The following is a 144,179-nucleotide window of genomic DNA, read 5'->3' on the forward strand; positions in this document are numbered from 1 at the left end:
CATAGAAGATTGCATCTTCTTGTTTTGGTTTATCCTCGTTTTCTGAGATACTCGATAGCTCATCCTCAACATCATTCTCTTGCTTGGAGCTCCTCATTGTCATTGTCGCTAATGTCTTGAATGGAAACTTCATCAACTATTCATTCACAATCGACTGTTTCATGAGTTTTTGTTTTTGAAATTTTCACTTTTGGTTCCAAGAAAGCATTCACCATCTAGAAGAAAATTATGTCAAAATTGTCTTCATCGCAAACTTTTGTGACTCGTTCACATATATATCTAGAGTTTCCAATATTTAATCCCACCCAAAGGATTCAAAAGCTCCTCTAGAAATGGTCTTGTATGTAGCTTTTTTCCTCTACCAATCGCTCTAGGATACAATCATCCATTTTCAAGCTTCCACACTCAAGTGCTCTGCACATCCAGATATGTGTTTGTTTTGTCTATTAGGTAGGTAGTTGTTGATTGGATTCCATAGCTACCAAAGAAGTCTTTCACTGGAGCTCAATTAACATCTTTGTAACTATGTTCCTTTGTGTTGACCCTCGTGTTATGGCTTTATGACTAAAGTAGAGGTGGTCATAGCCCCAATTTTGAACCATTTTGAGTTGACCATGAATGGTTGTCCCAAAATAACCTCAAAGTTGTTTCTTTTTTCAAAGTCTACTATGGCAAAAGTATGCTCATACTCAATTACAAAAGAGGATACAATTATCTATTCAAGCATACCCTAAGGTCTCTCTACAAACCCGTCTGCTAATTGAAATTTCATATGCATCTTCATGAGAGCTGGTCTTTCCCATTGCTCCTAGATTTTTTCGTAGCAATGGCTACACCCGCCCCACTGTCAAGTATGACTATCATCTTCACTCCTTTGTACTCTAGTGGTAAGGTGGTGTTTCCTTCGTCCCCTTAATAATAATCACCCACCTTGTTCACTGGCACAAGTTTTGCTTTTGATTTCTCACGTTAAGTTTTATCCTCGTTTTCACTTACAAGAACGTCCTATGGAGGGATTTTCTGCCCTATTTTTTTAGGTTCTTACGCATTTGGCTCCATAAAGTGGTTTAAGCTTAAAAAGTTCTACAAGAGTTATGGTGCATCTTATAGGAGATGACATCAATTTGTGGCAGCTTTTTGTGTCCATCATCTGTGGAACTGGACTCCATTGAGATGTCACAACCCTCATCTCTAACTTTGTCTCGTACTCTCCTACATAAAACGATAAAGTCCTTAACATCCCAGCTTTAGTCTCAGTAGATACTTTAGTCCATGTATCCCCTTTTACTGATTGTATATTCCCAAGATAAATCTCATGGTCCATGTTTATTTTTGGGATTGATGATGACTGGCAAAGTGGCACTTCAGTCTTTTTGGTTTCCCACAAGGGTTATGTCCATGGCTCGATGGCCATGGCTCGTCCACTTCAGGAATTGGCTGCATCTTTTGAGACTTGGCCTCATCCATTGTGTTTTCCATTACCCTTGTATTCAATGGTGTTTCGTTTCCTAGTTTAGTTTGTTTGCCCTTTTTGTTTCCATTGTACGTGCTTTCATCCTGCTTTTCGGGTATAGACACTGCTTTTTTTGGAATATTCTATATTTTTGGCTGCATTAGAGCTTGGGCTGCCTCTATAAGACGTCTATTTAGTTTCAGCTTCTAGATGTAGATACTTCAACCATTTAACAGTTTTGTTTCAACTTCTAGATGCAGATACGTTGATGAAGGAAATTTGGAATGGCGGCCTCTACACCAAAACAAACTCCATTGCGCCACAAGGGAAATGAGATGAGGGCACCACCTAGTCTTGGAAGCGTGGACTAGGACCGCTACAGAGAGAGAGAGAGAGAGAGAGAGAGAGAGAGAGAGAGAGAGAGAGAGAGAGAGAGAGCTATCACTATGAATGAAGCATTAACCTTAGTGTGTGTACAAGGAATGGATAACTTCAAGCACTCCCAACACAAATAGCATGTAGATTACTAAATAACAACTCAAGAATTAGCCAAAATCACATCAAGCACTCTCACATACACATAAAAGATTTCTCTTAATTAACATAAGTAAGAGGAGGGGAGGTTACTAGCATAAACCAATTTGCACTCTAGAATGTGCAAGAATAGAGTGAATGAATGAGCTTTATGGGCTCATGGTGAGTGATACAAAGACTCAATGGGGCTGAGGGAGACTTGAAATTACAAAGGGGGGGGGCTCTTTATATAGGAAAGAGAGTGATTAGGAGTGACGTTAAGATCCAAGTACAATTTGTCCAAATGAAGCTTGATTAGGGACATTCAACCAATGAAGAAGCTCCTTCCAAGTGATTTGTTGACCAATTTGCAACTAATTGGCTCCATCATCACTTGTGTTGTCTTCACTCCTTCCTCCATAGCTTGAGTCCAAGAGCTCCCTTATTTAAAAATGTAAAGAATCTACATAAAATCAATACATATCTAGTAATAATAGAAAGGGGTTGGATGAGAACTTATGAATTACAACAAGATTAAGCATGATTTGAGAGGTGATTAGAAGAGGAATTTGTGATGGATTTTTGAGCTTGAGAGAGAGAGGAAGGAGGGGAGGGTGAGAAGACTAATGGCTTATTTTTAGAGAAGGACTCAATGTGGAAAAGGAAGGGTGTGTGTGTAAAGGTAGAGGGGGTGGTCTCCACCACAGTTGAAAAAATTGGCGTCCGCCATTTTGGCCATATCTCCTAGACCGTAGATGCAAAAATTATAAAAAAAAATATGGTCAGAATTTCCAGCTCATCGGCTACAACTTTGATGAAGACAACTTTTCTTGGATCGGAGTGAAAGTATTTTTTAAAAAATCAGCAAAATCATGTGTCTGTTTCCTTCCTTTACCAAGTCTTCCACCTGGGTCCCATCTGTTTGAATCATCATATGGCTCCAAAGCCATGATGATATGAGCCACTCATGACCCTTGAATCATGGGTGCATGGCCCCACAAACACATCATATCTTTTCTTTTCACATTTACATATTTCCCCTTCCCTTTACCACTAGGTTCTCCCTTTCACCTCCGGTGAACTAGTCAAGTAAAAATTCCCATCAAATCATTTTTTGAATTTTTCCAAGAGGTTGTTCTCACTCTTTCTTTTATTGTAAACCTCTAGAAGCAAGGAAAACCAACAAAATATAGTAAACAAAAATTTGTGATAGGCTCGGATCATAGCCCCCCCAAACCAGGCTAGGGGTATTTATGCCTCTAGCCTACTTTCTTTGATCTTGGGCTGACCTTATCCTGATGTGATAAGGCTTTAGACGCCATCCATTTGTCTTGGTCTTGTGCACTTTACCATCAATGTCTTGAAGTCTGTAAGAGCCATTTTTGAACTTTTTGGTGACCAAGAACGGGCCTTCCCATCGAAAAAGAAACTTTCCATCCTTACGAGTGTCGAAGCGATTGTCATATCAAAGCACCAGAGATCCCTTTTTGATGTCTTTGGATGCTAGCTTTTTGTTGAACTTTTCTCTGCGCTTCTCTGCTTCTTGAGAATAGTGGTTGATGGCTTCTTCACGATCCAATTGCAGCCTCTCTAGATCCATGATCCTTTGATGTACTTTCTCCTTTTGAGAGCTACCTGGCTACCCAATATTCGAAGACTTGTTAACTTCACTTCAATGGGCAAAAGTGCCTCCTTTCCATAAACCAAATGAAAGGGTGTGTACCCTAATGTAGTTTTGAAGGAGGTTCTATAGGCCCATAGAGCTCCATTCAGGTGTTTGTCCCAATCTTGGCGCCTGGCATGTACCTGTTTGGTGAGAATTTTGCAAATGATTCCATTTACCTTTTCCACCAAGCCATTGCACTGAGGGTAGTAAGGAGTAGAGTGTTGATGCTGAATATTTAGCTTCTGCATGAGTTCTCCTACCAAGTCTGCTCTAAACCCTGGTCCTCTATCAGATAGTATTTCAAGAGGAGTGCCAAACCGGCAACAGATGTGGTCAAAGATGAACTGACTCACATCCTTAGCAGTAATTCTATTGGTCGGCATAGTCTCAGCCCATCTAGTCATGTAGTCTACTCCCATGATGATGTACTCTTTACCTGACTGAGTGCGTGGTAGAGGCCCTATGGCATCAATTCCCCACTTCTCAAAGGGCCCATATACCTTTATTGGGTTCTGAGGTTTAGCTATGAGCCGTCGTGGTCCTGCTTTCTGACATTCATCACATGTTTGACACCAGTATTTGACATCACGATGAAGATTTGGCCAAGTAAACCCAGCTTGTAGAACCTTTCTACTAGTGATGTCGTGTGCAAAGTGTCCTCCGCACATATCATCGTGACAAGCTTTTAAAATCTCTTCAATTTCACTCTTCAAAGGCACTCTCCTAAGCACACCATCCTTACCAAGACAATACAAGTTATCATTTACTATGCGATACCTGGTAGCCTTCCTAGCTAACCATCGCCTTTCCCCTGCATTCAAGTGTTTAGGAGCCTCTCCTTGCTCCAGAATGTGCATAATATCTTCTAAGTCCTCCTTGCCTTGCTGAAGTGGAAGTTTGATGGCCACTGCTCCCACTATTGACTCATTTAACTTCGATGATGCTAGGTGGTCTGCATCCTTGTTCTGGTCTCTTGGCACATGATGTACTTGTGCCTCCCTAAATCTCCTCATAAGAGCTTTGGCTTCTCTCATTTTAGTAGAGAGACTGGCATTTTTGCAAGCCCATGTACCTTGCATTTGCCTTACCAAAAGCATGGAGTCACCAAAAGCATGGAGTCACCAAAAGCATTTAATCTCTTAATTGAATTATCCAGGCACCAACAAAGGCCATGAATTAGAGCTTGATATTCTGCTTCATTGTTGGAGTGGACATCTTCTAGAGTGATCCCTTCACCATGGATCCTCTCTCCCAATGGAGATAAGACCATGATGCCTGCAGCTGCCTTATCCTTGGTTCTCTTGTATGCTCCATTAAAGTAGAGGCTATAAGCATTGACCAGAGCCTCTAAAGCTGGAGGTGGTGGAAGTTCCTTTCTCTTCAAATGGAAAACTTTTTCATAGCACTTGTTTGTTAAAATGTCGGCTAAGCATGCTCGAGTTGTTCTTTCAACCTGTATTGTATAATCAAACTCTTGAAGTCGCACCACCCACTTTGCTATTTTGTCAGAGATTTCCATATGTTGTAGTGCATAGGGAAACATATCCTCCACAGTGATAATTACAAAACTCTTCGGTAGCAAGTATGGCCGAAATTTGGTTACCGCAAACATGAGAGCTAACACTAGCCGTTCCATCAGCGTGTAGGCCTTCTCTGTGTTTTCCATGAGGCGGCTAGCAAAATACACAGGCCTCATAAAGGATGTTTTTGGTTCTTTTTGTAGGAGGGCAGCACCAATGGCCTCTTCTCCCACACTAGGGTTTACAAAGAATGCTTCTTCCCAACAAGGTTGGAGGATTACAGGGAGTGACCCTAACATTTTTTTTATCTCTCTAAAATGCCCATCACTTTCTTCACTCCAAACAAGCGTCCCTTGACGAGTCAGCTGTTGTAGAGGAAATATCACTTGGGAGAGTAAGTGTATGAATCTACTCAAATATCTTAGCTTTTGCAAGAATCGATTAATTGTTTGATGGAAGTTGGGGAAGGTAGATTTAGCAATGTTTCTATCTTTTCAGGATCTACCTCGATTCCATCAATGGACACTACATGCCCCAATAGTGTAACCTTGCTTTCCCCAATGTGACATTTGTCCTTGTTTAGTTGTCCACCCAGCTTAGCTAAACGAGTAAATCCTTCATCAATCTTGCCGAGATGCATACTTTTGGAGCTGTAAATACAAAAGTCATCTATGAAAACCCTTATGGACTTACCAAAGTAAGGTTGGAAGACCATGTTCATGAATCGTTGAAAGGTGGTTGGAGCGTTGGTGAGACCAAAAGGCATGACTCGAAATGCAAAACAGCCCCATGGTGTGATGAAAGTAGTCTTTTTCTGGTCCTCCTCTGCAATGCGTATTTGAAAGTAGCCGGAGTATCCATCACACACTGTGTATCTCTCATGGCCTGCTACTTCATTTAGAATCTCATCCTGAAATGGGAGAGGGAAGTGGTCCCTCTTTGTTGCATCATTTAGTGGCTTGTAATCCACACACACTCGCCATTTACCATTCTTCTTTGGCCTCACCACTACTGGGGAGACCCATTCTGAATCTTCTACTGGGTATATGAATCCTGCTTCTAAGAGTCTCTTCACCTCAGATAACAGTGCATTTTGTTGCACAATTCCTAATCTTCTTAGTTTTTGTACTACTGGCTTGCTCCCTTCTTTTAGATGGATATGATGCTTCACTACAGTTAGACCTGTAATGTGAGTGTAATCAGAAATAAACAATGATGCATGCTTCTTGAGAACATTTACATAACCCTCCTTTTCTTCTTCCTTTATATCCTTGGATAACATCTTCTCTAGGCTGGCATCCCACACATTCTCCATTTGGATCCTTGGGTTGTCTTCTGATGAGGTAGTTTCCTTTGGGTGACGCCCATGACTTCGAGAGTGCTATCACTCTCTTCACTTGAACTCTCTTCCTCGTCCATGGATGAGGAGCATCCACTTGAGCTCCACTCATCAGCTGACGTCTCTAGTTCAAGGTTCTCTTGTCGCCCATTCTTCAAGTTATAAACCACCTTCCGACTATGGCCACCCACGCGAGGCCTCAACTCCAAGTCTCCTGTTGCCCAATCTTGCCTAGCTCCTATACCCATGAGCCAAGGTCGTCCTAAAATGAGGGGGTATCCTTGTCCCTTTACTGGCATCACATAAGCATCAACCTCTGTAGTGATTCCAAAAACAGAAACTCTCAAAGATTTCACTACACCCACACAAGTGACAGAGACATTATTGGCCATTTTTGCCCTAAAGTTTGATGATTCCATTACCTCTAAACCCAATTGATGCATTAGCTTTTCTGTCATGACACAAACCTCTGCTCCACTGTCAATGTAAGTTTTTGGAATCCATTGTCCCTTGATTTGAGCCTCCACCAAAGGCACTATATCCTTGAGACCATATGCTTTGATTACACTTACTAGCTTACTTCGCTTTGCCCTCGTGCTCACCATTTTTGACCATTGTCGTCGCAGCTTTGGGGAGATATGAAGTAGTTGTGGCCAAGTAATCTTTGGTCCTTGAGAACTCACATCAGCTGTCAAGTCATAAGGTTGTGTCCGAGATCCCATAGGGAAATCAGAGATGTCAATTTGAGACCTAGTACGGGTCTTTCTCTTCTTGGCTTCATCTTTAGTTGCCCGAGATGTACTTGATTCATTGCTTGCATCCTTGCTTGTTTCTTTAATTACTTCATCTTGGACACGCACACGCTTGATAGGCATTGTAGCCACTTCATCTATCTTCATCTTCCCTTTAGCTATTTCTTCCTGGTTGCTTCTGCCCTTGACGACCTCCTTCATCCTTATGATGCTCACATTTGGTTGAGTAGCAGGGGCTTGAGCTTGAGCACGAGGTGGCTGCAAAATTTGAGGTTGCGGTTGCTCTTGTGCTTGAGCTCTAGCACGGGGAGGACTCACTTGTTGTCGAGGACCTCTGACAGGGTAGTCATATCTTCTAGGATGAGGGAAATTATACATGCCGTGGCCATTTTCCCCACAATTGTAACACAAAATTTCCCTTGCTTGACGTCACATTGGTGGCCGATTCCCACCATTCCCCTCAATAGGCCTTCTTGCACCCTGTACAAGATTTACTCTCAAACCCTCTAGCTGGTTTGTGAGATTGTTTATTTGTTGGAGCATATCTTCTTGTTGACCTCTATTGAGGTCTGGTGCATTAGGCACATTTGGAGGTACGTGAGAAGCTTCCATAGTTGTGATATTGCCTCCCAAAGCTAGCTGGCCAGCTTGGGCTTGATAGAGAATCTTTCTATCCTTTTCCCTAGCAATTCTTAAGGCATCTTCAAAAGTATTTGGAAATTTTCTCTTTACCTTCTCCCTTAGCAAGGGGTACAAACCTGAGATAAATCGATCCTTTTGGAGGCAATTGGGAGCTCGCTCACCAGGGTTTAGTGAGTCTGACCATTTCCCCCAAAGTTTCAGAAAACCTTCCTCATAGGTTGCATAACCATTAGGGTCAACTTGATGAAGGGCCAGAAGCCGTTGCCATAGTTCTTCTGCCGAATTGGCTCGTTGAAATCTTCGTAGGAAAGCCGCCTGCAATCCCTCCCAATCAGCTCTTTGGGTGGGATCTAGAGCCTGGAACCATACCCTAGCTTCTTCTTTGAGCACCAAAGGAAAAGCTCTCAATTTCAATGCTTCGTCATCCCTCCCAGAGACAAGGAAAGACATCTCCAAGTTATCCAAAAAATCCCCAGCATTTTCCCCACTACGCCCAAAAAAATTAGGGAAAGCCATCATAAAATGGGTTGCCTTCCTCTCAATACAGCACAATGATGAAAACGTCTAGGCCCAAATCGTATCTTATTAAGGGTAGAATAAATGGATTGATAGATGATTTAATCTCAGCTAGACGATGAGGGCCTAGTAAGTTCCTTATGATGTTTTGGAACCTAAGCTTTGTGCTAGCTATTATATGCACAGTTTGTCTAGCAAGAGGTTGGAAAGGTCCATATAAATCCCTATGATTCATGGAGTATGCTTAAAGCAAGATGAAGATGTGAACGTCAAAAGATACATTATACTCCAAAATAGGAAATATTATAGGGTCAGGGGACAACAATATCTCTCTCAACCTCTCAGCTCCAAAATAGAAGACCAATCTTTGTTGGAAAAAAATCTTTCTATCAATGCGCACATTCACCCTAATATTCTGAACTGATTTAAAGTTGTAGAAAATGGGATTATTCATTGGTGCATTAAATACAAACTTCCATGAAGCACTTCATTGAAGTTGAGCTCTCTTGGATCCCACCATTTGAGAGATGCGAAGAATTTGCTCACCAGTGATTAGCCTAGCTTTGGTGTGATCATCTTCAGCTTTGTAGAGTTCATAGGGTTCAATGGCTACCCTCTCAACCACCTTGAGCCTTCTTGCTAGTAGTAGTTGGAGTGCATCACCATATGTAGCCTCTTGCCAATACCGCACCCCATTGATGTGTAGCTCCCCCTCCAAAAACTTGTTAATGCCCGAGTTTGAGAGTGCTTTCACCACCTGAAGTCGAGGCTTCAAAGAAAGTGTCTTCACACTAGCCACAAAGCACTCAACACAATGCTTTGACCTAGGGACTTGATGACTGCAAGATTTTCCTTGAAGCAAAGAAGGGTGTATGTAGTTAACTCTCTTTACCCGCATACGTGCCGTTTGCAGATAAAGACGCTTCTTTTCTCGAGCTTCTTGGGGAGACCATAGTGTAAGTCTCAGAGAATTTGATGGATCTTCCTTCATAGGATTGACAGAGCGCTGCTTGAGAACTCCTCAGTGGGGGCACCAATTTATGACGAAGGAAATTTGGAATGGCGGCCTCTACACCAAAACAAACTCCATTGCGCCACAAGGGAAATGAGATGAGGGCACCACCTAGTCTAGGAAGCGTGGACTAGGACCGCTACACAAAGAGAGAGAGAGAGAGAGAGAGAGAGAGAGAGAGAGAGAGCTATCACTATGAATGAAGCATTAACCTTAGTGTGTGTACAAGGAATGGATAACTTCAAGCACTCCCAACACAAATAGCATGTAGATTACTAAACAACAACTCAAGAATTAGCCAAAATCACATCAAGCACTCTCTCACACACATAAAAGATTTCTCTTAATTAACATAAGTAAGAGGAGGGGAGGTTACTAGCATAAAACAATTTGCACTTTAGAATGTCCAAGAATAGAGTGAATGAATGAGCTTTATGGGCTCATGGTGAGTGATACAAAGACTCAATGGGGCTGAGGGAGACTTGAAATTACAAAGGGGGGGCCTCTTTATATAGGGAAGAGAGTGATGAGGAGTGACGTTAAGATCCAAGTGCAATTTGTCCAAATGAATCTTGATTAGGGACATTCAACCAATGAAGAAGCTCCTTCCAAGTGATTTGTTGACCAATTTGCAACTAATTGGCTCCATCATCACTTGTGTTGTCTTCACTCCTTCCTCCATAGCTTGAGTCCAAGAGCTTCCTTATTTTAAAATGTAAAGAATCTACATAAAATCAATACATATCTAGTAATAATAGAAAGGGGTTGGATGAGAACTTATGAATTACAACAAGATTAAGCATGATTTGAGAGGTGATCATTAGGAGAAATATGAACCTTGCATGGGCCTTGTAAGGAATCCTAATTTTTAGGGATTAAGGCTAATGTTGTGTGGGGTTTAGGGGGCAAGGGCATTGAAGAAGGTAGTTTTCAGTAGGCTTTTCTAGCCTTTTTTTTAGACAAATGTAGGATGTGGACCTAAAAGGTTGCTTTCTCTCTCTAGCCTTTTTTAAAGTGAAGGAAGCATAGGGGTGTGTCCACATCAGCAATTCCGTGGGTCAAAAAGAGTCAAAATTTGACTTTTGAAAAAAAAAATCATTTTTATTTGTTTTTTACTTCAAACTCCCTCCCAACATATATACATATCCAAAAATCATTTTTTGACCCATTTTTTAACCCACAAGCTTAGAAAGTCCATTTTTTCAAAAATCTTTTCCTCCAAAAAGTAATAAACATTTTGTTCTCTCATCCTCCTCCCTCCTCTCTCCCTCTCCCTCTCCCTCTCCTCTCCCTCTCTGCCCCTACCTTCCTCCTCCTCCCCAATCTCTCCCTCCCCTCCCTCCCTCCTTCTCTCTTCCCATCCTGCTCGGCCTCTCTACCCTTCCCCCTCTATCTTTTCATCATTTGCTTCCTCACGCAACAGCTTCCATGGTGCTCACGGACATCACAAATGTTTTGCTTCCACCACCACGTACTCCGCACACCAAAAGCATACATATTCGCTTACCCACGGCATTTGCACCGAAGACCACTAGTGAAGGTGACCAAAGGTCATCACAGGAACGTCGCACCGCTTGTGAGACCAATGTTGACATTTGGGTGGATGGCCATTTGTACCCTTACGATCCTATAAGCCGCTTCCATCCACCGTTTAATAGCCTTTCCACATTTCTTCAATTTCTTAGGAGGGGAGAAGCAGGCTTGTTAGGCTATTGCAAGCGGCTGTGTATGGGTGCAGGTGCTTCTTTGCATATGTGGATGCACGAATGTCAAGCTCTTCACCTCAAGACGACGGCATTACAAGAGAGTGTTGCCTCTTCGGAGAGGGTAGTTAAAAGTCTTGAACAACAAATGCAAGAAAAGGAGTCCCACATCCAGAAGCTTACCAACACCATCACATACTTGAAAGAAACACCCCTTGGTGCAAGGGAACGCAAACGCCCGTATTCATCCATTGAAACTCTTGCACATTCTGGAGGAGCACGCAAACGACGAGTTACAGCCACAAGGTGATTTGGTCTTTACTTGCATGCTGCATTCTTACTTCACACTATTTTCTAACATTTATGTTTATTTGTTGCTAGAAACTTCATCCAGGAGGCATGCGGTGGAACAAGCCAAGATAATCAAGTCAACCTTCTCACTAGTTGTCTCAATATCGAGGACGTTATTTCTATCTTACAATCACCTGGAGGTAAGCACATTAAGGATGCAGTCACCAAGGACCTTATGCGTAAATTAAAAAATGTGGTTAATGATGATGACGTTCAACAAGCTTGTGATGAGGCTGGAATTAGCACCAAAGCCTATCAGGCTATTTTTCAACTCCTAAAGGATGCACTCAAAGAACATGGCATTGTGGAAAACCTATTTCCCGTTCCTCACAAGGTCAAGCTCGCAAAGAAGACCACAAACGAAGATGTGTTCTCCCGCATTGGGACATACCTACACATTGAGGACACAATGCCAACTTCCCTTTATGCTTCGTGCGCAACAAAGACAAGGGGAAAAGGTAAGAAACAATCCATAAGACCTTCGAATAAGGGCTTTCCTTACACAATGTGGAACAATATTTTCGTGGATCTTAGAAGGCTTCAAGAAGCCATGCTTAGATTTTACGAGTTACCTGAAGAAGGTGACACACTTTACTTTTTTCTTTGGTATTATTCTTTTCATAGAAGCTGAAGTTTAAGGTCTTAGCACTATTTATTTTGTAATGCTTGGCACAAAAGTCGCTTTTGTGCTGAAACTCGATGAGTGTCAAATAGTGAAAGGCCGAAGGTTAGAGAGGCTAAGTGTCACTCTAATGAACGAGGCCCTTCTGCAAACCAAGTGAAGGGATTCAGTCGAGCCATATCCCACCCTATCTTTTAGCGTGCAATCAGAGAAAGACATTTGGTGGTTGGGTGCTATTGAGGTGCCCAAAGAGACCAATGGAGTACTTTCGTGGATTTTTGAGAGAACTCCATGGATCACAGAAGTAATACACTCCCAAATTGCAGGTCAGAAGTTGGAGATTGAGGGCTTTGGTAGTTATGATGTGGAGTGGCACTTAGGTGGGGATTTGAAGACCATAAAGTGTTTGCTTGGCTGCAAACAAGGGGCTTCTTCTCTCATGGCTTGTCCATTTTGCACTCGAGGGTACAAACCTAATGGACAAAAATCACATACGAGCACTGCAAAGGCCAATTACATGCTTCCATGGCAAGGGCATGGAGAACAAGGGTTAGATTGTCATGATGTCGGAGATGAAGGTAGAGAATGGGAAGCGTCTATTCTGAGATGTCCCATGCTCAATGCCCCAGACCGTGATCAAAAGGACCACACTTGGAATCCAATCTTTCGATTTCCTCTATCGAATGTACATTTTTGTACATTACACGCATTTATGCGTATTTTTGATAGGCTATTGAAGCTCCACATTGACTATGCTTTCACAATGAAACCGTTGGAAAAGTCCCAGGAAGCGATCGAAAGAGTGGAGGTACTCTTGAATTCCATTGGCTGTCATGGTGGAAATGTGTCTATAGTTGCTGCAAAGAACAAAGGGGAGGCCCATGAAATTGCTCAACAAGTGTCAATGAGTGGACAAAAAGCTAGACACTTTTTGAAGAAAGTTTCCCAAGGAAAGCCAAGTCGATATGATGCTCAAAGCAGCTCCAACCAGCAGGCAGGTAACCTTTGGGAGCTTTGGAAGGAGTTATGCAAAGCTACTACTGACAATGATTCAAATGGCGAGCTTGCAAACAAGCGCAAGCAAGTTTGGGCCCATTTTGATAAAATGGTCAAGCTTATGAGCCTTAACAGCACAACAGAAGAACAACGGCAATCATTTCAAGAAGCTTTGGCGGATTTTACCAAGGTCTTCACCCTTTCTTGGAGTGAAAATAACATCACACATTACATGGTAAGTCATTCATGGTGTATTCATTACAAGGGACTGTTTTTATTTACTAATGTGGATCGTTTGCTCATGTGAACAGCATATCTTGTTTGCGCATGGTGCATTTTTTATGCACAAGTATGGATCGCTTGAAATTTTTAGCCCTCAAGGCATGGAGAAGTCCCATTATCGAGCAAGGGGAGTGTACTTCAAAAATACTCGACATGGTGGTGGAATGTGTTGGAATTAGGGTTGCAGAGAAACACACACAGCTTGGAGAAGACGAAGGAAGCTCAAGGCACACAATAGAGAGTGTGTTACTTAGTGTGCAATGGAAAGATTGATAGCCCTAGAGTGATAGGCGTATATACAATGCACGGGGGAAAAAACCTCCTAAAGAGGGAAAAAATGCCCCGGCGGTCCTAGTGTGTTCACACACATCACTACCACACGTATATGGTAGCAAATCCCCCCTAGAGTGATGCGGTGAACGAGAGCTGGCACATGAGTAAAGGGAAGTGCCATGCCCTGAGGACAGGATCAGTCCACAAAGGGGAGTAAGCCCAAAGCTTTGCGGAAAGCTTCAAGCTTCTCACGAGACAATGCCTTTGTGAAAAGATCTGCAAGGTTGTCCTGTGTTGGCACATAAGCCAAGCTAATCTCTCCTGCTGAGAGCCTCTCCCTGACATAGTGGTAATGCACCTCAATGTGCTTTGTGCGAGCATGAAAAACTGGGTTCCTCGCAACTGCCAATGAGCTCTGACTGTCAGTGTAGATAGTGTTGGCAGTGTCCTGTCCAACACCCAAGTCAGCCATAAGGCGTCTGAGCCATACACACTCAACCGTAGCTGTGAAGACTGCCCTGTACTCAGCCTCACAACTCGAAGTGGCCACAGTAGGTTGCTTCTTGCTCAACCATGATATACATGAACTGCCAAGCATGAAACAAAAACCACTTGTGGACACTCACGTGTCAAAACAACCAGCTCAATCTGAGTCCGAAAAAGCATGTAAGTCTGGTGGCAATGATCCCCCCTTGGGATAAAACAAGCCAAGATGTAAAGTGCCACTAAGGTAGCAGAAAATCCTCTTGATAGCCTGCCAATGCTTAGACCCTGGGCTATGCATAAACCTGCTGACCTGCGAGACTGCAAACTGAATATCTGGCCTGGTGTTGCATACATAAATGAGGCAGCCAACGGCAGTTTGGTAAAGAGTGACATCAGCAGAATCACCAGCATCATGTAGACTCAACTTCAAACCTGTTTCCATGGGAGTGGCAATAGGTTTGCAATCCTCAAGTCCAAACTTACATAGCAATGTCTCTATGTAACTTTTCTGACACAAGGCAATACCACCATCACACTGCTTAAACTGTATACCCAAGTAATGATGCAACAACCCCAAATCTTTCATCTTGAAAGTAGCATTCAAATCAGCCTTAAATTCAGCAATATGTCTCTCATTTGGTCCAGTGATCAGCAAATCATCAACATAAAGAACCACAATGAGAAATACATCATCCTCACGCTTTACATACAATGTGCTTTATGTTGGACTGTTACGAAAGCCTCGTTTAACCAAATGAGTGTCAGCTTTCTCATACCAAGCACGAGGAGATTGCTTCAACCCATACAAAGCCTTCTTACATTTGCACACTTTGTCCTCTTGTCCTTTTATGACAAAACCGCGAGGCTGCGTTACATAAACTTCCTCAAATATGTCACCATTCAAGAAAGCAGTAACAATGTCTGATTGATGTACATCCCAACCAAAATGAGCTGCCAATGCACATAGAAAACGCACAGTAGTCATACGACAAGTGGGAGCAAAAGTCTCTTCATAATCTATGCCTTTTTGTTGTGCATAACCCTTTGCAACAAGTCGAGCCTTATGGCGATCGATCTCACCATCCGGCTTGCGTTTCAACTTGTAAACCCACTTCGTACCAATGGCCTTTTTGCCAGGAGGCAAATCACATAAAGTCCATGTGTCATTCTCTATAAGTGCATCATATTCTGATTTCATGGCAGCAATCCAATTTTCTGAATTCTGTGCTTCATCAAAAGACAGAGGCTCCTCAACATCATGTAAACTAGACACAGCCAAAGCATAACAATCTGATGCATAAGATGCATGGCGAGAGCCTGAACGAGTACGACTAGATAAAGGTGCATCCAATTTACTGTCACGCAAAGTGTGCACCAGCCATTTTGGCATACCTCTAGCCTGCTCATTTTCAGCCCTTTCCTCATCAAGTACATCATGTACATCTGCATGAGTAATAGGCTGTTCTAAAACATTTTTAGAAACCCCCATAGGCTGTACATTTGCCTCATTGGAACTTACATTCGTATTTCCACCACTGAAAAGAGGCAACAAAGTATCATAAATGTCCTGTGAGCTTACATTACTGTCTCTAGTACATGACAGCAAGGGCTGAACAGAGTCTTCCACAAACACTACATCCCGTGAAACCAGAATACGTTTTGTTTGCGGATGATACAACCTGTAACCTTTGCTTTCAGCACTATAACCAACAAAAATACATTTGACAGCCTTATCATCCAATTTTCTGCGCTGCACTTGTGGCACCAAAGCATATGCCAAACAACCAAAAACACGCATGTGCTCAATAGAAGGCTTTCTATCATGCCATGCTTCATATATAGTAATAGACTGCAAAGCTTTCGTAGGACACCTGTTAAGTACATAAGTGGCACACATGATGGCCTCAAGCCAAAAAGAATGCGGCAAAGCTTGACTTTTGACCATACATCGTGCCATTTCCATTAGTGACCTGTTTTTCCTCTCAGCAACACCATTTTGCTGAGGTGTATAAGGCACTGTACATTGGTGTTTTATCCCACGACTAGCCAGAAATGCATTAAATTCATGAGACATATACTCCCCCCCTCGATCGGAATGGAGGGTGCCCATAGTACATTTTGAGACATTTTTAGCCATAGCCAAAAATTGTTTGAAGCACATAAAAACTTCGGACTTCGCTTTAAGCGGAAATACCCATGCATGCCTGGAGTAATCATCAATGAAAGTCACGAAGTACAGGTAATTGCCCAAGGATGGAGTTTTCATGGGTCCACAAACATCACTATGCACAAGCTGCAACCTGCATGTGGCCCTAACTGAACCATCCTTTGGAAACTTAGAACGCTGCATTTTACCCAGAATACAGCCTTCACAAACATGTTTGACAGGTGCTTCAAGAGGCGGCAAAGAAGCAACCATATCAGATTTCTGTAAACGCAGCAAACTGGCAAAATTCAGATGACCAAAACGTGCATGCCAAAGTTTTGCATCTGAAATAGCCCTTGAATCTGCAACAGCATTTGCAAAATTTTGTCCACACTTGTCATACAAAGTGAGCTTATACAGCCCACCGCACAAAAGCCCAGATGCAACAATTTCATCACCAAAACTGATATCATGAACTGTACATCTGTCATCCACAAATTTGACTACAAGTCCAAGTCTAGCAAGTGCGGATACAGACAAGAGATTCTTCTTGATCCCAGGTACATAAACTGCATCAACAAGTGTGAAGGAACTGCCATTAGCAGCAGTGAGCACAAACTTTCCAACTCCCTGAACTGGATAGGACGTGTTGTTGGCACAAGCGACTGAATTCCCATGAGGGACAGACTCGAGAGAGGTAAACAATTCACGATGTGAGGTAATCTGCTTTGTAGCACCACTGTCAAAATACCACACATGTGAATCTACAGCAACTGACAAGCATGCATCATGGACAGCAGGATTGTAAGTGCACTCTGCGCTAAAAGCCCATTCTGCATCAACATCAGCATCACAATCTCCTTTCACAGAAGACTCAACAATGGCTGCATTTGTAGTGGAACCAGCATTTGCAGTGGAACCACCCTCTTTCTTCTTAGCCTCTTTGGCCTTCAACTTAGGACACGACTTGATCAAGTGATCATTGGCTTTACAATAATGGCAACGCATCTTCTTTTTGCCCTTATCACCAGAATTGCCAGACGAAGTGCTGCCAGCAGAAGCATTAGGAACAGAATTTTTGCCACTCGCAGCAGAACCATAAGAAGTGGCTGCATTACTGCTACCACCCTTTCTTTGAGAAGCAATAAAAGCCTGTTCAACTGCACGCTGCCTAGTCCTGTTTTTTCTAGAAAGTGACTCTTGCAACAGCAATGTGCATAATGCATCAAACTTGACAACTTCAGGATTTCCTTCGGTCATGAGTCTCCAAGTACTAGCAAAAGTCTGGTAGGAATCTGGTAAGGCATCAAGAACAGTCTGCACAAGGGAACTGTCCGAAATGACTTCACCTGCAGAAATGAGTTGCTCATTGATATCCTTGACACTAGCAAGGAAAGTGTCCATATCATCTTCCTCATGCATAATCTTCGACTCTAGCTCTTTACGCAGCAAAGCAATTTTAGCCTCATTGCGGCTTGCATAAAGACTTGCTAGAATATCCCAAGCCTGTTTTGCAGATTTTGCTGAACGGATGTGAGGAATAATGGTGCGCTTCACAGACAACGCAATCAATGCATGAGCCTGTGCATCCTTAACATCCCAACGAGCTTGTTCTGCTGTAGGCAAAACAACTCTAACAGCTGCAATCCTTGCAGCAAGACCTGCAACATCCTCAACATCGCCTACATCCTCAAAACTAGGACGTACATCAATGCCCTGCACAATGTTCCAGACACCCTTTGACACAAGAACATGTTGCATCATATAAGCCCACATAGGGTAGTTGTCCCCATCCAACCTATCCTCAGCAGCAAACATCTTGAACACATCTGTGTTGTTGTTGTCAGCCATGGTAAATGATGCACCTGATGTGAAAACTGCCCGAAAATAGGAGAAACGGAGCGGGAACAACCTGTGCTATATAGCACAAACCGTAGAAGACTATAAGGCACCTGTTATGCAGAAAACGGCACTAACAGAAAATCTGCACAAAATGACAAAATAGCTTGTGCAGTACTGCCCGTAGTGGAAACGGAGGCCGAAATGAGCCCAAATCAAAATTCTGAGCATACCGAGCTCTTTGAGCTTGCCCAAAATATTTGTCGACCTGCGAACGCTCGCCAAAGCTCACTGAAATCGGAGAAAGTGAGCAGGCGTGTGCTGGAGCAGCTGGCGACTAAGCCCGGGAGGACGTGAGCTGCTCTGATACCAATTGTTGGAATTAGGGTTGCAGAGAAACACACACAGCTTGGAGAAGACGAAGGAAGCTCAAGGCACACAATAGAGAGTGTGTTACATAGTGTGCAATGGAAAGATTGATAGCCCTAGAGTTATGGGCGTATATACAATGCACGGGGGAAAAAACCTCCTAAAGAGGGAAAAAATGCCCCGGCGGTCCTAGTGTGTTCACACACATCACTACCACACGTATATGGTAACAGAATGGTGCAATCCAATTATTTGGAGGAGATGTTCAACTGGTTTTTTCGCACAACATTTGCTCGTAAGCTCACAATGGAGCGTGCGCGACAATCCAAGATTGCTATTGAAGTGCGCAAATGGAGTCGTCAAGAGCATAGCAACAAGTGGCAAATGTCGCAAGGTCCCACCAAGCATGCTGCATGGCGGCGATGCAGAGTGCGACAAGGATCAAAGTGGATACTGCGCGAGTCACTAAACGTGAACGCAGGGTCCAACTCTTAGCGACATGTTTATTTAAAAAATAATAATTCTTTTAAAAAAATTAGTGTGAACAGGGCCCTTTTTAAATGGGCCCTTATAAATATTGCATGCTCTCATAAATCACTCATTTCTTAAGAACAGGTGAGCTCTTACCAACGAAATGGCGCACACCAAACAAACCGCGAAAGAGCATCCGCCTGCCAACAAAAACACCCTCCAAGGATGTGAGAAGCCGTCATGGCTTAAAGGCACAAGAAAACGGCCACGAACACCTGGCCGTTCCAGGAACTCTTCTGGTAGTGGGCATGGTGGTAGGGCACGAGAGTCATCAAGGACTGTTGAATCTCCACCTCCTCAAGATATAACACCTAGAAAGAGAATGAAGCAACGTGCCCAGCGCTAGAGAGAAGCAGAGGGCCAGCAAACATCAGAGTCCGATAGGGAGCAGCCGTCGCGCCCCCAATCACAAGCAGGACCATCCAGGACTCGGGTGGTCAATACAGACACCGAATCAGAGAGTGAGCCACCATGGTTGCGAGAAAACATACCGCGCACACACCGGGTGGCCGTTGGGGGGAAGACATTGCCTCAAGGCAAGGGAGCTCTCCCCACACGACAAGATCGGCAACCAAGGGAAGAGGAAGAATCAGAACAGGCTGCAGAACCAGCCCCTAAGCATGTAAACAGACGCAAGTCTAAGTTTTTCAAGAAGCCTTCACGCCGCCCGCCAGCAAATGTGCAAGTGCCCCCAAGACAACCGCAGTGGCGCCGAAAAATAGCAAGGGCATTTGCAGAAATCCGCCACTACCAGAAGACGACGGAGCTCTTGATTCGACGCGCCCCCTTTGCTCGCACTGTGAAGGAAGTGCTTCAAAGCTATGGAAATCAGTATAGAATGCAAGCAATAGCGCTAGAGGCTATTCAAGAAGCTGCAGAGGCCCACATCATTTCAGTGTTGGAAGATACCAACCTATGTGCCATTCATGCAAAGCGAGTGACAATACAGCCAAAAGATATGCAGCTTGCACGACGATTGCGACGAGACTTCGAGTATTAGCCGAAGTTACCCCTCTTTTTGTATTGCACACCCTTATCTTTGTAATGATTTGACTTTCCAATGACAATATGATCAACAGTTGTGTCTACTCTGTCTATTATCTTTGTAATTTCAAGTTATGTATGTAATTGTAGTCAATTTCAGTAAATTTGTGCATTTTAAGTAACCTTAGGGGTAAATAAGCCTACAAGGGGCAGAAAAAGGCCTGGCCACAAGGGCGTGCAAATGGCCCATCCAAAACTGATGGATGGGCCATTTGCGCGCCCTTGTGGCCAGGCCTTTTTTTGCCCCTTGTAGCCTTATCTACCCCCAAGGGTACTTAAAATAACCAAATTTACTAAAACCTATTGGTTTTGCATCAATATTTTATATGGATCCTTATGGACACCTTTTTTTGGTCATTTCAAGCTTTGAATTCCTTATAGGATATCAAAACTAATAACATATTGTGAAACCAAGTGTCCAATGTAATTTGACTTTTTGGTGCAAGGGTGTAGTAGGTAGAGCAAGTGATAGTTTGCTGGAAACTTCATTTTATAATTGATTTGAGCTTTTCAAGTGTCCTTGAGTGTGAACATATACTGGAATTGCCATAAAAAGGATCCATATAAAATATTGATGCAAAACCAATCCACTGCAATAAATTTGTGCTTTTTAAGTACCCTAGGGGGTAGATTGGCCTATAAGGGGCAAAAAAAGGCCTGGCCACAAGGGCGCGCAAATGGCCCATCCAAAACTGATGGATGGGCCATTTGCGCGCCCTTGTGGCCAGGCCTTTTTTTGCCCCTTATAGGCCAATCTACCCCCTAGGGTACTTAAAAAGCACAAATTTATTGCAATGGATTGGTTTTGCATCAATATTTTATATGGATCCTTATGGACACCTTTTTTTTGGTCATTTCAAGCTTTGAATTCCTTATAGGATATCAAAACAAATAACATATTGGGAAACCAAGTGTCCAATGTAATTTGACTTTTTGGTGCAAGGGTGTAGTAGGTAGAACTAAAGCAAGTGATAGTTTGCTGGAAACTTCATTTCATAATTGATTTGAGCTTTTCTAGTGTCCTTGAGTGTGAACATATACTGGAATTGCCATAAAAAGGTTGCATTTAAATGAATGCTGCAAAACCAATCCATTGCAATAAATTTGTGCTTTTTAAGTACCCTAGGGGGTAGATTGGCCTATAAGGGGCAAAAAAATGTCTGGCCACAAGGGCGCGCAAATGGCCCATCCAAAACTGATGGATGGGCCATTTGCGCGCCCTTGTGGCCAGGCATTTTTTGCAGCTTATAGGCTAATCTAACCCCTTAGGGTACTTAAAAATCACAATTATACTCAATTTGACTGCAATTACATACCTTGAAATAACAAAGTCAAAAAACAATTCATATCACCAATTGAAACAATTTTCAAGATTGACAAATCAGATTGAAAATAATTTGCAATATAGAGAGACAATTTCAAATATTTTTTATTCCTTCTAGCACGGTGATTTTACATCATGTATCTGAGGAGTTCAGAATTTTTTTGACCATTTCCTGGCGCCTATTTTGCATGTAAGGCAACTCCCCAGTCAAGAGGGACTGCGCTATGGCATTTGGGTCAGTTGAGCCAATGGAAGCATGTATCCCTATCTGGGCAAGCACTTTACCACGAAAGCCAGTGCCAAACGCTGTGCATACAAGGGATCTACGCACTAGGAACCCTTGATGCGCAGTTTGAGCAATGGTACTCAAACACAAAAACTTGCTCAAAGCTTTTAACGACCAAGTCATAAAATGGGCTTGGGGAGTAAATTCATTATGGATAATGGCCACATCTCCAGGGGGGAGTTTTCCGAGGTAATGCGCAAGGGAAGCTTGAGGTCCAAAGCCCGTCCGCTTGCCACCCGTCCTTGCAGCAAAATCATCAACCTCCACAACATCCTGTCATAAACCGATGAAGGTTGAGAAAAAAGACAACGAAAGATAAAATAGTAACATGAAAATTAGGTACAGTTTACCTCCTGCTCCTTGTCATCCTCCTCCCTGTTGCCCTTTGCATCCAAGTCAATGGTCCCATGCACCACAGATACAAGCTTTGGATCATCAGATGGGAGGTTGCATAATGGCATAGGCATCCTAGCAGCCTCAACCTTGGCTTGCGTGGCTTGGAAATCTTCATCAGCCACGTGCAACTGCTCTGCTGCCAGGACCTCCGCACATACAACTGTAATAGTGTCAGCAACAGAGTCCCCATCTGGCAAGAGCTTGCTTTCTAGGGCATCTGGCGTATTGTCTAAGGGACATTTGTTGTTGTTGCATAGCACGCTCAAGCATTCATCCATGCGCAGGCCAAATGCTTTTTCCAAATCATGCAGGAACACAAACTCCTCCCTATCCACTAACACTGAGGAGAAGCGGCTAATTTCTACCTCTGGGATAGCCACATCCGTCAGTGGTAGTGGCACTGGAGTGTCACTAGGGCCAGCCGCAACTATGGATTTCTCAACCACTTCCTCAAGACCCCTAGGGTACTCCAGCTGGTGTGCTTTTCCTTCCGCTGCAGGGTTCATGGGGATAACCTGCTGCTCCTTGGTGTCCTTGATAAAGGACCCAACTTGAAGGTGTGGTAAGCGGAGCTCCTCCAAATTAGGTTCCTCGCTCACCAAGAAGATAAATGTTGCGAGCCGAGAAAGGTACTCCACCCCCAACTTGCGCTTCTTGAGCACTGACACCCCAGGGGCTTGCTCGTCCAAGTAATGGCCTGAATTGGTTGCAATTTCTTGGAATCGTTGCAACCGCTTGGCGAATGGACGATCACCTTTGTGTATATAGCGCAAAAGATCGCAAGGCACCCAGATCCCTGCATGTGGGGGGATAGATACAGAATATTTTATGATGTGCTCCTCCATGAACGCAGAAATCTCCTCAAATGCATCCATGTGAAGGGCAACTGTGGCGTCAAGGTCAGGGAGACGAGTAAAAAAGGTGTGGAGGTCCAACTTCCCTTTGTATTTGGTGTCCTCGAGGAAGAGGATGAAGCGTGACAAAGGGGTGGATGTGGGTACAGATGCAGAGGCTGTGGCAGCATCCATGTTTAGCCTGGGGTGTGGATAGAGAGTGGAGGAGCTCAGGAGTTGCAAAAGTGAAAATAGTGAATGAGTTAGATGGCCCCCCTTTTATAATGTACCCTTTTTTTAAGACATTAAAAAAAAAAGGCACTTTCACCAAAAAATGATTTCTCATCCCAATGCAAAAAATTATATTCAAAGGCATGATTTGCCGAAGCAAATCATGTTGATTACAGCGGGGATCAATATGAAAATTGCAAGAGTTACAAAGTTATAAGATCGATAGCAGAGTTCCATCTATCCCCCAGTCCTCCTCGACCTTCAATTTGTCTTCCATTCTCTTTCCAATCTGCGGACATTCATAACAATAAGCATCTAATGATCGACAAACCATGATGTATTGAAAATGTGGTGGAAGGATTCTCACCTTGTGACCTTGTAAACGAAATTGTGCTTGTTGAAGGGCCTCAAAACCCATAATAACCAAATGTTCTCGAACATTACTGAGAGTCCAATGCTTGTTCACTTGGACTGCCTCCAAAGCATCGTTGGGCATCTTCACTGCAATGTCAAAGCTTGCAATAGCGCCGTCTACACTCTGTAAGGGAGTCCACACTCCAAGCTTGCACATCCAACGATCATAGTGAAATCGTATGTACAAGGAGGTGCGGGATTTCAAATAGCGCATTCCAATACCTGAAGCTCCAACCTTACAACGGTACCGGTCCCCGTTGTGCATGCCCTCCACAAAACCCCAGTCCTCTTCTAAAAGCCTTCCTAATTCCTCGTAATGCGCATCTTTACATACAAGCATTGTGGTAGTCTCCACAAATCCAAACTCTTTAAAAATGTGCACAAAACAATGAATAGGCAAACACCAGCTCAAGCCCACAGACCTAGAAGCTTTAGAGTATTTCAAAGAGTTTTGGACATCCATTATCATCTTTTACTTGAAAGATGCTACCGACCACAAATCTGGGACCGGCCACTCCATACTTAATAAGGAAGTTACTTTGATGGGTTCAAGCGTTCCAAATGCTTGTGTAGAAGTAGGGACAATATAGGAGTGAGAATAGAAGAAAATCCTTCTTTGAACCAGTTTGGTTGGGCAAAGATGCGGGAACATTATTGCTCCAATATCCGCATGTATAGCATTGAATGTGTCGGAGAGACTATGTAGTGGCTGCTCCTCCACCAACGTGGATGGAAATATGACTATAAATGCATGACAAATGTTAAGTATGAATCCATAATAACATTACACTGTGATTTCACACTTAGCTTTGTATTCTCAAAACATGTACTTACAATGTGTTGGAAATCGAGGTGGTTGTTGCAAGTGCATGGTTGACATTGAGAAAACATGTTGCACAATGGCTATGGTCCCCTTGTCTTTGCGGTTCTTGAAGCCAAGGAGCTTTCCTTTCCAATGAAGATCCAAGTTTGCACGATTCCACACACGATGAGGGCCAACAGCAGATGGTTGCATGTATACCCAAGCACCTTTGGTGAACTCTTGTGGCACCCACTCATCATCTACACCTCTAGTGTTATGGCATGCAAGTGCTGTGACCTCATCCTTTGGTCGCCTTTGCGAAGTAGAGTTGGCCATGGTTGAGCAAAGCAAACTAAGAGGAGGAGAAGAACCTTGCTTGTTGCTACAATGTAGGTGTGATAAAGTGATATGAGAAAATGGTCAACCCTTGTGGCAATGGGAGGAGAAGGTGGACAACCCTTGCTTGGTGTGGCACTGGGAGGAGAAGGTGGATAATCCTTGCTTGGTGTGGCAATGGAAGGTGGTAGGGGAGGAGAGAGGAGCTTCCTTGCTGCAGCAATGGAGATGGTGTAAAGAGAGAGAGTGTTGGAGTAGAGGATGAGTGTGATGGTTGCAACCAAGGAGGGGTTGGAAAAGGGGTTGTAGAGAGAGAAAATCCCTTTTTGCCTAATAACTAATTTTGGGGGAGCTCTGGATAGCAAAAAAAGATTTTTTAAAAGTTTTTTAAAAATTTTGTATTTTAGGGTTTTTGGATGCACGTTTTGACTTTTTGAGATCAAAAAATGCTTTTTTGACCATAAAATAGTTTTAGGGGGGTTTTCAGAAGATGAAATTTGAGATTTGAAATTTTTGAAAAATTTTAAATTTTTGGGATTTTTTCATAACCGGATCAAAAAGGAGGGAAGTTGGAGGTTCCATATGGCCCACCCCCCCCCCCCCCCCCCCCCCCCCCCCCCACCCCACCTTCTCACTAGGTAAGAGCCCATTTAAAAAGTGTAAGACTACTTTGTCCCCCTACATTTTTGAGGGCATAGAGTGTGTCCACCACCCTCTTCTCATTGGCTGGCCTCTAATTAACCTTAATCCCAAAGGGCCCCTAGAGGGTTCATATTTTTCCTAATGTTAGAAGAGGAATTTGTGATGGTTTTTTGAGCTTGAGCGAGAGGAGCAAGGAGGGGAGGGTGAGAAAACTAATGGCTTATTTTTAGAGAAGGACTCAATGTGGAAAAGGAAGGGTGTGTGTGTAAAGGTAGAGGGGGTGGTCTCCACCACAGTTGAAAAAACTGGCGTCCGCCATTTTGGCCATATCTCCTAGACCGTAGATGCAAAAATTATAAAAAAAATATGGTCAGAATTTCCAGCTCATCGGCTACAACTTTGATGAAGACAACTTTTCTTGGATCGGAGTGGAAGTATTTTTTTTAAAATCAGAAAAATCATGTGTCTGTTTCCTTCCTTTACCAAGTCTTCCACCTGGGTCCCATGTGTTTAAATCATTATATGGCTCCAAAGCCATGATGATATGAGCCACTCATGACCCTTGAATCATGGGTGCATGGCCCCACAAACACATCATATCTTTTCTTTTCACATTTACATATTTCCCCTTCCCTTTACCACTAGGTTCTCCCTTTCACCTCCGGTGAACTAGTCAAGGAAAAATTCCCATCAAATCATTTTTTGAATTTTTGCAAGAGGTTGTTCTCACTCTTTCTTTTATTGTAAACCTTTAGAAGCAAGGAAAACCAACAAAATATAGTAAACAAAAATTTGTGATAGGCTCGGATCAACGTCAACCATCTTAGTTCTAATGTTTGGTTACTTTTTAGTCTCACCTCGTAGGCTTGCATCATCATGTCCAAATGCTCATTCACTTTTTCTACCAAGACTAAACCACCAGATAAAGTTTTTGACAAGTCCACTCCCTCGACTTTTCCTTTGTTATCATGCACACGCTTGAGCTGTTCCCTTGTCTTTTGTAGTTATGTCTCTAAGGCCATCTTTTTTTTTTCATTTTGACTCTTTTTGCTTTCCAGGGTGCATAAATTTTGAGTTGAAGAAGCAATTTGATCTTGTGCAGACCTTGTGGTTTGAGGGTTTTTGGTAGATTTGGGCAACGAAACATGGAGGCGTTTACACATCATCGAAACGGTCTCTTGAGAGAGGAGGTTTCGTGGGCTACACACTTTCTCAGAGGTAGAGTCTTCTGCATCAACAACACGGGTGGAGAGCGTTGAAATTCCAACCAAGGATTACTTTCAATCGAGGTTTTCTATTCACATCTGCACTTTTAGAGTGTGGATTATGTGACACATGTGTTGTGTTCATGTATGACTGTGTGGGTCACCTTAGAGAGGTTTTCACATGATTTTGTGCAGTTTTGCTATGTATGCATATGCGGATATAGCTCAAGCTAGATATAGCCCACAAGTAGCAGGTTCATAGGTTTATAGGGTTTTTTGGACACGTGCAATCGTACATAGAGCCACTCGTTCAGGAGTGAGCCAATTTGTTACGCTTTTGGCAATGCATGTATACCATTCTTGGATATATTTATGAGACATTTAGTGTCTCTTTTCATGTGGATTTGGTGATATTTTTTGAGTTTTAACTTAATTTTCATGGAAAAATCTGTCGAATTTTTTCCGGATTCTCACCATGTTTCATGTGTATCTGCAATTTTACTCTCTGATGGTTTAGTGGTCAAGTTTGACTCCCACTTTTGATAGGTTTTGTCAGCTTGGACACAATTTAGTATTCTTGTTCCCACTCTTGCAGGAGTGAGAGTGTTACATACGCTCATGTGGCTACAATATAGGCGGTCACATGCTTTACAAGTTTTTGCAAATTCTAGTAGGTAATTTTCTTGTGGGATGTGTGTTGAGCTTGTTTGCTCACTACTTGCATATATGGTTATGTGCTTTAAACTCGATTGAGCTATTTGTCCCAAATTATTGTATGCTTGCAGATAGCAAATTATGGAGTTGGTTTTATGCATATGTTAGCATCGATTTTGATGCGATTAATCATGGGTTTCATGATTGTGTAGTGGTCGAGCGATCTCCCGCTTTGGTGCCATTTTGGAAAAGTTTATGGTTGCGATTTTTGCTTGAGGTTTTGCTCAGGTTACAAGGGACACTCTGTATATTTTCTCCCATGCTATTTTGCCATACTTTGGTTTCTTGACGTCTATATGGAAGATATGTGTGACAATTTAGAGTCTACAATGATGACTTGTGAGGGACAACGGTCTTGTAGTTGCCGATATATGCAATGTTGGCATTGTGATCACACAAGGCCACTATTTTAGACGTATGAGGTAGCAGTGGAGATGTGTGTGTGATGCAGATGACGTTTTGACACATGCTAGAGTAGTGGCTTCATATGCCAGTGATGGTGATGTCACGTTTGCCTTTAGAGTTCCTCTTGCTTACATGTCTTTGAGAGGTGATAATTCTCCATGTTGGTTGCTAGATGAGGATTTAGTTTTTCATGTCACACCACATCATGAGTGCTTCAACACATTCTCTAGTGAAAGATTTGATTTTCTACACTTGACCGATGGTACATCGTGTGAGATTTCACGTGCAAGAGATGTTTGCTTGTCATTTCCCAATGGTGCATCCAATACGCTACGACATGTGCACTATGTTCCTTAGTTGAGACAGAGCTTGATCTCAAAGAGATGCTTAGCAGATTTTGGGTGGCACACTACTTAGAGAGCAGTCTTTCCAAATGCATTACGAATCATTAGTAATTTCCAGGGGAGCCCGCAGTGGCTTGGTATATCTATGCATATATATGAGGTACGAGACGGCATGGTCTTCGTTTTGTTGCTGGCATGCGATGAGCGAGAGATGAGATGTGTCTCTTTTGCTAGTGAGTTTCAGCATGCTCAAGAGACAGAGCATTTCATTGTGCACCACATGCGAGTAAACTCTATAGAGACAGAGGTAGAGCAATAGTGCTCTAGAGCAAAAGACACAACAGTTGTCATTGGAGTCTATGTAGGGAGAGGTAGAGTGGGTTTGCTTTTGAGAGACACATGCAGAGATAACAAACATAAATTTCTTTGACATGCTCATGCTATAGGCTGATGAGTTGATGCCAGGATGCATAGTTCCGTCAATCGGTGAGAGGGACGTAGCCATCCTAGTTTCGGTGATAACACATCCATATGTGATGGATAGTCTTGATGATGTAGTGCATATAGATAGTGCACGGAAGGATAGTACAATGGGGTTTGTGCAGATTTTGTCAGCATTTGGGTGTTTCATGTACGACCTACTAGTATCAAGGCCTGACTTAGCAACTGTAGTGGGAGTATTCTTAGCAGGGATTGTTAAGCGTATGGTTACTGACACTAGCATGAGGCATTGTGCAACTATGTAGAACATATTGTTAGCATATGAACCGAACGTGCACCCTACTAGTCGATCACATCACCACTGGCCATTATTGTTTGTAATCATATTATTTTTTCGAGAAAGCCTTGTAAAAAATAGTAGCTATGATTATTGAGCCAGATGATTACGGGGCCACATCATTGTAAAATGTGAGTTGTAGTCTTTTTGTCTTGAGCTTTTCGCCTTGTAAGACGGCCACTAGCCAAATGAGCCCTAGGTATAAAGTTCAAATTTTCAAGTTTGAACACACAGTTTTTGTGTTTTATGTGTTGGAATTGGGGTTGCAGAGAAACACACACCGCTTGGAGAAGACGAAGGAAGCTCAAGGCACACAATAGAGAGTGTGTTACTTAGTGTGCAATGGAAAGATAGATAGCCCTAGAGTGATGGGCGTATATAATATGCACGGGGAAGAAAACCTCCTAAAGAGGGAAAAAATGCCCCGGCGGTCCTAGTGTCTTCACACACATCACTACCACATGTATATGGTAACAAATCCCCCCTAGAGTGATGCGGTGAACGAGAGCTGGCACATGAGTAAAGGAAGTGCCATGCCCTGAGGACAGGATCAGTCCACAAAGGGGAGTAAGCCCAAAGCTTTGCGGAAAGCTTCAAGCTTCTCACGAGACAATGCCTTTGTGAAAAGATCTGCAAGGTTGTCCTGTGTTGGCACATAAGCCAAGTTGATCTCTCCTGCTGAGAGCCTCTCCCTGACATAGTGGTAATGCACCTCAATGTGCTTTGTGCGAGCATGAAAAACTGGGTTCCTCGCAACTACCAATGCGCTCTGACTGTCAGTGTAGATAGTGTTGGCATTGTCCTGTCCAACACCCAAATCATCCATAAGGCGTCTGAGCCATACACACTCAACCGTAGCTGTGAAGACTGCCCTGTACTCAGCCTCACAACTCGAAGTGGCCACAGTAGGTTGCTTCTTGCTCAACCATGATATGTATGAACTGCCAAGCATGAAACAAAAACCACTTGTGGACACTCGCGTGTCAAAACAACCAGCCCAATCTGAGTCCGAAAAAGCATGTAAGTCTGGCGGCAATGATCCCCCCTTGGGATAAAACAAGCCAAGATGTAAAGTGCCACTAAGGTAGCAGAAAATCCTCTTGATAGCCTACCAATGCTTAGACCCTGGGCTATGCATAAACCTGCTGACCTGCGAGACTGCAAACTGAATATCTGGCCTGGTGTTGCATACATAAATGAGGCAGCCAACAGCAGTTTGATAAAGAGTGACATCAGCAGAATCACCAGCATCATGTAGACTCAACTTCCAACCTGTTTCCATGGGAGTGGCAATAGGTTTGCAATCCTCAAGTCCAAACTTACATAGCAATGTCTCTATGTAACTTTTTTGACACAAGGCAATACCACCATCACACTGTTTAAACTGTATACCCAAATAATGATGCAACAGCCCCAAATCTTTCATCTTGAAAGTAGCATTCAAATCAGCCTTAAATTCAGCAATATATCTCTCATTTGGTCCAATGATCAACAAATCATCAACATAAAGAACCACAATGAGAAGTACATCACCCTCACGCTTTACATACAATGTGCTTTCTGTTGGACTGTTACGAAAGCCTTGTTTGACCAAATGAGTGTCAGCTTTCTCATACCAAGCACGAGGAGATTGCTTCAACCCATACAAAGCCTTCTTACATTTGCACACTTTGTCCTCTTGTCCTTTTATGACAAAACCGCGAGGCTGCGTTACATAAACTTCCTCAAATATGTCACCATTCAAGAAAGGAGTAACAATGTCTGATTGATGTACATCCCAACCAAAATGAACTGCCAATGCACATAGAAAACGCACAGTAGTCATACGACAAGTGGGAGCAAAAGTCTCTTCATAATCTATGCCTTTTTGTTGTGCATAACCCTTTGCAACAAGTCGAGCCTTATGGCGATCGATCTCACCATCCGACTTGCGTTTCAACTTGTAAACCCACTTCGTACCAATGGCCTTTTTGCCAGGAGGCAAATCACATAAAGTCCATGTGTCATTCTCTATAAGTGCATCATATTCTGATTTCATGGCAGCAATCCAATTTTCTGAATTCTGTGCTTCATCAAAAGACAGAGGCTCCTCAACATCATGTAAACTAGACACAGCCAAAGCATAACAATCTGATGCATAAGATGCATGGCGAGAGCCTGAACGAGTACGACTAGATAAAGGTGCATCCAATTTACTGTCACGCAAAGTGTGCACCAGCCATTTTGGCATACCTCTAGCCTGCTCATTTTCAGCCCTTTCCTCATCAAGTACATCATGTACATCTGCATCAGTAATAGGCTGTTCTAAAACATTTTCAGAAACCCCCATAGGCTGTACATTTGCCTCATTGGAACTTACATTCGTATTTCCACCACTAAAAAGAGGCAACAAAGTGTCATAAATGTCCTGTGAGCTTACATTACTATCTCTAGTACATGACAGCAAGGGCTGAACAGAGTCTTCCACAAACACTACATCCCGTGAAACCAGAATACGTTTTGTTTGCGGATGATACAACCTGTAACCTTTGCTTTCAGCACTATAACCAACAAAAATACATTTGACAGCCTTATCATCCAATTTTCTACGCTGCACTTGTGGCACCAAAGCATATGCCAAACAGCCAAAAACACGCATGTGCTCAATAGAAGGCTTTCTATCATGCCATGCTTCATATGGAGTAATAGACTGCAAAGCTTTCGTAGGACACTTGTTCAGTACATAAGTGGCACACATGATGGCCTCAAGCCAAAAAGAATGCGGTAAAGCTTGACTTTTGACCATACATCATGCCATTTCCGTTAGTGACCTGTTTTTCCTCTCAGCAACACCATTTTGCTGAGGTGTATAAGGCACTCTACATTGGTGTTTTATCCCACCAGTAGCCAGAAATGCATTAAATTCATGAAACATATACTCCCCCCCTCGATCGGAACGGAGGGTGCCCATAGTACATTTCGAGACATTTTCAGCCATAGCCAGAAATTGTTTGAAGCACATAAAAACTTCGGACTTCGCTTTAAGCAGAAATACCCATGCATGCCTGGAGTAATCATCAATGAAAGTCATGAAGTACAGGTAATTGCCCAAGGACGGAGTTTGCATGGGCCCACAAACATCACTATGCACAAGCTGCAACCTGCATGTGGCCCGAACTGAACCATCCTTTGGAAATTTAGAACGCTGCATCTTACCCAAAATACAGCCTTCACAAACATGTTTGATAGGTGCTTCAAGAGGTGGCAAAGAAGCAACCATATCAAATTTCTGCAAACGCAGCAAACTGGCAAAATTCAGATGACCAAAACGTGCACGCCAAAGTTTTGCATCTGAAATAGCCCTTGAATCTGCAACAGCATTTGCAAAATTTTGTCCACACTTGTCATACAAAGTGAGCTTATACAGCCCAGGGCACAAAAGCCCAGATGCAACAATTTCATCACCAAAACTGATATCATGAACTGTACATCTGTCATCCACAAATTTGACTACAAGTCCAAGTCTAGCAAGTGCGGATACAGACAATAGATTCTTCTTGATCCCAGGTACATAAACTGCATCAACAAGTGTGAAGGAACTGCCATAAGAAACAGTGAGCACAATCTTTCCAACTCTATGAACTGGATAAGAGGCGCTGTTGGCACAAGTGACAGAATTCCCATGAGGGACATACTTGAGAGAGGTAAACAATTCACGATGTGAGGTAATGTGCTTTGTAGCACCACTGTCAAAATACCACACATGTGAATCTGCAGCAACTGACAAGCATGCATCATGGACAGCAGGATTGTAAGTGCACTCTGCGCTAAAAGCCCATTCTACATGAACATCAGCATTACAGTCTCCTTTCACAGAAGACTCAACAATGGCTGCATTTGTAGTGGAACCAGCATTTGCAGTGGAACCACCCTCTTTATTCTTAGCCTCTTTGGCCTTCAACTTAGGACATGACTTGATCAAGTGATCATTGGCTTTACAATAATGGCAATGCATCTTCTTTTTTCCCTTATCACCAGAATTGCCAGACGAAGTGCTGCCAGCAGAAGCATTATGAACAGAATTTTTGCTACTCACAGCAGAACCATAAGAAGTGGCTGCATTACTGTTACCACCCTTTCTTTGAGAAGCAATAAAATCCTGTTCAACTGCACGCTGCCTAGTCCTGTTTTTTCTGGAAAGTGACTCTTGCAACAGCAATGTGCATAATGCATCAAACTTGACAACTTCAGGATTTCCTTGGGTCATAAGTCTCCAAGTACTAGCAAAAGTCTGGTAGGAATCTGGTAAGGCATCAAGAACAGTCTGCACAAGGGAACTATCTGAAATGACTTCACCTGCAGAAATAAGCTGCTCATTGATATCCTTGACACTAGCAAGGAAAGTGTCCATATCATCTTCCTCATGCATAATCTTCGACTCCAGCTCTTTACACAGCAAAGCAATTTTAGCCTCATTGCGGCTTGCATAAAGACCTGCTAGAATATCCCAAGCCTGTTTTGCAGATTTTGCTGAACGGATGTGAGGAACAATGGTGCGCTTCACAGACAACGCAACCAATGCATGAGCCTGCGCATCCTTAACATCCCAATGAGCTTGTTCTGTCGTAGGCAAAACAACTCTAACAGCTGCAATCCTTGCAGCAAGACCTGCAACATCCTCAACATCGCCTACATCCTCAAAACTAGGACGTACATCAATGCCCTGCACAATGTTCCAGACACCCTTTGACACAAGAACATGTTGCATCATATAAGCCCACATAGGGTAGTTGTCCCCATCCAACCTATCCTCAGCAGCAAACATCTTGAACACATCTGTGTTGTTGTTGTCAGCCATGGTAAATGATGCACCTGATGTGAAAACTGCCCGAAAATAGGAGAAACGGAGCGGGAACAACCTGTGCTATATAGCACAAACCGTAGAAGACTATAAGGCACCTGTTATGCAGAAAACGGCACTGACAGAAATTCTGCACAAAATGACGAAATAGCGTGTGCAGTACTGCCTGTAGTGGAAACGGAGGCCGAAATGAGCCCAAATCAAAATTCTAAGCAGACCGAGCTCTTCGAGTCTTCCCAAAACTTTTGTCGACTTGCGAACGCTCGCCAAAGCTCACTAAAATCGGAGAAAGTGAGGAGGCGTGTGCTGGAGCAGCTGGCGACTAAGCCCGGGAGGACGTGACCTGCTCTGATACCAATTGTTGGAATTAGGGTTGCAAAGAAACACACAAAGCTTGGAGAAGACGAAGGAAGCTCAAGGCACACAATAGAGAGTGTGTTACATAGTGTGCAATGGAAAGATAGATAGCCCTAGAGTGATGGGCGTATATAATATGCACGGGGGAAAAAACCTCCTAAAGAGGGAAAAAATGCCCCGGCGGTCCTAGTGTGTTCACACACATCACTACCACATGTATATGGTAACATTATGGACATACCTAATGTGAATCTTAGGCAAGTGAATATGGAAACTCGAGTCAATACAAACAATACACATGTGGTTTGTACAAATATGACAATGGAGAGCAAACTCTTTACTATAAGTGTGACGAGCCCAACAGTGGAGAAGTATTGGAGCATAAATGCTTATATGCCTTTACATATGAAGAAGGCAGAGATACCCAAGTGATAATTCTTGATAAGTATGGATGGTGGTACTCTGTCATAGACTGCAAGGAGCTAAAGAGATATATGTACTTTGGAGGACCCCTTCACCACCAATACTATGTCACTCCTAACACTTATAGACTAGTTGTCTCTGAGAGACGAGAGCAGAAACCTCAAGAGCGAGTCCTATGAGAACTAGAGTGGACGATTCGTTTAGTCGACCACATTTTAACATACCTAGACCGATGGGATCTTGAAGTTCTAGGGTTTGAATGGACACACATCAAGGCATTGATGCTCAAGAGTTCCAAACACCTAGGCTGAAGCTATAGACGTATAACTTGATTAGAGAGCAAGAAAAAGAACTCCCACCAAATTACCTAATGATGGATATGAAGCAAGGGATGTTGTAGGAGAGCCTAGAGTTATGAGAATGGTAACTGAAACACAAAGAATGCGACCATCTCAAGTGGCAAAATGTGTTTCCAAGAAGTACAATGGGTTGAGAGATCCTTACACACTTGTTTCACTTTTCAAGCAAGTCTTAAGAGCAAAACAAGTTACAAATTTCCACACTCAGTACGAGGGATTTGTATTGACCTTGGAAGGAACAACATTGACTTGGCTCCAATCATTGAATAGTAGAGACCTCCCAAACATCAAGCAGCTCCTACAAGAGTTGTCCAAGGAATTCTCCAAACAAGGGATCAAGCATAATACGGTTTCCCAAATCTACTTAAGTTCCATGCTATTTACAAAAAAAAATGATCAAATCTGCAATTTGTCACTTCTAGCCTTTGAATTTATATTGAGAGTAGTAGATGACACACTTTTATGGTCCCCAAATTCAATTTTGAAAACTCCAATGGACTCCTTATGGCTAGGCCTACATCTCAAGGGATCAACCATGAGAAACTTACCATGCCACGTAAGTGCAAAATTGTTGTATTTCATATAAATGGTTACCCAAGGGACCAACATCCCTATCCTCCAAGTTGGGAGACAATAGTTATGTAAATACAAACACCTCTTTGTATTGGGTTTGTCTAGTTTCTTCTAAAGGAAATCTTGTCTAGTGCATGATTTTCAAATAATTATCTTGTTTCTTATCGGATACCATGCCATTGTGAGAAAAATTGTTAGAAATTTGATTTGTGTTTTCTTGGAAGGCTAGTTGAGTCTAAATCTTATGAAATAGTTAAGGGATATAATATATTTTTTTTAATTGAAAATCATATAACCGTAAAAAGGGGGGTCATATTTATCTTATATAAGTCATAAACGATTTTCCCGAAATTGGTTGCTCATAGGTGGCATTCCCTTTTTTATATAGAGTGAATCCCTTGGGGCCTTGTGGTATCAACCCTATCCCTATCTAACAAAATTAATGAATTGCAATCCAAATTTTGCAAGATTTTGGGTTGAGATTTTACCGAGTGACTGCACATTGTGTATAGACACTAATGCAGTGATTTCTGCGTCAAGTCCTTTTGTTTGCGAAGGTACATGAATCATGATCCATGTTCCTCCTCGACAGAGCCTGAGACTTGGTCAATTGCTTACTCCTTCTATGTTTAGATGATTTCCACAATTATTTTTCAATTTGGCTCTCTACTTGTGGATCAATACCAATGATATGGGTCTGTAAAGGGATTTTTACATTTTGGCTAGATTTTGGCTCTTTACTCTGATTTTTTGGGTTTCTTGATTACCAATCCCTCTAGTTTTTCTTGCTTATGCTAGCAATGTACAATGGATAAATTTCTTGTTCAATATCTCAAAAAGGGATATGAATCGTGATTGAACCTTTGCAAGACATGGATACCAAATTTTAGCATCAACTAGACGAGGCTATTTGTGGGCTATTCCCTTATTTTGTATTTAGTTTGGATCCCAAAGTCTAGTTTCCCCTTGTATTTTTCAATTTCCAAGCTATTTTTTTCCAAATTCCTTGATTTGATGGAAATTTCACAAGTTTTTGAACTCAAAAGGTTGATTCTGATGTTAGAGGACACTTGTGATTCAACATGCGTTCATGTTTTCCACTTTCTAATATGGAGTACATGAATTACGATTCATGTACCTTTGCACTTTTTATTGAGGATTTTGGGTGAAACCTTTGAAATTTGGTCATTGTTTGCCATGTTTGCCAACACTTCATTGGATTTCAAAGAGTTATGTTCTTTTTGGTCCAAATATGGTTTCTTGATAGTTTTTCTCTGACTTATACAACCCAAAGTGATGGTTTTTTAACTACTTAACCTACTCCTATGAATCAAAAATAAAAATATGCGACAATATGAACCAAATGTGGAAATACAAGTAATAAGGGTGAGATGTACAACACTCTAAAGAAACAAGAAAATTGGAGAGTTGAATACTTTAAATTCACTCAATCACAACACCCTTTGCTACCAAATGGTAATTCTAAACAATCCTCAACCTCTAGAACCTACCAAGTGACAAAACCTCGTTTTGGCACTATGTTGCTAGGTTAAAATGGGGTGGTTTTAAGGTGTCTCTTTTGGAAAAATAAAATATAATCACAAGGTCATTTGACCATTGTAGGATCGAACGGTGCCAATGTTAGTGGACCGCCACGATAGATGTCTATAGAATAGCTATCCGAAACTAACATACTCTATGTCAATACTCAGGGTAGCGACTGGGATAGGGTACAAAGACGCATTGAATTTGTCAAAGAGATGTACTATCAAGAATTCACCATATCATCTCAAATATTCTACAACTAATGCACACTCAATCCTTGATCCTACTAGCTAATTGATAATTTTCTTAGCTAAATGAGTTTGGAACGCTACAAAACTCTAAGAAACTACAGATAAGTACCAATAGAACCTATTTGGACTATGTAATCCCATTTCTAAGAGGTACATAAATCATAATTCATGACTTTCAAGTTAGCAAAACATGAACAAGAGTGGTCTAATAGCATCACTTTTGGTTTCAGACTGGTCTCCTATCAAAAAAGCAAGCACTTACACTTGATTAAAAAACCAAAACAACAAGTTTTTGATGTAAACCAAATTGACAATAAGTATACTCAAATGAAAGAACAAGAGGAGAGAAACACGATGCAATAGTTGAAACTTAATTATGATTACCAGAGAAAGAGTTATGTTGATTAAGTTTGCACAGAGTACACAGCTTACTCATACAATGTTATCTTCCCAAAAATATCTCTACTTCACTTTTACATTTTGTCATTTGTGCTTAGGGTTACTCAAAAATGGCTTTAGATCTTGTTCCCATGGTCTACAAATTTACAATGAAAAATGAATTTACAGATTATAAATCAAAAGTTGGGCTTTGGCTATTTGATATTACAATCATGTCTTATACATGGGAATCTTAATTAGAAGGGGTATCCATGGTAGTTTCATTTAAGGCTCGTGTTTCCTTTTCTTCTCCTATGTGTTGGAGAAAATACCTCTATTTATTATAATAGAGAAGCATCATTGAAGCTACATTGAAAAGAGAGTTGCACTTTTTATTTTAATAGATTCTTTGAAATTTCTTTAGAATAGATTGTATTTTTATTCACTTATTTTTGGTAGAAAAATTAAGAGCCTACTCTTATTGAACCCCAAAGTGTGTTGATGAGTACACAATGCAAAAGGGATGCAAGGGTAGAGAGAGAGAGAGAGAGAGAGAGAGAGAGAGAGAGGTTTTGGTGGAGCTACTTCTCACACTATGTGTGTGCTCCATATTGTTATATATTATCAATAACAAAGAATAAGACTAGGGTTAGTGAGCGGTTAGTCTGTGATAGTATTGGCTGAATGGCCTTTATCACCAACAACCTCCAACTTAAAGGCCAATGTGCCAATAAGTGGAGAAAATTAAGTAGAGTATGATGGCTCTACCCAATGCCCATCAATTCATAACAGTATGCAAAACGCTCAAGAGGTAAACCCTTCGTGAAAAGTTCGGTAGGGTTGTTATTTGTGTGCACCTTTACAAGCTAGATGCACTTGTCCTCATGCATCTCTCGAATGGTAATGATACTTGATCTCAATAATGAAGGGTGACGCACACGATTCCCCCCGAGTCATAATTGTTACATTGGCATTGTAGAAAAGCTTCATTCATTGGGGAGTCTATTGAGGCATCATGTAGCAAGTGTATTGCATCCCATATCTTAAATAACTCCTTTATATCTTGCATCCATCCCATGCTCAAGATCTTGCTTTTAAGCATCTTTTGAACTTTTGAGCTTGCTTCCCATGCAATTGTAGAGAGTCAATGTAAGGGGTTCTGAGCATCTTTATGATGTACTTCACAACACTTCCCATGCCCATAACCTCAATCGGAAGAGACCTCGACTCAAGAAGTAGGAGCATAATGAACATTCTCAAAATCTTTCCAAGTAGATTTTGAGGTACTCCCACCCCACATTTCAACTCCATAAAGAAGAACCAGTGTCATCAGTGTGCCAAAAAGGTACTTCTGAGAACCCAACATTTGACATCCTTCACATCACACATGTTCTCAAATGCATAGTACACTCTCTTTGTAGCTTCCAAGTGACACATAGCACATTCATACCACTTGATTGGCAGGAACCTCAAGGCCAAGGTACTTTTAGCTCTCAACAACTTCAAGTGTCTCTATTGTTGTACACAATGCATGGCTTCTCCTTAGGGTTGGTATTCACAAGCATAACCTTTGTTTTGGATTCAATCACAATCAGCCCACTATGCAAGAAAAAGTTCTTAAGGACACATAATCATCCTTTAAAGTGTGTGATAGAAGCACTACATCATCCGCATACAACAAAGTAATGATTCCCACATTTCAAATTGTAACCTCTTCAATGCCTTCTTGTTGCATTACGTCAAATACTATTTGGTCAAGCTATTTGATGCATAGACCAAAGAGAGTTGGTGTGACAATGGACATCCTTGTTCAACCCCAACAGTGCTTGCAAATTGTTTTGAAATTCCTCTTTCAATGCGCAATTGACACGTCACCTTCTCATAGATTTGAGAAACTACAAGCATAAACTCACTTGGCACGTGAAGTTCTTCCATCCTTCTCCACAAATTTCTATGTAGAATCATATCAAAGGATTTTTTGAATTCCACAAAGAAATAATACAATTGCTTGACTTTCAATCGATTTTCCTTCATGAGAACATGAAAAGTGACAAGATGTTCAATGGTGTTGTGAAGTCAACGTCATCCTTTTGCATGCTTACCATTCTTTTCAGCCCTAATCACTCGATTTTATCTCCATTATGCACCCAAACAAAATTTTCATAAGAGACCCAATGATTATAGTTCAGTAGTACATCCCCTCCTTTATGCAAAGGATTGACCCAGTCAGTACTCCAATCACAAGGCATACAATGTTCAAATGTAAAGTTGAACATATCACACATGCAATCATGTGTAAAATCCATTTAATCATTTTTGGATTGATACCTTCAAGATCTCCCATTTTTCAAGTGGTCAACTTTTCAAGCCTGTCGCATACATCCTCAATAGTAAAAAAAAGAGGGCATACATGGGAGTGAACTATAGAATGGCATCTTTTCAGCATTTAGTTGCTCATAAAGTTGCATACAGGCATGTACATATCCATAAGACTCAAGTTACCAAAACTCTCAACGTGCTTGCCTTTCAAGTTTCTCCAAAATTTTCCACATGCACGTGCCTTTTCTTGGATTAAAAAAATTGACGCTTGACTCCCCATGTTTTCCTCTTTTTTTTTGAATCGAGGCCTTGTACATATGCAAATGACTTTGAAATTTAAATTTGTTCATAGTTTCATTTAGCTTTATCAAAGACTTTTGAACATCTTGACACAGTGAACTTCCTTCGACTTCTTTGAAATGTATGGCATATCAAATTGTTGTGTATCATATTGTAATGTTTTTGCGGGTGTTCATATATCCAAAGACAATAGCATCACCTTTGCTATTAAAATAAGCAATGTTCTCCTCTAAATCACAAAATGGTTGATCTCTATCTTTGCAAGCATAAAAGGGGGAATCATAATGAGAAATGTAGCAATCAGTTACAAAAACGTGTGCTCTTTTTGGTGTCATAATTTTCAACCATACATAACATTTGTGCTTGTCATCTTTGACAATTGATACAAGACCTTCCAATCCTTTTTCATCATACATTGTACCCCTCCTTGCTCTCTATGTTGCTTCAAATTCTTTGACCACATCAATGAATGTACATTGTAATAATCCAACTTCTTAATCATTTATGTGTCATGCCCAGCTTTCAAGTGTCAACAATAAGTACATTATCAGCTTTCCTAGTTAGTTCATTTATGCCAACCCCACATTCCATGGGTATCTGTTGCAATTTCAAAAGCATACTTACAAATGTAATCGACCTCATAGGTCATGTGTTCCTATTTGCTCAAGGGAATTGCCTCCTCCTTGGGCATGTTTTTCTCATGAGACATGTACTTGTTTTCCTTATTCCTATCCTCATATGCGTTGAGACACACATTTGTTGGATACTAGTGCATTCTTCACATCCAAAACATTTTGTATCTCTTGAATAAATCCAACCCTTATCAAGCATAATCTTTCGTTTAGTTTCATCTGGCTTGGTGCATACAATTGACCGTTCTCCCGTGTGAGGGGCTCCTTGCTTACTACTCTATATGATCTATAAACCTTAACTCCTGACATGCCAAACTGGGTTTTGAAGAAATCTTCAATAAAAATGTCAAGAGGATGTGTCTCTAACTTCCATTTGGATATTTCATGAATAATAATATTTTTTGAACGTCGCTCTCATTCCTTTAACTCCTCTATATCTACATTTTCAACATTCTTTGTTTGGTCCATAACTTGCATGAGAGAGGAATTAGGAACCGCATTGCTACTATTAGCTCAAGACTTGTTTGTGCATACATTTTTCATGTTGCATACATAACGACTCATGGTGTCAAATTTCTCCTCTTTCAACACATGGTCATACTCCACTTTGCTCATGCACTACATTCAAATCCACAATAGAGCGTTTACATTCTTTGACTTCGTCCTCAAGCTGCATCAAATGTGTTGATTGCACCTCAAGTGTCGTCTTGAGATGCTCATTCTCAACAACAAGAACCCTTAATGTGCCCTTCTCTATTGCAAGTGTCAGAAAATTGTCCTATACCTTTCTCAAAGTATTTTCCATCTTAGATTGGCCATTTAAGTCTCAAAAAAATAAAAGAGAACAAGCAAAGTTAATTAAAGTGCTTATAGACTAGCTTTGCAATAGTCGGGAGCGTAGAGGGCCTACAAAATACACAAATAGCATGCTACAGACAATAAAATCAATCGATATGCATACTTGGTGAATTGATAAGCACATAATTGAAGCTATACACGATTTGAGAGAGACAGAGAGCGAGAGAAAGTAGGACGTACAAGTGCACCACTCCTAGAGTGGAGTGCTACAAAAGCATGGTGAGAGAGGAGGGGTGAGAAAAGAGAAGATGAACACAAAAGCCGGGTGCAATCTCCCCCCACACAAGAGTGAGCATTTTCCTCTTGCACGTATTTATTTATAGAACTCTTGAATGCTTAAAATGAATGCAGAGTGTTCGTCCGGAATAATAATGACCATAACTCATAAAGAGCACTTAAAGAATGAAATGTCCATAAACATGTTATCCTTTTGCATAGTCTATAGTTCACATATGCTTTTGCCACCTATTAGCTACATTAAATAACTATTTATTAAATTTCATTGCCTACCTCTCCGTTAGGAATCAATTATCCTTAGTTGCTAAGTTAAGCATCTGAAAATCATACTTGTAAAAAACAATGGGGTTAAAATTATATGTTTGAAATATCATGGATTAAAGTAAAAACTTGTAATTAAATAAGAAAAAATTTAATATGCTTTTTCCCATCCACATACAACATATTCTAGTATCCCATACCACGAGAATAAGCAGCATATGTCATATCCTGATGTATCAGGATATCATTGGTCACTTTCATCCTTCAATAATCAATTCTCATAAATTTCAAGTCCAATTTTACAAACACTATCGATAGGAAATCATCATAGACCAAACCCAATCACAATCTAAATCCAAGTCTCTTTCATTATATACTCGAGTAACAAAATCATACTAGGGAAAGTGGTCGCCAGCCACTGCAGTATGATTTTATGGTCTGTGTTGCCGCGAATTGAAACCAATGGGATGTGTTGCCTAAATGGGTGAATCTGCACTTGTGCTGCGTAAATCAACGAATTAAACTAGTGAATCTTTCGTTTATTGGTGTGTTGCCTAAATTGACAAATCTGCACTCGTGCCACCTAAATCGATGGATCTTCACAATTATTTGGTGTTGCCTAAATCGGAAAATCTACGCAAGATGAGCATATGGACATTGCTTAAATTGGTGAATTTGTGTGCATGTGAGCAATGGACTAGTCAAGGCATAAAAAATGAAACATTTACTATTGGTTTGACACCAAATTGGTGTAGGTTAGAATAGTGAAATACATACAAAGTGTTGTTGATCATCCCAAATCACCTGAGCTCATCTAAATAGCTTTAAAGCTTAATGATTAATCATCTCAATAGTAATTCCAATCAATATAAATACAAGTCACAATGTTAAAGATGACTAATTTTGGGTCTGACAATATAATGGAGTCAAGTAAAAGAGCTCTTCTCTTTAAAAATGTCTAATGGAGTTCTTCCTTGTCACAAATGGCATGAGCTTGTCCTTGTAATTGTTTGTGCTTGTTCTTGCATGCATTGAGCTCAGAAAGCTAAGCATGCCACATTATGTTCCACATAGCTCTTGTGACTCATCATTAGCAAAATCATCATTTGGTTAATCTCAATTGGATTATCTTTAACGTTTTTATAAACTTAACACAATACGAATGTTAAACCACTTTAATTGTAATCAACACTAGAAAAATATAAGAATGAGTCATTTAAATTTGATAAAATGAAGAAAAGTGGCAAAAATTTGTAACCTACATAAAATTTAATCCCTGCATATGTGTTTCATAACATTTTATAACATCGAATTATAAAGGAGTCATGGAAAAACCGTGTGGTGTAGGTCAACATCAATTTGGAACTACAGGAAAATGTCACAAAATCAAGCTTATAGTGAGAGTATGATCAATTATTAGTCTCTACTTGTCCAAGTTAGGCATTAATCAGCTATAAATATAATACTGACAAGGTTTCCATGATAAATAAAAGATTTTCAAATGTCGTGCCACTTACTGCCTGAATTGCTACATAAGCTATTTGAAGTAGTTGTAAAATAATTCTTCTTACTATGTAGCCACTAGTACATCTTAATTTTAAAGTTTCTCTTGAAGGTTTTTATGCCTATAGTTGATTGTGAAAATTATGGTAGATTTTTTGGCTTAAATGATAACACCATGGTCCCTCTTATCACCTATTGTGGATAGCAACCCTTATACACTTTGTAGGAAAACACACACACACACAGAGATAACTATGAACTATGCGAAAGGATAGCAAGTTATGAATATTTCATTTTTAAAGTGCTCTTTATGAGCTATGGCCACTTTATGTCCATGCAAACACTTTGTATCCATTTTGAACATTTAAGAAATCTAGAAATGAAAACGTGCAAGAAATGCTCACTCTTGCATAGGGGGAGATTGCATCCAGTGTTTGTGTCTTTCCTTACATAAGTGGACTATGCGAAAGAATAGCACATTTATGACATTTCATTATTTAAGTGCTCTTTACGAGCTATGGTCATTATCATGTCCAAGCGGATAGTTTGTATTTATTTTAAGCATTCAAGAACTATATAAATATATACGTGCAAGAGGAAAAGGATCACTCTTGCACGGGGAGATTGCACCTAGTGTCTGTGTTCATCTTCTCTTTCTCACCCCTCTTGTCTCACCATGCCTGTGTAGCACTCCACTCTAGGAGGTGCACTTGCATGTGCTCTCCTTGTCATAATAATCAATATCTAATTCTCCTAAATGATTTTCTCATGTTAAACTGATCATTTAATATGGGGAAGTGCCAGGGAAGAAAAAGCTAGAATATTGATTAAGCTAGCAGACCGGCCACAATAGGGATCCAAAGGAGGGAAAATAGGGATCCAAAGGGGGGGCCATCTGCAAAAGAGCCATGTGCAACAATGGGCTAAAAAGACCCTAAGGTTCAGCCCATTAAAACTTCCAAAATGCTAAGGTTCCAAAATTCAAAGGTTGTGTCCAAAGGTCAACCCTAGGGGAAATTGGATGCTTTGTGTGTGACCAAAAAGTCTTTTCAAATCCCTACATAGGAGGGGGCGAGCCTTGGGAGTAGGGGATGAGAGAGAAAGTCACACACACACACACACACACACAGGCTCCCTTTACACAAAGGGAATGAGGGACACATGTTAGCTCCCTAGGCCAGATGCCCACAAGGTGTACCCAATTCCTATTGGATGGCCTTGGAGGTGGACCAATGAGAATTAGGCTAGAGTAAATCTAGTTTAATTAATTTAAAAACACTTAATAAAAGAACCAATGAGAATTAAGTCTCCTGGAAGACTATTGGACAGTCTCCCAAGGGGTCCAATGAGCATTCAGCAGCCCAATGGCTTGCCTGATTCCTATTGGCCAGGAGGCAAAGGGGTCCAATGAGAGTTTAGTTTAATTATTAAATTACCTAAAGCTCTCACAAAAGGGGAAAGGGTGACACATGTCAGAAGGCTATCACTTATGCTGCTTAATTGTGATAGGCTAGCCCTGGGGAGGTCCAATGGGGAGCCTGCAAGAGCAAATAGCAAGAGGGCTCGCCCAAGAGAGAGAGGGGGCTGATTTTTGCAAGGCATTATCACACACACACTCACACACAGTCTACGTGTGAAGAAAAGAAGACTATCTCTTCGCAAGCTTTAATGGAGAGCTCATCACCTACTCCAAGCTTGTGAGATAGAAGCCTACATCGACACACTCTTGGCATGTGGATGCAAATCCAACCAAGATCCTAGCTTCAATGCATGCTCATCTCCTCTACCAAGCTAATTACTAAGCTAAGCTATGCTAATATGAGTGATTATGCGAGGAGATGTACATCTTTCTCGTAAGATACTCCTTCTTCCTCTCAATCTACTCTCATACCCTGCTAGCTCTCACCATCTTCGAAGGTGTGTGAGGTCTTGGGTCTGAGAACGGGGATAATTGATGTTGTGTTTGCTAAGTGTTTTGCTTAGTGCATGAAGCTTTCATCTTCATTGCACTAGCTAGTCTTGAAGGAACACAAAGAATTGTATTGTACAATGTCTCTCTTGATGGGAGAAACCATAATACAAAGCCTTTTGGAGGGGGGACCGGCTCCATGCAAATCCGGTCCTCAACGGTTGTCAATAGCTTTTTTTTTTCCGAGAAAAAGATCCTTCTATTAGTTAATGAAAGCTGCCCATAGGGCTACATCCACCTCTGCAGGAGAGGGCTACAACAAACATGATGGGGAGACTCTCCCAATGAAAAAACAGCATATATACAATAGGGCTAAATCAAGAGATGGGAGGAGGGAAAAGCCACACAGGTGGACAGTAGTGCCATCTGAGCACCCCCTGGACCATGGAGTAAAACGGCCCAGGGCGCCAGAGACGAAGGAAAGCCTCGCGGCCCTCCCGCATGCGATCGGAGCAGCCATGTAGTCCCTCAAGCTGTCCTCTCAGAGTATGGATCAGCTCTAGCCAAAAGTCACGAACAGTCTCTGGTGGTGGTACAAGGCGAGCCTCAAAGATGCGGAAACAACGGGCCCGCCAGATGAACCAGAGAGCTAGGCCGCTGATGAGCTCCCAACACTCCGCTCTCTCACTGCTCCACTCCTGTGGAGTACGGTTGTCAATAGCTTAATTTCTCTCTCTTTTGAAAGTATTGTTGATGCTATCTAACTAGGTGTTATGCTTTTTGTTGCTCTCTCTCCACCCAAGCACTCTTGTAATTCTCATTAGGAATCTATTCTAATGAAATTCCCACTATGTTCATGCTAATTTCCGCTACACACAAGTTTTTAGGCCATTAAATATTACATTGGTATCAGAGCACAAGGTTTCTCTTTTCTTGCTCAAGAAGGGGGGTCCTCAAGCTAGCTATAAATGGTTGGTATTATTAATTGCCTGTGAGTGAGTAGAATAGGGATTTTTCAGTCTTGCAGTGTGCCTGCCTTCGTGCAGTTAACGAGGCATCACCGTCGAGAGCTATGGTCTTAATAGTGGAGTCCTACGGGGCTTGCCTACGGCTTAACCACTATTGAGCTATTAGAAGCTTGACAGGAGCCGGTGCTGTTTTGGTGTTGAAAGACCCTCTCTTCTATTCCTTGCAATTAATGGCATTCGAGCCACGGGTACAGTAGCTTGAGTGCTTTTTCTAAAAGGGTAAAGAGGAGTAGCAACTAGGGCTTGAAGTGCCAAAGTACACCTAAAAAGTTTATACCTAAAAGTTGTTAGAATGGCTGACAATAGTAAAGAGAGTGAAATTAATGTTGATAACTTTGATTTTGCTAATGAGCAAGCTACTAATGATGCTTCGATGCTTGTTAACTATCTTGTTTCTAGGCTTCAACAAGCCATGGGCAATCCATCTCTCCAAAGTGAAGTGCAACAGCAGCTCCGTGCTCACGGGATTCTCCAAGCTCATCACCATGACGAGAGAACACCTAGGAAGCCTCCTTGTGAGACTCCCAAAAGAGGTCTCTCTCCGATTCGGGAAGAAGAAGAGAATCCATACGAAGGGCTCAAGAATTTACTTCTTGATGATGCATCTCCTTCCCAAAGGAGAACTCAAGAGCCTCCACCAAAGGAACGAGAAAGAAGCGAGTCTCCCGCCACCTCGATGGAGATGGCTCCACGAAGACGGCGGGCTAAACACTCTCCATCACCACCAAAGTGGAGAAAACCATCACACTCTTCTCCACGCCATAATTCAAAGAGGGATGATAAAAAGCAAGAGACAAAAAAGGCGAGAAAGAGGACACCCTCTTCTCCATCTTCTTCATCCTCTTCCTCTTATGAAAGTGATGGTGAAGACAACAAAGATCAAGACAAGAAAAAGGCGAGAAAGAGGTCACCCTCTTCTCCACCTTCTTCAAATTCTTCACCTTCTGAAGAAAGTGATGGTGCAACCTTTGAACCATCAAAAAGAAGAGGCCATAGGAAATCCTATGCCGCATGGAAGAGGTCATCCAAGCTCAAGAAGTTCAAAGAGGGAGGGAAGAGCATCTCTTTCCTTACCTATGATGGCACCTTTGGTGCTACGGACAAAGTCTTGGCCTTTATCCAACAGTTCGATGCGGCGTTTGGAGATGAGGGCTTCACGGAGTCCTCTAAGCTACGCCATGTAGCTATGCACTTTCAAAAGTCCGCCAGGCAATGGTGGTCTAGCCTACGGGCCAACGGTGAAGCTCCACGAACATGGAAAGCTTTAAGAGCTTCCATTATGAAGCAGTTTTTGGCCACCGATGCCAAAGACAAAGTACTCACCGAATGGCGAAGCTTAAAGCTCTGTCCCTATGAATCCATCCACAAATATGTAGACACGTTTTGGGACTTACAACTCAAAGCCACTGTCTTCAAAAAGTTGGATTTTGGAGAGCAAAAGCAACAATTTTGTGCGGGCTTAACCGAAGAAATGGCGGAGTATGTCAACTCCCAAAGGCCACGTACCATATCGGCGGTAATACACCATACTATGGTGGCCTCTCGAATCAATTTCCAAACGGGGGCTAAAAGAAATAATAAGCCCACGGAAAACAAGGGTTCCAACGAGCCTAAGGGGAAGGACAATGTCCAAAAGTCTCCTAAGGGCAACTCCAACAAAGCTAAAAACAAACTTTCTCCTGAAGAGCTTGAGCGTTATCGCAAGGATAACCGGTGTTTCAAGTGCGGCGAACAAGGGCATGCGTATCGCGCTTGTCCCCAAAAGAACAACCGCCAAGATCCTCCTAGACCTACCTTGGTTGAAATCCAAGAGGAGACTCACCAAACTCACCACAAAGGATCTCCTCTATGCCATGCTTGGGGAAAGGTAAGAGAGCATGATGCTTTTATTCTCTTTGACCCTGGTTCTACTCACAATTTTATATCTATAGAGTTGGCCACCAAGCTAGGCATACAAGCTTACGAGATGGGAGATGTCCTACCTGCAGATAGTGCCTTCAAGGGGCAAGAAGCTTCAGTCACTCCCTTAATTGGGAAATTGAGGCTTCATGTCCAAGGCTATGTGGACAAAGAGGACTTCTTTATCTCTCCTCTCAAGCATGAGGATGTAATCCTAGGGGCACCATGGTTTGACCGCCTGGCTGCCAATGTTAAATTTCCTGAAAGGAGAATCTCCTTTAAGTTCAGGGAAAAAGACATGTATATAGATGCTAAGGAAATGGGTAACACTATCCCCATTGTACATACACCGGCTTTCAACAAGTCAATAAAGAGCTCTATTTCCGTGTACATGATTTTTGTTAAAGATTCTCAAAATGAACCTAATGCTTTAGCAAAAGAAAATAAAAGCAACCAAAAGGAATTAGAGTTATCCAATTTTCTCAAGGGGTTTCAAGATGTTTTAATTGACGACATCCCTTGTGAGCTACCTCCTAAACGAGGTAATGATGACCATGCAATTGAACTTCTTCCAGGAAGTACACCGCCTAACAGACCTCCTTATAGAGTTTCTCAAGCTCAACTAAGAGGAGATTATGCGGCAAGTGCATGAGTTAGTTGAGAAGGGCATGGTTAGGCCTAGCTCATCTCCATTTTGCTCACCTGTGCTATTAGTGCAAAAGAAAGACGGAACATATCGAATGTGTGTCGACTATAGAGCACTAAACAGGATCACTATCAAGAATAGGTTTCCCATTCCACGGGTAGAAGACCTATTTGATAAGCTACAAGGATCAACCTACTTCAGTAGGATTGACCTAAAAAGTGGCTATTATCAAATAAGGATAGTTGATCAAGACATTGTAAAGACCGCATTTCGCACCACATTTGGTCTTTACGAATACATTGTCATGCCTTTTGGCTTGACCAATGCACCAGCCACATTCAACCGCTTGATGGAGAAGTGTTCAGGCCTCATCGAACCTTCACTGGAGTGTTCTTTGATGATATTATCATCTACTCTAATTCATTAGATGAACACAAGCAACATCTCCAGGTAATATTTCAAGTTTTGAGAGAGAATAAACTTTATGTTAATCGAAAGAAAAGTGAATTTTTCTTGCAAGAGATTCAGTATTTAGGTCACATTATCTCTCAAGATGGCATCCAAATGGATCCATCAAAGTTAGAGGTAATAAAAGGATGGCCTAAACCAAGGAATCTTCATGAACTAAGAAGCTTTATAGGTATGTGTGCATACTATAGGTGCTTCATAGAAAAGTTCTCACAGATTGCGGGACCATTACATGACCTAACAAAGAAAAGCGTTAGGTATACATGGTATGCTAAGGAGAACAATGCTTTTGAAAAGCTTATCTCTCAACCTGTGCTTACACTACCGGACCTCTCAAAACCATTTGAGGTCCAATGTGATGCTTGTGGTGATTTCCTTGGAGCTGTTTTGCTTCAAGAAGGGCATGCCATAGGCTATGAGAGTCGAAGGCTCGACCTTGTTGAGCAAGCTCTAGGCATATATGAAAAGGAACTCCTTGCAGTTCAACATGCCTTAGACTCATGGAAGCACTATTTATTGGGGACTCCTTTCATTCTGCGACGAACGGATCACCAAAGTCTTAAGTACTTCATGACGCAGACCAAGCTCTTCGACAAACAAATGAGGTGGGCAAATTTACTTTCGCAATTTCATTTTCATATTGCTCACATTGCTGGCAAGCATAATCAAGTAGTTGATGCACTCTCAAGACGGCCGAGAGTGAATGCGGTTTCCATAGCAACTCACAATGATCTATCTTCAATGATAGATGAGTATGCTATTGATCCCGATTTTAGAGATGTGATTTCAGCCCTTGCATTAGGGAAGAAAGAAGAACCATTTACTTTACAAGATGGTTATCTTCTCTATGGCAATAGACTATGTGTTACTAACTCACTACGTGAGAAATTAATGTATGAATCTCATGCTCCACCTTATGCGAGGCATAGAGGGATTCAGTCTACCTTAAAGGGAATTGAAACATATTTCTATTGGCCTACCATGAAAGTGAACATACAAGAGTATGTTTCTAAATGTGTGGTATGCCAAAAGACAACATTTGATAGAGGGAAGCAACTTGGATTGCTTCAACCCTTGCCAATCCCTAATTCACCATGGGAGAGCATATCCATGGATTTTATCTTTGGATTGCCTAAGTCTATCCATGGTAATACGGGAATATGGACGATAGTAGACAGGTTCAGTAAACAAGCTCATTTTATACCTGTCAAAAAGACTATCAAAGCCCATCAAATGGCAACCCTCTTCATTTCACAAATTTTCAAGTACCATGGCTTGCCAATGTCTATAGTGTCAGATAAAGATCCTAGAATGACCAGTAATTTCTGGAAGGGTCTCTTTGAGAATTTAGGGACAAGGCTAAACTTCTCTTCGGCCTATCATCCACAAATGGATGGCCAAAGTGAAATAGCTAACCTAACCATTCTCGATCTACTAAAAGCCTATGTAACGGAAGTAGATCAAAGATCCCAATGGGAGAAGTACTTACCCTTAGTGGAGTATGCTTACAATAACACTGTACATACTTCCAAGGGAAAAGCACCTTTCGAGGTAATTGAGGGAAGATCAAAAAGTCCCTTGCTACTTAAGGTACATGGGAAGATTTCGCTGCAGATGAGTATAGCTGAGACCTACAAGAATCTTTTCAAAAGATTAAGGATGCTATCTCTATCTCACAGCAAAGGCAAAAGGCTGCTACTGACAAGCACAGAAGAGCCCAAGCCTTTAAAGAAAATGATTGGGTTTTATTAAAGTTTCCCAAGGCTCGATTAAGGCACACGACGGGCAAGAATCCTACGGGACACCAAAAGTACTATGCTAAACTAGCAAAAAGGTACTATGGTCCCTTCTAGATTCTTAGGCCAATCAATGAGATGGCCTATCAACTCAAGTTTCCCAATCATTGGCTCATACACAATGCTTTCCATGTGAGCCTATTAAAGCCTTACAAAGGAGAGCCACCTCAAGAACCAACTATTGAAGACCCACCGGAGATCGAGGACCAAGAGGAGGTGCTGCAGCCCGAGTCCATTCTCCGACATGAAGACAAGGTATTAAGAGGCGGTAAGACTATCAGACGATATCTTATTAAGTTTAAGAATTATCCTTTTGAAGATGCTAGATGGATGCAAGGCATACAATTAAAGGATAACCTAAACCTTGTCAATGCTTACAATGCTTCCCAAGAGTAAGCAAATGTACAAAATGTTAAAAATGAACAAAGTTTTTGTCTTATAAGACTCTCTTTTCTTTATTGTGCACAAAAATGAAGTAGTATGCATGCTTAGATCAAGTTTGCGGAGACGACGTCTCCCAAACACCAAGTAGAGCTTGTCACTCTACTATGGAAGACTGATAGGACTAATGTGCAGACATGCTTGCGGCAGCCTCAGGCTCTCAAGCACCAAATGGACTAGTCATCCATTGTGGAATGATGTCGTTGGGTAACATAGGGATCCTCTACCCACTAAGAAAAGGACTCATGAATATGCTTTATCTTCTCTACACCATAGTCGAGGACGACTATGATTTCAAGAGAGAGGTAATGTCATAATAATCAATATCTAATTCTCCTAAATGATTTTCTCATGTTAAACTGATCATTTAATATGGGGAAGTGCCAGGGGAGAAAAAGCTAGAATATTGGTTAAGCTAGCAGACCGGCCACAGTAGAGATCCAACGGAGGGAAAATAGGGATCCAAAGGGGGGGCCATCTGCAAAAGAGCCATGTGCAACAATGGGCTAAAAAGACCCTAAGGTTCAGCCCATTAAGACTTCCAAAATTCAAAGGTTGTGTCCAAAGGTCAACCCTAGGGGAAATTGGATGCTTTGTGTGTGACCAGAAAGTCTTTTCAAATCCCTACATAGGAGGGGGCGAGCCTTGGGAGTAGGGGATGAGAGAGAAAGTCACACACACACACACACACACACACACACACACACACACACACAGGCTCCCTTTACACAAAGGGAATGAGGGACACATGTTAGCTCCCTAGGCCAGATGCCCACAAGGTATACCCAATTCCTATTGGATGGCCTTGGAGGTGGACCAATGAGAATTAGGCTAGAGTAAATCTAGTTTAATTAATTTAAAAACACTTAATAAAAGAACCAATGAGAATTAAGTCTCCTGGAAGACTATTGGACAGTCTCCCAAGGGGTCCAATGAGCATTCAGCAGCCCAATGGCTTGCCTGATTCCTATTGGCTAGGAGGCAAAGGGGTCCAATGAGAGTTTAGTTTAATTATTAAATTACCTAAAGCTCTCACAAAAGGGCAAAGGGTGACACATGTCAGAAGGCTATCACTTATGCTGCTTAATTGTGATAGGCTAGCCCTGGGGAGGTCCAATGGGGAGCCTGCAAGAGCAAATAGCAAGAGGGCTCGCCCAAGAGAGAGAGGGGGCTGATTTTTGCAAGGCATTATCACACACACACTCACACACAGTCTACGTGTGAAGAAAAGAAGACTATCTCTTCGCAAGCTTTAATGGAGAGCTCATCACCTACTCCAAGCTTGTGAGATAGAAGCCTACATCGACACACTCTTGGCATGTGGATGCAAATCCAACCAAGAGCCAAGCTTCAATGCATGCTCATCTCCTCTACCAAGCTAATTACTAAGCTAAGCTATGCTAATATGAGTGATTATGCGAGGAGATGTACATCTTTCTCGTAAGATACTCCTTCTTCCTCTCAATCTACTCTCATACCGTGCTAGCTCTCACCATCTTCGAAGGTGTGTGAGGTCTTGGGTCTGAGAACGGGGATAATTGATGTTGTGTTTGCTAAGTGTTTTGCTTAGTGCATGAAGCTTTCATCTTCATTGCACTAGCTAGTCTTGAAGGAACACAAAGAATTGTATTGTACAATGTCTCTCTTGATGGGAGAAACCATAATACAAAGCCTTTTGGAGGGGGGACCGGCTCCATGCAAATCCGGTCCTCAACGGTTGTCAATAGCTTTTTGTTTTTCGAGAAAAAGATCCTTCTATTAGTTAATGAAAGCTGCCCATAGGGCTACATCCACCTCTGCAAGAGAGGGCTACAACAAACATGATGGGGAGACTCTCCCAATGAAAAAACAGCATATATACAATAGGGCTAAATCAAGAGATGGGAGGAGGGAAAAGCCACACAGGTGGACAGTAGTGCCATCTGAGCACCCCCTGGACCATGGAGTAAAACGGCCCAGGGCGCCAGAGACGAAGGAAAGCCTCGCGGCGCTCCCGCATGCGGTCGGAGCAGCCATGTAGTCCCTCAAGCTGTCCTCTCAGAGTATGGATCAGCTCTAGCCAAAAGTCACGAACAGTCTCTGCTGGTGGTACAAGGCGAGCCTCAAAGATGCGGAAACAACGGGCCCGCCAGATGAACCAGAGAGCTAGGCCGCTGATAAGCTCCCAACACTCCGCTCTCTCACTGCTCCACTCCTGTGGAGTACGGTTGTCAATAGCTTAATTTCTCTCTCTTTTGAAAGTATTGTTGATGCTATCTAACTAGGTGTTATGCTTTTTGTTGCTCTCTCTCCACCCAAGCACTCTTGTAATTCTCATTAGGAATCTATTCTAATGAAATGCCCACTTTGTTCATGCTAATTTCCGCTACACACAAGTTTTTAGGCCATTAAATGTTACACTTCTACTGCTCTATGTCTCTCTCAAATCGTGTATAGCTTCGATTATGTGCTCATCGATTCTCCAGGTATGTAGACAGGTTTAATTTATTGTCTGTAGCATGCACTTTTTGTATTTTACAAGACCTCTACGGTCTTGGCTGCTGCAAGCTTCGTGAAAGGCTTGGGATCAAAGGGAAAAATTCTATAAAAGAGCAAGGATAATTGTTGTTTAGTTATCTCGGCCAAATAATAAGTGTTGTTTAGTTATCTTGGCCAAAGGTGTTGGGAGCGAAAGCGCACATAGACAGGGCTAGAAGCCCACACATTCACGCACAGACATTGAGTAAGGGGAGAGTGAGCGGATGAGAGAGAAGAAGGAGAAGACACACAAACTATACAAATGATAAGAGAGTTTGCATTAGGTATTAAGAGACCTTATATATAGGCCTACACAATGTTCACACTTACAACGCCCAAGTTGGGTTGACCTCAACAATCGCCCCCTTCAGCCAAACTTGGCATAGTCTTTATCATAACGCCCCCTAGAAGTAGACTCACTCTCATGACACAAAAAGTTTTAGGTTTACTCTCAACCACGAGTTTTTGGTATACTCTAAACAGTGAGTTTTATGTTTTTTCCACAACCTGGTGCTACTTTCGAGCTACCATCATGCGAGGATTTTGGTTTACGCCCAAACCATAGTTTTTTTGGTATACTCTAGCTAACCTCGGGTTTAGGTTTATCCGTTAACGTCATGAATAGTGATGTACAAGGAATGGGGCTTTGCATAATGTGTGAGGGAAGGTCTTACCGCCGGTGTCATTGTATTCACCGAGGCAGTGTCTACTCCCTTACATATCTTGGATAAAAAGATAAACATGGGGATGAAAATTGTGGGAGTTTTGTGCAATCATCAATAAAAAAGGTTGTCATAGACTCAATTCTACATCATGTAGGATGTCATGAAGGCAAGATGAAAGTCTTGACTCTTGTGTCCAATTGATTTTACACTAGTTGCTTGCCAATCAATCAAAAACTTGTGTGAACATGCTTTTAATTACACTAAATGCCAAAATGATAAAAAGAATTTGCTAGATAATAATATCACCATAATGGAACGTCAGGACTGACGCTCGTTGGGAGGGAAAAAGGCGTCAACCTTCTCTGGTCTCTGTCTGCTGCACATCTTTCTAGCCATGGCATTGCTCCGGCTCCACCTTGGATATGCTCGATTGCAAATTTCTCATGGGCTGGTTAATTCGCCCTCTCATCCTTCACACCTTGTCCTCTCTACTCGGTGCTCCTCGGCCACCTTCTGTCCAGGAACATGTTGCCTTGGTCTAGCCATCGAGTGCACTCCTCTATAGCCTCGAGTGCTATTACATTCCAAGCTCTCCTCCCCTCATTTTCCATAGGCACGACCACAATTCCTCTAGCCTCATAACTTCTCCAACTTTTGATTTTTCTCTATTGTGCTTGCCGCCTATGAGCCCCACTTGTGAGTTGCCAAATCTGTTGTTGCAGACTACCACCACCACCCCTTTGATGGGCGACGGTGCTTTGTGAAGTTGGGCTGGCGAGCTGGACTCTCAGTACACAGAGAATCGATCTTCGATAAAACAATGCACAAATTGTTAGAGCTCTCATTCATGCGGAGCTCACATGAACCACATACTGTACCACAAAACTCGAAGAAACTTGAAGCACATGTTGTTGAGTAACCTTAATCTCCAACCTTATCCAAAAAAAATTTGAGATATTTGCACACACCTAGAACCAAGAAGGAAAATTTGGACCTCTGATACCACTTGTTGGGAGTGGAAGTGCACATAGCTAGAAGCCCACACACTCACGCACAGACATTGAGCGAGGGGAGAGTGAGCGAACAAGAGAGAAGAAGGAAAAGACACACAAACTGTACAAATGATAAGGTATTAAGAGACCTTATATATAGGCCTACACAATGTTCACACTTAGAGCACCCAAGTTGGGCTGACCTCAACAAAAGGCACAGGTCGTGTAGCCTTGATCAAAGTACATGACAAAAGAGATTATCTAGAGAAATTATAGGAGTTTAAACTACCTGTGTTAATTTCAAGCTATTGAAATTACTCATCAGACTCTAAGTATGAAGTTTGGAAAGCCTTGGGATAAAGTTAAAATTCACAAGAGTTAGTGTAATTTAGCAGGTCTAAAGTTAGCAAGTTTTGGGACCAGCTTCGTGGTACCTCCAAAGCACCGTGCTAAGGGTTTACACATGAAGTGAAGTTTTAAAAGACCAAGGGTGAGTTTAACTTTGACCAAAGTCCGTTAGGATTTAGCAAGTAGGCTCTAGCCTGGGTCAGCTTCATAAATCCTCCAAAGGATAGTGCAAGCTTGGGAGAGTACATGTGTTAACTTATGCATCAACTTGCCTTTTAAAGTGTTAACTTTTCATTGATCCATGTAATAGTTTAAGGATTTTGGCAAGTATGGAAGAAGACAAAGAGGCGGACTTGTGGAGATTTTGAAAAGGCTCTCTCTTTCCTTTTTACAACTCTCTCTCTCTCTCTCTCTCTCTCTCTCTCTCTCTCTCTCTCTCTCATGGGAGCTCAAGAGTTAGTTCCTATGCTCAAGCACTTGGTTATGTATGCAAATCCAAGCAAGTAAATGCATGAAAGATCTTGTTGTTGTTGTTGTTGTTGTTCATCATATTCTTATCCTTCTCTATTATTCTAGCTATGCTTAAAGCTTTCTCATGGAGTAAGCATACTAGAAACATTTGCTTTTTTGCTTAAGAAGTACTTCTCGTCACCCTCATCTACCTCTTTCCCTGTAGTTCTTTCTCCTTGTTGGAGTGTTTAGGGCTAGGGAAGGAGGATTACACAGTAGAATCATGAAGTGCATTATCTTCTTGGTTTGAGAAAAGCTCTGCAAGAGCACAATCTTGTGTTATAATCAAAGCTCTCTTTGAGAGAATTATAATACAAAGTCCTTTTGGAGGGGGGACCAGCTCCAAGAAAATCCGGTTCTCATTACGTTGTCAATCTTAATCGTGTAATCCTCTTCAAGCTATGTGCATGATTTAATGTTCTAATACTCTAATGTATGTAATTGGTGCAATGAAATGGGGACGGGTATGGAGAGAGCTTTTGAAGGAAGGTTTTGAGGGAGCTTTTTCCTGTTCCTTTACTTGGGTAATTTTTTCTAGCAAAAAGTTCTCTACTCTGTCGCTAGAAGAGCTTTTTGGAGGGAGCTTTCTTTGTTACCAATCCCTTAGAATTTTCAAACTATGGTTGTGTTTGATAAAACTTATCCTAGAAACATATTCGAAGGACAATAAGGTACAATCCACACTTTTAGGATACGTGAATCCCGACACAAATCAAAATTTTAGTTTAGTACACATCATCTATTAGCAAAGAAATGTATGTTATGCACGAAGCAGACAAACTGCAAAATGGACTTCAACCCGGCACATAGCATATACAAACAAAGTAATATGGTAAGCTTCAAGTAGACAAATTGCAAAACAATTAGCGCCAACTAACAAAGAAACATGTTATGCACAAAGTCAACGATTTTCCAAAAAATTGAGATGACATCATCTCGAAGATGGAATTCTAATCAAAAGAGTTTCAATACAAAATCACCCAGCAATTACATACAAAGTCGCAAGCGCTCAATGGCAAATATATTGCATTTCTACAATTGAGCACACATAGTAGATCTTCATTTGTAAGCTTGCTCTTATGGACGACCATATTGTGGTTCAAATCCAAGCCAAAATAGCGTACGAAAATGTAGTATATATGCTTACATGTTATATATGGTTTACTTTGCGCCACTCGTTCTGCAAAGTCTCCACATTTACACATCGGACTATTGGCAACATGCACTTCATACCTCTCTCCTCGAACTTGAGAAGAAGATGTCTCCACCATGAATTTTTCATGCATGCCTGCAATGTGTTGAATAACATGTGCCTCCATGGTTAGGGCTGATTTCAATTCTCTTAGAGGCCTGAATTGATACTCTTGGCCGATAGCTCTCATTGCTGGTTTTCCTTGCTGCCATCTTATTTACTGTGAATTCCCTTGTCTCCAAATCCAACAGCTCCAAGGCATTTATGTTTGTTCCCTTCTCCACAGGCCAAGTTCTAGGTACTCTTGCAGGGTAATGAGTGATTGTGTTGCAGATTTTCCACGTGTGATCTACACTATCATTGCAGAACCACATGAATTGTGCCGCTTCCCTGACCAGTGGAATCCTTTCTTTCCCATGTACAAATCCCCCAAAAGGATGGTGCAACCGCACATGCACCTGTGCTCTTTATGTTTTTCTTGCATTTATCAAATCTGAACCTAACCACCCTTGACATTGAACCCTACTACCCTTTTGGTATACGACGTAGTGCCCACATCGTCTTATGAATACTGTCTCTTCTACTATCAGACCACTCTCGTTATCTTTGACCTCCTGAGATGCCATTGTAAATGTTGTTTGTGTTCCTTGACAATTACAGGGAACGTTTTGTGTAATATATTCAAGTCGATGCGACACGTTCTCCTCCTCACAATGTACTGTACCAGCATTTTTGTGCCTTCTGGCTACTGTAATATTATCTCCCTCCATTGCTCGTCTTTGATATAGGGGTGTACCTCCCAGCCCATCTTCAATCTCTTTAGCAATGGCTGTTGCACCTGGTGCTTTTCCTTGTTGTGTGCGTCGACCAAGTTTTTTTGTTGAAGGACCTTTTCCATGATAGCTACCCTCGACAAAAGCAAGCATCTTCACACTTTGCAACAATGAGTTTGATAGATCGAAAACACATGCATCGTACAAGCTCAACAATTCTTTGTTTCCCTCGCAGGCAAGCCAGCTTGCATGCTTTGTTTCCGCAAGGTTTGTAGTCCAGCACAAATTGAAATTGTTGATCTACTTGCACACGATCTGCCACCTCCGTTTGAATGTCACCATCCGGAGTTAAAATGATGGCAACATCTTACTGTCACCACAACCTCCATAGTCCTCAGGATTCACCACCCTCGAAATATCTTGATGGGCAATCAAGCAACAAGGGGACATTGCCAACATTATTTAAAAATAAAATCACCTTGCTCAATGAGAATGAAGCCATTGCCCAACAAATCAAGTAGAAGCAATTGCATATACGTGAATTTCCAAGCTAACCCCTTATCATATATTTTTAGGCATCCGGGACACTCTATATATCTATCTCCCTCACTATGTCTATCATTTTTCTTCTACCTCTCACTCTATATAACTAACACTCCTACTTGTCGAACCCAGTCTATTTCTCTTCAAAATATACTATGTAATTTGGCCATATCATTAAATTTTGCTAAGCACTACTCTAGAGATATTGGTAGTCCTATAACTAACTAAAATGCCCCTTGAATTCTCCACAAATCCCAAAATACCCCTGGTCGTGAAATCAAATATTCATATATAAAAAATAGTTGTAGCTTTCCACAAGAAGCTTGAGTGCTTTGTTTCTTCTTGGCAATAGTGCCTTTGTAACTCAGAAATAGGGAACAAATGACGTGCTAAGCACTCACAATAGGTTATCAATTTTTAAATCAGAAAAAAGAATAGATACCCTTGAACATCTTAAAAAAAATAGATACAACGGTAGATAAAATTTCTTCTTGGCAATAGTGCCTTTGTAACTCAGAAATTAGGGACAAATTACGTGCTAAGTACTCACAATAGGTTATCAATTTTTAAATAGTAAAAAAGAATAGATACCCTTGAGAACTCTAACAAAAATAGATACAACGCTAGATAAAAATTTCTTAAACTATCGCCACTATTTTGTCATAAATTCCCAAAATGCCATTCCAATTTTCCATAACTCCCAAAATAACAATGGACTGGAGATTATATATTTTAAAAAATACAAAAAGTTGTATCTTTTGATAAGAAGACTATTTGTCTATCATGCGAAATCGATTTCTCACCACAATATACTATGTCATCTTCTCCTATCTTTAAATTTTGCTATATCTCTCCACAATGCACTTGATTCATCTGAGGTAATAATCGACTTGTTTGTTAGTACATGTGTTTATATTCAAAGTCTCTCTACATCTCTCTATCAGACTCTTGTATAGATGTCCTTATGTGTCTCTCTTTATCCATTTCTTGCTATCCCACTCTCTTCCTTCCTTAAGCTCTACATTAACGCTGCAATAGCTTAAAGAAGGAAGAGAGTGGTAGAGCGATAGATAGAGAGAGATATAATTATAGTTTTTTGTTTTGGTTTATTCTGCAAAGTTTTTTGTCTTTGCATTAACATCTAAGGTGGAACATGGCCAAGAAAAGTGATGATGGTGCATACATCGAATTTATTTACAATGGAGAAGCTATTGGCGTTGAAAGAGCTCTATCGATGCACCTGGCTATCCTAGCGTCGATGTTGACGACGCTATCTTGCAAGCATGGGATCCATTGTGGCAAATGGTGAATGAGGATTTTGAGGCCAAATTCAGAGATACATGTTGGGGTGACCTTTGTGGAAAAATGTTATATACGTGGGATGGGAACCATCGGTTGGCCGCTTGAATGCTTCCTTTGGAGTTTCAAAGCAATTATAAAAAGGCTTTCTTTGAAACAGATACACAGTCCAAAAAAATTACAAAACATGCCTTGGCCATTGTTGATCTAGCTTTAGGAGATGAATCATGGATGTATATTGTTTTACCCTATCATGTGCTGATAGGTATGGAATTGATCCTTGTTACCTTCTATGCAGGACATTGTGTACAATTGAGTGGACCACCCGACCAAAGTGGCTACCAGAGGAAATAATGTACGGGTTGGAATGTGCAGATCTTCTTCCTGTGAAGAAAACATTCATTCTTCATGCAATGGCTTCTAATGACCATGCAGACGTTAAGAGTTTGGACATCCCACAGACAGGTGAGCACATTTGGACGTTGCCTTGACAATCAACCTCTCTAACTTGGCATGGGATCCAATTGTTGTGACAGATGCTTTGACAAACTAGGAGAGTTAGCTGTATTTAGAGAGCGGCTAAGGGTTGAGGTTTTTTGGGCGTCGATAGCAAGAGAAGCAGGGAACGTACACAACAGCATTCGTAGTATACATTTAACATCCATGCCTAGTTTCGACCTTGATTCATTCATCGATGATGTCAAGCTTTCTCATAGAGGAAAGAGCTTCACTTATGAATTGGCTATAATGAAAAAGGGGACTTAGTCAGAGGTGGCAAAAGCATTGGCGGAAGTAGAAAAAAGATGCCTTTGCAGGTTAGATTGCTACATATTGTTGCTTGATATAAATAAAATGTATTTTTGATAGCATGTGGTTCTGTAACTGTATTAGATGGTTGCAAAAACGTAAGTTCAACATCAGAGGTGTTGCGAGCTTGCAAAAAATGCTTGAGATCAGTAAACCAGAGCAAGTGTTCAACCCTTTGCAACTGGCTGGCAACTTCAAGGGAAGAGTTTACCAGGACCTACCTTGGTTCATAGAATATGATGAAGGATGTTTCCCTGTAAGCGAGGAAAAGGCACACAATGATGCAGTGAGAGAAAGAGAAGAAAGAGCACGTGCAGGTACACAAATGTCCATAGCAGCAGAGTCTAGTGTGCAATTGCCAGGTGGAGAGGGATTTGATACGACTTACATGTACAATCATTTCATTTTTTGAAGTTCTTCACTTATCAACACTGTCAAAGTGGTTGCATTTCAATTTCACTAATCAATTTAGCTTTGTTATGCAGATCGAACAATCCGTTCGCTCTTTGGGTTCACAAAACGAGAGGCTAGAGTGAAAGAGAAACGTGTGTTCTATTGATTTATGTAACAATTATAATCTTCATTGTTTGGCTTGTTAATATGGCATTGTTGTTCAGGTAAAAGAAGTGAGATGTCTGTAGAGGAGGTGGTGGACTTTGCCACGAGTCTAGAAACATAAATATTGCATGTCTCTGACTTGCCACTAGTTACAATACCATCTATTGGTATTTTCTAATTTTCTGCAGATGGCGGTGGCGGGCAGTGTCCAAACTCTGCATCTAGGCTTGGACAAAATAGAGGAAGACTTGAAAAATGCATTGTTGAGCAATGTCAGGCCTCACGTGGTGGACAAGTGTCTGATGCCGATGTGAGATGGGTCGGCCTCTGATTCATGTGTGAACGCATCTATTCTTTTCTTGCCATCAAACGTGCCTGTGTATGGGCTGTCTGAAATAGAGGTCCTTGATTGGAACAAGATGGAAGCATGCCTTCTTGGAAAAACTCGCACAACTTGCATTGGAAACTGCCAATGACAGAGGTGTGTTCGTGGTTGTTTGTCCGTCAGATAGTTATGGTATGGTGCATGATTCAACATCTGCTGTTGGTTGGCAAGAAGACCACTTGAATGTGGTTGTGTGTAAGACAAAGAGTAGAACCATGCGCACGTTGTTGGTGTCAGCTATGAGAAAAGAGCAAACTTGGACTTCAGAGGCCATTGACATTCCATCAGATGATGCTTGGTACGATTTGCTGCAAGAGGATGATTGGACACAAGCAAAGGATGGGACACCAATGTGAGGTATGGTCCATCTATCATTGGCTTCAAGTGTAGTTTTCCTTTGTCATGTTAGTAAATCCTATTACAAATATTTGTTCTATAAGGGGCATGGAACGTGGACATTGGTTCCTTTGGCAATTGCTTGCACAATACACTAATGAAAATAACGTTGTTGTTCAATACGGGGGTGATTGCGGTGCATTGGCCTTAATGGGTAGCCAGATGGGACGTATGATGACAGTATTTGAGAGGAATGAGGATGTCTCCAACAAACTAAACAATGTTTTAGAGATGCAAGCCCATCGACAGCGAGAGATTCAAGAGCGAGACAAGAGACTGACATATGAAGTTGAGCATTCCCTAAAGGCAGCATCTCTTGTGGAGCCGCATACAGACATTGTGAAACTGGATCCACCGGCCCATCCCATATAGTAGATTTGTGACAAGATACCTCAAATTATGTAGAAGATGCTATTTGTGGTCTTCCACTGTATGCACATTCTATGAATAAATAGATGTGTTCCATTCGCTCACAAATACTTGTAAAGATGACTTTTGTTAGTTGTCATAAACCAGGTCGTTTACTTTTTGTACTCACTTGTCTGTTTTTTGTTTTTAGAGAGCTACATGTATTTTTGGCTACTGTGTAAGCTCAATTAAGCACTATGGTTGTCCTGAGTAGGTGTTGTGTAGAGTAGAAAGAGAGCTTTTTCGTCTATTTGACTTAATCCATTGAAACGGGCATAGAGAAAGCTTTTTCGAAGAAATGATCAATTGTTCTTTTTTTAAAGAAAAGCTTCCTCAAAAGCTCCCTCCTCATAAAGCTTCCTCCAATCCCCTACTCCAATGAAATCAGCCTGGCATAATCTAAAGTTCTCCCTTAAAGAACCCTCTTAAAATGCTCGTAAGGCTTCACCTTTCTTGTTTACAGTTTCTTGTAACGATACCAATTATGCCATAATCATGGTTTTCAATGTTATTGAAGTGGTCATGCTGCTATCTCCATTCTTTGGAGATTTTAAATCATTTGTTACAATGGTGTTGAAGAAGAAAAACCCTTGAGAGTGCAGACATTGTATGCAAAAGAAAAGCTGAGAGTCAACTTCCTTGAACATGTTCACTTCGAAAATGCTGTTGCAATAAAACCTTCCATTGCTCAATTTCTTTTTGTTTTTACATCAATGCGTAGAAACCATTGTACTCTTTGATTGAAGCTATAGATCACTCAAATTAGAATTTAAATGAAAAAGGTATGTACTCAATAAAATACAACTGCACTATAAATATACATACATATACATAAATATACAGAGAGAGAGAGAGAGAGAGAGAGAGAGAGAGAGAGAGAGAAGTTTTGAAGCGGGTCTGCTTCAAAGGAGCATCCTAAAGATTCCTTTTAAATTCTAAATTTTTACGATTCTCAGATAGGAATACTAGATTGACGTCATGTTATTACATCAAATCTTCCCGGATTTGATTCATTAGCAAAAGTCCCACATATACAAAGGAGGGAGATTCGAGTTTGCCACACAGGATACACACAGTTAGTCAACTTACCTAGACCTTTTTGCCAGCCAAATTTGTGTGATCCGATCACGACCCCCCAAGCTCAAAAAATGAATGAATGTGTCCTTCGCCCCCTCCATTCGCTGTGGGCTTTCCAGGCACTCCACTCTCTTCGCCCTTGGTCTATCACCTACATCACTACCCTTGCATCATCTTGGCCTTTTGCTCACAACAAGCCCCATCTCCATCGAAATTCTCTCTCCCCCTCCTTCATTCTCTCTACGACACCTTCGTTCAACGACCCTCGAAACAATCGCTCCTTGCAAAGGCTGCTTGGGGAGAGATAGAGTGGCCACATGACACATTTCCTGTGAAGCCTTGAAGGCGTCACAAGAGAGCGAGAGAGAGGTGGATTGCCATTAATACGAGGGAATAGTATGATGTGTGTGCGTGTGTGTGTGTGTGTGTGTGTGTGAGAGAGAGAGAGAGAGAGAGAGAGAGAGAGAGAGAGAGAGAGAGAGAGAGAGAGAGAGTCCCCGACTCTGAAGCTCATATGTGGTTGCGACATGCATGAACTATTAGTTCTCTCTTTAATAAAACAAGGTCGTCTAAAGTAGACGAGGGCACTGCTCATAGTGGCACAATAAAAAATAAAATCCTGCGCAAGACTGAGGAGCTTGGTGACAAGACGGTCTGACGGAGGAGAAGAGCTGTAGAACGCGAGAAGTCACCGTTGCTGGTCGATTATACTTTACACACCCAAATTCTACCACGTTGATCCTAGAATTAGTTAGTTCCTTGCATGCAAGCCACACACCCTCACACGCCAATTTTTCATTGGCCAAAGCCCATGCCTTAACGGCAGTGCCAAAAATATAAACAAAACATTTCCGTTGGACAGAACCTTGGCACTCAAAAAACCAATTTTTACGACAGCAAATTAGCAATCGATTCGAGACTTTTCGAGTGCATTTTCCCATGTTGCTGGCGATATTCTGCGTAGGCGTGTTGTTGGCACTGGCGTCGCGCTTTCTCCGGAGAAGAATTCGGTACGCATGTGCGCCTATCGCCCTCAACAACATGCTCAAAGGCCCTTCAAGCAGAGCTCGAGCATCACCTATAGGCAGGTCCAGCACCAGCGCGTCCTTCGACGCTCTCGATGGTTGGAGGACTCTTGAGCTGTGGAAGCGTGCAGAGCAGAGTCGCCCTTTCTGTAGCAACTCATCGAACTCAGATGATGGGTCAGTTGATTCGGCATCGAACATCGGCTTGCCTCAGTCTGTTGCAGTCTCCAAGAGCAATTTCCGACTCGCGTTTGCCAGAGGTTATGCTGCCGTCCTTGTTGGCCTTTTCCAGAGTGACGATGGAGAAATACGAGTCATTCTTACCAAACGAGCCCAAGCTCTTTCTTCACATTCTGGTACATTTTCTGCTTGAGAGCACATAGTGTAAGTTAATGCACATTGAATCCAAAGATTCCAAGATAAAGTTGTACCCGCACATACTTCATCAATGCAAAGATACCCACATCCATCTGTATGTAGGTACAAAATCTTGGATGTAAGTGCGCTTGCACATGCATGGGTGAAGTTTAAACCAAGCATTTAACTTAGATATTTCTCTGGTGTTTTGGTTGTTGCCACCAACACTATGTCTCGCTTTTTGAATGCTTCTTGAGGTGGCATGTTCTCTCAAATAGCTCAAAGGTGTGTTCAGCCCTCAAAATTATTTCCAGCTTATGTACAAAGGTCCATCTGATTGTGACAACTTGCATCTTCACACTTATCGACCGTGGGCATCAGCCCTCAGATTATTTCCAGCTAATGTACGAAGGTTGGTCTGATTGTGACAGCTTTGATGATAATGACGGTGTTGCAAATGATTATGTTAGCTCTTTTACTCATGCCGTAGGCATTTAAATGGGAGGAGATAGTTCGAGTTGGTTATATTCTATGACATTCTTGTCAGGATTGCAAGCATTAGACCCACCATGATCCAATCGCCATCAATCTTGTGCTAACTTTCCTCAAGTAGAAATTGGAGATCATTGAGGAGAACATGTTTGCTTATAATGAGTCCTTATTTAGGAATAAGGCTCCAAAATTTGAGCTGTAGGGCATGCAATACAAGTGAGGCTAGATGTGTCAGAGTGGATTTCACTTAGTTGATGGTTTGCAGGCCTAAGAAGTCGAAGGTGATTGGTGTCTGATGGATCCATAAGAATAAATACAAGGGAGGCAATAAAATGGAGAAGTACAAGGCTAGGCGTGTTGCCAAGGGCTATGTATAGAATCCTTGTGCGACTTCCATGCGACCTTTGTTACCCTTTGCTTAAGTCTTTGATGATTTCTTTTTTAGGATTGCATCAATAACTTATTACCCTTATGGATCATGATCCATTGAGCACACACCAATTCAAAAGTTATTACACCAACTTCTTTCCATATATATATAACGCGCATACTCAAAGGTCTAATGGATTCGAAAGTGATTTTTTCTTTCAAAACCAAGTTTCCAAGTCTGACTAGTCACTTTGCATTTTTTGCGGAGCTATTTTGGAAGAATTGTGTAGTCAAAGTTGTTAAAATTCAATATGAGTGTAGGTGTACGCTCTATAAGTTGTGCTCATGGATGTGGATCATGATCCATGTCCAGGCTCAGAATGGGATGACACTTCACATCCATTTTTAATTTTTAAGATCAGGGTTTTATTTTTGGTCGTGGTATTTGACAAAGATATTTGTCCGACCTTACCTTGGCTCATGTCAAAGTTGACAATGCAGAAGTGTAGAGCATAGTCAGACAAAATGGCATTTCGGGGGGGGGGGAGGGAAGGGGGGGACGGAAACGAAGTTTCTCTCCCGTTTCGGACCGGCCATTGCAACTTTTTTTAAAGGTTCAATTTGTAAGGATTAAACACATGCCTTCACTCCATCTCTTAGCCATGTGGGAACTAGCCCTAGAACACTCTAGAACATCTCATGAGAGCCTACATAAGAAGGCACCCTCCACAAGCTCTAAACATCACTTGTAGTTTACAAGCTTTGCTTATGCACTAGTTATTTTGTTCATTTCAATGATGTAAGTTCTCCTCTTGCATAGGCATTTTATTTCTCTCTCATCTCTCCTCATTTTGTGTCTACAACATGAATGCTACATGTGTGTATCCAAAAACCCAACAACTGGTATCAGAGCATTAAAGACCCCCATGGGCTCACTAGCTTACACTAGCATTCACTTTTAGGTGGTCTTCTTACACTCTCTCTAAAACGTTTTTGGAAGAGCTAAAAGAGGAGAAAGTCAAGCCTCACAAGTGGGCATGCAAGTAAACAAGTGGCCTTGAAATGTGGAAAGTGCTCTTCACTTGATTCTTGCTCATTCAACCACCTACTTTCTCTCTCCTCTAGGAATCTCCTTCTTCCCATCAAGCTTTTATGGAAAGCTTCAACTCTCCATCAATCCCAATCTTGATCTCAATGCTCCTTACTCTCACTTGCTTCATTCTTGCAAGACTAGGCTTCTACTAGCTCCTATCTTCGTCTATCTTATTCTCTACTTCACAAATAAGCTCTTGAAGTTTCCATGGCTATGCTTTCTTCAAAAACAGTCCATTTACTTACTCTAATCAGCCCCATTTCATGCTCCTTTGATGCCTAAAGCTCCGTACATTATAGTACAAGACTAGCTAACTAGTCACTAGCTACTAGTCACATTTTCATGAGTTTTAAGCTTCATTAATTCTCTGTTTTCATATCAGAGAATTAAAAGTGGAAAACAGGCCCTTAAATCTAATTTTTATGCTCTATTAAGCACTCTTAAGGCTTGGGCAACACTCTACGACACTTGCCAACAAAGACTACATCAATCGGGAGCATCTACATCACTAGTTCGAGGCCGATTCTACTTCAACAAAGGGGGACATTTGAAATCAGCAAAAACAGCAAGCAATAGGCTGATTTCTCATCATTCCACACTCTTCAACAAAGGCGGAAAAGGACGCTTCAACTCTACTTTGAAGTGGCAATACATTGCCGCACTTGGTAACCCAAAAACAAGCATTTTGTAACTCTATATGCTACATTTTACCTGCTTCATTTGTATGCTATTGTAACGGGCCAAGACACCATCAAGAGAGTCTCTTGATAGGACCGCTCTTGCCATTGCATATTCACCTACCATCATACACTATGGGTAATGATAATCTATCTATCTTTAATGGGGTAGGATTCCACACTTGGCAAGTTAAGGTAAAGGGATATCTAATGAAGAAAGGGTTATGGAGCATAATCACATCTAATATTGATGAAGAGAACCCACCTTCACGTGCACAATAAAGTGAATTTCAAATTAAGGATGAAAAAGCATTGGGCATTCTTCTCACAAGTGTAGCGGATGAGATAGTTCACTATTTAGACCAATCCACTACCGCTAAGCATGCATGGGAGATACTTGAGAGGAATTTTGGGGCAAAATCAAAACACTCTTAAGATTTCTCTTAAAATGCAACTCTATAGCTTAGTTATGCAAGAGGGTGAAAGCTTATCTAGCTTAGTTAATAGACTAAAAAGCATTTGCACGCAACTAAGTTACATAGAATGCAACATAAAACAAAATTGCTGTATTACTTAAGTCTCTTCCATTGCAATATAATAATATCGTGACGGTCTTAAAAGAGAAGGAACCAATTCCTTCACTTGAGAGCATTGTCAACTCTTTACAAGAACAAGAGAAGAAACACACACATAAAGAAGAGAACACCTCACAAGCTTTGTATGTTTCATCTTCTTCTAAAAAGAACTTCAAAGCATGTAAGCATTGTGGAAAGACAAATCATATGTATTTCAATTGCTACAAAATCAAGAAGTGTGGTAAAGTGGGGCATGCACCTCAATTTTGTAACCACAATGGGCTCAACACCGACACTACCTCCGACATTCAACGAGGTAAAAGGTCTTCCAACAAGGTTCACTATATGCATAGTGATGATGATGACGACAACGAGGATGCTGAGAGCATCAACTTCATCCATTCAACCATCTCTTCTCCTTCCTCTAGTTTTTAAAAGGCATGTGGAGGGTAACGCCAAATATGGCTCAAAATCCAAATCCAATTATGAGTATGATGATATTTACTAAATGTTCATTTTCAGCCCATTATGTTTAGTTACCCACTCCTTAAGTTGTATCCTAAGGGTGATGATGCTTTGTATCTCTTTGAGCCATAGTTACCGGGGAACGCCCCGTTCCGGCGTTACGGGGGGCAGTTCCCTTCCCGAACGTTCCAGAACGTCCCGAAATGTCTGACGTTCCGGGTGGCCAATGCAAACCGGAACGACCGTTCCGGAACGTTCCGAAACGCCCCCGGACCGTTCCGGAATGCCCCTGGAACGGCCAACGGCTACAAACAAATTTGGCAAAAATTGAAAAAATTGAAGTAAATGTTTGGGCTTCTTTTGAAAGTGTGCAAGGCCTCAAGGACTCATAAAATGCACCCCCCTCCCCCTTTCTCTTCACAAGCTAATCCTCAAGGCTCAAGCTCTCTCCCTCTCACTCTCAAGATCTCTCCCTCTCAAGACTCACTCTCTCAAGGCTCAAGGCTTCAAGCCTTCAAGCTCTCTTCCTCTCCCTCCCACTCTCTCAAATCTCTCCCTCTCCATCTCTCTCTCTCTCTCTCTCTCTCTCTCTCTCTCTTTCTCTCTCTCTCATCATCTAGTCATAGCAAGGTTGAATGGTCTTCAAAACGAGTTTTTTGTGAGTATTAGAGTCAAAGCACTCTAATACTCCTTGTATTTAAACACAAGGAGCTAAAAATTGCACTATTTGGGTGTTTTTTATACCTCCCGTTCCGCGACGTTCCCGTTCCGGATCCCTAGCTGTCCCCCCGTTCCGCGTTCCGGGTAACTATGCTTTGAGCACCGTTTTATGTTGTATCAATGTAGGGCATAATGTTGTATCCATATGAGAACCATTATGTACCACATTAGACCCAAAAATGATGTATCCAAAATGTATGAACCTTCTACATACCTTTGTGCAACCTTAGGAGTTCCAAGCATGAGTTTAAGGGGGAGTTTGTAAGGATTAAACACATGCCTTCATTCCATCTCTTAGCCATGTGGGAACTAGCCCTAGAACACTCTAGAACATCTCTGAGAGCCTACATAAGAAGGCACCCTCCACAAGCTCTAGACATCACTTGTAGTTTACAAGCTTTGCTTATGCACTAGTTATTTTGTTCATTTCAATGGTGTAAGTTCTCCTCTTACATAGGCATTTTATTTCTCTCTCATCTCTCCTCATTTTGTGTCCACAACATGAATGCTACATGTATGTATCCACCCTAAATTTGAAGTTCACGTTGTTGTGCACGTGAAGGTGGGTTCTCTTCATCAATATTAGATGTGATTATGCTCCATAACCCTTTCTTCATTAGATATCCCTTTACCTTAACTTGCCAAGTGTGGAATCCTACCCCATTAAAGATAGATAGATTATCATTACCATAGTGTATGATGGTAGGTGAATATGCAATGGCAAGAGCGGTCCTATCAAGAGATTCTCTTGATGGTGTCTTGGCCCGTTACAATAGCATACAAATGAAGCAAGTAAAATGTAGCATATAGAGTTACAAAATGCTTGTTTTTTGGTTACCAAGTGTGGCAATGTATTGCCACTTCAAAGTAGAGTTGAAGCGTCCTTTTCCCCCTTTGTTGAAGAGCATTGAATGATGAGAAATCAGCCTATTGCTTGCTGTTTTTACTGATTTGAAATGTCTCCCTTTGTTGAAGTAGAATCGGCCTCGAACTAGTGATGTAGATGCTCCCGATTGATGTAGTCTTTGTCGGCAAGTGTCGTAGAGTGTTTCCCAAGCCTTAAGAGTGCTTAATAGAGCATAAAAATTAGATTTAAGGGTCTGTTTTCCACTTTTAATTCTCTGATATGAAAACAGAGAATTAATGAAGCTTAAAATGTGACTAGTAGCTAGTGACTAGTGAGCTAGTCTTGTACTATTAATGTAAGGAGCTTTAGGCATCAAAGGAGCATGAAATGGGGCTAATTAGAGCAAGTAAATGAAGAAAACATAGCCATGGAAACTTCGAGAGCTTATTTGTGAAGTAGAGAATAAGATAGACGAAGATAGGAGCTAGTAGAAGCCTAGTCTTGCAAGAATTAAAAACCCAACACAATTTGGGGCAAAATCGTAAGGGCTGCTTTTTGCGAATAGAAATGCGTGGGCGAATTTGGGAGCGAACCTGTGTGCATGCAAGGTTTTTGTATAAGTTGTAAACTTGTAACTTATAGGTTTACCATTTATGAAGGTATATTACCATTTATGAGTTTGAGCATTAAGTTTGAAACTTTTGGATATAACTTTTTATTTTTCAATTCTGAATACATCTATGGCCCCTACTAAGCTACTTGTTTTATGAAATACATTGTTTACAAATTGAAAAAAAAAAGCAAGGTGAAAAGGTACGTAAGGTACGGTACGTATTTGGTCCGTCGTGTACGTAGTACCCAATGGATTGAGTTGTTAGGTACGTAAAGTTTGTATGTTTTTTTTTTCTCAAGCCAAAAACATACAATACGGTCCATACTCTCCTTATGCAAGGCTCTGCAGGTGACTTCTTATATCTGTTGCAAAGAAAGATCTCTATAATAAGGCGCCCAAATAGCCTAGAGTAAGGGGAAAAACGAGCATTGGATAAGCTTGTGCTGTTTTTTTGATATATGTTTAAAAAAAACGTATAGTACGGATCCATACAGTATGGAACCATATTGTATGGACGTACGGTACCGTATGGATCTGTACGTACGTCTGGAAACAACCTTGAAAAAAAGTGATGTTTCTTAACCGATTCTGCCTCGGGCGAAACTCTGGAACATGGATTTTCCCGTGTCCATTTCTGCTGTTTCTGTTTTGGGTGGTGACTATGGTCTAGAGATGGAGACAGAATACTCGAGCGAGAGAAAGAGAGAGATTACTTGAACCGCAATGAATTAGGTTATCATTACAATGGGGCAGAGTTTGTTTATATACTACTTGGGGGTCTTAAGTACCCTTCACATGAATGGACATGAACGGCCCAACCCAAACTTATGTCAAAGAAGTAAAATAAATACCTAAAATGAAGAAGCAAAAGATCAGTCGTCTCGAAACATGTCTCCATAGCTTTCATGATCGACTTGATCTTGTTGGTCCATGAGCCTGTGAAAATGAGATCATCCACATAGACAATCACTATTGCAACCAAAGAGTCATTAGAGACAACATAACATTTGGAATCTGATGAGATACGCCGTAACCCCAGCTTCACGAGAAACTGGTAAAGTGTGAGGTACCCCTATTGTCCATCATGCTTCAGTCTATACAATGCTTTCCACAACTGAAAGACCCAATGCTCCTTGCTTGATATACGGAACCCAGGAAGTTGCTCCACATAAACTTCTTTATCCAAATCTCCGTTCAGAAAAGCACTTTTGACATCCATTTGGAAGATAGGCCAACCAAAGTTGGCTGCAAGAGTAAACACTGTGTGTATGATAGTCATGCGTGCGGTGGGAGCAAAGGTCTCCTCAAAGTCCACGCCTGGTCGCTGTGTGAAGCCCCGAGCAACAAGTCTCGCCTTGTGTTTGTCGAGGGAACCTTTGGCCTTGTACTTTGTCTTGAAAATCCATTTCGTAGAAACCACCTTCCGCTTGTTGGGCCTGGGAACCAAAGTCCAGGTTTTATTATGCTCGATAGCGTCCAGCTCTGTTTGCATGGCACGCTCCACATAAACTTCTTTATCCAAATCTCCGTTCAGAAAAGCACTTTTGACATCCATTTGGAAGATAGGCCAACCAAAGTTGGCTGCAAGAGTAAACACTGTGTGTATGATAGTCATGCGTGCGGTGGGAGCAAAGGTCTCCTCAAAGTCCACGCCTGGTCGCTGTGTGAAGCTCCGAGCAACAAGTCTCGCCTTGTGTTTGTCGAGGGAACCTTTGGCCTTGTACTTTGTCTTGAAAATCCATTTCGTAGAAACCACCTTCCGCTTGTTGGGCCTGGGAACCAAAGTCCAGGTTTTATTATGCTCGATAGCGTCCAGCTCTGTTTCCATGGCACGCTTCCAGCAATCATGTTGGAGTGCTTCCTTCACTGAGGAAGGCTGGAACCAGCCGATAGGGCGGTAGACTTTGGCTTTCACCCAAAACCTTACTTTAGACTTTAGGACACAGAGAAACTTTGCAAATAAAAACTTGTAACGCGAATTGACACTTCAAACACACACGGCTTGGAAGCTAGAGAGCTACCAAGCAGACGCTGACACCTGTTGGCCCCAAAGACTGGCGCCCCTTTTGGTATGTCTTTATTCTTAGTGCAAAGAATAACGATCCGATCACTTTCACCTAATTCCTTCAAGCTGTCCGGACCTGTCCATGGTTGTAATTGCAGGTTTTTGACCCAATTTCACCAGCATAACGACGCAAAGTCCCTGTAAGTCAAAAGTACACGCCTAGGACGCTTTTCCCCGCGTTCTCGAAGCTTTACGGTGAGCTGTAGAACGGACGAGTTTTCACGCGAGAAAACGCTTAGTTTTCGCAATCCTTCCCAATGGAATTGTGCGTACCTGTGGGGGATTAGCAATTAGCGAATCCGGTTCTTGTTTAGAATCCGGTTCTTGTGAAAGAAACCAACAACTAGGGTTAGCAGTTGCCACGTCCTCGTGACAAAGGCTCCCTCATGATAGTCGGGTTCTTTTGTTCAACAACTCCGTTCTGCGAAGGAGTGTAGGGAGTATTCAGCTAGTGCTGGATGCCTTCTGATTTGCACCACTGTACAAAGTCCTTCGAGGTGAACTTACCCCGTGTCTGAGTGAATATATTTGACGTGCAAGTCCTCCTCCTTTTCGACCATCGTCTTCCAATTCTGAATGAAACTGAAAGCCTCCGACTTGAGCTTTAAGAATGAAGCCCAAGTGTACCCGTTGAAATCATCCACAAACACAAGCAAAAGCTGTGAGCGAGAAAATGAAGGAGTGCTCATCGGGCCACATAGATCAATGTGAACAAGTGCGAGTGGTGCTGAAGCTCTATTGAATGCCTGCTTTGGAAAGGCAACCTTGTGTTGCTTGCCCATCTAGCAAGCCTCGCATATGCGTGATGAGGAGCGTATCACTGGTAAACCCTCCACCATGGAGGTCCTAACAGCCTGTTGAAAACTGCTGATAGCGTAGATGTCCAAATCGTGCATGCCATAGAGAAGAAGACTCCGTGGTCCAAGACAGAAGAGCAGTGAGGCGGTATAGGGAACCATTACGCTCACCGCGTGCAAGTGCCAAGAACAGTACCTGTCGTAGAATCAGAAATGGTCACTGTGCCACTCCCAATGTGTATGTCAGCTCCGTGAGAGTCCAAACTCGACACAGAGAGGAGGTTGAAGGCCATGTCCAGAATGTAAAGCGCCTCCACCTAACTGAACTTCGGGTCTGAGGTAGAACGAAAAAGGAAAATCTGGCCTGTGCCAGACGCTGGAATCTCATGGTTGTCACCCATAGTGACAGTCTGTCCATGAGTCTCCCTGAGAGAGCTAAACCAAGACTGTTGGGGAGTCGTGTGAGTGGTGGCTCCACTGTCAACAACCCAAGTACCTGACTGGAATGTAGCAAGAGCATGGTCTGTTGTCGCGACAAAAGCGGTCGCCGTCGTCTTGTGAGAGGCTACAAATAGTAAGATGCTAGCCATGCGTGTCGAGGTGATGTCGCCTCCGATAGAGACAAGGTCGTCCCAGAGCTCCCGCATGCGTCGGGTCAACTTATTGAGTGAGTTGAAATCCTTGAATTAGATGTTGTACAACTCTTGGTCAAGTGTGATCTGTCTGAACAAACTGCTGACGTGTCAAAGCCCTGAAGAAGGGAGCCAACTTGCAGATGTCGGCCTAGGGGCCTAAACCCTAAGAAGAACAAGTAACAGAAGAAGAAGTCCTACCAACTTATGGGGACCCCGTCGATGGGGCCCCAAGTGAAATAAAGGAGTAAAATAAAGCAAGACCCGCACACACGCAAAAATTGATGACGTGGCAGATTTCCGAAAATTGCATTGACATGATGACGTGGCAGGCTGTACGGATTCTGCGTTTTGCGTTGGCGGATGATGTGGTAGGCTGTACGGATTTTCGTAAATTACGCTGGTAGCTTTTGGCATCGCTTTTTGGACCGGAAGCTTTTGAGTTTTGAAGGCTTTTCACTGTAACTGCTCTCAGGCCAAGGGCCTTTAAATATGAGGTAAGGGCTCATTCTCTGGCATGCTTCCTGGAGAGGTGCAGAGTCTGGAGAATCGGCTTGTACTGGGTTGATGCAATATAAAGAAATACCGAAAGGGGTGTCAAGGTTTGGGGCCAATACTCTCTGGGGTAGAATTCCGCCACTCCATGTTGCGTGTTGTCTCTCTCTATTTCAGTTCAGTTGTTATTGAAGTGCTAAAAGTCTGTGGAGTCTGTTCTTTTCTATTGGCATGTGGTGTCCGTCTTGTGACAGTAGTATCAGAGTATAAGGCGTGTGCTTTCTGAAAGCATACCGGTCCTACAAAAGAGCAGACAGAGCTATTGGAATTTTATTTGGGTATCTTTGCCCTCCAACCTGGATTTAATATGCTTTTCTGAAAGCATACCGGTCCTACAAAAGAGTAGACAGAGCTATTGGAATTTTATTTGGGTATCTTCGCCTTCCAACCCGGACTTAGTAGCCACTCCCACCCTTACTTCATCGCGCATCGGGCGCGCTCCCGTCTTCACCGCTCATGTCTTACAGGGCATAAGCCATTAAGATCACTTGCAAAAGAAGGATCCAAGATTTGTTTCGAGCTGCTGTTTTTCTCAGAGACAGTGCCATGTAGATGTTGATGTCTACAACTACCAAGCTGCACATTCCAAGGACTTGGCAAGCTTTCAAGAAAATTTTTGTTCGAAGTTATATGGTTTCTGATATCTTCCTTTGGAGAGCAACTTCTGGCAGAGTGGGGTATCCTGAAATGCTTGCCATGGAAACCCTAGAATATTATAACTTTAAGTTTCTCGACATCTCCCAGTAGATGTCTCTTCACGATCAGATGACCTTGGCTACCATCGCCAAGGTAGACAGAGCTATTTGCGGGAGGAGTGATGAGGGAGTCGTTGAACAACTCATGGACCGGACCTGGATGGTTATTTGCGTTGTTACAGGTTTCAGGATGGAAACTCAGTCTACTTTTCGAGCTCGACTGATGTCGAGATTACTTTTTAAGTTTGAGTTCTGTATGATCTTGTTTGGTGATCGTGTTTGGAATTTGTTTGAAATGGATGGTATCTATTTTGAACATGTTTTGGTGCCGATTTGAAATGTTTGACTCTGGTTTTAATACTGGTTTCATTGATTGATTATTTTCCTCCCGGGTAAAGAAGTGAGAAATAGTGTTTTGGTATTGTTTGAACCTCAGAACGACGCAAGCCGATGCGTGGGGAGCGTTTCGTTGTATGCTAGAAAACCTCCGAACGACGTAGGCCGATGCCTGGGGAGCGTTTGGTTGTATGCTTGAACCTCCAAGCGACACAGACTGGGGAGCGTTTGGTTGTAAAGTCCTCTAAGCTCATGGCCCGAACCTTTTTAGGTTATTTGCGGGGGGAGTGACGAGGTAGTCATTGAGTAGCTTCATACCGCAGACCGTTTGTCTTGGGAGTGCTCATCGGCGTTGTTTGTCGTGTCTTGTAACATGCATATGTAAGCATTTGTGTTGCATTGTGATGTGCCAATTACTGAATATTCCTAATTGGATGAGATTGGGTATGTAATTTTTTAGTGCATCAAGACACCCGTGAAGATCAGTACGGTATGGGTGTGATGGCTAATTTTACTATGCCGGAATATCAAGAGTTCCGATCTAGACGAAAGGAGAAGCTAACTCATTGATCAAAAGAGCAGAAAGGAGAAGCTAACTCCTTGATCAAAACGGCCGAAAGGAGAAGCTAACTCCTTGATCAAAAGAGCAGAAAGGAAAAGCTAACTCCTTGATCAAAACAGCCGAAAGGAGAAGCTAACTCCTTGATCAAAAGAGCAGAAAGGAGAAGCTAACTCCTTAACAAAAAAGAGCAAATTGAGTGTCCCTCGGAAATTTTTGAGCTAACTTGAGTTGTTTTGCAGATATGTTGTGATCGCGGACGATTACTCTCTTTCAAGAAGGGGAGATGTAACAAACTGCTGAGGTGGCAAAACCCTAAAGAATGGAGCCAACTTACATATGCCGGCCGAGAGGCCTAAACCCTAAGAAGAACAAGTAACAGAAGAAGAAGTCTTACCAACTTATGGGGACCTCGTTCGATGGGGCCCCAAGTGACATAAAGGATTAAAATAAAGCAGGATCTTCACACAGGAAAAACTGATGACGTGGCAGATTTTGGAAAATTGCGTTGACATGATGACGTGCCAGGCTGTACAGATTTCTGCGTTTTACGTTGGTCGATTACGTGGCAGGCTGTACGGATTTCCGTAAATTACGCTGACAGCTTTTGGCATTGCTTTTTGGACCAGAAGCTTTTGAGTTTTAAAGGCTTTTTACTGTAACTGCTTTTCAGGCCAAGGGCCTTTAAATATGAGGCTAGGGCTCATTCTCTGGCATGCTTTGTGGCGAAGGTGCAGAGTCTGGAGTACCGGCTTGTACTGTGTTGATGTAATATAAAGAAATACCGAAAGGGGTGCCAAGGTTTGGGGCCAATACTCTCTGGGGTGGAATTCTGCCACTCCATGTCGTGTGTCGTCTCTCTCTATTTCAGTTCTGTTTTTATTGAAGTGCTAAAAGTCTGTTCAGTATGTTCTTTTCTATTGGCACGTGTCACGTGACACATCCAACCCTATGTGTCCGTGGACAAGCTACAACATGATCAGGGTCCAGTCAGTTCAGTCAAGTCTAGATTAGCAGTGATATGGCACTTTTGTGAGTCTATTCATAGACCGTGCATGCCCAGTCACTTAGCATAGATGCATATCCTCCGGTTGCACACAACATGATCATCGAAATTCCCATCAGAATCCATTAGCATCAGTTAGTGGAATTTTCCAGTGCATTTAGCCTATTTTCCTGTTTATTGGTATTTTCACTTATTTTTAAGTGACTTTCCAACAAAAGTAGGTAGGGCAATTTTGCTAAGTTAATATATAAGCAAACCCAAGTTAGCACTTTCTGGCAGAAGAGGCAGCAGGAGCTTCCCGCTCAACAGGCAACTTCTCAACAATACCCCCCCTCAGCAGTAGACCCTTGCCATCCACTCCTTCCCTTTGGCGTTTCCTCCCAGCAAGCCATCGCCTACAAGTCCTCTTGCCTGGCGTTTTCCAACCTCAGCAGATACATCCCAGCCAGCGTTTTTCAGCTTTGACAAAAACGCCAGCATCACTTGCAGATTCAACGTTTTTTCAGCCTTGTCAAAAACGCCAGCTCAGCAGTAGCAAAAACGCAGAATTCAGTAGTTGGATTCTCACAGTTTTCAGCCTATGACATCGCAGTAGATCACCCCCAAGACGGTTGCAGATGTTCCCCCATTTTCAGCCATAAAAACGCAGCCAAAACAGTCATTTTCAGCCACCGAAACAGTCCCAGGATTCAGCGATTAGAAGATCTCAGATTTCAGCCACCAAGTCGTCGTCGTCATCGTCATCACCGTCGTCGGCATAGTCCATTGCATACGCATTGTACACCTTTGTGCAATCAAAGTAGACCACTTTCGCCGACGAGAGTGGGGCCTTCGGAGGAGGGTTTTACAACCTCTCGGTGTCGTATCTCTTCTCTCTCCTTCTCTTAGTCTCATTCACTTGCACGCACAATATCCACTCACTTTGTTCGTGATCATAGCACTCTCCATAAAGACGGAAAGCTCTCTCTTTCCCTAAGAACTAAAAGGAACCTTGAGCAATAAAGATCACTAATCTTGAGAAAATACAACATTCATTCCGCTGCACCTTACAGCACATGGTGCCCGTCTTGTGACAGACAACTCAAGTTGGCAATTGCCACGTCCTCGTGACAGTCTAATTTCTTAAATTTTTGCAATTTCAGCAAAACCCCCAATTTTCCTTAACCTGTAAATGCAATTTCCACTTGTAAAGCATCAAAATGCTGTGAAATTACTGAAATTTCAGCCACCTGTAAAATCCCCCTTTTTTCTGTGATTGATTTTGCCTGCTATTCCTTGCTGTATCGAGAAACGAGACCCCCTTAGTCTCAAAGCTTCATCAAGAAGCTGTGGGCTGTAGTGAGAGGAGAGAGAAAGATGAAAATCGTAGAGAGAGAGAGAGAGAGAGAGAGAGAGAGAGAGAGAGAGAGAGAGAGAGAGAGAGAGAGAGAGAGAGAGAGAGAGTGGGCTGAAATCGAAGAGAGAAAACGCCTGCTGTTTGCTTCCCGACGCGGAAATGTCCGTGAAGCAAGGCTCTGATACCAGTTTGAAGGAAGCGTTGGCAGTAGGAGTAGATAGCGCTTGCTATTCTTGCAGGTTACGAAGGAGAGAGAGAGAGAGAGAGAGAGAGAGAGAGAGAGAGAGAGAGAGAGAGAGAAGAGAAATCGTACGCAGGTCTTGGCGTGTGTGTAAAACGGCACACCTTTCAATGTTATCTTTTTAAAAGTGACCCTAGAGGTGGTTCACACCCAAAGAATAAATGAATGTATACAAGGGTGGCCAGAGGGCCTTTAGACCCAACAGGGTGATCGGTTGGGGTAAACGGATACCGCTAGAACCACTCCCCCGGGTCCCATTGGACTTGATCCAGAGGGTGGCTCTTCCATGTCATAACTGCCAATGTCTTGTATCAAGAGCTGATGGGTCAGGATCTAGCTCACAAGTCCTCCCATTGATTCCCACAAATGGGATCTGCTCAAAGAAAAACTCTGCCACCTCTTGTGCCTCTTTGAAGGCGACCCTCTCTCTGAACCTGAAAGAACATGCAGAAATGTTTGTCTGTACAAGCCCTAACTGCAATAAGGACCTCAAGTCAAGTGAAAGCCCCCATACAGCGGGGAGCCGCGTGCTCAAGAGGCTGTGTTGATATAGCCTCTACAATATCGTGACACATGCTCTGTACCCCCTCATGTCCCACATCTAAAGACTCTGAAGCTCCTAAGGAAGTGCTGTGAACTGCAACAAGTCCCCAAAAGTGTGGGCTAGAGCCTGTCGTACTCACCATGTGAGCATGAACCGCTCCCCTTGTCCTCCTGCCAACGGTACCCGAGTGCGCGCGCGCCTGTACTGAGCTGACACCCCTCTAATCCAAGCATCCGAAAAGCCCATCCGGTGCATAGTGCCCTCAAGGAAGTCCCAATCAACTTTGTCGTAAGCCTTCTCAAAGTCAGATGGAGCAACACAAGATCCTCTCCTTGGTGATGAGCGAGAGCAGTTGGATCTCAAAATGTGAAAATGTTGTCATGGATACTACACTCCTTGACAAAATCAGTCTGTGTCTCATGTATGATGCTCTCAAGTATCGGCTGAATTCTCAAACTGAGAGTCTTTGCTAGAATTTTGTAGGCTAAGTTGAGAATAGTGATGGGTCGCCATTGCCGAATCTCGTCCAGAGAGCCCCCTTGCTTGGGGATGAGATAAATCAAACCCTCACTCATGCTATCTGGCAACTCGCTATTGTGCAAAATGTGATGGTATGCACTACATAGGTCTCACCAAGAACCTCCCAAAACTCCAAAAAGAAAATCGGCGTCAAACCGTCCTCCCTGGGCTGCTACCAAGGGGAATTGCCCTTAGAGCCTCGTGAAGCTCCTCAGGCGGTAGGGGTCTCTCAGGCCTCTGGTGCATTTCCTCATTAACTAAGCAAAGCATCTGAGCCCACACCTACTCTCTGCATGCATCTCGACGCTCTGACTGTGGCTCTGTTGAAAGTAGCTCACAGTAAAAGTGAGCAACAAACCCATCTGATGTCCTCAACCGGCTGACACTGGTGCGCATGAAGAGGACCCACCTTCTCAAAGAACTTACTAGTAACTCTGTCTCCACATGATTCCATTGAGATGCCTTGTGATGCAAGGCAAACTCATGATGCTGCTCCTCGATGGTAATCAGCTCTTGTTGAGCCTGCTGCATATGTTCCTCCATCCAACAGCTACCTGGGTGATGCCGCTGCCTCTGTTGTAAGAAAGCAATGCCCCGTTTGAGCGGCTTCTCCTCCTCTTGGGCCGCAGCCAAGCGGGCTGCCGACTCCTGGAGGAAGAACCAACTAAGCTCCACAAGGCCAGTGGTTACTCTAGTAGCTAGGTCTCTTCAATCTTGGTGTGTCCAAACTTGATGTCCAAAGTGCCACAACCTGCTCTGTATCCAGCAAGATCCTCTCTGGGACTTATAAAGAGATGTTAGATATAGCTTGTATCGAAAAATTACAATAATGAACAATTCCCCTTAACTGTTCGATACAACTTGCAAGCCGCCACAATCTGCCAATTTTCAAAGCTCTGGCTCTTGAAATTTGACATTCAACTTGAATTGGAAATCTTGTGTGTGCTTTGGTTTGGGGGTTTTGGGTGGTGGTGTGGGGGGTTGTGTGTGCAGTAGGGAGTATACAGAGTGAGTCGCTGCACAACAAAAATTGGAATCGGCAACGTTAAAAAGCCACACAATTTTACGTAATAAAAGACCCCCAAAAATGATCTGTTCAGAAATGCGTTTCTGGGTTCGAAATGGCGTTTCATGCAACTATGAACCCATGAAGGTAGTAGTGATTTTGGCGTGGCTAGTGCTACAGAACGTAACAACGTTGAGATCTTTTCTTGGTCTTTCAGGGCTTTATCATAACTTTATTGAATTGTATACAATTGAAGCAAGCAGTAGCTTCAAGCCCAATACTTGAGGTTGTAAATCCAAATAACGGTTCGATCTATATATGGATGCTAGTAGTAGTATCGCAGTTGGTGCGGTACTAAGTCAAGATGGAAGGCCAGTGGCTTTTGAGTGCAAGAAGCTCTCGTCCCTACAATTAAAGTGGTCTATGCATGAGTTAGATTTGTATGCTATTATTCCTGCACTTTAAGATCTGGCGTCATTATCCTTACGGCACAAAGTTTAAAGTTTACACAGATGGTCATACCTTGGAAGTATTTTTATACTCAGCCATACTTGAGAGTCCGTCATGCTCGATTGATCAACTTAATGGCACCACAGATGGTCGTACCTTGGGAAGTATTTTTATACTCAGCCATATGTCATGCTAGATTGACCAACTTAATGGCAGACTTTCACATGGAAATTTCGTACAAAAAGGGCAAGAATAATGTTGTCACGGATGCATTATCACATTAGTCGTTGGGTTTGGAGTTGTTGGCTTGCTGCCTTGCTCTCTACTCGCTCTACCAAGTTTCTACATCAGGTTTCCCAAGATTGTTGTCTTCAAAGGCTCCTCCATTGTCTTCTTGGAGTTCGCTCCCCAGCTCTGCTTTTCAAGAGCCACCTTCAGCAAGTGGACTGGTTTTCATCCTCGCTGGTAGCTCCTTTTCAGTTCCAGTGCAGTGCTTTGTTGCTCATCCAGTGGCATCCACCTATAGTTTCTTGGTGATGTCAATTGCCTCTTCTCCCTCATCTTCATCATTGATTGTTCTCTGCCTTCAGTTTGTCCATTGCCTTCTGTGGTCAGATCCTACCAGTTGGTTGGCAATGCCTGACATTCGAGTTCTAGCCATTGCAAATGTTCATTTGTCCTTTTCACCGCTGGTGGCTTTTGGTGGTTCAGGTTCTTGATATACATTAGCAGAGTTTGCTTTCAGAGGCTGCTGTCATCCTCTCTCCATTTAGCTCGCCAGGGCACTTTTTACTCTCTTTTTTACCCTCGCCTTCCGTTTTTAAGTCTGTCATGTGGCTAGTTATAACCAGATTTTACAATTTCCAGATTGTCGCCTTTGGGATGCTTTGTAATCAGTGATGTGCTCAGAATCAGCACCGTTCGGGCATTCTGAGGGATTTTTCAAGTGATAGAAATCAGCCTCTTCCTGTGAGAAGAGAAGAGGAGGGATTTTTACGCCGTAGGAACAATCCTAAGTGACCTCAAAGGTCACTTGGGATTGTTGAACTCAAGACCTGATACTCCGAAGGGAACTGAAAGACCTTGGGGTTGTGTGAGCGCTTTATGGCATATGTTCAAGACCTGATACTCCAAAGGGAACTGAGAGAAGGTCTATTCTATCCAGTCTTGAACATATGACCTGATACTCCAAAGGGAACTGAGAGACCTTGGGGTTGTGGGAGCGCTTAATGGCATATGACCTTGGGGTTGTGTGAGCGCTTTATGGCATATGATCATGTTTAGCATTGTGCAAATAATTACTTTATTGGTTGATCGTTTCGAAGAATTAATTGTGTCGTCTTGACTTACCAGATTGAATTGTCTTTCACAATTTTAGGTGAAGTTGCTTTACCGGGAGGGAAGAGGGATGAAGAGGATGCGAATGATGCAGCAACTGCTCTTAGAGAAGCTAAGGAAGAGATTGGGCTGGATCCCTCACTTGTTAAAGTCGTAAAAACAGTAGAGCCTTTTGTTTCAAAGGTAACGGGATTTTCCAATTTGTTGCAAACTTGTTTAAATTTGTCAGCCTACCTACAATTGCTTCCACATGCAGAAACTCTTAAGAGTCACTCCAGTTATAGGATTAATAGCTGAAGGGGCTAAGTTTAGGCCAGTTCCCAATCCGGGAGAGGTGGATGCGGTTTTCAATGTACCTCTTGAAATGTTTTTGAAGGTATGCCATGCATGAAGAGCTTACAAGACAACCTTCAAATGTATATTTGTGCATCATACTCATCAAGCATCAAGTGCCCTGTAGGAGTCAAAACTCAAAACAATATGTGAGCGTTGGTGATTGAGTTTCTCTTCTTTATGCATTTTATTGTGTGCCTTGCTTTTTTGCTTTTGTGTTTTTGCGAGTGTCTTAGTTTCTCTTATAATTTGTAATATATATGTATGTATAATATGTGAGTGTTGTTGTCATTCGTTATTTAGAGTCAAACCTTGGGGTTTCTTAAGTTTGCAAGCTGTTCTATCTCTAGGAAATGAGGAAGTCCATATGTCTGCATAAGGAAGGCATAGCATCTCAAAGAAGCACAAAATATCATATTGCAGGTATAGTTTTAAACCATTTTATAAGTTGCCTTGTTTACTCAACACAGGACCAGGGTCATCGATACGAAGAAAGAAAGTGGTTCGGATATACTTACCGATTGCATTTCTTTGAACATCAAACAGAAAACAATAAGTTTATAATATGGGGTTTGACTGCTGCTATCTTAATACGTTGTGCATCGCTCATCTATCAACGATCACCTGCTTTTGAGGAGGTGGAAGCTCCAAACCAAGCTGATGGAACTCCACGTCTTTAACATGTACAATCTTCATACATTAAATCTTTGCTTACATTCAATCTATTACATTTACAATGGGCCTTAAACAGAATTCTAGCGAAAACATGGGGTTTGAAGGCAAGCTGTAACTTATTTTTGCTTGTGCTACAGTGGTTTGAAGGGAAAGTTAATGACAAAGCAAGACACAGGAGCCTTGATTTCTAGAGGCTAATATGTTTCAATCCAACTGAATTTCAATTAATTTGTCAAATGAGCACTCAAAATTTAGAGGGAACAGATTAATTAGAGTGTTAGTGTTTGGAACACTTCAAGGAAAAGTGTGCACATGTGTGGACATCCGCATGCTAGGTGGTGGTTTATGTGTACGATTACGTGTCGAGTGTTTTTGAGAATTTATTGTGGTATCTATGCATCCAAAAATAGTTTTTTAACATCTGAGAAAGGTGATGTGCTATCATTGGCTCGCTCACACGTGTCAAGGCTACTTATTATTACCAGATAGCAAGGGGAAGAGGTGATATGAAAATCAGAGAAAAGTAAGGGATCCCATGGATTGCTATCTTGTGTTTATAAATGCCTTCCAAAATTCCCTGATAATCTGAATGTGAACTTTTGTCATCCAAAAAGCTAATTTTGGTTGAAAAGGGGAATTTGTACCCCCCCCCCCCCCCCCCCCCCCCCCCCCGGGGCTTGTAAACTTTATCGAGTCTACTAAGAAGGCACAAAAATTTACTACAGGCCCGATGTTTTGTTGGCACATGTTCTTTTGAAGGGGGTGCCTTTTTAGATATGGAGAAGACGAGGTGAGGTTAAAGCCTTGCTCTTTTATAGCTAGGAAAGTGAGGATGCTTGTAGATGCGTAGTCTCCACTCATGAGCTAATTTTTTTTGGATTAGGCATCTGTTTTTTTTTTGGGGGCACATTTCTCTTAAATGACCTATGCTTGTGTAAGTCACAACTGCTAATTAGAAAGCAACCATTCTCAGTATATTGAAAGAAAATGATGTCATAAATAGTCACAAGGGTGCTAAGTAGAATTTAGAAAGTTCTCTTCGTTGTAAAATCAATCCATTAGAGTAATGTTGAGAACATAAAAGAGGAGGGCACAGGACTTGTTGAGAACCCTTTCTTGGCCTTAAAAAAGCTCTAGCATTGTATTGCACACAAATTGCCCAACACACTCAAATCCTCGAAAGACTAAAGTAAACCTATCCCTTCTCTATCTTTTTAATACATGGTAGATTGTAGTGGAAGCAATGCATGAAGATTCATTCAAAGCATCCTCCTTTGTAATAGGTCAAAGAATGCCTTGTACTTGTGACCTACAACGATAAGCCTAAGAAGCGAACTATGAAAGATTTGCATTTCCACATCTCCTCAGTTGCCTTGAACATTCGGCCTCCAGACATTTCAAAGAAAAGATGGAGCATCTTATGGCATCTCCTAGTAGAAATTGGTTCTAGCTTAGAGTCATGTTCAAATTATTTGAGTGCAAATCGTCAATTAAGGACACTCCAATCTTCTCCTCAGTACGACACTAAGTCTTAACTATTTACCTCATAGTAGAAATTGTTTCTAGCACGGTCATATTTGGATTTTGGTTTGCAATGACTATTTATCTACAATCCTCAATTAAAGCACATCTTGGTCTTCTCCTCAACGCGGCACCAACTCCTAACATCCATTTACAAGAATCCTTGATCCCCCACTTGTGATTGAGAAAGTAGAGAAAATTGCTTTGGTTGACCTTGTAATAAGGAATGTTGATATATTTGTAATCTTGTATTGTATTAGGGATGGGAACTTATTCCTATGGACCTTAACCAGCGTCACAAAGGAGTGTGAGGACAAGAAATTTCCTCTTCAATATTTGTTGTTGTTGAAAGCCCTATGCAAGGGGTATTGTTAATGGTTCCAACACATTTAACAGATTACCACAAAGGTTCAAGACACATGCAACTATAGATGAAGTGCAGATGCAAAAATGCTTCAAAGACTAAATGGCCATTGGTAGTAACATGGAGATCTTTTATAAATCCCCTAATCAATTTTGCCAATGTAACCTTGTATAAGCAAACTTATTGAGAGTTCCAAGTTGAAAAGATATCGTTAGTTAGTGTTCCTAGCTAGTATATACAATTAGTGTGATGCCTTAATGGCCTTGGGTGCCCATGAAAATACATAAGTGGAACCCTAGGTACATAAGGCAATGTGCAAAGTGTGAAAGAAAGGCATGTGTAGCTATGGCTATGGAATTCTTGAGCATTGTCGTGAAACTTTGTGTCTACAAATAGAAATAGTTAGAAATAAGAACTTTGGCTACAATCTAGGAAAAATTGTGTACACTTATCCTTGGACCAGTTCAACATTCAAGCTAGCCAATTGAGGGGCTAATGTTTGGGTGAAAGTGTGGCCCATCTTAGATTTGATCTAGTTACAAATCTAAGAGAGTTACTTGAGAGGAGAAGAAGAATTAATTTAAAGGGATTTGTGTATCTTCGGGCATTATGATCCTCTTTGAACATTATTAAAGGCTTTGGGAACTTGAACTCGGGTTGTTAGGCACCCCATATTAGGGTGTTCGAGCAATATCAAGGTTTTGGACGCTTGAACTTTAGGCAATAATAAAATTTTGGGGTTATACCACGTACTTGAACTAATGTCTTGGACATTATCAAATCTTTTGGTTTTGGGCGCCCCATGTTGGGGCTTTGGCCACTTGAGTTTTGGGACTCGGACCAACCCAATGGCCGTCCATGAGATTTATTAAACTAAAGCAATATGAAATCATGAATGGAAAAGCACAAACAATGAAAAAGCAGCGTGCAAAGATTCCACAAGGTACTTTAGCACTGGTGCCGCCAACTACCATGCTTTGATGGCTTTGGCCATGAAACGGAAAGTGATCAATCCAACAGAACAAAGTTTTTTGGGGTCATAACCCGACAGATTTGGCACAATTTAGAAATTTGACTTCCATGTCAATGAGGGCTTTCCCTATGTGAGTTTCATTGATGACCATACGAGGAAGGTATGGATCTATTTCATGAAGCAAAAAACTGAGGCGTTTATGGACTTTCAAAATTTCAAATTTATGGTTGAAAAACAGACTAGGAACATGTAAAGTGCCTCATGCCAGATGGAGGGGGAGAATACTTCTCCAATGAATTCAATGGTTTTTTGAAAAAACATGGAATTCAAAGGCAGTTTTCATGCAGGTATATTCCGCAATAAAATGGAGTTGCTGAGCGGAAGAACACGCACATTGTAGAAGTTGCTAGAGCATTGATGGATGAGAAGAACATGCCTCATTGTTCTTGGGCTGAGGCTGTTTCTATAAGTGTAGTTTAGTGGTGAAAAACTAGATATATTAGATTTTAAAGTGTTCGGATGTATTGCTTTTGTGCATGAGCCGGATGAGATAAGAAGTAAGCTTGATCCAAAAGCAAAAAAAATGTGTTTTCATTGGCTATTCCCTTGAGTAAAAAGGGTATAAATATTACAATCTTGTCACGTGCAAAGTGAGGGTGAGCAAGGATGTTGTTTTTGATGAAATGGAAAGTTGGTATGCTATGTAAAAGATGATTTGGGGGTTGATGTAAAAGAGAATGTGGTTGCACAAAATACAAGGGTGAAGTCACAAGTCTTGAGTGGGCCACGAGGGTCATCTAGTGTAGGTCATGGTGAGAATCCATGGGATGGAAGGTTGTGTGAAAGAGTGAGTCCTGCTAACTCTTCAAATGTATCAAGGAAAGGAAAGAAAAAAGTTAATGATTTCCCTAAGCTGCCAAAATTTGAGTGCTAGTCACGATGAGGAGTTTGGAAAATCCTTTGTGAAGACTTCAGGTGCAAGAAGGATACAAGCAGGAACAAGGCACCTGAAAGTGATTGTGGCCCATAAAGGTATGAAAGATTAAGAAATTATGTGCAGAGATTGACTTATGATAGTTATGTGGCTCTTCATTGTGCATATATGTTGGAATTAGGGTTGCAGAGAAATGCACACAGCTTGGAGAAGATGAAGGAAGCTCAAGGCACACAATAGAGAGTGTATTACTTAGTGTGCATGGAAAGATAGATAGCCCTAGAGTGATGGGAGTATATACAATGCACGGGGGAAAAAACCTCCTAAAGAGGGGAAAAATGCCCCGACGGTCCTAGTGTGTTCACACACATCACTACCACATGTATATGGTAGTAAATCCCCCCTGGAGTGATGCGGTGAACGAGAGCTGAACGAGAGCTGGCACATGAGTAAAGGGAAGTGCCATGCCCTAAGGACATGATCAGTCCACGAAGGGGAGTAAGCCCAAAGCTTTGCGAAAAGCTTTGAGCTTCTCATAAGACAATGCCTTTGTGAAAAGATCTGCAAGGTTGTCCTATGTTGGCACATAAGCCAAGCTACCCTCTCTCCTGCTGAGAGCCTCTCCCTCACATATTGGCAATGCACCTCAATGTGCTTTGTGCGAGCATGAAAAACTGGGTTCCTCCAAATTTCACCAGTGCATCTAAGATTACTAAGTCACATAGGCATGATGTCACATATGAAATCTGGATATGAGGTACATGGATCACGATCCATGTTGGGAGGCATTTTGAAGATATGATGATACCATCTGGTAGGGCTCATCAAGGTGATGCCTTGGTCCAAAAAATTTAAGATTTGGACCAGTGGCTAGGATCTTAGGTCAATTCTTCGTAATTTTCTTCAGACTTGGAGAATTTGGACATTTTGGGATCCAAATGAATTGATACTTCATGGCTAGGATTTGTGTGATGTTTTGAGCCAATGATGAGATTTTGTCTTTGATTGGACAAAAAGGTACATGGATCACGATCTATGTTGGGGAGGCTTTTGGGGCAACCTTTTAAACACATGTTCCTATAGGTCTTCGTAGCAACTAGTGAAAATTTTCAAGTTTGGACTTGTTTTTCCTATGTTTACTCAATTTTCTAGTTTATAGTCATGTTTGTCTCATCTTGACCATATTTGTTTTTTGGATCCACTTTTGAGCACTTCCTTTGATTGACATATGACAATTAATTGACTCCTAATGATTTATGCTTAAAAACCACTATTTTGCCCAACTCCCCGCCATTTTTTATCAGTTTTTGAATTCATATGAAGAGGGAAATTGATGTAGGCAATTTGCACCACTTTGTAAGTATCCCTTTGCTTTGTTTTGCCCGTACATAAACCTTTAGTGTTGCTTCTTCTTGATCCTTGGGTTTTGCTCACTTTTGGATTCCCCTCTGTTTTGGACTGCTTTTGAACAGGAAGTTCCAAATGCTTCCCTGGTTAGCGGGTTAGCTCTATGTTCCCATTCCAGCCCTATTTCATAGTGTTTCTCTGGAAATACGATCATTTTAGCCTTGATTCCAAAATGACCCTTTGCAGACTGAAAGTACCAAATCATTAGGTTTTAATGATTTTAAGACCCCTTTTGTGACTATTTTGCCTGGTTAGTTATCCTTTTGCATCCTTCAGCTAGTGATCAACTTTTGCCTTGATTTTTTCATTAAGGTACATGGATCGCGATCCATATTGGGAAGGATTTTGCAATTCCAATTTGTGGAGTTTGTTCTTGGGCTTGTGGAGATCTCACTGTGTAGTTTTTATTGATTTTAGGGTTTGGGGAACATGGATCACGATCCATATTCCAACACCTTTTGCAACTGTTTTTGCATGGGGTAATTTTGCCAGCTGTCAGGTTTCTACTAAAGAAAGGATTTTGGTTTTGGGCAAGGTTTGAACTCCCCCATTAGCTCTAACAACTTGCAAAAATTCCATATTGGATTTGATCCGATCTGCGTTTTGGTATTGCTGGTGTAGTGTGGAGCATAAAAAAGTGTTCTTGTAGGGTTAACAATCATAACTGTCAAATCTGGTGGAGTAAGAGCTACTGAGGTGGTCACAACAGGCAGAAACACAGCAAGAATCTCTAGGCTTCTCTGGCTCTCTCTCTCTCTCTCTCTGTCTCTCTCTCTCTCTCTCTCTCTCTCTCTCTCTCTCTCTCTCTCTCTCTCTCTCTCTCTTTCTCTCTCAGTGAATGCAAATGAGCTTATTTGCCCCATTTTGACTATATGTTCCTTACCTACTCGAAATGCCCCATTCATTCTTACCTCCATTGATCATATCTTCCTTTTCATATCACCTGCAATTCAAATTGTTCTTCATTTTGATATTTGATCGACAAATGGCATTTAATCTATAGTTTTGATCCTTCAAAAGTTGGATCAAAATCTGTCATGTACCAAACCTTTTCATATTTGCCATGTTCAAAGCCCTTGCTTTGAAGATTCGGCGTTTGCTCTCAGAAGTCAACTCCAACTTTCTTCACTTTGTTCTTTTTAGTTTTTTAGTGTTAAAAATAAAAGAAAATTACATCATCATGATGAATTGGCCAAAATTTTTCCAAAATTATTGCAATTACTCATACATACATATTCTTAGCCCAGCATCTTATTTTTTGTGAATGGTGTCAATATGGCTCATGTTTATGTCTGCTAAGAGCTAAAAAGCTATGAAAAAGGAAAAACAAAAAGAAAAAAATATATACAAAATGATGATTATCTTGCTGCCTTTTCCTCCCTTCCTAGAGTGAGTCGTCCATGACGAACATTTGTCAAAGTGCATGGGTACGAAGTAAGTGTCTATGCATAGCCGTATATTGTGGCTCTAGGATGAGAATGGAAAATATGCACGGGGTAACAAAGTGCTATGCAAGATGTGGGTTCTGAACCATATGTTCAGGATCTTTAGATGATAAGATTGGTTTGAAGCTGCGTGGTCCGAACAAGAGAAGCTGTAGAAGACACGCTCGCTCTTTGACAGTGGCACCCAAAAGTATTATCACTGCTTTGTCTTTTGATTGATGGCTCTTTTTTAGACGCCATTGAAATTGCTTTGATGTGGAATTTGAGTTCAAGTAATCGAGTGTGCGAGTTGGTTTTTGTTTCCATGTCCAAATGACTTCTTTTTGGTTGTCAATGGTGTGATTGTACCTACCCTGTTTGCTTAACAAAAGTTGAATCTTTTGGGGTGGGGTTCGGGTTTGGTTGGTGCTGTGTACATTGAATTTCAGTTCAATGTCGTTTGGGTATCCATAATTTTTGTGAATGGGTTTGCATGATGGACTTTTTCACCCATATATTCTTGATCACCTTTCGAGACCTTCGCAATATTAGGCACGGGTTGATTGAAGTGGTTCCCATAGGTAATGGGATTGTACAAATGGTGTGGTGAAAGATCTGTCATCTAGCATTAGTTGTAAGGTATTATCTTGCCAATTTGGTGTGGCTTTATAAGTGAGCATCCATGGAACTCCCAGAATAACTACTTCATTAAGGTATGTATCCGCAACCACATGATATTGATGAGGATAAACTGTTCCATCAACAATTATTGATAAATTGGCATGTCCCAAGCTATTCATTATTCCTTTCTTGGCCACTTTGAACCCCATAGTATTTGGCAATAAAGGTTCCATTGTCAATTTTACAAAGGTGAAGTAGTTGACACATTTTCTCTTGTTCCAGTTTCCACTAATGCTCGCCCGATGGTACCATCATTAAGTTGCATCAAAATTGGTAGATTGATGCCACCTAAGCATGTAGGCTAAGTTTGTATGGATGCAACTGGAGGAGAATTGATGCAATTGTTTTGTTTGCAATTTCTCTGAAGGTTTGCTAGCTCCTTCTGCTTTGATATTTTGATCTTGGCCTCTTCCTTAGTTTGTTCCTAAATATCATGGTCTCGACTTCTTCACTGATCTACTGCATGAATTGTTTAAAGTTCTTCTGGTGTAAGTGGGAGAATATATTTCTTTAACCTGTATAGCCACTCATCCAATTAGGCATCTCTTCACATGTCAATGTTGCAAGCTTGATGGCACCACTTTACGATATATCATGTATTACAAAAGGCCCCATCCCTTGCCTTTTGATTTTTTTGGAGTGTTGCTTTAGGGTATACACCAAAATGTAATCCCCTTTTTGGAACTCCTTGTTAATCACATGTTGATCATGGAAAGCTTTCATTTTTATTTTTGCGCGTATATTCCTGCCACCGCTCTCATTCTGGTTTCGTGTAATTGCTTCAAAATGTCTAGTCTTTTAGATAGTTTGTGTCCCGTCCATCCTAATTGTGTTGCAACTCGAAGCATGTTAATCAAGAATTCCATGGGTAGAATTGCATTAATCCCGAACACAAGGCTAAAAGGAGTGGTTCTTATAGAATTTTTAAATACTACCCTGTAAGCCCATAATTCTGAGTATAGCTTTTGATCCCAATCAGTCCTTGAGTCACTCACTATTTTTGTGGAGTATCGTGCATAAGATTTTATTGGTACTCTTGGCTTCCGCCGTTAGTTTGGGGGTGATAGGGTGCTGATTTGCGATGGATCACCATGTATTCGTCAAGTAAGCTTTCAATGAAATTGTTTACGAAGTGTGTTCCTCTATCACTCACAATTTCAATGGGTATATCGTATCTGGTAAAGATACGTTCGAAAAGGAATTGAGCCGTAGTTCGTGCATCATTTTTCTGTGCTGCTTTTGCTTCCACCTATTTGGTCAAATAATCTGTGGCTACGATGATGTATTGTGAGTGCGTCATGTATGCTACAAGTATGATGGGACCTATAAAATTTATGCCCCACTTGGAAAAGGCTCATACTCGCATCATCGGTCGTAATGGCATTTCATATGTTCGCAAAGGTGCTTTTGTGTGTTGACATTCATCACATCTTTTGACATTGTGCGCTCCTTGCCGCACTGTCGAAGCAAGGGACTTGCCAATACACCGTGTGCGAGCCACAAATGGCTCCAAGCACACAACAAGCCTAAACTAGTAAGCTCAAGAGAGCAAAGGGTGTGTCACTCACCGCTCTACGCTCGCCTTCGTGGTGGATTCCTCGCCGCGATGAAGAAGAAGCTGCAGTCGTGCCGCGCTCAACCGCTTCGCCGCCGTCGTGCCTTCGTAATGCTCGATCGCACACACACTCTCCCTCTCTCTCTCTCTCTCACACACACACACACACACACACACACACACACACACACACAAGGAGGTGAAGAAGAAGAAGATGGAGATGGAGATGGAGCAAGAGCACTCTTCTATTGCACAAATGAGAGAATGAGTAAAAATTAGGTTTAGTTGGCTTTTATATGAGCTCACCCCATTCACACTTGGGCGCCCATGCTTAGCCAACTAATCCCTTGAATGTCCCAGTTAGAGTGCGCCTGTCATCGGCGATCACCCTTACCCTGTTCCCATTGGTCCGACAAGCCCGGTACCTGACTCTACCAAATACATAATACACGTCCGTCGTAGGTGATGGGGTGTCGGTGAGCCGTGAGGGTTAACATGCCCCCCTTCCTGATGTAGATTCCGTCCTCGGAAGCTATTGAGTTGAAGCTGGTTCGTCGAGGTGGAAGAGCATTTGAGATGAATGTCCTTAGCCTTCTTCAGTCACTGCAAAATCAAACAACATTGGCACAGTAATTGCATTCTCTTAAAAAGCATATGCAGTTTTAGGTAGACAAATTGATTGATAAAAGAATTTCAAACAATTTGTTAGCAATGAACATTAAATTGCAATGTAATCAAATGCATAAACAGATGTAAAGGTAAAAAATTAAACAAGTCTGGGGTCGCTAATTTGACGGTCGAAAGGCACTAGAGATCGAATATTAATACCATGGGTAAGCTTCTTAATTTTCTGTGGTCAATTAAGTTGTTTAATCGCGAGAGCCAAGTATTCATGTTCGAGGGCTGACTAGAGGCTATATCTAGAAGACCTTGTAGTTAAGCTACCATAAAAGGAATTTCTCATGAAATCATCGCCTGACTGATTAGTTTTTCTTTGACCCCCCAAAGTCTTTTCACATTGATTCAATTATGATGTGTGTGCTTATTTTGTATGCCTTGGGTTTTTTGCTTTTCAAGGAAAAGCGCCCACACTGGGAACCTCTAGGGCTCTAGTACCATAGGCGATACATGTGAGTGAAGTACCAATTTAAGCAGGGATTTCTCTTCCAGCTTAAAATTTTACATTGTGGCACTTTGATTTTTTGTTTGTTCATTTTCAGCATTTTAATTTTGTAACTTTGGGGGGTCATATAACACTGTTACCCTCCCCAGGCTCATCACATTAGTAAACTCCCTTTATAATACTTAAACTAAAGGTCACTAGGGTTAAGCCCACAAGAAAGCCCTAGTACATTTCATACAATGCTGCCTAAATCGGATTAAGAACCTAAGTAACCATTGCTTATTAGGAAGGCATTCCCCATGGTATTAAGAGAAGATTTCTAATACCTAGCTTGGTCAAACTAGCTTAGTCGGACTGCTTGATTTTTAAACCTAGACAAGTGATTATGACAAAACATTACATTGAATTAAATGTTTGATACTAAGCAAATACGCTGAATATTATGCTACCAATCACAATCAAGGCAGACAAACATGGATGCAAAAAGATAAGGGCAATGCTAATGGATATAAAACACCTGTTTGTGTTGATGGTCGCGCTTGATTTGAAGTGTGAACGAGAGAAAGGTTCCATGAAGGTCCAAATCCTATCAATAGCAACACGCTCCTGTACACACTAGGAAACAAAAGGAATACCTCCAGGAGGCACATTAGTGGGAAAAGAGAACTTCGCTAATCTCTCAATTCTAAAACAGAAACACTCCTATCGTACTAATCTTACCTACCCTCCATCACTCAAGTGATGAGGATCAAAGGTGTTTTATGGCATAGGTTTCTGTTTCACTGTACCAGATGTGACATGTGTAGGTCTAAGTCAATGTTTTGACTTTTAATGTGCATACTCGTTTGCTAATTGCTCTTGCTCTTTTTTTTTTTTTGTGAGTATAAAGCTTTATATGTACATTCCCTAAGATTGGGAGATATAGAGGTCAGGGAGAAAGGTTGAGAGGGAAGCAAGTGAATGATGGATGTCCACAAACACTCCCCCCTTCCTTAGGTAGATCATACCGTTTGAAATGAGCTTGTCACCCTTTGAAACCAATTGTTCCAGTTGGTAATAGGTGAGGATTTTTGCCAGTAGTTTTCTATTACCCTAGGTGCCTCGTCAAGTTGCAAGGGTGGTAAGGTACTCTCCCAGGATCGAACTTGAAGTGGTTCATCAGGTGATTCTTGAACACTGGGAGGTGTGGATTCTTTTGTAGCTTCATGGAGGTCCACTACTATAGATGGACGCTGTGTAGAAGCTTTTACCTCTATGGATGTATTACATGAGGAGCTAGAAGCTTCATGGGACTCCCCCCTTCCTGAGCTAGGTGGAACAAATCGTTCTTTCTTTGGTACCCAAACTAGCTCGGGAGCGGGTGTGTAGCATTCTGTGATTTTTTTCTTTCCACGATCATTGATTCATTTTGGAGCTACGGGATTGGGCTCACTTGGGTCAGGTGATAGGTAAGAGCACAATCTACGTTTTGGCACCCAGATTTGATCATTTCCTTGATAGTAGCCTTGGGCTTCCAATAGTCGTTTAGGGATCCATCGCAACATTTTCTTACTTTTCTTGGAGCGAGTGGTACATTTCTTACAAGGCTTCTGTTTTTTAGCACTAGTTATGGTCACTAAAGAAGCTTTAGGGACCCACTTGTATGTTTTCTTCGTTACATTAGGATGAGTCTTGTCGGAAGCGATATGCATTGCTTGTAGCATATTTAAGGGTACAGGCATTTCATCCCCCTCAGGTGTTACCCAGGTCGTCCCCCTATTTTCCCAAGTGTTTATGGTTGCTGCTAGGTGGACCCAATCCACATTGTCCGACTCAGTCATCCCAGGTAGGATATCCATATAAGGAGAATCTTGGCCAATGTCTGTATCCTTCTTACAAGTGTAACAATATTGTAGTGGGGCCGAGTGAACTGTGGTGTCAGAGCGATGATCAATAATGGTTTTACTCCCTAAGGGGTGTACCTTACCAGTCACCAAATCCACTCTAAGGACAGAGTCTTGGAATTGCAAATAGACATGAGTTTTAGACCAATCATGAACCATTTGTGCTTCCCTCATGAATGGTCGTCCTAAAATCATTTCATATGACATAAGGTGTTTAGAGAAATCCATTACAATGAACGTATGTCGTACCTTGTGTCCTAGAACTTTGATCTTAAGATCCTTGAGCATCCCCATAGGTTTGGCTATGGTACCATTTTCCATCTTTACCACAATGTTAGTAACACTGAGGCGGGGTTTCCCATGGATTCCCAACAATCTTTTGTAACGATGCTAACTCCTGCACCACCATTAAGAATTTCCTTTATAGTTAATCCCTTGGTAGTGATGGGCAGGGTCGCATTAGACTCGTCGCCTTCAAAATACTGCCCTAATTCGTTAATGGGTACCTCGATCACAGACTCGTGTCCATCTAAGTCAAGTGATTGCACATGATTTTCCTCATCAATCATAATCGAGTCAGGCCTATTTGGTTGCGCAAACTGCGCTAATCCCGTTCGTAGCTCTCCGTTAAGGAATGCTCGAAGTGCAAGGAATAACTCAGGATCTCCATACAACTTTGCTATGATCGTGGTTCGGACCTCAGAAGACATGAAGTCCACTAGTTTGGCAACATTCATTGGCATTTTGCAGGGTGTAGGTCCTTGACTAGGAACTGGTGAGGATGGAATCTCATATTCCTCAATGGGATTAGGTATTCCTTCGTTAAACATCCTTTCCAACAAGAAAGGTGTATGCTCACTTTCTGATGTCCCGTCCTCACTCCCTTCTTGGATGATACTAGATATGGCTAACGGTCTATGGTTCATGTGGGGTGGATGAACTTACTTGGGAAACACTGTGTCATGAATTTTGACATGCATGGGTTCTGGTTCTAGTTTCCTTTGAGTCTCCTCCACTAAATCTCTTAGATGTTTCACCTGCTCAATCTTGTCTACTGGGTTTGGGTACGTCCCAATCTTCTTCTTTCGATTCTTCCCTTTTTGCCCCTGCGGTTTATCTTGGGGGTCTTGGATTGGATTTGGAAACACTTGTGGTGTTTTCAGAGGCTCTTTATGGTTTTCTCTTATTCGGTTTTCATTTGGTTCCATGTTACGGTTTTCTTTGTTGGTCTTTCCCTTTGTGGTATTGGTTCTAGTCTCCATTGTCTCGATTGAATCTGAATCATCCTCGAGGTCATTCATATACACGGGGTCATCTCCTGTTCCTATGTTTGTTTTGGAACTTGGCTTTGAATTTTCTGTATTCTGCGACCTCTTCCTTCGTGTCTTCTTTTTCTTTGCTTGGATAACTGACGCGGTATCTCTCTCTTCGAGGATATGGCCTGGCCCTTGAAGCATGGACTGTGTAATCGCATAAGCGGGTGCGACGGGTGGTATTGGCGATGTCACACTAGCAATTTCGACCAAATTTAGGGGTGTGATTTTAGGCGCATTTGGGTTATAGGGGCATTGGGCAATCAAGTGATCTATGCCACAACGATTACATGTGAGTATTGGCATTGCAGACGTGCTCCCTTGATTCATTTGCATCTGTGCAGCATTCTTTTGCAGCCTAATAGGGCACTCCGCTGCCCGATGTGGTCCACCACACTCGTAGCATTGAAGAGGTGGCCTCCTAGCCTGGGTGTTGATATTTTGACCTCTGGATGCAAGAGCAGCAGCTTGATAAACCGGCTTGACGTGCCCCCAACAATCTTCCATGTAGTATATAGGACACTCTTCCAATGTATCAAGTCCGTAGGCAATACTAGTGTCTATTTCCTCCTCACAGCCATCTGCATAAGCATTAGATGGCTCGCAACCCACTTGGTTCATAGGGGCGACTCTTGGATGCGGGGGCTGCGGTCCTAGCACAGGAGGTGGTAGCGGTGTAGCTTGTACAACATTTTGAGATCTAGGGACCATGTGTTGCGGTAGTTGCTCAACAGGTGGAGCATGCATCAATACAGGAGCTCGAGGTGCATCCGTCCAAGCCAGAGGTGGTCTATTTGCCATCATACGTTTGATCATTAAACAATCCTTAGCTTGGTGACCGTACCTACCACATGCGTTGCAAGTTCCATTAAATTTTACTCTAAACGTAGGGCACTCACTAGTGCTATGTGGACCTAAGCAAATGGAACACCATTGTTGCTCCCTTCTTGGATACATGTGACTATTTTGAGGGGGTCGATTATCCTTAAGAGACTCTTGGATTGCCTTGGTGAGGTCTGTCAAGAATGTATCAAATACCTTTGGCTCATTGGCAATGGGCTTTGCAGTCATGGGTTCATACTCAATGGCTTGTGAGCTAGTGGATCTCGTGTCAGTAGACACCCTCATGCCTGCTATCATCAAGTTGTCCTCTAATTGGATTGCATTGGCAGTGACATCTTCCCAAGTTGTGATACCTCTAATCACTAGTCCATTATAGATTCCTTCATTCCTCAACCCTCGAATGAATCGATCAAGCAGTTGGTTATTGTTGAAGCGCTCATTTACAGGGCAGCGAGAGTTTAAGTGCTTTAGACGACTAATGAAGTCCCTTACTGACTCTCCTTCCTTACGTTCGGCCTTCTGTAGCTGAGATGCTACACCCCAAAGCACACCTTCTCGTATGTACTCCTTTAGAAACAACCTTCGAAGGGTAGGGTAGATTATTTTCTCGTCCACCCTTAGGGTTCTATACCAATCTCCAGCCTTCCCACTTAATGTCAAGCTTAAGGCATTGCATTTATGTAGTTCGTTGCGTTCCCCTAAGGAATCACATACTTGTTCAAACACTTCAATGTGTTTTCTAGCATCTTTGTCCCCATTGAATTTTTGCGTGAGTTTGGCAATTTGTACTGCCTTACTTCTAGGCTCTCTATCAGATGCATGACGCATATTTTCCGCGATAGATCGACCTATGGTTTGAGCAAACGCTGCCAAGTCACCTATGTGAGGAGGCAGGGCCGGTGGAGGTACTCTTGGAATCATATGTGGGAGAGGGACGGGTACCGGTCTTGGCATATGTGTGGATGATGCAGGATATGGAACATAACCGGGCATAGGTCCACTCGGATAAGGGCTAGGGAGCGGCACTCGAGGAGCATGAACAAGTGGTACAATTGGAGGTGTGGGGGCCATGTGTGAATAAGGGGCTAGAGGCACATACGGTCGAGGCCCCATATTAGGTACTACGACACTAGGTAGTGGCACTGCGCTAACCGTAGATGTCATCGGTACATTCTCTGTCAGGCTTATCCCTGGAGTGAGCACCGTGTTTTCCTTAATAGAGGGTTGAGCCAAGTTAGGGAAGCTAAAGTTGTCGCTCGGAGGCTCAGATTGCATAGAGACCCCAGGTGAAATGACGTAAGATGGGTCCATGGGACTCATTAGAGGAGTCTCCATTTGTGATAGAGTAGGCTGTTGAGCCTTGCTCGTATCCAGAAATCTCATGGGGCCAGTTGAGAGTATATTTACCCCTCGGTTTTGCCTTTCTGATTGAATAATGCCATGGATAACATTACAGATCATTTTCTGTTGATCTTTGATGCTCGTGGCACTAGAGGTGGATTGTACAATCTCTATCCATCCTACATGGTAGGCGTGGCTAGAGTGTAGATCCGTCAACACCTCAGTGTGGAGGTCGTATGTCCAATGATCATTAATGAACAATCCTTCTAGAGTCGACGTGTTAACGATTTCTTGTGAGGTAGAAGCAATGTTGCTCCCTGTGGTTTTACTTGTCACCAACGGTACTCTAGAGGGAACTTCTGAAGGAGGCAGCTCAACAGGGTCTTCTTGGTAAGAAGTTGGCAGGATATCCACATGGACACTCTTTGGGGGTGTGGGGTCCACGTGCGATGTGAAAGGAGAGTCCACTTCCCCACCCCCTTCGTGTGCTTCATTTGCATCAGGTTCCGAGCGAGTAGCTCTACCTAATGTTTCCATGAAACGGCTAAACATACTAGTACTAGGCTGTGGAGCTTCGGGAGGTGCATGGCCTTCTTTCTTAGTGTTTTGGGTAGGGTATGCTTCCATGTTTTCTGAGTCGGAGGAGGAATCACTAGCGGCTATTTTAGGGTCTTGGGTGGTGCTACCTTGTGTCCCCGCTGAGGGTCTAGAGTCTATCGTGGATGGGTAATGGGTGTCCGTATGAACAGAGGCACCCTCAATATGCTCGTGTTCTAGCACCCACCCAGAGCGTAAGTGCATGTGCTTTTGATACCCTAAGGTGTCAAAAATCTGCTCTAGGAGGCCTTGTGACTAGTTTTTTGCGTGTTTTTTGTTTGTTTTTTTGCTAGATTTTTTAGAGCGTGTCGTGGAATGGGCCGTGTGATAGCTCGAAACGAGCGTATCGCTAGGAGGGACGTGCTGTGCTTTACAGCCCACCGTTTGGTTCTATTTTGCTTCAGAAAAGCCCGAAACAGTCTTTTCCTAGCTGGGGAACTAGGCTCCAAATAGCAAGTCTAAGGGTGCAAGTGGGAAGAGAAGGGAGGAGAGTGGAGGACTTGTCCCACATGCTCTCATTCCCTCTTGAGGGAGTAGGGTATATATATAAGAGTGAGTCTAGTATATACCATAAGATTGAGGATTGAGGCCTGGGCCTGGGCTTGGGCTTGGGCAAACGATCCCGACCTAACTTTTATACAAACCAACCCGTCCGTTTTTATAACTCACGTTTTTTATTTTCGAAAAATTTAACCTCCCCCTCGCTCACATTTTTATTTTTCGTTTTTTTTTTTCTCGAATTTTTTTTTTTTGCAAAAAATTAAGTTTTTTTTTTTTTTTTTTTGCGCGTTGACCTCACCTACCTGCTTTCTGTCTCACCTAATTACTAGCCTGCTTAATTAACTAACTGTGCGTAAACCAGAAAATGCAGAAAATGCAGAAAATGAAACTTGACAGAACTGTGTAGTGCAAACCAGAAAATGCAGAAAATGCAAAAACGCAAGAAATGCTAATTGTGCAGTGCAAACCAGAAAACGTAGAAAACGCAGAAAACGCAAAAAACAGAAATCTCCACACAACTACACACACTCATTCCTTGCCTTTCCTATGATAGAAATTGCACCACAAGAAAGCGTAAAGTGCTCAACCGAGCTTAGTGTAGGGCATTTCCCCGGCAACGGCTCCAAAAATGTGCGCTCCTTGCCGCACTGTCGAAGCAAGGGACTTGCCAATACACCGTGTGCGAGCCACAAATGGCTCCAAGCACACAACAAGCCTAAACTAGCAAGCTCAAGAGAGCAAAGGGTGTGTCACTCACCGCTCTACGCTCGCCTTCGTGGTGGATTCCTCGCCACGATGAAGAAGAAGCTGCAGTCGTGCCGCGCTCAACCGCTTCGCCGCCGTCGTGCCTTCGTAATGCTCGATCGCACACACACTCTCCCTCTCTCTCTCTCTCACACACACACATACACACACAAGGAGGTGAAGAAGAAGAAGATGGAGATGGAGATGGAGCAAGAGCACTCTTCTATTGCACAAATGAGAGAATGAGTAAAAATTAGGTCTAGTTGGCTTTTATATGAGCTCACCCCATTCACACTTGGGCGCCCATGCTTAGCCAACTAATCCCTTGAATGTCCCAGTTAGAGTGCGCCTGTCATCGGCGATCACCCTTACCCTGTTCCTATTGGTCCGACAAGCCCGGTACCTGATTCTACCAAATACATAATACACGTCCGTCGTAGGTGATGGGGTGTCCGTGAGCCGTGAGGGTTAACAGACATATGCCTCCGCATCCTTGAACAACGTTGGCCACCATAATCCTGCATGAAGTACTAGCTGTGCCGTTTTATCAGCAAAAAAATGTTCACCTAGCTGGCCCAAGTGTGCTTTTTCTAAGATAGAGAAATATTTGTTTTCAGTAGCATACAATCGTGATTGATCATCCTTTTCTCGCCTGTACAATTGGTTTCCAGTCAGCAAATAGTTATTTTCTTCTTCCTCTACAATTATTATTCATGCCTTACCCCATCCCTCTGGGAAGGTCTTGGTTTTTAAGTACTCGATTATGTAAGTACTCCATTTGGGCGCTTGTATTACTCCAAATAGGGTGGCATGTTCTTCTAGGGTTGTTTTTTATAGGTTTTACATGATTTTACATAATTATGGACACTCTTTTCCATGTTTTGCCAGTAGATCCCAAGTCTTTGTAGTCTTTGGTATGTTTGTGTTTTTCCATTGTAAACCCCGTGTGGTGTATATGAGCCTGTTTGAGGTAGTATTCATTCTCGTTCGATTGTACACATAGTCTCAAAATCTCGTCTCTACCCTTCTTGTAAAGTCATCTGGCTAAAAGATAGAGATTTCTCGTTTGATGTATGATTGATGGTTGTCTTTCTACTTGTAATGATCCTATTGTGAGTAGAGGGATGACCTCTACACTCCACCTCGGAACCATTTTAATATTAAACAAGTACGAATCTGGAAGATCATCATCAACACCTTCAGGTGCTTCCCCATGGAATAGTCTCGAAAGATGATCTGCTCACATGTGAGTAGTCCCCTTTTTTACGACTACTGTGAAATCAAACTCAAGCAATATGATAAACCAGCGAACAATCCTTTCAGTGTTGCAAGGGTTATTTACCAGATATAACACTGCTTGGTGATCTACAAAGAAAACAAACTTGTTCGCAAGAAAGTAATGTCTAAATTTTTTGACAACATATATCATTCCTAAACCTTCTCTCTTAGTAGTGGTATAATTTTTCTCTGTGTTGTTTAGCTGCCTACTAGAGTAGAAAATGGAAATATCCATTTTCTCTCTCCTGGCTGGGCTAATATGCACCCTATGGCATAGGCTGATGCATCTATATGACCATGGAAGATCTTGTTCCAATCAGGGGCCTGCAAAATTGGAGCAAAAATTAATTCCTGCTTCAATTTGTGAAAAGCCTTCTCACATTCTTCCGTCCACTCAAACTTTTCAAGAAGGCGTACATAGGCTTAGCTATTATATCATACATGTATATGAAGCACTTATAATACCCACAATGACCCATAAATGCCTTCACTTCCTTCATTTTCATTGGTCTCGATAGTGCAACAATCATTTGTATCTTATCTTGATCCGTGAAAATCCCGTTTTTTGACACAATGTGGCCCAAGATTTTACCTTGTCTTACCATGAAGACACATTTTTCAGGGTTTAAGCAGATATGATAAGTTTTGCACTTTTCAAAGGCTTTCACTAGGTGTGTTATGTGCTCACTTTTTAACTGGGAATGAACACAAAGATCATCCATATATATCTCTAAAAATTGCCTGAGATATTTCTTAAATGCATGACGCATTAATCTTTTGAAAAGTGACAGGGGCATTTGATAGGCCAAAAGGCATTACCTTGTATGCAAATATGCCCCACTCTATTGCAAAAGCTGTCTTATGTTGGTCTTCTGATTTTATAGTCAACTGGTTGTAGCCTGAAAACCCATCCAAAACACTATAGGCCTCCTTCCTTGCAACTCTCTCAATGACGTGGTCTGTTATTGGTAGGGGATGGTTTTCCCTGATGGTGGCAGCATTTATATGTTTAAGGTTCACACAGAACCATAATTGCCCATTCTTTTTGGATACTACCACAATTGGGGACACCCAATTGGTGTGTTCAATTTCATAGATAAACTCCACATCCTTTAGTTTGTCTATCTCCTCCTTGATTTTTTTGGCAAAAATCTCATTGTACATATAAAGACGTTGTTTGTGTGGTCTAGCATCACTTTTAAGGGGTATCATGTGTTGGCAGATCTCTGGATCTATTCCCTTTAGGTCTTTGTATGACCAAGAACATCTTTATATCGTCTGAGTGTTGCTATCAATAGCCGCTCTTCTTTTTCTGTAAGGTTCGTGGCAATGTATGCCGGTTTAGGTTCCATGCCTGGTTCTAAGTTTATGCTTTTGAAAATTTCAGGCCCATCATATGAGATTCCAAGCTCTTTCGGGCCTCGTTGGGGCTTTTGCACTGCAATTTTTATGTCTTGAATAGTATACCTTTTGTAGTGGGAAGGTGCATCAAACTTATCATCATTTGATTCATCATCAGTTTCCAAATCGGTTGTCCAAACTTCTTTCAAAGTTCATTTCAATTCATCGTATTTGTGTTTACGCTCCGTTTTGGATAATTTTGTTTTCTCAGAGATACTTTCAGTTTGTGGTTTTTGTTTGTTCTTCTTCTTCAAGGTTATTTTTGTTGAGTCGGTTTTCATGAACCTCTTTGATATTTGATCTTTAAGGCAATCAATTGCTTCAACCAGCCTCAAATACTACATTTTGTTGGTTGAAAGAGGTACATAATTTTTTTTTGTCTTATTTTGTTTGGTCATGTGTCTATTCAGATATCTACGTTCTCTTCGAGGATTTTGGTTTGGAAAATCATAGTAGACCACTTGTCGATCCTTTCATTTGATGTCGTGGTCTGAGCTGCTGGAAAGCTAGTCGTCTGTGTTGTCTTCTAAAGGTTTGTCCATGGAGTCTTGGAATGCTTCCTCATCATTTTGATCAAGATCCCTTACGGAGATCTCATCCACTTTGCATCAGCAATCTGCAACTCTCTCCATGTCAGGGACATCAAATCTTGATTTTGGACTTAGGCTGACATCCATCCATCTGGAATGGAAACAGAATTTAGTCAGGGTCACCTCATTCACACACACATCAAGAGTGGCCAGTATTTGGTTTCATCCAAAAAATTCAAACATCTCTTTCAGAAAAGGCTCTGGTACATACGCCTTGTCTTATACTGACCTACCGTGAATACAATCCTCTTTTTTCAAACTGTCAACCTCGTCCAATTGTGAGATTTGTTTTGTAGCCAAGCAGGTATTTCTCCTTCTTGGTCAGACGTGGAGTTTAACTCTTTTCCTGGGGTTCGTTCCACATCTCTATAACTATGATTTGTGACACTGATCTATGATAGTGACATCTTTGTGTCTTAGGTAGATATAGTCATAGCCCCAATCTTGTACCATTTTAAGCTGACACATATATGGTCTGCCTAGTATGATATCAAAATTGTTACTCTCATCAAAATTCATAATAGCAAAGGTGTGTTCATATGCGATTCCACAAGAGGTTACTACGATCTGCTCCAAAATGCCAATAGGTCTCTCTAGGTACCCATCCGCTAATTGAAGTTTCATTCTAGTTTTCCTTAGAGCAGGCTTTCCCCATTTTGTCCACATTGATTTGGTGGATATGGTAATTCTTGCTCCACTATCCAATATAGCAATCATTTTTCTCCTTTGTACTCCACAAGCAAGGTCGTGTTCCTTCTTCTTCTCCTTCGCAATAGTCTCCCACCTTATTCACAGGCACTGGCTCATGTTTATTATGTTTCAAGGTTTGGTTATTCAGTGCTTTTGGAGAAACAATTGGTGGAGGAATTACTAGCTCTACTTTCTCCAAAAAAATCCCAACCTCTTTCCAAAGGTGAGGTCTTACATGCAGTAACTCAAATAGAGTTAGCGTACAACGGATAGGAAACAACATCAGCTCATGAAGAGTTTTGGTATCCATCATCTTAGGACCAAATTTACATTGAGATGGTTCTTTCCTTATTTTTGATCTGGTTTCATGGTTGCCAATGAATGAAGGTTATGTCTTCAACGACTGAGGTTAGTTGTCTTCTGGCATTTCTGTACTTGCATCACCATACAATGATCGAATATCATTTGGATGGAGCTCATGTTCGAGGTGAATCTCATTTTGATAGGAGGTGACTGAAGTGTTGTGCTTCCATCTTTCCTATTTTTTGATATCCTCCCAAAGATCCTATGGCCATGGTTCTCCACTTCAAGAATTGGTATAGGTTCCAATGAATACACCGCATCTGTTGCATTGGTTGCCATCCTCGTATCCAAAGGTGTTTCATCTACCGAATCCTTTTGGTCTTCGTCTTCGATCCCTTGCTCCTTTAACTCTTGGGTTTTTTCATGGATTAACACCTCAATCCTTGGAGCAATCAGAACAGTAGGTTCCATAAGAGCTTGAGCTACCTGGATAAGCTCCTTGCACATCTTTAACCTCACTTTTTCATACCATGGGTGAGGATATGTTAGCCATCTATGCTCCTAGGTTTGGTTGGGCTTTAACCTAGCTTCATAAGCTTTCAAGATTGCATCCAAAGGTTCAAAGACCTTGTCCACCAAGACAGATCCTCTTGTCTGTATTACTGATGGTTTTTCTACATTGCCCTTTTCTTTAAGGTCTCTTTCCACTCTCAACTATTCCTCTGTTTGTTGCAATTTGGTTTCCAAAGCTGTTTTTTCTTTTACTCTTTTTTATTTCATCTTGTCCCTTTTTGCCTTCTAGGATTTCTTAGGAGTTCTAACAGACAAATCTTCTATCTCAGTTTGGCTGGCTGGGATGTTTCTTGCAGCCTCTTGTGCTTGTGCTCTTGTGACCACGTTTATTGGAATGGCTGGTTCCGCTTCTGATCCACTTCATCTTGATACGACTCCAATTTTGTTCATGATTGATTTTCCTTTGTTGTCAGGGTTCTTTGGACAATGTGGAATGAGATGGTCATTTGTACACCCTTCACAGTATCCAAAGAGTTTGATACACTCTCCTTTGTGTGGACAACTCCTTGCCCAATGATCACCACCGCATTCATAGCATGGTACTATTGGTGGTGGAGAGGTATGGGAGCTCCCATCGATTGTCATGTTCTAGGAGGATATCCCCTAGGTTTGTAGTTCTGGGTTGCCATGAACATAAGCATATTTTCATCGACCAACTAATGGTTTTTTGTTGGTTGTGCTATGTATGATGATTCTAACATCTCTTCAAAAACTATCCATGAAATTTTTCCATCAGAAGCATAGGCATTCCATCAAACTCTCTCTCATAGGAATTGTATGAATCTTCTCGGTAGGAAACTACCTAGACGATACTCTGATCTGAAGGTGCTTCTATAGGTTATGAAATTCTTACCATGGCCTTGTTTTCTTAGGGTAAAGGAGGCTGATGGCCCAAAATAGGTTGAGTTTTTTCCTACCCTTGGACTACGCTATCTGGTCCTACTTGGTGTCTAGGAGGGGGTGGTAACTGATGCCCTCCAGGTGGCCCATATCATCTTTGTCTAACATAGTGTCTATTCTAGAAACATTCGTGGGTCTCATGGTTTGTCCATTTCTATTCAATAGCACACCACTTCATTGCACCACTGAGTTGGATGATCTCCTCCACAAGTGTCACATTTTTGTGTGGGCTGTTGTCGTGTGTTTGGGTTTGTCATGTTTCCTTAGTTCATCCTTCGGATCACTTCCTTGATCACTTGATCAACATCCGGCACCATTGGATTTTTGCCACCCAATTTCATTGTTGATTCACTAGTGGTTGAAGAGGTGCTAATCGTCCCTTGGTCTATGTCCTCGTCACCTCCTTATATGCCTTACAGTTGTCTACCAAATACAACGCCTCTTTCGTGACTTGCTCAAAAGTAACACATGCCTTTAAGTGAAAGTCTTTTTTGAGAGTGTCATTTCGCAGTCCTTCTATGAAAAGGACTGACAGTCTCTCATCTTGAGGTAGTTCTCTACCAAGGCATATTTCTATGTATTGCTTAGATCAAAGTGAGGTTTCCTTCACCTTTTCCTTCTCCTTTTGTTTAAATGCATAGATCTAATAGACAATATTATGCTTAATTCCTCTCTTTGAGAACTCCTCAGAAAATTCTTGGAGAAGTTGCTCGATACTTGGGAATTCCCAGCTGTTTAATCGTTGGAACCAGTTCAAGGCCGTTCCTTCTAGGGTCAATCCAAATCCTTCATATTGAGTATGGAAATCGGTTACATGTTCATCGCTCAACACTAATATGAAGATTGATACATGAGCATACGAATCTCCCAATCCACTATACTTCTTGGGTACGCACTTTGCACTTGAGATGGTCACATGCATCTAGACTCTGCAACCATCCTAACCATCCTTGGTCCTCCTGATGCGGTCTCTCTAGCTTCATATTCTTCCCTTGACACTACAATTGGTATCCTCTTCGCCATACGTTTTTTTGGTCGTTCGGTTCGATCTCGAGTAATAGTCATAGGGATTCTAGTTGTGTAAGTAAAATCAGGTGCTAAAGCCCTGTGTGTTCATAGAAGCCCCGACCCCCGTTCATCCCATGGGCGTTGGTGCCCAAATGATTCTTCCACTCTGGTTCTTAATGGACTTACATACCCAGTTTTTTGGTTTCGTTTGAGTAGTCGTGGTTTTAACTTCTTTTGAATTTACATAGTATTGGTAGAGTGGTCCACCAGAATATGCTCCTTACGGTCCATAGGAGAGTATTTTTGGCCATGCTTATCCATTATGACCACTTGGATACTTCTCCCCTCTGTGTATGTAAAAACGTATAGTTTTTTGCGGTCAGTCAGCTCCTTGATGCAGGGTTCATCACATCTATAATAGAGTGTCTATTCTCCATTATTGAGTTTATATATCCCCACGTAAGTATTGTCTATATCAAGCTGCTCCGTCTCGTTGGTGCACATGAGAACAATGTTTTGTTTGCTTATTTTGAGTGGTTCATCTACCAACTCTTCATCTACCTTGTCCTTGGTGCTAGTCAATCCCCATTTGTCCACAATAAAAGGGTTGTGAACAACTAGGTACATCATCCCCTCTCGGTCAAAGTGGTTGTCTCCATCATAGAAGTATGGTATGGCTACTTGTAAGACTATTCCTATGCCCTTGGATCAAAATTTGAAGGTGCAAGCTTATGTGGATGACATGGTGGAGAATGCCACTATGTACTTACATATTTGAGGTACCTTAATCTACTTGACATATTTACAAATTGTTTTACATTACGCGGTTGCGCTTGAGAGACAAATTATCTAGCTTCCCAGGAAGACATACTTGGATACATTGAGACGAACATTGTGTAACATGTGTACTACATTGGATTATGAAATTTTATGAGAGTGGCACAAACATAAAAATCTATGGTTACGTAGATGTGAATTAAGTTCATAAAATATCTGATTGACGATCTACAAACGTGTTTATGTTTTCACATGGGAGCATTGCTATCACATGGAGTAGCAAGAAGCCATCCTTGCTTTGTCAAGTACGGGGAATGAGTACAGAGATACTATAGTTGTAGCATGCGAAGTAGAATGTCTAAAGATGCTATTTGGAGAGTTGGGGATACAAGTTTAGAGGCTGTTTGTCATCCACTATGACAACTAGCAACACGGTTGTCACCGAACCTAGTGTTCCATGCAAGGACAAAGCACATTGAGGTGCACTACCACTTCATCACATACAGTGTCTTCGCTAGTGAATATATCTTAGATACATAAGCAAGTTGCAAGCATCTTCACTAAGGTCCTGAGAGCAATGAATTTTGAGTAGATTTTGAGCTATGCTTGGAGTACGAGAGATGGTGTTGAGCTTGAGAATGAGTGCTGATATATCAAACTTAACACAAGGTACACTTGGTTGACTTCTCACCTATGTTTATCAATGAAACGAGGTAGTGCACATGAGGAACATCACTGGTGGTACTACAAAATGGACTTTACCAACATGGTCTACCTATCAAGTTGGAGTCAGATTGACAGTTGACATACAGTGTCTTCGCTAGTGAATATATCTTAGATACATAAGCAAGTTGCAAGCATCTTCACTAAGGTCCTGAGAGCAACGAATTTTGAGTAGATTTTGAGCTATGCTTGGAGTACGAGAGATGGTGTTGATCTTGAGAATGAGTGCTGATATATCAAACTTAACACAAGGTACACTTGGTTGACTTCTCACCTATGTTTATCAATGAAATGAGGTAGTGCACATGAGGAACATCACTGGTGGTACTACAAAATGGACTTTACCAACATGGTCTACCTATCAAGTTGGTGTCAGATTGACAGTTGACATACAGTGTCTTCGCTAGTGAATATATCTTAGATACATAAGCAAGTTGCAAGCATCTTCACTAAGGTCCTGAGAGCAACGAATTTTGAGTAGATTTTGAGCTATGCTTGGAGTACGAGATGTAAAGAATGAGGATGCAAGAGAGCTACACAAGACAAGCACAAAGCACACAGAGATGGAAAGCTTCTTCTTCTTCTTCACAGAAAAGAGAGTACAAAATGACTAAGTGCTAAAGCTGAAAAGTAGCACATATGTACATGCGGTCACTAAGTGTGAACTCACTAGAAGCGTACTAGGCTGGCACTATAAGTGTAGTCCAGCTGTAGAATCACTGGCAGAGATCCTCCGTGTCGGTCACCTAACGCGCCAGTGAGTAAATGCCGTAAGCGGCCAAGACCCGTAGTGGATGCCAGCTCAAGGTGTAGAGCTCGACATCTCAACACTCCCCCTCGAGCTCTGCATGTCGCAGAGTCCAAGCATAGTCCGGAAACGTCGAAGCTTCTCAGCTCCGAGGGCCTTGGTAAAGATATCCGCTATCTGCTCCTCTGTGCTGACGTAGACCAAGTCGATGTCGCCCGCCAACACTCGCTCTCGAACGTAGTGGTAATGGACCTCTATGTGTTTGGTCCTGGCATGGAACACTGGGTTCCTAGCCAACTGCATGATGCTGAGGTTGTCACAATGGATGAAAATATGCTGGTCCACCTGCACTCCCAAGTCCTCAAGTAATGTGCGTAGCCAAGCTACCTCGCACGCCGCAACTCATTCACCTCTGTACTCGGCCTCTGTGCTCGATAAAGCAACCGTAGGCTGCTTTTTTGCTGCTCCAAGTAACAGCAACACTCCCAAAAGAGAACATGAAGCCACTCGTAGATCTCCTATCAACAATGCTACCTGCCCAATCTGCATCTGTATACCCATACAATGCTAATGGTGCATCTGCTGCATAGAACAATGCGTAGTCAAGAGTACCTTGCACATACCTAAGTGTGCGTCGTACTCCATCCAAATGTGGCTTCCTCGGAAGTTGCATGAACTGACTCTCCAAGCCTACTGTGTAGCTCAAGTCTGGCCTCGTGATAGTCAAGTAGATTAGACTACCCACAATCTTCCTGTACATGTTGACATCCTCAACAACATCACCCTTCTCTGCACTCAGCTTTGCATTCACATCCAAGGGAATAGAAATTGGCTTACAATCAGCCATACCATACTTTGACAACATGTCCAAAGCATACTGTCTCTGTGATAGCCATACACCCTCTGGAGTCCTGATCACTTCAATGCCAAGAAAGTAGCGCAACTCGCCTAAATCTTTCATTTCAAACTTCTGTTTGAGAAGACCCTTCACATGGTCAATCTCCATAGCATTGTCACCAACAATAATAAGGTCATCTACATATATGGTAATGACCACAATCCCCACATCACTCTCACGTACATAGAGTGAATGATCAGCATGAGCTCTCCTAAAACCAATACTGACAAGATACTTGGCAATCCTGTCATACCATGCTCTAGAGCCCTGCTTCAAACCATACAAAGCTTTGAGAATTCTGCATACATAATCTGGGTAACCTGGATCGACATAACCAGGTGGCTGATCCATATACACTTCCTCTTGCAACTCACCATTCAAGAAGGCATTCTTTACATCCATTTGATGCATAATCCATCCTCTAGATGCAGCCACTGCTATGACAGCTCTCACTGTCGTCATCTTTGCCACTGGAGCAAAGGTCTCCTCATAGTCTATGCCATACGTCTGTGCATAACCCTTTGCGACCAGCCTTGCCTTGTGACGCTCAATGTTACCATCAGCCTTATGCTTGGTTTTATACACCCATTTACAGCCAATAGCTTTCTTGCCACTTGGCAATGGCACCAACTCCCATGTGTCATTTGCTTCCAATGCAGCCATCTCTTCATTCATTGCATCATCCCAATGCACATTTCCAACTGCATCCTCAAAACATGTGGGCTCCACATCCTGTATCACCTTAGCCATGTAGGCTTGGTGATGCGCTAGATACCCATCATAAGTCAATTTCTGAACTGGATTTTTGACTCTATTAGATCTGCGCGGTCCTGGGTCACTCCTTTGCCCTCTAGCATCTTCTTGTACTTTCCTTACACCAGTTGTCCTGACAGCCGGAATTCCAAATTCCTCATCAAGACTTTGTTCAGAACCATCTGAATCCATGTCTACATGTGAAAAACCTGATGATGCATCAACCATAAAGGGAGGTTCATCAACCTTTTCCTTTCCTTTTCGTGATACATTCCCTGTACCTGTTGGTGGAGTAACCTGCGTACGTAGTCTACCATTCCATGGTTTCTCAACAGAGCCACGAGAAGAGGACTCTTGTGGTCCACTCAAAACCTGTGACTGTGGCCTCACATTTTGTACAACCACATCATCTTTTACATCAGCCCCAATAGTGCCATGTGCATTACTGTACCAGCTGCTCATCTCATCAAAGACTACATCTCTGCTCACTCGTAATTCTCGTGTAGTAGGATTGTAGCACCTGTACCCCTTTTGTTCAAGGGAATATCCCACAAGAATACATTTCTCTGCTTTAGGATCCAATTTCCTACGCAACTCATCTGGTACATGCACGTAAGCTATGCAGCCAAACACTTTCAAGTGTGCCAAATCAGGCTTTGTACCTGTAAACTTTTCCTCAGGTGTTACATCATGCACCGCAGCTGTAGGTGTCCTGTTCATAATGTACACAGCTGTATTTACAGCTTCAGCCCAGAAATGATGAGGCATGTTCTTCTCATTCATCAATGCACGTGCAACCTCTGCAATGTGCCTGTTTTTCCTTTCTGCGATCCCATTCTGCTGTGGAGTATATCTGCATGTAAACTGCCTGTGTATACCATGCATTCGCAGAAAATCTGAAAAATCATTGGAGAAGTACTCTCCCCCTCCATCTGACCTCAATGTCTTGATTTGCATATCTGTCTCCTTCTCAATCATGACTTTGAAGTCTTGAAAGTGACCAAACACTTCACTTTTGTTACGCATGAAGTAGACCCATACTTTCCTTGTATGGTCATCAATGAAAGAGACATAATACCTGCAACCATGTATACTTGCAGTATCGGTTGGACCCCAAACATCTGTGTGCACCACCTCAAGTGGCTTTTTACATACATTGCGCTCATGTGGAAATGAGCCCTTTGACTGTTTTCCAAACTGGCATGCTGCACACACTTTATGCATACCATCCACCTTGAATTTGGGCAAACCTTTTACAATCTGTTTTGATTGCATGCTGCGCAATCTCTGCTCATTGACATGGCCAATGCGTTTGTGCCAAATGTCAACATCAGCCACAACACCTGTGCCCTGTGCAAATAATGCATCTTTTACCTCAGGCATGTCTACATTCAGCGTAAACATTCTGCCCACACATTTGCCCTCTGTGATCAGCTTACAGCCATTCTGGAAATCTTCTACATAACAGCCATTTGGATTGAAGCGAACCTGCAAACCCTGCTCAACCATTTGTCCAACAGAAACAAGATTCTTTGTAATGTTTGGGACATGAAGTACATCTGCTAAGTACTTTGATTTCCCACTCTTCGTATTTAGAGGTATGTCCCCTACATGAGCAATGGGGTGAGCTATGTCATCTCCTGTCTCAACATAGCCTGACACATCTGGTTTGCGCATATCTCTAAACCACTCTCCACGAGACGTCATGTGATTAGAGGCACCTGAATCCACATACCAAACATCATCTTGGGTGGAATTCTCTGCAGTCATTGTATTCATTACATGTTGCATAACAAACATGCGCTCGTTTTTGCTATCATCTGCATCTCTGCTAGTAGATGCATAGTTGCCCTGTTATCTCTTTCTACTTGCTTTTCCCTTTGGACAGTCACGTGACATGTGACCTCTTTCACCACAAGTCCAACATTCTCTACTATCTGGAGTATGTTGCTGCCTGCTTGATCCTGCACCACGACCTCTTTGACTCCCCCTGCCTTGAAACTGGTTTCCCCTGCCACCTGTATTGTTTTGATTTGATTGACCTTCCAAAAATTGGCCCCTGCAACCCCTTGGGCCTCGACCACGACCTCTACCTCTACCTCTGTTGGAGTTAGAATAGAAGGCCTGTTCAGAATTATTTCTGCCATGAGAAGAAGATGTGTCAAGGTTCTTCTCCTCAAGAATAAGCATAGAAATCAAATCTTGGAACACGGGGATGTCGTCTCTTGTATTCATGGAAGACCTAAAATGTACATACTCATCTCCTAGACCATCCAAGCATGCACGGACAATGTCATCGTCTTCCACTGAGACTTTAATAGATCCAAGAGCCTCAATGATACTCTTGATCTTCAAAGCATAATCATTGATGGAGAGGTTGTTCCTCTTAACCTGATTTAGCTCCGACTTTAGTTGAAGCTTCCTGGCCTTGGTGTTCACCTCGAACACTCTGCCTAAGTTTTTCCATGCAATGGCGGGGGTTTCAGCATCCTGTAGATAGCCCATCATGCCATCTGTGATGCTCATAGAAAGCCAATACATCACTTTGCTCTGGCCTTGTTGCCAGTCCCTCAAAGCTTTCCTTTGTTCTGCTGTAGCATTTGCCTCGGGAATCTCTGGTTCCTTTTCATTGTCTCCTTCTACATAGTCCCAATAACCTTTTCCTTTTAGGAAATTTGTTATTCTGAACTTCCATGCAGGGTAGTTATTTTTTCTCAAGCTTCTCAGTAACAATATGACTGAAACCGTCAGACATCTTGAAGCACTAAGACAAAATAGCTGCAATCTGCAAAAACCTGCAAATCTGCTGAACCTGCTATCGTGGTTCTTGTAACGCTTTCTACACTCAACGAGTGTCCACAATCAAGCGTACATACAACCACTGTACTTGTACAGTAAATCTCTGTATACTGCACTTTGGAGACCTGTTCAGAAACTTGTGCGAAAAACCCCTAAAATTTTTTTCGCTGCGCGAGGCGCCTTCGGCATCTGGTTGTGGATTGCGAATGAAGGGATTGTGATGCTCTTGCTCTCTTAGCCTCTCTTGCCTGCACCAGGCTCTGATACCATGTAAAGAATGAGGATGCAAGAGAGCTACACAAGACAAGCACAAAGCACACAGAGATGGAAAGCTTCTTCTTCTTCTTCACAAAAAAGAGAGTACAAAATGACTAAGTGCTAAAGCTGAAAAGTAGCACATATGTACATGCGGTCACTAAGTGTGAACTCACTAGAAGCGTACTAGGCTGGCACTATAAGTGTAGTCCAGCTGTAGAATCACTGGCAGAGATCCTCCGTGTCGGTCACCTAACGCGCCAGTGAGTAAATGCCGTAAGCGGCCAAGACCCGTAGTGGATGCCAGCTCAAGGTGTAGAGCTCGACATCTCAACAGAGAGATGGTGTTGAGCTTGAGAATGAGTGCTGATATATCAAACTTAACACAATGTACACTTGGTTGACTTCTCACCTATGTTTATCAATGAAACGAGGTAGTGCACATGAGGAACATCATTGGTGGTACTACAAAATGGACTTTACCAACATGGTCTACCTATCAAGTTGGTGTCAGATTGACAGTTGTACATAGTTCTTAGTAGGTTCTATTTCCCGCTTACGTTTTGTGGAACTTATCATTTTTTTTAGTTGTGAAGAAGAAGGAGCATTCAACCTCCATCTCCATTGTTTGCTCCCTTCGTTGTGTGTGTCTTGCAAGAGCTCAAGCTCTCTCTTTCTCTATTTGTTTACAGGAAGTAGGTGAGAAACCGATGTCCTAGTGACCTTTGAGCTTGCTGTTTTGTCATGGAACAGTGAAACTATATCTCTTGATTGCTAGTTTTTGGTGGGAGAGTAATCCTACATCTCGTGATTGTTCTTGCATGCCTATCATACTAGAGTTGTCTGAATCTTCTATAGACTGTCCATGAGTTTATTTTCTTGATAGTTGTGCATGATGGTACTTGAGATTACATTTTCATATTCTTAATTCTAGCTCTTTTATATATTTTGAATTGAATTTGTGGAAATGCTTTCAAAGCTCTAGTGTTTTTCATCCATTGCATTCAATATTTTGATTAATTAAAGTCTTGGATGTTTATTACAATAAGTCAGCAACAAACGCAAACAAAATTAGAGCACGGTAACAATTTATTAGAAAGAATTAGCCCAAGAATTTGAAGCTCAATTTTTTCTTTGAAAAGTTTCAGTCGATGCCCATTGATCACCAGGAAGGTTTCATCTCTAATTTTTCTGAAACACAAGAGAGGGCTCCAAATTTGGGCATTGAATTAGGCACCTGCAAGGTTTTGGTTTTCATCTATGAAGTAATATTTACAATTTGTAAACTTTGAAGGTCTTCATAGTTCAGTTAGAATTCTCCAAAAGGGTTTGCAAATTTTGTAAAATTTTCAATAGCACAAATTTTCCTGTCTCTCGACAAAAATGTTCTTCCGGAACGTTGTACTCTAGCCAAGTTCTCTTTGGAAGAATTTGCGGGCACACAAGGTGAACTAGGGTGAACAACAAATTTTATAGTGTTTTAGTGCAAGAAAACAAGGGTAGAGACCTCCAGAGTGCAAAATGGCAACTACCGAAAACCAGTGATCATATAATTAGGATCCGCGTGAACGACCTCGAGTATAATTTCTTCTGGAAGGGAGTAGCTTGTCGGTAACGTCGGCGTCAGCTCATTGTCTGCGCAAGCGCCAGATCGCCGGAGATGACAGAATGCGAGCACGCACGCGCGCACACACACACATTGTACACACACACACACATGGCACGCCTCAGGACTAAGTAACACCCATATTTAACAGGGCATTGCACGCACTCATCTCAGCTCCGGCTAACAGCTTCCACAACAGCTCTTATGGCTTTCGATCTCTCTGCTCATCTCCATCACTATGTCGCCCCTCATGTCCTAGTAGTTCCTTACCCTGCTCAAGGCCACACCAACCCCGCCCTCTCCGTCGCCAAATTCCTTGCAGACAATGGCATTTCCATCACGCTCGTCCAGGCCACCAATGGCCTTCTTCCTCAAATTCCTTCACACTCAGTCCATGGAAACCAAGCCTTGAAGATATTCCGCAAAGAGACCATTCCCAGTGGCTTGGACCACTCAAAACCCCTCTCCGGGGCAGTCTTAAAGGTCTCTTTTGATGTCATGCGCGCTGCACTCAGAGAGCTGCTACAAAAACTCATGCTCGAGGAGAATCCGCCTATCTGCTTGCTCATTGACAGCTTCTTTGGCTGGGGGAATGACATTGCGGTTGAATTCGGTTTATCTCGTGTGGATCTCTGGACAAGCTCTGCTACAACATTCTACTTGGGCATTCATGTTCAGGACCTCGTGACCAGGGGCTTCATCCCTGCAACTGAAGAAGGTAAGGATCCAGATCATGAGGAACCGCTCCCAACAAATGCATATCATCACGAAGAAATGCGTCAACATGCACTTGGCCAGCTCTTAATCATGAATTCTCTTGAATGTAATCCATGTCTCCTGAGAAGTTGCTTGATACGTCGATGATTAGAGTTGCAATGAACATCTATTTTCTGCATGCGTCTTGCAAAATATATACCACTTATCACAATTGTCGCCTAACAACTTTCAATTTTCCAGGGGCAAAGGAAAAGATTGTGGATTTTTTGCCTGGATTGTCGCCTCTCCGCGTCGCTGATATGCCCCAAAACCTTATTCCAGAGGAAGGCCTCCAAAGCGGCATGTTTATTCGCTTCCGCTCTGTCATCCAGAGTGCCAAATGGGCAGACCGCATTCTCATCAACACCATGTATGAGCTAGATACCAATGTAATAGAGTGCCTGCGTAGGGAAGACCACATCCACATAGACCCTGTTGGTCCTTTGCACGTCGACGTCATGAGTGTGGCACCCAACTCGTCTGTAAGTCTCGTTCAACAAGATGACCACTGCTTATCATTGCTTGACCGGCAGCAACAGTCTTCTGTTCTCTACTGCGCGTTCGGCAGTCTTGCATCTATAGACGAAAATGTGGTAGCAGAGCTAGCCCACGGCCTAGAGGCTAGTGGAGAGAGTTTTCTGTGGGTCATCCGCCCCGATAAATACAAAAACAACGCATCAGTTGAGGAGATCCTGCCAGAGGGGTTTATGGAACGCACCAGAGATCGAGGGCTGGTGATCTCATGGGCTCCTCAACTTTCTGTGCTCGGCCATTCGTCTGTGGGTGCCTTTCTTACTCACTGTGGTTGGAATTCTGTCTTGGAGAGCTTGAGCAACGGGGTGCCAATGCTGGGCTTCCCTCAAATGGCTGAGCAGAACACCAACCTCAAGCTCATTGTCCATGACTGGAAGGTGGGTTTGCCTCTCTTACAACAAGAAGTGAATACTCAGAAAGTTGAACGTAAGCATGTGCAAAGAGCTATCACAGCAATAATGAGAGGTGATGAGGGCTTACAAATTCGAATGCGGGCACGTGAATGGAAAGAGATTGCCGAGAAGGCTATACATGGCTCTTCCAAGGACAACCTTCAAAAGCTAGTGGATGATTTGAAACAGGGAAAACTGAAACATCCCAAGTACTGAAAATCTTAATAGCAGTGCTGGCGACTTTAGGCTAAGCAGAGATTGTTTCCAAAAATCTGACAATGTTGTATCTGTACACAGTCACAAGAAGATTTAGAATTTTTCACATGTAGGAAAACGGAGTCTTTTTCAGTGTTTTTCATACAATGCATAACATCTGGAGCTTCTGTTTGAGAGGCACCGCATACCTAGCTAGGCACGATTGGGGGCAAGGGACCGCCGGCCCCGGCGGGCAGGGAATCGTGCCTAGCTAGGTATGCGGTGGGGCCAGCGGTCCCCTGCCCCCAATCGTGCGTAGCTAGGTATGCGGTTCCTCCCTCACAGAAGCTCCTGATGTTGAGGTAAGTCACAATGTGGGAATTATTGTGAGAATTTGTCCAAACCTTCTTGCGAGTACAAGTCTCTTAATCACAATTGGTGTTTGCTGGGGTTGCTAGGAGCTGGGCTCAAAGAATGATTGGCTCTGATTTGAACTGATTTTGGCATTGTGAAGGTATGATGTGTGTTGCCTTGTCGAATGTTTGACATATGCAAACCTTTTACATAGCTTTTCATGTATCTTTGTGAAACATGACATACGCTTCCCTAGGTTAGATAGTAGCTCGCATTATCTTTTCCCTGATATGGTTTATCTCATGGGTCCTCTATTGACCTGAGCTTCTGGGGATTTAGGACCCAAAGCATCAAAACATGTAGACTCTTGTCTATATATGTGTCCATGTCGATCATGATCTGTGCTCGTCGAATCTTAATGTTAAAGCTTGACTTTTGGTGGATGACAGTTTGGCTTTATACAAAATTTTAGATTCACTTAGGGAATGTGGAGAGGGGAAATGGGGAAAACACCCAACACACACCAAAAATTCCTCTTTGTAACCCAAGGTATTCCAACACCCCTATCCTCTCAGGAAACACCTTCAAAACAATCAATTCACACTAGCAACCACCGTTTGCACACAGAGCGACGGACACGTGCTTAGCAAGACCACCATTCAACACAAACACACCTCAATGGCTTGTTCCATCACTTTCGACACACACTACACCTCACTTTTCACACTCTTTGCACCACACTATGGTCGGCGGGCACATATCTCCGCCAGCATTGACACACACACAAAGAGCAAGAGAAAAGAGGAAGGGAAGGGAAAAATAGACACCAAAAAACGGGGGAGGGGTTTGATATTGCTAAGCCAAAAGCTTTTACAAACACCACAACTCCAAAATGGCGAGCATTACAAGAAAACAGCCCCTCGGGCTCCAATTGATCACAAGTAAAAAAAAAAGCCCCAAAAAATGACTTAAAAATTGGTTTTATAGAGGCCAATGTCCATTTATAACAACTCTTGATTTTATTGAACCTTTCAGGTGCTTCATTTGGAAATATTTAAAGCCTCCTTGATTGACCCTCTCTCTCTCTCTCTCTCACACACACACACACACACACACACACACACACACACACACACGACTTCGGGTCGGGGGGTGCACTAGCGCTAGTGCCCTCTAGTCTTCAACTTTAAAAGGGATCCCCTTGGGATCACGAGAAGAGTTCCCTATGGGGTTGGTTGCCACATCATCTACTACACTGAGCCATTCGACAACGAACAACACCGTCACACGCTGTAATGCGCGCAAAATCAGTCCAAGACTACCAAAGTAGCGCTCATGAGCGCCCTCACCATGGCACATGAGAGGGGAACTCTCTCTCCCTCTCTCCTTATGCATCTCAAATGATCCACCCTTCCGTATAAATACCACACGCCTGGGGTATCCGCCCTTGCATACGGGATAAGCTGTCGCCACGTGGCGCGATCCCATCGCCTTGGTCCTTCATACTTCTAAATACTTTAAAAAATCTTAAGACCTCAACTTCTTCCCCTCCAACCTTTTTGCATTGCCATTCACTGCTCCAAGAATCGATGGTCAAGCGGCAAAAACCAGTTGAAACGCCTTATTATTGTCTTTGAACTCCACCACCCTCGTCGCAGCATTTCAACTTTTTTGAGGCCACCAAAATGGGTAAAAGTTATCTGGCACCCCCCTTGGGAAATTGCATTCAACTTTGACGAGCCGTATCTTACCGCCAGGGAATTCGATGAGCTGTCAAATCCTGCCAAATCCACATAATGTACCCTGTCACTTAGATCTTTGGCAAGGCTAAAAACCCAGCAGATGGCATGCCTATCACTGCGATCAATGTGGCACATAATTGACCCCTTGTGATCTTCAACTGACCATAACTTTCCCGTTTGAGTTTCGATCAATGACCCGGAAAGACTGTCATGCTCCATAACTCGAGCAATTTTCATCTATCCTCTCACACCAACTATGGCCACTTGTTTGCACCTACTCTATCTGTCGGGGATCTTCAAAGTATTCCAACTTTGGACTGCCACAACCCCCACATTGTAGCTCCGTTTGAGGAGGCATCGGAAGTTGCTACCATGTTGCTACCTCTATCTCTCTCAATTCTCTCATAGCCAGAAGTCGGTGCTTTCCTAATGACCTTGAAGAATTGCACACTCCAGTAATAATTGGTGAACTCAACACGAACTTGACCGGGGTGAGAGACTGAAGATGGATCCGTAGCAAAGGGTGCAAGAGGCTTTTAAAAAAAATTTAAGAATCAGTTTGACGTATTTCTTTGAAGAGGTACAAAATATGTCGGATTTTTAAAGTTGATGTAGATGATTGAAGCGTTATCAATCAATGCAAAGGTAAAAAAAAAAAGAAAAAGAAATTAGAAGATGTTGTGGAATAGGCATTAGCTGCTATCGAGGGTAAATGTATCAACCATGAGACCAACGAGTGCTATTGAAGACCAAAGTATGATGGAAATGTTCAATATGTGCCTATAAGGCCAGAAGGAAAAACCATGTACAGATATGGGCCTAATATGGCCCCAACTCAAAGACCACCAATGGATATGGAAACACCTCAACCAGTGTTGGGTCAACAACCTCCATATCCTGGACATAATGCAGTGCCTATAAAGTACATGCATTCAAAGGGAGTCATAGATGAACAAGCACTAGTGCCTGTTACACCCTATGTGGGGCATATTCCATCTACAATGATGGTAGAAGGAGAGTGATATATTTCACATCCACCACCAATGGAAGAACCTGTGACTTATGCCACACAAGAGCTTACATTGATGTACTATGTAGCTAATCGAAAAAATGAATGCCCAATTAAGCCAGTTGAAGCTCTTTGTATACAATGTTGCAAAAAGGGGGAACACTTCCCCGAAGATTGTCCAAAAAATCCGTTAAACAAGGGAAAAGCAATAGTGAATGTAGTCCACGTGATGCCTAGTAGCTCATAGGAGAGTCAACCTATTGTTCCAATCAAGGTAATCACTAGAGCCCAAGCTAAGAAAAAGAAACATAACTCCTCTGATGACTCAGAGAATACTAATTTTTTTCCTCAAAAGACCACGAGAAGAAGAAGCCAAAGGTATGAGATGAGAAAACAGGAACAAAGGGCTGAAATCTAGGAGAAGCCCAAAAAACTATTCTAGGAAAAAGTGAAAGAAATTGGAAGTGAAACCAAGGAAACCACAGTGAAATCTGGAGGATCAATTTTGGTAGAATTTCTTTTTTGATCCAATCAACGCAGCCTTGGAAGCTTACCGAGAAAATACTAAAGCTGGCCAAAACATGAAAAGCAAATGGAAAAACTATTCTTCTCCAGATATGGAGACATCTAAGCTGCAATGATGGCTATGAAGGAGTATGAGCGGAAGTGCGATGCAAGAGAGAGTGCGAGAATAAGAGCACGACGATATGGTGAACTCGCTCTGTTGTAATGTGTAGAGCATAGTGAGTTCTTATTAGGTTTTTACAAAAGAATATGTGTACATACCTGGCGGCCCGCCCACTTACCTGGGCGACCACATTGGGCTTTATACCCCAACAACCTCCCACTTAAAGTCCAATGTGGTACTTTAAGTGTGAGAGAAGCTACTATACAAGCTAATATACAAGAGATGTAGAGAAGTGATGTACTACCCTACACCTAACTGCTTGCCAAAATGCGCAAAGCTCTCTGAGGGAAGTCCTTTTGTAAGTAGATCAGTAGGATTTTCTGTGGTGTGAACTTTGACAAGTTGAATTTTCTTATCCTCGAGCATTTCCCTGATGAAATGATACTTCACATCCACATGCTTTGTCTTTGAGTGATAAACTGGATTGCGAGCCAATTGTATAGCACTCCGACTATCACAATATAACACATGCATCTCTTCTTTGATTCCCAAATCTGTTACTAGTCGATTAAGACAAATTGATTCTTTGCATGCCTCTGATGCTACAACATATTCAGCCTCTGTAGTAGACTGAGTAACACAATCTTGTAATCTAGAACGCCATGATACTGCTCCACCAGCCAATGTAAAGACATACCCTGACGTAGACCTTCGGTTGTCTAACTCACCTGCATAATCTGAGTCTGTAAAACCCTTTACACTTAGCTCCTGACTCCCATAGCATATACACATACTCTTTGTAGCTTTCAGGTATCTCAATATTCCTTTCACCGCCTCCCAATGTTTCTTTCCTGGGTTTGACATGTATCGACTTACTGCTCCCACTGCAAATGCAATGTCTGGGCGAGTAGCAATTATTGCATACATCAAACTACCCACTGTAGATGTATATGGAATCTTATCCATTTCAGCCTGTTCTTCCTCAGACATAGGACAATCTTGTTTGCTAAGTTTCACATATGGTGGCAATGGAACACTCAATGCCTTTCCCTTCTCCATATTGAAACGTTGCAAAACCTTGTCAATGTACTCTGTTTGAGATAACCAAATCAAATTCTTTGATCTGTCTCTCTCAATGCGCATATCAAGTATATGACTTGCCTCACCCATGTCTTTCATGTCAAACGATTTTGCCATCTTTGACTTCAAATCTGAAATTTCTTCCAAGTGCTTGCCAGCAATCAACATGTCATCCACATACAAAATAAGGATAAGCCAACTGCAATCCTTAGCCTTCTTTGTATATAGACAGTGATCGAACTCACTACGTTTGTAGCCTTGAGAAAGCATAAACTTGTGGAACTTATGGTACCATGCCCTTGGTGATTGTTTTAAGCCATAAAGACTCTTTAACAACTGGCATACCAAATCTTCCTTGCCTTTCTCAATAAATTTCCACATCTAAATCACCATGCAAGAATGCTGTCTTGACATCCATTTGGTGCAACACCAAATCTAATATGGCAACCAATGCAAGAATGCATCTCATTGTAGTCATCTTGACCACCGGAGAGAAGAATTCATCAAAGTCAATGCCTTGTTCTTGCTTAAAGCCCTTGGCAACAAGCCTTGCTTTGTACTTTGGCTGACTATCATGAGCGGTGATCTTATACCTGTAAACCCATTTACAAGGTAGAGCCTTTTTGCCCTGTGGTAATTTAACTAGCTTCCATGCCTGGTTTTTATGCAGAGCTGTCATCTCTGACTGCATGGCCAATTGCCAATTCCCGGAGTCCTTCATTTGCACTGCTTCCTTGTAACATGAAGGCTCATTGCTATCAGTCAACATGACATAGTTCATAGATGGAACAAGCCGATCAGGAGGTCGCGTGATACGTCCAGATTTATGCAAAATAGGTGGCTCAGGCTCAGTCACAACCTGTGGTTCCACTCTATCCTGTCCTTGCTCCTCTTGAGCCCTGACATTTTGTCTTGCACGTGCAGGTCTATCTTCTTGGAAGACAACTCTTCTAATCTCCTCAATCCTCTCTGGTTTAGAATGATATTTGGCTTCATTAAAGTGAATATCATTGCTGCGGATAACCTTTCTGGATTCGGGATCCCAAAGTCTGTACTCCATCTCACAAGAATTACCATAGCCTAGAAAGATGCACTTTCTAGTCTTTGGCTCAAGTTTGTTCCTAAATTCCTTTGGAACGTGAGTATATGCCTCACAACCAAAGACTCTGAGATGCTTGTATGAGGGCACCTTGCCTGACCATACCATCTCTGCCACTGAATCCTTCTGCAAAAACTTGCTAGGAGATCTATTTATAAGATGAAAAGCTGTTGATACAGCTTCATCCCAAAACCCATTTGGCAACTGTGCATTAGACAACATACTTCTGACCTTCTCTTGTATGGTCCTATTCATCCTCTCAGCAACACCATTTTGAGGAGGATTGTAAGGAGCAGTAAGTTCATGTTTTATACCTTTTGACTCACAAAAGTCCTGAAAGCCCTTTGAAACATACTCTCCACCATTGTCAGTGCGTAAGCATTTAAGCTTCTTGCCACTCTGATTCTCCACAAGTGTCACAAACGTTTTGAAAACACTAAACGCTTCATCCTTGTTCTTGAGAAAGTAAACCCATACTTTCCTCGATTAATCATCTATAAATGTCATAAAGTAAGAAGCTCCCCCTAGAGATAGGTTAGGCATAGGTCCACACAAATCACTATGAACAAGTGCCAACTGTGTATGTCTTCTACTGCTTCTATGCTTATGTGGCTGCTGTGTTTGCTTACCATACAGACAATGTTCACAGAATTCAAAATCATTAAATGAAAAGCCAGGCAAATAAGCAAAACGAGACAAGATTTCCATTCCCTTATTGGACATATGTCCTAACCGGCTATGCCACAAAGAAACGTTCGGCTGCTCGGTTACATTGATTACATTTTTAGAGACATTTGATACATAAATCATGTAAAGTCCTCCAGAATTTACTCCATGTGCTACTGTCATAGAACCCTTGGATATCTTCCACATGTTTTGTCCAAAAGTGGTGACCTAGCCAGCATCATCAAGTAAACCTGTGCTGATGAAGCTCTTTGTAATTGCAGGAACATGTCTCACATTTTTCAGCGTGAAAGAAGAGCCATTCTGAAACTTCAATTGAACATCTCCAACACCTAAGATCTCACATGTCTGCCCATTGCCTAGCCGAACATGATATTTAGTGGTCACATAAGAGGTAAACCACTCCTTGGTTGGAGACACATGAAGTGATGCCCCTGAGTCTATAATCCAGTCACTCAGTGCATGTCCATCAGATGCTATAAGAAGAGCTGAGTCCATTGTATTCTTCAAGAAGTAGATGTCTCCTGACAATAGACTGTCATCCTCTGCAACAGTGTTTGTCACATTTATTTCTTGAATCTTCACTGAAGACTTGTTCTTCTCACCATGGTCTTTAGCTTTCTCCTTGCCTTGCTTTCCATTCTCTGCAGTCTCTTTTCATGTGACCCTTCTTGCCACAATGGTAGCATTCTATGTCACTCTTGCCTTTAGCACTGCGGGACTTGCTACGAGGCTGATTCCTCTTTCCACCTTTGTACTTTTCTTTGGTCCTTCCCCTGACAACTAAGGCTGTTCCTTTGACTTTGTCCATTGTCTTTCTGTTGGTTTCTTCAGTAAGCAAACTGCCTTCTACACCTGCTATGGTCAAACCATCTGGAGGTGCAGAATTACTCAAAGCTGTGTGAAAAGTGTCCCAACTTTCCGGCAATGTGATCAATAGGAACATAGCTCTAATAGGTTCATCAAACTTGAAACCTTGAGCTGACAACCGACTGTAGATGGTGTTGAATTCATTCAGATGATTGGACATAGGTGTCCCTTCTTTCATCTTCAAGTCAACAAGCTTCTTAAGCCAGTATACCTGTGAAGCTGCACTCTGCTTCTCATAAAGATCACTCATCTTTGTCCATGCTTCATAAGCTGACATCTTGTCTGCTACATTGAAGTAAACGCTTTCTGCCAAAGTCAGCATAATGGTAGAAAGTGCCAATTCATCCATTTCGCTCCATTCATCTTCATCCATATCTTCTGGTTTTATCCCCTTGAGCTTTATAGGTTTTATCTGCTTCTTTTGTACCAACACGTGCCAAATCTGCTTCTTCGACAATGGGAAATTGGTTCCATCCAGCTTCTTGATATTGTAAAGAGCAGTGTCCTGTGATCCAGCCATAGCTACGCTTCATAGTAGTTTACTTTCCTAGGAAAAATTCGGTAGAGTTTCCCCTGTAAACTGACCTCTGAACCAATATCAACCTGTCACATGAACCAAGAAAGCTTCAGATTCTGCAGAAATTTTGGCAGAGTCTCCTTTGTAAAATGGCTATGGTGTACTCAAAAAACAAACCAAAAAAGAGCTCAAAAAACCACTGTCTCTCTAACATTGTAAGCTGTGGGTAAACCTATCTTGCACCTGCACTGTCACTTATTGTCCTGTAAGCATAGACTGCGACAATGCCTCAATGATAGTAAAGCAAAGATGCAATCCCAATTGTCTAACTCACAGTCAATACATCCTAGCTGCCTATCTAAGGGTGCTCGAGGGATCGCTCCAAGACCTGTATCACCGAAAGGATCTCAACATTCGAGAATCCCCCAGCTCAATAAAACCTCACTCGACCCTCAACAAAGGCTGTAGTAAATATGACAATACATAGACTTCCCACAGTCATACATCCACAAATTTCCCACTATATGCTGTAACCGCTGCGGTGATTGTTTGCTGCGTGACTCATACCCAGCAAACCCTCAACAGACATACATCATCTCTGACAATACATCCCATGTGGAAGTACCTGCAATGTCAGGATGAAATCTGGAATATCAAGCAGCAAACACAAGCTACCTGATGAACTAGTGGATGTTGCCTACAGTCTGTGTGTAGATACGCGCGTGTCGTGACACGCCTCCAAGAACTGTGAGCCTGCCTTCGATGTGTAGACAGCCACAAATCAGCACTTTGGGAGTGCCGACATCCTCAGGACCTGCAGTCGTAGGCCGAAACCCCAAATTTGTAGAGTCAGATCTGCACCCGCCGAGACCAGGTAGTCGAAAATGGCCTGCGCAGAACTTTGTCGAAGCCGAACGGTGGCCGAGATGACCTCAGAATGAAATTCTGAGAACACCAAGTCCTACGGATCCTCCCATAGAATTTAGGGCCGTGTCTTCGCCTATCAAATCTCACTCCAATCTGAGCAGGTGACTCTAGCTTCCTGCAATGCTGCCCCGAGCCTGGATCTGAGCTCTGATACCAGTTGAAGGAGTACGAGCGGAAGTGCGACGCGAGAGAGAGTGCGAGAATAAGAGCACGACGATATGGTGAACTCGCTCTGTTGTAATGTGTAGAGCATAGTGAGTTCTTATTAGGTTTTTACAAAAGAATATGTTTACATACCTGGCAGCCCGCCCACTTACCTGGGTGAACTCGCTCTGTTGTACTGTGTAGAGCATAGTGAGTTCTTATTAGGTTTTTACAAAAGAATATGTGTACATACCTGATAGCCCGCCCACTTACCTGGGCAACCACATTGGGCTTTATACCCCAACAAAAATTTGGTAAGAATTACTCAAGAGATGCTAGAAAAACAAAAACCCAAGCTTGAGAGTATAACAAAACTTGAGGAGCTTGTGGTAGGAACCAATAAAGAATAATCGAAAGTGGTGATAGAAACCCACCTTGAAAGTAAAGAGCCAGAACTCATAGTGCCCGAGAATGAAGATGCCTTAGGTGGAATCCCGTTCATGGAAGAAGATTGTCCAGGACACTTATGGAAAAACGTAAGACAAATTAATGATGGGAACATAACTTTGAAGTCGGCTCCTAAAGAGGAAGTTTGGTTATACAATTTACCTCCTGATATGGACATGGATGTACAATCCTTGAATGGGGATTGTGGCTCTGAAGCATCAGGAATGTCTAAACCAATGACTCTGAAAACACTACCCTCTTATTTGGGAGACAACAAAGACGAATCCATGGTGTGTAAAACCACTCAGATAAAAAGAGAGGAACAGGCCATAGAGGTAGACAACATCCATTCAATCATGTCTACACCCATACAATGCACTCTTACTTTAGGAGAACTATTAAAAATCAGACCATAATTATGGAATGATTTACAAAGAAACTCTAGAGAAGGCGGGGATAATAGGGCTAATCGCAAAAAATTTGGGAAAATTGAAACTCAAATTGGATAACAAAGAGATTAGATTTGTCATAATAATCAATATTTAATTCTCCTAAATTATTTTCTCATGTTAAACTAATCATTTAATATGGGGAAGTGCCAGGGGAGAAAAAGCTAGATTAGTGATAAGCTGAGAGACCGGCCACAGTAGGGATCCAAAGGAGGGAAGATAGGGATCCAAAGGGGGGTCCATTTGCAAAAGAGAAATGTGCAACAATGGTCTTAAAAGACCCTAGGGTTCAACCCATTAAGACTTCCAAAATGCTAAGGTTCCAAAAATTCAAAGGTTGTGTCCAAAGGCCAAACACTAGGGAAATTGGATACGTTGTCTCTGTCACAAAAAGTCTTCATAATCCCTACATAGGAGGGGGCAAGCCTTGCAAGTAGGGGATGAGAGAGAAACTGACACACACATTCACATGCTTCATTTGTACACAAGGGGAAAGAGGGGCACATGTCAGCTCCCTAGCCCAGATGCCCACAAGGTGTACTCAAATCCTATTGGATGGCCTTGGAGGTGGACCAATGAGAGTTAGGCTAGAGTAAATCTCGTTTAATTAATTTAAAAACACTTAATAAAAGAACCAATAAGAATTAATCTCTCTAGAAGACTATTGGACAGTCTCCCAAGGGGTCTAATGAGCATTCAACAGCCCAATGGCTTGCCTGATTCCTATTGGCTAGGAGGCGAAGGGGTCCAATGAGAGTTTAGTTGCATTTATTAATTACCTAAAGCTCTCACAAAAGGGGAAAGGGGGACACATGTCAATAGGATATCCCTTATACTGCTTAATTTCCATTGGCTAGGCATGGGGAGGTCCAATAGGGATGTAGCATGATCAATTAGCAAGGGGGGTCGACCAAGAGAGAGATGGGGCTGATATTTCAAAGGTATTATCGCATTACACACTCACACAATCTATGTGTGAAGCAAGAAGACTCTCTCTCTCTTTTTCAAGCTTTAATGGAAAGCTTACCACCTACTCCAAGCTTGTGAGAAGGGAGGCCTACACCAACAACTCTTGGCTTTGTGATGCAAATCCAACCAAGATCCAAGCTTAAATGCATGCTCATCTCCTCTATCATGCTAATTACTAAGCTAAACTATGCTAATATGAGTGATTATGTGAGGAGATGTATATCTTTCTCGTAAGAATACTCCTTCTTCCTCTCAATCTACTCTCATACCTTGCTAGCTCTCACCATCTTCGAAGGTGTGTGAGGTCTTGGGTCTGCGACCGTGAGGGAATTGATGTTGTGTTTGATTAGTGGTTTTCTTAGTGCATGAAGTTTCCATCTTCATTGCACTAGCTAGTATTGAAGGAACACAAAGGATTGTATTGTAAAATGTCTCTCTTGATGGGAGAAACCATAATACAAAGCCTTTTGTAGGGGGGACCGGCTCCATACAAATCCGGTCCTCAACTGTTGTCAATTGCTTAATTTCTCTCTCTTTTGAAGTGTTGTTCATGCTATCTAACTAGGTGTTATACTTTTTGTTGCTCTCTCCACCCAAGCACTCTTGTTATTCTCATTAGGAATCTATTCTAATGAAATGCTCACTAAGTTCATGCTATTTTCCGGTACACACAAGTTACTAAACCATTAAATGTTACATTGGTATCAGAGCACAAGGTTTCTCTTTTCTTGCTCAAGGAGGGATGTCCTCAAGCTAGCTATAAATGGTTGGTATTATTAATTTCATGTGAGTAAGTAGAATAGGGATGTTTTAGCCTTGTAGTGTGCCTGCCTTTGTGCAGATAACGGGGCATCACCGTCGAGAGCTATGGTCTTAATAGTGGAGTCCTACAGGGCTTGCCTATGTCTTAACCACTATTGAGCTCTTAGAAGCTTGACAGGAGCCGGTGCTGTTTTGGTGTTGAACGACCCTCTCTTCTATTCCTTGCAATTAATGGTATTCAAGCCACAGATACAATAGCTTGAGTGTTTTTTCTAAACGGTAAGGAGGAGTAGCAACTAGGGCTTGAAGTGCCAAAGTACACCTAAAAATTTTACACCTAAAAGTTAGAATGGCTAACAATAGTAAAGAGAGTGAAATTAATCTTGATAACTTTGATTTTGCTAATGAGCAGGCTACTAATGATGCCCCTATGCTTGTGAACTACCTTGTTTCTAGACTTCAACAAGCTGTGGGTAATCCATCCTTCCAAAGTGAAGTGCAACGGCAGCTTCGTGCTCATGGGATTCTCCAAGCTCTTGACCATGACGAGAGAGCACCTAGGAAGTCTCCTTGTGAGACTCCTAAAAGAGGCCTCTCTCCGATTCGGGAAGAAGAAGATTATCCATACGAAGGGCTCAAAAATTTGCTCCTTGATGACGCATATCCTTCTTAAAGGACAAATCAAGAGCCTCCACCAAAGGAGCGAGAAAGAAGTGAGTCTCCCACCACATCGACGGAGATGGCTCCATGAAGATGGCGGGCTAAACGCTCTCCATCACCTCCAAAACGAAGAAGACCATCGCACACTTCTCCACACCATAATTCAAAGAGGGATGACAAAAAGCAACAGAAGAAAATGGCAACAAAGAGGACACCCTCTTCTCCATCTTCTTCATCCTCTTCCTCTTATGAAAGTGATGGTGAAGACCAAGAAGATCAAGGCAAGAATACGGCGAGAAAGAGGTCACGCTCTTCTCCATCTTCCTCAAATTTTTCATCTTTTGAAGAAAGTAATGGTGCAACTTTTGAACCATAAAAAAGAAGAGGCCATCGGAAATCCTATGCTGCATGGAAGAGGTCGTCCAAGCTCAAGAAGTTCAAAGAGGGAAGGAAGAGCATCTCTTTCCTTACCTACGATGGTACCTTTGGTACTACAGACAAAGTCTTGTCCTTTATCCAAAACTTCGATGCGATGTTTGGAGATGAGGGCTCACGGAGTCCTCTAAGCTTTACCATGTAGCTATGCACTTTCTAAAGTCCGCCAGGCAATGTAGGTCTAGCCTACGGGCCAACGGTGAAGCTCCACGAACATGGAAAGCTTTAAGAGCTTCCATTATGAAGCAGTTTTTGGCCACCAATGCCAAAGACAAAGTACTCACTGAATGGCGAAGCTTAAAGCTCTCTCCTTACGAATCCATTCACAAATATGTAGGCAAGTTTTGGGGCCTACAACTCAAAGCCATTGTCTTCAAAAAGTTGGATTTTGGAGAGCAAAAGCAACAATTTTGTGTGGGCTTAACCAAAGAAATGGCGGAGTATGTCAACTCCCAAAGGCCACGCACCATATTGGCGGTTATACATCATACTATGGTGGCTTCTCAAATGAATTTCCAAACGGGGGCTAAAAGAAATTTTAAGCCCACGGAAAACAAGGGTTCAAATGAGGGCCTAAGGGGAAGGACAATGTCCAAAAGTCTCCTAAGGGAAACTCCAACAAAGCTAAAGAGAAGCGAGTTTACAAAGGAAAAAATAAACTCTCTCCTGAAGAGCTTGAGCGTTATCGCAAGGATAACCGCTATTTCAAGTGCGGTGAGCAAGGGCTTGTTTCCAAAAGAACACCCGCCATGAACCTCCTAGAGCTATGTTGGTCGAAATCCAAGACAAGGAAATTCACCACAAAGGATCTCCTCTATGCCATGCTTGGGGAAAGGTAAGAGAACATGATGCTTTTGTTCTCTTTGACCCTGGTTCTACTCACAATTTTATATCCATAGAGTTGGCCACCAAGCTAAGCATATAAGCCTACAAGATGGGAGATGTCCTACCCGCAAACGGTGCTTTCAAGGGGCAAGAAGCTTCAGTCACTCCCTTAATTGGGAAATTGAGGCTCCATGTCCAAAGCTATGTGGACAAAGAGGACTTATTTATTTCTCCTCTCAAGCATGAGGATGTTACCCTAGGGGCACCATGGTTTAATCGCATGGCTGCCAATGTTAAATTCCCTGAAAGGAGAGACTCCTTTAAGTTCAGGGAAAAAGACATGTAGATAGATGCTAAGGAAATGGGTAACACCATACCCATTGTACATACGCAAGCTTTAAATAAGTCAATAAAGAGCTCTATTTCTGTGTACATGATTTTTGTTAAAGACTCTCAAAATGAACTTAATGTTTTAGCAAAAGAAAATATACACAATCAAAAGGAATTAGAGTTATCCAATTTTCTCAAGGGGTTTCAAGATGTCTTTATTGACGACATCCCTTGTGAGCTACCTCCTAAACGAGGTAATGATGACCTTGCAATTGAACTTCCTCCAGAAAGCTCACCGCCTAACAAACCTCCTTATAGAGGAGATTATGTGGCAAGTGCATGAGTTAGTTGAGAAGGGCATGGTTAGGCCTAGCTCATCTCCATTTTGCTTACCTGTGCTATTAGTGCAAAATAAAGACGGCACATATCTTATGTGTGTCGACTATAGAGCAGTAAATAGGATCACTATCAAGAATAGGTTTCCCGTTCCACGGGTAGAAGACCTATTTGATAAGCTACAAGGATCGACCTACTTTAGTAGGATTGAACTAAAAAGTGGCTATCATCAAATAAGGATAGTTAATCAAGACATTGTAAAGACCGCATTTCGTACTACGTTTGGTCTTTACGAATATATTGTCATGCCTTTTGGCTTGACCAATGCACCAGCTACATTCAACCGCTTGATGGAGAAGTTATTTAGGCCTTACTAAACCTTTACTGGAGTGTTCTTTGATGATATCATCATCTACTCTAATTAATTAGACAAACACAAGCAACACCTCCAGGTAATCTTTCAAGTTTTAAGAGAGAATAAACATTATGTTAATCAAAAGAAAAGTGAATTTTTCTTACAAGATATTCAGTATTTAGGTCACTTATCTCTCAAGATGGCATCCAAATGGATCCATCAAAGAGAGGTAATAAAAGGATGGCCTAAACCAAGGAATCTTCATGGACTAAGAAGCTTTATAGGTATGTGTGCATACTATAGACGCTTCATAGAAAAGTTGTCACTAATAGCACGACCATTACCTGACCTAACAAAGAAAAACATTAGGTATACATGGTCTGACAAGGAGAACAATGCTTTTGAAAAGCTTATCTCTCAACCTGTGCTTACACTACCGGATATCTCAAATCCATTTGAGGTCCAATGTGATGCTTGTGGTGATTGCCTTGGAGCTGTTTTTCTCCAAGAAGGGCACGTCCCTAATTCACCATGGGAGAGCATATCAATGGATTTTATCTTTGGATTGCCTAAGTGTATCCATGGGAATACGGGAATATGGACGATAGTAGACAGGTTCAGTATCCTGTCAAAAATAATATCAAAGCCCATCAAATGGCAACCCTCCCCATATCACAAATCTTGGATTACCATGCTTGCCAATGTCCATAGTGTCCGATAGAGATCCTAGAATGACCAGTAATTTCTGGAAGGGTCTCTTCGAGAATTTAGGGACAAGGCTAAATTTCTCTTTGGCCCATCACCCGCAAACGGATGGCCAAAGTGAAATAGCTAACCTAACAATTCTTGATCTACTAAGAGCCTATGTAACGAAAGTAGATCAAATATCCCATTGTCATAATAATCAATATCTAATTCTCCTAATGATTTTCTCATGTTAAACTGATCATTGCAGGGGAGAAAAAGCTAGATTATTGGTTAAGCTGGCAGACCGGCCACAATAGAGATCCAAAGGAGGGAAAATAGGGATCCAAAGGGGGGGCCATCTGTAAAAGAGCAATGTGCAACAATGGGCTTAAAAGACCCTAGGGTTCAGTCCATAAAGACTTTCAAAATGCTAAGGCTCCAAAATTCAAAGGTTGTGTCCAAAGGCCAAACACTAGGGAGATTGGATGCTTTGTGTGTGTCACAAGAAGTCTTCATAATCCCTACATAGGAGGGGGTGAGCCTTGCAAGTAGGGGATGAGAGACAAACTCACACACATACTCACAAGCTTCATTTGTACAACACAAGGAGAAAGAGGGACACATGTCAGCTCCCTAGACCAGATGCCCACAAGGTGTACTCAAATCCTATTGGATAGCCTTGGAGGTGGACCAATGAGAATTAGGGTAGAGTAAATTTAGTTTAATTAATTTAAAAACACTTAATAAAAGAACCAATAAGAATTAATCTCTCTAGAAGACTATTGGACAGTCTCCCAAGGGGTCCAATGAGCATTCAACAGCCCAATGGCTTGCCTGATTCCAATTGGCCAGGAGGCAAAGGGGTCCAATGAGAGTTTATTGCATTTATTAATTACCTAAATCTCTCACAAAAGGGGTAAGGGTGACACATGTCATAAGGATATCACTTAAACTCCTTAATCTCCATTGGCTAGGCCTGGGGAGGTCCAATAGTACTGTAGCATGAGCAATTAGCAAGGGGAGTCGACCAAGAGAGAGAGGGGGATGATTTTTCAAAGGCATTATTGCATTACACACTCACACAATTTATGTGTGAAGCAAGAAGACTCTCTCTCTCCTTCTCAAGCTTTAATAGAAAGCTTACCACCTACTCCAAGCTTGTAAGAAGGGAGGCCTACACCAACAACTCCTGGCTTTGTGATGCAAATCCAACCAAGATCCAAGATTCAATTCATGCTCATCTCCTCTACCATGCTTATTACTAAGCTAAACTATGCTAATATGAGTGATTATGTGAGGAGATGTATATCTTTCTCGTAAGAATACTCCTTCTTCCTCTCAATCTACTCTCATACCTTGCTAGCTCTCACCATCTTCGAAGGTGTGTGAGGTCTTGGGTCTGCGACCGTGAGGGAATTGATGTTGTGTTTGATTAGTGGTTTTCTTAGTGCATGAAGTTTCCATCTTCATTGCACTAGCTAGTATTGAAGGAACACAAAGGATTGTATTGTAAAATGTCTCTCTTGATGGGAGAAACCATAATACAAAGCCTTTTGTAGGGGGGACCGGCTCCATACAAATCCGGTCCTCAACTGTTGTCAATTGCTTAATTTCTCTCTCTTTTGAAGTGTTGTTCATGCTATCTAACTAGGTGTTATACTTTTTGTTGCTCTCTCCACCCAAGCACTCTTGTTATTCTCATTAGGAATCTATTCTAATGAAATGCTTACTATGTTCGTTCTATTTTCCGCTACACACAAGTTACTAGACCATTAAATGTCACAAGATCTGTCCCAATGAACAAAGTTGAAGAATACTACAATGGGGAAGAAGGAAACACAACCCTTCCAGTGAGATACAATGATGTAGAAACCATGGCAATACTGGATAGTGGGGCATGCATAGCCATAGATACAAAAGCAGTATGGGAATCATGGGGAAATTTGGCTATTAGACAAACTCGAATGACATTGCAATTGGGTGATGGCACATAGAAAGACCCTCAGGATTGCTTGAAAAAGTGATAAATAGCTTATGTGGAATTGATTATCAACATACTTTTGCAATAGTGGACTTTGGAAAGAAATGTGAAAGAAACTTAATTATGAAATCATCTTGGGAAGACCGTTGATGCGACAAGTACAACTCATCTAAGATTGGGGAAATAATTACATGTACTTGAAGCAAGTGGGATCAATCACAAGGGTTAATTTAAAAGATCACACTTATAGAGATGTCTTGAAAATGCCCATACAAGAATTTGACTCAATATCTTTGACTGAATTAAAGCTTCCATCTTGGTTAAACAAAGACACACCTATTTGGATGCGTGGAGCCTTAAAAAATGGGAGCTTAAAATGGGAAGAATGTATCTTAGAAAGGAAATGCAATGATGAAGCCTATATATCTAAACCCGTTTCGAAGCATTTGTTTGATCCATTTGAGTGGGCTCAAATTTTGGCAACAATGGATGTATGTGTGAATACATGTCTGCCTACTCAATTTTGCAATGAGGATGGCTATAACATAATTCCCATATAAGTTTTTTGTCTTTCCAAACCAAAAACCAAGAAGACAAAAATGGTATAGAAGCAAAAGAGACACCGAAAATTTGAAATCTGGACCTATGCCATCAGTCTCTAGTAGAACACAATTTTTGATGCAGATAAATGCACATGATTGTGTCAAAGACAAAATCACGGGTAGATATCCTTCGGAAAACAAGCAAGAAATATCAAAAACATCAAGAAGAATGAGAAAGGAAACTCAAGCAAAACCTAAACAGCAGGATAATGATTCATGCACGACACAAGTTGAACGAAAAAAAAGAAATACCAAGAGTTGAAAAAAACTCTAAAGGAGATGTATACCACTGAAATGGAAACAACCGAGGAGAGAGAAAAGATGTAATGAGTGTTGCATCCCATTACAAGAAATATACTCTTTAAGACCCAAAGATCATAGTCGAACAACTTGTCAGGGAACTAAGAAAAGAGGGTGAGTCTTGTGAAGGACCTAAAAATGCAAAAAAGATAGACCTGGCCAAAACCAAGAGAAGAGCCTAGACCTGCGTACATTGCAAATGACTTGAATAAAGAAGAAGAAGATATTTTGCTGAGCTTACTGAAAGAATATTGAGATATCTTTGTTTAGTCTTATAAGGATCTCAAGGGTGTTGATCCAAAAAATTTATCAACATACCATACCTATGAGAGATGATGCAAAACCAAGTAGATAAAGGACATATACTTATGAAATGAAACATTTGCCAGAAAGATCAAAGAAGAGATAGAAAAGCTCAAGGAAGCTGAATTCATTTATGAAACTGAACAGACATGTTGGGTGTCTCTAACCGTGGTAGTATCCAAGAAAAATGAAAATTTGAGAGTGTGCATCAATCTCAAAAAATTGAATGCAGCCACCGTGAAAGACAACTTTTCTCTTCCAATCACTGAGCATGGACATATACTTATGAAATGAAACATTTGCCAGGAAGATCAAAGAAGAGATAGAAAAGCTCAAGGAAGCTGAATTCATTTATGAAATTGAACAGACATGTTGGGTGTCTCTAACTGTGGTAGTGATAGCCGTTTTTTGGCTATTATAAATTGTCATAGTGAGCTACCTCACCCTACCAAATTCACCCAAACACTATGGCTATCCCTACCATTTCACTGTATATAAGCATGTGTGAGTTAGGGGACTTTTCTCGTATTTTCTTAAAAACCCTCAATTAGCTAGTCACTGGGCTAGTTGAGCCAACAAATAAAAAAATAATTAAAAAAGGTATATTATGGTCTTTTTGTGTGTAAATATTTCATTATATATATGGCCTAAATATAGGGATTTTTATAATTATTTTGATATTTTATTTAAATATTTATACCTAGGTGTGTGTTTTGTTAAACTTATGTATGCCTTCTTTCATCCTCTTGCACCATAAGTGTATTTTTTACCAATGTGTACATACTCTAATCTCATATTTTTCTTTTGTACAAATCACCCCTACATTTTCACCCTCACCCTCGTGAAAACAAAAAATTGATTTCTACTTTCTTAGTCATGTTTATTATATTATTTTCATTTACTTGCATACCTTTTCCTCTTTCACCCAAAATAATACAAAGAGAAACCATATCATATGATTCCAATATCTTTTCATATCCATAATTCCTCCATATTTATTTATTTATTTTTTACTTAATATTCTAACACCATGTGCTCATTGAGCTAAAATCCATGAATAGTCCATACACTAGTCCCACCATGTATATATTGCTTTATTCACCAATAATCCTCCTCCATGCATGTGTAAAGGGCAACTTGGATGCTTTGTATTATGATATGACAAAGGAGGGGCTCACTCTTGGATGCATTGTACAAATTCAACAAAGAAGGGGGCCACTAAAAGACTTTTGCAGGCATAAAAAACAGGCTTTTTGGTGAGATTTTTGGCACCCATCTCCACTCCGAATTTGGAGCGGTGGTCAAAAGAGAAAATGTGGAACAAAAGCTGAATAATCACCTCAAAAATGTTGGTGATTTTTGGAGCAACCATCGGTGAGCTATGATTTTTTGAGTGGACCACAGTCTGCCCACTTTTCTCACAAAGTAACCCATAGTCTTCTCTCACCTCCTTTCCCACTTCCACACACATACACTCATTCCTCTCCATTCCTCACTCAAACCTGAAACTTTCATGGCTTACTTCATCTTCTTCACCATTTCCATCTCTCCTTACTCCATGGCTCAAAAGATTATCATCTCTGTACACATATAGCTCAATTTATCTCTCTAGAATCAAATTCATATTACCATAACCTCTTCATTCTTTCATAAAAGAGAAAAAAATCAGCAAATAACCAATCTCAAGCCCTACAAAAGGAGGAGTTTGATCATGGAGAATTCAACTTCCCCATGGTCACAAGAACTGCACCGACAAAGTTCTACAACCGCTTCATTCACTGGAGGAGAAGGTGGAAAATTTCATTTACATCTTGTGGTTTCCACCAAATTGTGTATATTCTCATTCTTCTCTTACTTTTTATCATTGTATAAATCATATAATGCACCTTGAGTGCATATGCCATGTAATTTTACCCCATCCTACTAACTTCAAACTACTAACACTAACTGCTAACCTTTTTTTTGTAAATTGCACCCACTCTACTCTACCGTGGAGTAGGTAACCTCACACAAAAAATCACTCACCTCTCTAGAATCTTCCCTATTTTACCTCAATAATTCTCTCCTCTTGAGCCCACATCCATGTGACTCAAGAGACAAGAGAGCCCCACTCTCATAAGAACATATAAAAAATTTCATAAACATGATTTTCTATGAAAATGCTGATTAGGTATAATCCTAATTAGGGCTCTCCTCACCTATAAATAGAGCCCTTCTCCCTTTGTAAATGGCAAGGATCCCTACACTATTGCTCACTACTTTGAGCGTGCCATTCACCATATTAGTTTTAGGGAGTGAGAGTGAGCTCTCTATGCACCATTACATGTGGTGTATAGGAAAGCTTCTTTGAGCTAGTTGTAACATTGCAAGGGAGTGAGTGATTCATAACTTCCAATCAAAGTTGTCCCTACTCTTGTGCATCAATTTAATCAGTAAGTTGGGTGCAAATCGCGGGTCAAAACTCTCTTGAGTCTCTCCAATTTACGCTTGGCAACCTCATCTCGTTTGGTTTAAGGTGACGCGTTTTCATTTTGAGATTCTTTTGTAGTATCTGCTTGTATGTATGTGACTCAAGAGCTCTTGTGTTTGTTTTTGTTGCTTGGGAAAACATTATAAGAGGGTTTTATGGTGAGAGGTCTCCCATAACCCTAAGATAATGTGTAGTTTGCAACATCATCAAACTTAATCGTGTCTCTTGACTCTCCTCCAAGCTGTTCATACACCCACGTCAATCATTAAAATTGAAGCTAAATTCTTGCACAAAGATCTCTCTCTTTCTTTTGTGTGTGCGTATGTGTATGTGTGTGTGTGTTTGGTGTTTGTATTTGTAGCATTTAAATTAGTGATAGTGTACCCTTCCTTCTCCCTTGTATTGCTAAGGGATTCTCCTCTTTTGCGTCCTAGTTCGCTCTCTAACTAGGTGGTGCCCCTATCTTGTTTGGGTTTGTGGGTGGTTGTTGTGTTGTGCTTGTGGTTGCCCCCAGCCTCAATTGAGTAGCACGGGAGCCATGAGGGGTGTTTAGAGGCCGCCTCTCTTGTTGCCCGCCCCGGACCGCCTCAGTAGTATCAACCAAGAAAAATGAAAATTTGAGAGTGTGCGTCAATCTCAGAAAATTGAATGCAGCCACCATGAAAGACAACTTTCCTCTTCCAATCACTGAGCATGTTTTAGAGAAAGTTGTAGGAAAAGCAGCTTACAACTTTTTAGATGGCTTTTCAGGGTACAATAAACTTTTGGCTGATCCCAAGGATCATTATAAAACTACCTTTGTAACTGAATGGGGTATTTTTTCTTATAGGGTTATGCCTTTTGGGTTAACTAACTCTCCTGCCACCTTTCAAAGATTGATGAGCCATGCTTTTAAAGAATATCTTCGAGATTTCTTGGAAATATATATGGATGATCTATGTGTACATTCATCAATCCAAACTAATTATTTTGAACACCTCAAAAAGGTATTCAAAAAATGTAGACTTTATAGGATTTGCCTAAATCTTGAAAAGTGCACATTTATGGGCAGACAAGGAAAAATTCTTGGACATATAGTGTCTAAAAATGTCATATCTACTGATATGGATAAAATTCATGTTATTGCCGAATTGCCTAGATTGACAACAATCAAAGGGGTTCATTATTTCATGGGACATTGTGGATATTATAGACGATTCATTTACATGTACGCTATAATCGCAAAACTCATGTATAGCTTGATTACACTCTTTGAATGGATTGATGAGTGTGAAGAATCCTTCATGAAGCTTAAGTAAGCTCTCACTTTAGCCCCAACATTGAAAGCACCCAATTGGAATAAATTATTCCAATTACATGTTGATGCTTCCAATATACCATTGGGTGTATACTAGCTCAACCAAGAGATGAAAATTTTGTTTTTTCTTTTTCTTATGCTAGTAGATAACTGAATGTAGTAGAGAAAAACTATACAATCACCAAAAGAGAAGGATTAGGAATGATCTATGCCATAAAAAGTATAGACATTACCTATTAGCCACGAAATTTGTGCTCTTTGTGGACCACCAAGCCTTATTGTACTTGGTCAACAATCCATGCAACATAGGAAGAATAGTGAGATGGTTCATCATTCTTTTGGAATTTGATTTCACTGTAGTTGTAAAAAAGGGTACCACACATCAAAGAGCGATCATTTATCAAGGATTATTTCTAAAGAACCACCAAAAGGGGTAGACAATGATCTACCAGATGCATATCTGTTCTTCGTGGAAATGGTACCCCGATGGTCTAAAAATATGGTTTCATTCATGACCATAGCTCAAGTGGATTCGCAAATATCACTTCCGATTACAACCGGATTAATTGAGCAATTGGCTATGTATCAATTACTAGTTGGAAGGCTATACAAGAGAAATCGAGATGGAATACTGCTTTTGTGTATTAATCCAGAGGAGAAAACCCAATACCTAAGTCAATCACATAATACCAAAGTGCGACTTTACTTTGTGGAAGACCAAACTATGCGGTGGATCTTGCTACACCCTTTAACCTTGTTTATGGTCTTGATGCCATACTGTCGATAGAATTTGTATTGCCGACACTAAGGGTAGCTAAGGATCTTAAGTGGATCGGACATGAATTGTAAGAGAGGCTTGAAGATTTAGAAAAACTTGATGAGCAAAGGCTAACATCTGTAGCTCATATCTATGCACAAAAATAGTTTCTTGATTCCCATCTAGTCACAAAAATCTTTAAAAAAGGGGACCTAGTTTTAGTCTTGCCCTTAAGCAACACATTTCCAAGTTTAAGAAAAAGGGAAATGGACCATTTATTAGTGAAGATGTACCCCAAGTGGAGTAGTTAAATTTTCCACTCTAGATGGTGAACAAATGGTTAATTGGATTAGTGGATTCCTCTTAAAGAAGTATAATTTTCCACTAACCAATAATTTACCACAGAAGATGCATGCAGCAAGGCAAAGAAAGATGAAACGAGAGCAGGTCATTGATGAAGCCCAAGAGGAAGCTTGACTTTGAGTATTGAAAAGGAAAGATGCTTTCAAAAAACAACAAATGCCTATTCCCATTAACATTTTTGAACTAGATGAATGACTATGGGAACTGCAAAAGGATGTAGTGTCAATGGATGATGAATGGTTAGACAGAATGGAGCTTCGCATCAAAGTACTATTGAACAATCACAACACAAATGCACTCGTAGATACCGGAGCTTGGATGAATGCAGACAGCTATTCCACGTACAAGAAAGCAACAAATCAATCTTTGACATTAGGAATATTGACTATCAAAGGACGCAACAAGAATCCAGCACCGGTATTGAGAGTAGTCAACTTGAATGTGATAGTACATGGATGTTCATGGACTCATCAAATTTTTATGCTTACCAGATGAACACATGAATGAAATAATGATTCTTAGAATCTCATGGATACAGAGGTATAAGGCAGTACCGGATTGGGACACCAATAAACTCAAGCTATCACCAAAAGGAGGAAAACTCATTGTTCTAATTGCACCGAGCAAAGAGGAATGGAAAAGAGGTTACCCTCAAAAGAAACCATGAAGTAATCAATCTTCTTCATCCTCTAGACAAGTATGCAAGGAGTCAGGCAAATTTGGGTCCAAAAGCACAACTCAAGGACAAGCTCTCTCAAATTTGGGCGCCTAAGAAGTCATGTACCATATCGAAGAAAGTTTCTAATCTATCGACTGAAAGAAAAGCATCTTCGAGGAGGAAACCTAACACAGGATGGGTTTGGAGGAAAAAGGAGCATTATTCTTCTCCACAGACTGTAAACTCAATGAAGGAGTGGAGAGTTAAGCCTCAAAACACGCAACCACAAGAGTTCATAAATGAAAAACCAAGATACCAATCGTGAGTTAAAGCTCAACAACTGTCATCATTGATACTGACAGCTCACGAAATCAGTGTTCCAAAGCATCCTAATGATACAATAAAGCAAAGAGCACACAAGCTACAAGATTTTCTCTTTGGGAAACATTAACAAGAAACCTCGACCACAGAAACCCTTGAGTTAATTACTCAGGACCCAACTCTTGCACAACATACTGGTTTGAAGTGCATTGATCTTCAAAGCAAGGTAGAGCCAACCACGGCTAAGCATAGATGCAATTGTTCAGCCCATGCACATAGTCAGCCCGGAGTACTACATCTAGGAGGGGTGGAAGGAAACTTGAGTAATTAAGGGCAATGTTTGAAGAGGGAGGAAAAAGTTGCATGTTAAAGTGTGATTTTTTTGCAAAAAATTACCTAATAATGCCCTTAAAAATCAAGAATACACCCAAAAATAGCCTTCTTTGCTTATTTTCATCATTTTTCTTGATATTGGAGCTTAAAAATGGAGAAATCCACCAAAAAGTAATAAAGCAGTGTTTCTCAATCGATTTTTTTAATTGTTGATTTTTCACTTCAAGGCATACTTTTGCAAATTCTTGCAGAATGAGCTAACGGAATTCGATTGAAGAAATTTTGAGTCTAGCGTAGATTTCATGGCTTGGTAGGACTAGCAGGGGAATCTGGGGAAAATAGTTTGGGAAGTCCGAGTATAGATATCCAAGATAGCCCAAAATCACCTCATTTTCACTAGTCACTCGACTGGGAAACCACATATGAAGTGATCGTGCAGGTGAATGAGTATGCAAAACAAATGCAGCTTATAACAGAAAGGATGCAAATAACAGCACTTAGCCGCTATGCCAAGGCTAAAGAAC

The 144,179-nt window shown here is 41.8% G+C and overlaps 2 protein-coding genes across 4 annotated transcripts; both read left to right on the plus strand.

Annotated features, from left to right (window-relative positions):
- The first annotated feature begins 65,145 nt into the window (after window positions 1-65,145).
- LOC147439813 (nudix hydrolase 11-like) lies at window positions 65,146-84,969 on the plus strand. Of its 3 annotated transcripts, XM_086484404.1 has the most exons (6): window positions 65,146-65,639; window positions 83,611-83,753; window positions 83,827-83,946; window positions 84,374-84,459; window positions 84,542-84,586; window positions 84,716-84,969. In XM_086484404.1, the coding sequence occupies exons 1-6, from the start codon at window positions 65,198-65,200 to the stop codon at window positions 84,774-84,776; spliced, it is 897 nt and encodes a 298-aa protein (XP_086340530.1). In that variant the 5' UTR covers window positions 65,146-65,197; the 3' UTR covers window positions 84,777-84,969. The 3 variants fall into 3 exon arrangements, with proteins under 3 accessions (XP_086340530.1, XP_086340529.1, XP_086340528.1); XM_086484403.1 differs by having other exon boundaries at window positions 65,154-65,639; window positions 84,374-84,586; window positions 84,716-84,776; XM_086484402.1 differs by having other exon boundaries at window positions 65,154-65,639; window positions 84,374-84,776.
- A 32,214-nt stretch (window positions 84,970-117,183) lies between these two features.
- LOC147439814 (UDP-glycosyltransferase 85A1-like) lies at window positions 117,184-119,100 on the plus strand. Its single transcript, XM_086484405.1, has 2 exons — window positions 117,184-117,802; window positions 118,042-119,100. The coding sequence occupies exons 1-2, from the start codon at window positions 117,289-117,291 to the stop codon at window positions 118,980-118,982; spliced, it is 1,455 nt and encodes a 484-aa protein (XP_086340531.1). The 5' UTR covers window positions 117,184-117,288; the 3' UTR covers window positions 118,983-119,100.
- Window positions 119,101-144,179: the final 25,079 nt, after the last annotated feature.

Source organism: Adiantum capillus-veneris, chromosome 16 (genome assembly GCF_014529385.1).
Source record: "Adiantum capillus-veneris isolate H3 chromosome 16, ASM1452938v2, whole genome shotgun sequence".
NCBI classification, from domain to species: Eukaryota; Viridiplantae; Streptophyta; class Polypodiopsida; order Polypodiales; family Pteridaceae; genus Adiantum; species Adiantum capillus-veneris.

What these genes read in the sequence shown, in the direction of transcription:
- LOC147439813 (XM_086484402.1), top strand. Translation starts at nt 65,198, where the DNA reads ATGTTGCTGGCGATATTCTGCGTAGGCGTGTTGTTGGCACTGGCGTCG. An exon ending in AGCTCTTTCTTCACATTCTG is followed by an intron (nt 65,640 to 83,610) that starts GTACATTTTCTG and finishes TCACAATTTTAG; the next exon opens with GTGAAGTTGCTTTACCGGGA. An exon ending in CTCTTGAAATGTTTTTGAAG is followed by an intron (nt 83,947 to 84,373) that starts GTATGCCATGCA and finishes TACTCAACACAG; the next exon opens with GACCAGGGTCATCGATACGA.
- LOC147439814 (XM_086484405.1), top strand. Translation starts at nt 117,289, where the DNA reads ATGGCTTTCGATCTCTCTGCTCATCTCCATCACTATGTCGCCCCTCAT. An exon ending in CATCCCTGCAACTGAAGAAG is followed by an intron (nt 117,803 to 118,041) that starts GTAAGGATCCAG and finishes TCAATTTTCCAG; the next exon opens with GGGCAAAGGAAAAGATTGTG.